The sequence below is a fragment of the Gossypium hirsutum genome, chromosome A04 (genome assembly GCF_007990345.1).
Source record: "Gossypium hirsutum isolate 1008001.06 chromosome A04, Gossypium_hirsutum_v2.1, whole genome shotgun sequence".
NCBI classification, from domain to species: Eukaryota; Viridiplantae; Streptophyta; class Magnoliopsida; order Malvales; family Malvaceae; genus Gossypium; species Gossypium hirsutum.
In genome coordinates, this window is record NC_053427.1 from 80,541,285 (window position 1) to 80,685,463 (window position 144,179).

The 144,179-nt window shown below is 31.6% G+C and overlaps 5 protein-coding genes, 3 long non-coding RNA genes and 2 other non-coding genes across 14 annotated transcripts; 5 read left to right on the top strand and 5 right to left on the bottom strand.

The window, feature by feature from the left end:
• The first annotated feature begins 4,231 nt into the window (after positions 1-4,231).
• Positions 4,232-4,337, top strand: LOC121228471 (small nucleolar RNA R71). Its single transcript, XR_005926047.1, has one exon. It is a non-coding gene; the product is annotated as a small nucleolar RNA R71 (small nucleolar RNA).
• Positions 4,338-28,308: 23,971 nt separating this feature from the next.
• On the bottom strand, positions 28,309-29,437 carry LOC107899002 (uncharacterized). Its single transcript, XR_001684552.2, has 2 exons — positions 29,020-29,437; positions 28,309-28,881 (listed from the first exon to the last, which is right to left on the bottom strand). It is a non-coding gene; the product is annotated as an uncharacterized lncRNA (long non-coding RNA).
• A 12,472-nt stretch (positions 29,438-41,909) lies between these two features.
• On the bottom strand, positions 41,910-52,475 carry LOC107899001 (amino-acid permease BAT1). Of its 4 annotated transcripts, none has more exons than XM_041111463.1 (10): positions 52,048-52,342; positions 51,677-51,937; positions 45,528-45,746; positions 45,129-45,389; positions 44,005-44,023; positions 43,821-43,890; positions 43,411-43,592; positions 42,774-43,063; positions 42,551-42,680; positions 41,910-42,340 (listed from the first exon to the last, which is right to left on the bottom strand). In XM_041111463.1, the coding sequence occupies exons 1-10, from the start codon at positions 52,173-52,175 to the stop codon at positions 41,999-42,001; spliced, it is 1,902 nt and encodes a 633-aa protein (XP_040967397.1). In that variant the 5' UTR covers positions 52,176-52,342; the 3' UTR covers positions 41,910-41,998. The 4 variants fall into 4 exon arrangements, 3 of the variants coding, with proteins under 3 accessions (XP_040967397.1, XP_040967396.1, XP_016680078.2); XM_041111462.1 differs by having other exon boundaries at positions 43,671-43,890; XR_005925729.1 differs by having other exon boundaries at positions 42,194-42,340; positions 42,551-42,694; positions 43,671-43,890.
• A 2,633-nt stretch (positions 52,476-55,108) lies between these two features.
• On the top strand, positions 55,109-55,882 carry LOC121228192 (uncharacterized). Its single transcript, XR_005925730.1, has 3 exons — positions 55,109-55,266; positions 55,509-55,717; positions 55,807-55,882. It is a non-coding gene; the product is annotated as an uncharacterized lncRNA (long non-coding RNA).
• A 1,425-nt stretch (positions 55,883-57,307) lies between these two features.
• LOC121228193 (uncharacterized) lies at positions 57,308-59,918 on the bottom strand. The gene is made up of 4 exons (XR_005925731.1): positions 59,521-59,918; positions 58,986-59,073; positions 58,498-58,683; positions 57,308-57,956 (listed from the first exon to the last, which is right to left on the bottom strand). It is a non-coding gene; the product is annotated as an uncharacterized lncRNA (long non-coding RNA).
• Positions 59,919-62,003: 2,085 nt separating this feature from the next.
• On the bottom strand, positions 62,004-62,739 carry LOC121228094 (uncharacterized). Its single transcript, XM_041111233.1, has 3 exons — positions 62,651-62,739; positions 62,357-62,555; positions 62,004-62,192 (listed from the first exon to the last, which is right to left on the bottom strand). Exons 1-3 carry the CDS (start codon positions 62,737-62,739, stop codon positions 62,004-62,006), a joined length of 477 nt encoding a protein of 158 aa, XP_040967167.1.
• Positions 62,740-66,219: 3,480 nt separating this feature from the next.
• LOC121228095 (uncharacterized) lies at positions 66,220-70,861 on the top strand. Its single transcript, XM_041111234.1, has 3 exons — positions 66,220-66,951; positions 69,567-69,681; positions 70,035-70,861. The coding sequence occupies exons 1-3, from the start codon at positions 66,220-66,222 to the stop codon at positions 70,859-70,861; spliced, it is 1,674 nt and encodes a 557-aa protein (XP_040967168.1).
• Positions 70,862-71,770: 909 nt separating this feature from the next.
• Positions 71,771-100,634, top strand: LOC107904223 (uncharacterized). Its single transcript, XR_005925732.1, has 11 exons — positions 71,771-71,903; positions 88,323-88,390; positions 90,405-95,130; positions 95,239-95,316; positions 96,311-96,984; positions 97,153-97,255; positions 99,071-99,171; positions 99,290-99,464; positions 99,730-99,900; positions 99,980-100,080; positions 100,165-100,634. It is a non-coding gene; the product is annotated as an uncharacterized protein (transcript).
• A 1,791-nt stretch (positions 100,635-102,425) lies between these two features.
• Positions 102,426-105,310, top strand: LOC121228194 (transcription factor PIF1). Of its 2 annotated transcripts, XR_005925733.1 has the most exons (6): positions 102,426-102,783; positions 102,858-102,956; positions 103,060-103,125; positions 103,821-103,886; positions 103,971-104,312; positions 105,023-105,310. XR_005925733.1 is itself a non-coding variant. In XM_041111464.1 (5 exons), the coding sequence occupies exons 1-5, from the start codon at positions 102,475-102,477 to the stop codon at positions 104,256-104,258; spliced, it is 828 nt and encodes a 275-aa protein (XP_040967398.1). In that variant the 5' UTR covers positions 102,452-102,474; the 3' UTR covers positions 104,259-104,562. The 2 variants fall into 2 exon arrangements, 1 of the variants encoding a protein (XP_040967398.1); XM_041111464.1 differs by lacking the exon at positions 105,023-105,310 and having other exon boundaries at positions 102,452-102,783; positions 103,971-104,562.
• Positions 105,311-110,997: 5,687 nt separating this feature from the next.
• LOC107898115 (glycosyltransferase BC10) lies at positions 110,998-119,329 on the bottom strand. The gene is made up of 2 exons (XM_016823657.2): positions 118,462-119,329; positions 110,998-111,744 (listed from the first exon to the last, which is right to left on the bottom strand). Exons 1-2 carry the CDS (start codon positions 119,173-119,175, stop codon positions 111,100-111,102), a joined length of 1,359 nt encoding a protein of 452 aa, XP_016679146.2. The 5' UTR covers positions 119,176-119,329; the 3' UTR covers positions 110,998-111,099.
• Positions 119,330-144,179: the final 24,850 nt, after the last annotated feature.

Below are 144,179 nucleotides of genomic sequence, written 5' to 3' on the forward strand. Positions count from 1 at the left end.
TACTCATTAAATTTAACTAATCTCTTGCATATCCCTATGTCAATTCAAACGATTAATTAAATCTAATAAGCACATAAAATACTATGTGAGGTAACAGGGTATCCTTACCTTGAAACAGTTTAATCACAATAATCTTGCAAGTTATGCAAGACAAGTGTATCACCAGATACATTGCTAATTTAACCTTCAGCTACCTTAGAAGAATAATTATGAACTGATTCAGTACTGTGTCAATTAATTACAATTTCAATCCGTTTAAATAATTAATTCATTAGCTACCTCACAATTGTAATTTAAGAATAACTTAGGCATGATTTTACTTAATCAAGCATTTTACCGAGGCCTATAACAGTATAAACACAATTTTAATAATTTAAGCAGATGAAATGCAATCAAACCAACACGAATTAAATTCAAGCTAAAATTATTAAATTAAACATTCCAACAACATAAGTATTCATAGATATATTCATCATAACAACAACAAAAATTAAAGAGATGGGGAACAAGAATCAAATCTGGTGTTTTTCCTAGGCTTGACAAGGTTGCTCCGTTCTTCGTTCTTTGTTGTTCTCACCGATCAAGGCTTCTATGAACACTCAATTGCTGCTCCAAAATGGCTGAAGAAGAACCCTTTTCCAAGGGGAGAAATCGGCACAAGAGCAAGGGGATTGAAATGCGAAAATAAGATGAGAAAGTGAGAGAGGAGAGAAAAGATATGAATAAATTGAGGTTGGTTTTGAATGATCAGCCAATGGGGGTTTTTATATCTGAATGTGGCAGCTAAAATTTGCTAAAAATAGCAGCCAAAGAGCCACCCCTTGGCCGGTCATCTATATGGCAAAGTTGATGTCTTCAACTTTGCTAAATATAGCTTGGGGCAAATCAATAAAGCGACCAATTGTGGAGGGGCTTGAATGCAACTTTGGCAAGTCTTCAAGGGATTCTTTGCAAGCTTAATCAATCAGCCAATAAGATGATTTGGGTCAGCATATGGATGGTTTTGGGCTACCCAATCCTTGGCTGATTCAGTTTAATCGGTTCGGTTCAACTGGACCACTTGTTCTATAATTAATTAATAATAATTTATTTAGCCCAAATTAAATTGGGTATAAATTAAAATTAATTATATTATGAATTAATACACATAATTGGACTGTCTTAGGCTGGAAATTAATTTGCCTCGATACTTCAAATTGGTTCTTGGTTTTGTGCTTCTGGCAGTGTCTGCCGAGCTATTTTTTGCCATTTGTGCAAATCTGTCGAAAATAACCAAAATTCATCAAAAATAATTATAAAATTAACTAAATTTCAATATGTTCATATTTTAAGTGCGCTTTAATTACTTTATAAAAATTAATTATTTTTCGACAAGAATTTAATCGAATTCGCATGAATTTAAGTTAAAAAGGGTATTAAAATGTGTGTAAATTTTTGTGTTTCCTTGTATTATACGATAATGCCTCGTAACCCTATTTTAAAATGAATACGGGTTAAGGGTGTTATATTTTATTGGTATTAGAGCTACGGTTTAGTTGATTATAGGACTAACGTAGCGAGTAAGAGTCTAGCTATACATGTCATATATATAAACTGTAATAGTATAATGATTCCTAACAGTTAAAATATGTTTTTCATATAGTAAATGGATCCGAAATGAGCAACATATGATGATGTTGAAATTAATGCTCCCGCTCCCGCTCACGCTCAAGGGACAGCGCCGACTGAGTCTAGGTCGATTTCTAGTAGCGAATGGGGAGAGGCTAAGCAAGCCTTCTTCCAAATGATGAGTGAGTGGTTTACAGAATTCGTTCAAACAAATCCGACTGCTCAAAAACCTCCACCCCCACCTATTCCTCAACAAGTTCCGGTTGTACCACAAGTGATAGATTCGATTCGTAAGCATGGTGCTCAGGAGTTTTGAGCTACCGTTGATGACGATGCTGAGAGACCTGAGTTCTGGCTTGAGAATACTATCCGAGTATTCGATGAACTACTGTACTCTAGATGAGTGTATTAAATGTGTTGTATTCTTTCTAAGAGATAATGTGTATTATTGGTGGAAAACATTGATATCAGTAGTCCTAAGGGAATGTGTCACCTGGGTATTCTTTCAGATCGAGTTTCAGAAAAAGTATATAAGCCAGCGATTTCTCGATCAGAAACATAAAGAGTTTCTAAAATTGAAACAGGGTCGAATGACTGTCATTGAATGTGAAAAAGAACTCGTACGGTTAAGCAAGTATGCCCGGGAATATGTTTCCACTGAAGAAATCATGTGCAAACATTTTGTAAACGGTTTCAATGAAGATATTAAGCTGTTAGTTGGAATACTTGAATTGAAAAAATTTGTCGTACTAGTTGAGAGGGCTTGTAAAGCCAAGGATCTCAGCAAAGAAAAGAGAAAAGCTGATTTTGAAGTAAGAGATTCGAGAAAGAGATCAGCTAGTAAATCTTATCAGTCTGTATCGAAGAAATTTCAAGACTCGTATAACCGTTCTAATGCATCTGTAGGACATTCAAATAGAGATCGTGAAAAGCAACCTATAAATTCCAAAGCCCAAACTACATTTGTTGCTAGTGTTGGCAGTGTGAAACCTAACCGACCTGAATGTAAACATTGTGGTAAATATAAATGTGTACAATTGTAATATTAGTATTTGATATTAAATAAGATATTTATTATTATTTTTATATTAAGTTAAATATATTTATTAATTAAATAATTAATTTATGAGATTTTTGTTTGACAAACAAATTGAATAATGACAATTGTAATAAAAATATTGGTACACTTGTAATAAAATAACTAATTTACTTAATATTAAAGTAAAAGATATTTGTTAATTAAATAAACAAAGTAAATAAAAAAAATAAAAGAATGAAATAAAAAGAAACAAAGAAAAGAAAGAAACAGAGACATTCGAAACAGAGCAGGAAGAAAAGGGGAAAGAAAAGAAAAGGAAAAACTAAGAGTTTAAGGTTTAACGCTTTGATTGGTAAGTCATTTAAGTCCTTTCTATTTAATTTTGATGTTTTAGAAGCTTTAAAACAAGATTTTGATGAAATTAAGTTGATAGTTCAAGAGTTCACATGTTTCCAAATAGGGTTCACGCTGGAAATATTATGGAATTAGGGATTTAATTGAATGAATTCTAAGTTAGAATCGATTAAGGGATTAAATTGAAAACTAGGCTATAAGTTTTATGTTGTAGGGACTAAATTAAAGAAATTTTGAAATTAGGAAAATATGCTGGAAATTTTATAGTTAAATATGAGTTTAGACAAAATTTGAATAGAAAAAGAGAGTGAATTGGATTAAGAAAGAAAGTAAGTTTAGTTAGGATTAAATTGGGAATAAGGTAGGAATTGTTTAGAAATTTAATTATTTATTTTAATTAATGCTGTAAATAATAATGTAAATTACTATTATTTTAGTAGCCAACAAAGAACCTGAATCATTGGCACGAAAAGGGAAGGAGAAAGTTATCGAGGAGTAATCGCAAAATTCGGGTTTGTATTACTATAATTCAAATTATTTATTTATTCATTATATGTTTAATTTAATTTATGTATATGGTAAGTAAATTATAAGGTAAGTATATTTGTTGAATATGTATATTATTTTGGTTGTGAAGGATGAATTATAAGGTTTAGATTGTTAAATGAAATGGTAGAAAGGTATATGATATTTTGACATATGAACATTAAGTTGTTAAATGAATGAAGTTTTTAATCAATTTTGAATGATGCAATGATAGTTATTTAAGTTAAAATTATGTTAATGATATAAATACTAGTTAGGTGAATTTGAAACATTGGTATTGGTTGTTTTTTGTTTGAAATTGCAGGGGGTTTTAGATAAGAATAAGCAGAAATACTGTCAAAATTTTTTTTAAAAAATATATATTTACGAAAATTTTCCAGAATACTCGAACAAATCCCGTTCTACTTTTAATACATGTTTTGGGCTTCGAGAGTCCAATATAGAGACTTATTTATTAAATTATACTATGAAAGTTATATTAATTGTAAATTATTCGTAAATTATCCGATATGTCCGGTAATGCCTCGTAACCCCGTTTCGGCGACAGTTTAGGGTTAGGGGGTGTTACAATAGGCTTCTTTCGGTGTTTTATTGTTGATGGTTCCGCCAGAAGCTGCGTCAACCATTTGCCGAGTCGAGGGATTCAGACCATTGTGGAATGTTTGTACTTGAAGCCAAAGCGGTAACCCATGGTGAGGGCACCTTCTTAGTAAGTCCTTGTACCTCTCTCATGCATCGTAAAGTGTTTCTAAATCCATCTGCACAAAAGAAGAGATATCATTATGTAATTTAGCCGTTTTAGCCGGCGGAAAATATTTCAGTAAAAATTTCTCGGTCATTTGTTCCTAAGTAGTGATAGACCCTCGTGGTAACGAGTTCAACCACTGTTTAGCTTTTTTTCTCAGTGAAAAGGGAAACAACCGAAGACATATGGCATCATCAGAAACGCCATTGATTTTAAATGTATCGCAAAATTCCAGAAAGTTTGCTAAGTGAGCGTTGGGATCTTCATCCTGCAAACCATCAAACTAAACAAACTGCTGTATCATTTGAATAGTGTTAGGTTTTAATTCAAAAGTATTTGCAGCTACAGCAGGTCTAACTATGCTAGATTCAGTTCCTGTTAAAGAAGGTTTAGCATAATCATACATAGTACGTGGAGCAGGATTTTGATTAGCCGCAATTGCAGGAGGTAGCTGATTGCCTTGGTTTTCAGCCATCTCGTCAGTTGGGGTTGAGTATCGTCTTCTCACTCGTTCTCCGTGTATCGTAAGCTACGCCTTATTTCTCTTTGATTTCTACGAACTGTGCGATCGATTTCTTCGTCAAAAAGTAATGGTCCTGACGAGTTTCTTCTAGTCATAAACTATAAACACCTGACAAGAGAAAAAATAAGTAAATTAATAAATAATAATAATAATAAACTAAAGTTAAATTGCAAGAAAAATAAATGGCTAAAGTAATAAAAATATAGTATTCCTAATATTTTGAGTCCCCCGGCAACGGCGCCAAAAACTTGATCACGTGATTCGTAACAAATAATAAATATTTATAATGAGGATCAAACCTAGACTAACTATTATCACGACAAAAAGGCAAGCGCACCTATCGAACAATAGTATAGTAATGGCAAGACTAGGATATCGTACCCAAGGGAACCAAAAGTACTAGTAATAACTATCTTTTTATTATCTAGCCTAAGAATAAAAGGGTTTGTTTATTAAACTAATTAACTAATTTAATTTAAGCAAAGAGAAAATTTGGAAAAAGACTTGAAGAAAAGCAATTGATAAAAACGACACCCAATGAGGAGTCCACCTAGATTTCACTTGTTATCTGACTCTGAACTCGACGATTTATTCACTTGACTTGATCCGTGAGATTCCCTAACCTATGTTATTATCCCTTTCGAGACTAATAACGTCTAACCCTCAGTTGAATTAATCGAAATTTCTTTCTTAATTAAAACCCCTAGGGAAGCAATAAATCACTCTATGGACTCCTATATTGGGTTTCACCCTAATCCGGTAAAATCTAGTAACCCTATTTCTAGGCGTTCGATCAACTCCACTTAATTATGCCAAATCTACTCTTAGGCAGGGTCTATTCCTCCTCTGCATAAGCACATCAAATCATGAATTAATACCCGAAATATTAACTAAAGCATTAAGAATACATAATTAAGAACAAATCAAGTATTTATCATACAGTTCAGATAATAATAACAAGATCCATCATAGGTTTTATCCCCCTTAGATATCTAAGGGGTTTAGTTCATAATAAAATAAGAGTACATCTCAAAAGTATAAAAATAACAAAACATGAAGAAAAACTCTAAAACCCCTGAAGGAATTCCTTCAAGTAATTCCTGGCGTGTGGTTTGGTATTCCAGAAAAGTTATGGAAGAGGCCTCCTTATTAGGTCACACTTAGGGTGTTTATATAAGCTTTGGACTATCTTTCTTCCTCCCTAAGTATCCTTTTTCCGTGTAAAATACAACTCTTTGAAAAAGGGACACGCCCATGTGCCATGGCCGTGAGACATGATTTTCAGCCGTGTTCAATCCGTTAAATTGCACACGACCGTGTAGGCTCAATGGCCAGGCCGTGTGAATCATGAAAACCTTGGTCGACACCCCCAAAGGCCACGGGTGTGTGAGATGCCCGTGTGGCAAGGCTTAGGCCATGTCATCTTCTCGATTTGGTCCGTTTTGTCCCTTTTTTGCTCATTTTTGGCTCCTTTTGACTCTTGGTGCTCTCTTGAGTACAAAACATGAAATAACCAGATTAAGAGCACCAAAATCCACAAATCTAGTAATAAACATCCATAAATATGCTAAGTATTTGGGGAATAAATATGTATAATTTGGCGTTTATCAAATGGTCAGAGAAATGTCAAAAAAATTTTGATCAGCTGAGAGTTCTTTTGACTGAAGCTCTAGTGTTAGTGTAGCCAGAATCAAATAAAGAATTTGTAATCTCTAGTGATGCATCGTTGAACGGCCTGGGTTGTGTTTTCATGCAGGAAGACAAAGTCATAGCTTATGCCTCGAGACAATTGAAGCCGCATGAAAAGAATTATCCGACACATGATTTAGAGTTAGCAGCTATTGTGTTTGCGTTGAAGATTTGGCATCATTATCTATTCAGTGAGAAATGTCATGTTTATTCATATCACAAGAGTTTAAATATTTGATGACTCAGAAAGATTTGAATTTGCGACAGCGGAGATGGCTAGAATTGTTAAAAGATTACGAGCTAGTGATTTACTACCATCCGAGAAAAGCAAATGTTGTTGCTGATGTATTAAGCTGGAAATCTTTGTTTGCTCTACGTGCAATGAATACTCAGTTGGCTATATCTGAGGATGGCTCGATTGTAGTTGAGTTAAAAGCGAGACAGTTATTTATATAGCAAATTTTTAACGCTCAAAAGTTTGATAACGAAATGTTAGCAAAACGAGCTCAATGTGATTCGAACCCTGATTCAGAGTTTCAAGTTGATTCTGATGATTGTTTAAAATTTAAAGGCCGAATATGTGTTCCGAGAAATTCAAAATTGATTCAGACGATTTTGAACGAAGCACATAGTATTCATTTATCTGTTCATCCAGGAAGCACGAAAATGTATAATGACTTGAAACAGTTCTATTGGTGGCATGGTATGAAACGTTACATTTCAGAATTCGTTTTTAAATATTTGATTTGTCAGCAAGTTAAAGCTGAGCATCAAGTCCCGTCTGGTTTATTGTAGCCGATTATGATTCCCGAGTGGAAATGGGATAGAGTGACTATAGATTTTTTTTCGAGTTTGCCCCTATCTCCGAGAAAGAAAGATGCAATATGTGTTGTTGTTGATCGATTGACAAAATCAGCTCATTTTATTCTGGTGCGTACAGATTATTCGCTTGACAAGCTTGCTGAGTTATACATCTCCAAGGTTGTGAGATTACACGAATACCTGTTTCTATTGTTTTAGATAGAGATCCGAGATTTATAATGAAATTTTGGAAGAAACTGCAAGATGCACTGGCTACAAAACTACATTTTAGTACTGCATTTCATCCGCAGACGGATGGTCAATCTAAACGAGTTATTCAGATACTTGAGGATATGTTGAGATGTTGTATTCTTGAGTTCAAAGGTACATGGGAAAAGTATTTTCCGTTGATTGAATTTACATAGAACAATAATTTTCAATCGAGTATTAAAATGACACCTTACGAAGCATTGTACGGTCGTAAATGTCAAACACCATTGTATTGGACTGAACTAAGTGAGAATAAGATTCACGGGGTTGATCTGATTAGAGAAACAGAAGAAAAAGTAAAAGTAATTTCTGATAGTTTGAAAGCAGCGTCAGATCGACAGAAATCATACGCAGACTTGAAACGGAAAAATATTGAGTTTCAAATCGGGGATAAAGTATTTTTGAAAATATCTCCGTGGAAGAAAATACTTCGATTTGTTCATAAAGGAAAATTGAGTCCGAGATATATCGGGCCGTATGAGATTATCGAGCAAGTTGAACCAGAGGATTATCGGCTAGCATTGCCGTCTGAGTTAGAAAAGATTCAAAATATATTTTATGTATTGATACTACGAAGGTACAAATCTAATCCTTTGCATATTATTTCCCCGACTGAAGTTGAGATTCAATCAGATTTATCGTATAGTGAAGAACTGATCCAAATTCTAGCTTGTGAAATCAAAGAATTGAGAAATAAAAGAATAGTATTAGTAAAAGTATTATGGCATCGAAACGGAGTTGAAGAAGCTACGTGGGAACCCGAGGATAATATGAGAAAACAATACCCAAACCTATTCGCTGGTAAGATTTTCGGGGACAAAAATCTCTAAGGGAGAGAGTTCTAACAACCAGGTTTTAGCTAAATCAGAACAGTGGTTTCGGAACCACAAATCTGAGGTTGTAAAATTATTTTAATATTATTTTTGGTGTTTAAATTATGTGAATCTATATGTGTGAAAATTTCATGAGCTAATTTTATCGTTTAATAGCTCAATTTGAGAAAAAAGACTAAATCGCATAAAATGAAAAAGTTGCATTCTATTTTTTAAAAGTGCTTAATTATCATGGCTTATTAAATGAAAGATCCTTATGTTATAATTAGACTATTGATAGTGGAAATTTCCATCAATAGGCATCCATTAAGTTGTTTTTAAATGGTTTAATTAAGGTTAAAATTGTAAAATGGTTATTAAATGATAACTAAAGTAAAACAAAACCAAATGTTCATCTTTATTCATCTTTTTGACCGAAACTAAGGAAAGAAATAAGGTTTAGGAAGCTTTCATGCATTCGGCCATCTTTAAGCTTGAGTGTAAGTCCGTTTTAGCTCGGTTTTTGATGATTTCTATGTTTTTGTGATCGTTACTCGTGTTCTAGCTAGACCATGCTTCAATTTTTGAAAGTGTTAATGATTTTGAAAGTTTCCATTGATGAATGCTTAAGTTCTTGAATGTTTAATGATAGAAAATGAGTATTTGTTGATAGATTATTATGTTTTATAAAGTGATTTTTAGTGAAATTGCATAAAAGGGAAAAATATGTGGTTAAATGTGTGAAATAAATGAAAATATGGGCTGATATGAACTTGTATGAAATTCAGCTAGCATGAAATTAGAAAGAAATTGTGTAATTTGTAATTTTGTGAAATAAGGACTAAATTGTAAGAAATGTGAAATTATAGGGGCTAATGTCTAAAATGTACCAAATTGTGTGCTTTGGATGAAATTGAATGAATTGAGGAATAAAAGAGTTAATTTTAAATTTATATAGATCCTAAAAGAAAGAAATCAGATTTAGTTCAAGGGAAAACGAAAGTTATCGAGTAATCGATCTGATTCGTCTATTTCGGCTACGAGGTAAGTTCATATGCAAATAAATGTCTTTGAATTGCATTATATATGTTTTATTATCATTGGATTACTATGAATGTCGAACGAGCAAGTACGAGCATGAATCGACGAAGTTACGACATCCCAAAGTCCCATACAAACCCTGGGAATAGTATAGGATACGAATGTCATGACATTAGGATCATCAAAATGTGATTACATGTAAAACCATGTCTGGGACATTGGCATCATTAATCGATTTCGTGTAAGACCCTTTATGGGACAGTGGCATCGATATATGATTACATGTAAGACCATATCTGGGATATGGCATTGTTTGAACTTATGTGATTTCCGAGTATCCTTAACGATTCTGAATGGTTCAACGGGAAAAGTCAAGTCGAGAAAGAATATGTGAATGAACTAAGTGACTCAGGTACGTATGGAATTCATACGAGTATTAAAAAGGGGAAATCTTTAATGAACTCAATTAAGACATTGAATATATGTGTTCAATGGAAAAGGTTTGTGAATTTGAATGAAATTAGCTATGTTAAACATATTTGAATTGAAATGAAAATGTTCATGTGATAGTTTTATTTGTATATGGCTTACTAAGCTTTTAAAGCTTACTTTGTGTATTAATTCCATATTTTATAGATTATCGAAGCTAGCTTAGACTCTGGGATTGTCGAGAAACGTCATCACACTATCGATCAACTCGTTGGTACTTCTGAAGCTTTGTATATATGGTATATGGCATGTATAGGCTAGTTTCATTTTGATATGTTTTGAGTCATGAATGTAGCCATTAGATTTGGCTTACAAATGATGTAAATGTTGGTGTGAATTTGGCCATTTAAGTTGGCTTAAGTTATGTGTTTGATAAGTTATTTATGTGATGTATATAATGCCTTATATGTTGACTTGTTTGGTATAGTTATATGGTTGTTATTTTAATTAGTTGTAAATGGGAGTATTAAGGTTGGAATAATGGTATGTTGTGACTTGATTATGTGATATTGAAATGGTAAGTCTTGTAGCTTGAAATAGGTGATAAGATGATGATGAAATACATTTAGAAGTTATGCAAGTTTGATAGTTTTGGCATGATTGTGGTTGAGAATTTAAGCAGTGAAATGGTTGATTATGAAATGACATGAATTATATGTGATTTGGTATGTTTTGGCTGCCTATATATGCAATAAAATGATACCATTTTGATGGCTAGGTGAGCATGAGAATAGGGTGGCAAATTGACTTTGCAAATAGCCTAATTTTGTCCACACGGGCGTGTGTCTCAGCCGTGTGCGACACACGGTCATGTTATACGGCCGTGTGCCCCCTGAGGTACCCTTCGATTTAAATTCAATATACCCTACAGTTTTGACATGGCCTGGACACACAGACGTGTTTACTGGCTATGGATGACACACGGGCTGGCACATGGGCATGTGGTCGGTCGTGTAACCCAAGTCAGTAACCCCCCTTAGATTTCACACGGCCTGGTACACGGGCATATCCTCGGCCGTGTGATGCAAGTCAGTATGTATGCCCTGTTTTCACACGGTCTGTGACACGGGCGTGTCTAGTAGCCGTTTGAGGCACACGGCATGTTCACACAGGCGTGTGACCCTGAAATATTAGAAAATTTTCTATGTATCTCAAAGTTTGTGAATGTTATCGATTTAGTCCCGAACCACTTTTAAGCATGTTTTAAGATCTCTTAGGACCTTATAAAGGACAAAGTGATTGAGATGAATGGATTATGAGTATGTTTGCATAAATGTTTGTAAATGTGGTGTATTATACGGTAATGCCTCGTAACCCTATTCCAGCAACGGATACGGGTTAGGGGTGTTACAATGGGAGTGGGTATTTATAGTGAAGGTTGGTAGGTGAGTTTACTAAAATGACATGTAGAATCCCCCAATTTACTCCCTTGTTTGGATGGTTTGGTAACCCAATTGTTTACCAGACTACTCCATCAATTAATCCATCTTCAATTGGATCAAATCAACTTCTTCATGACCCATTTTGCATGTGTTTTCCGTCCATATAGAGTGAATTTGGGCATGTCCATGTAACTTTATTTTATAAACAAATCATGCATAATTTCATTGGTCCAACTGCATTAAATAATATTAAGATTAATATGTAGCATAAAATAATTAAAGTATGCAAAAATTTAATGCAAAATAGCATAATATTACATTTTTCACTAAATCATTCCCATTATTGAAGTATAAACAGAATTCACTCAATTAATGATCAATTACTCAGAATTAATATTATTTTTAAGTAAAAAGGTGCCAAAAACAACTATAAAAACTTAATATAAATTAGAGTTTACAGTACTCACAATCCTATGGCATGATAACATATTCAATGGTTTCAAGATATCATAAGGCCAAAATCTCCACAATTACACATATTTACTTATTGTTTTAATGCACATAATCTCATTCACAATGCATGCTTAACAGATACATATTTCATTGCAATTTAAATGCCACAATAGTGCTCATTGAGAGATCATATATTAGACTTCATACGTGTGCATATAATATCAGTAAATCACATATCACACTAATGTATTTTTACATAGTAATTGTTGCATTAGCATCCTATATCACGACACATCTTACTTAGGCATGAATTTTCATCAAGGCAAAAAGTATAGGAAAGACTTACTCTCCGAACTTAGGATAGGGTTTTAGGCTAATCCTAAGCTCTCGATTAACACTATGAATCGTGCATACTAGCAGCGACTCTGGAACATTCACCAATCACGCTTCCGCTTACTAGTCGAAAGTTCAAACAAGCTTCTCCTTACTTTTTGTCTTACTTGTAGGGGCTCTTGATTGACCTGACACTCTTTATTTGTTGGAAATGACAATCTATAACTCCAATTCAGATTTGAACACAAGAAGAAAAATAACAAGATTGGGGAAAAAAACGTGATTTTCTTTTGCAATTGGGGGTTATCTTGGTGTTTGGGAGGCTAATAAATTTGAAAGGATGAGTCAATTTCGAAGGAAACTCTTTGATTTAGGTTATGGGAAATTTTTTGAATAAGTTTAGGTTTTGAGAAGGAAGAAGACGGTAGGTGACTCCATGTAGGAAATACATTTTCAAAAATTGGGCAATTTGCCCTATTGGGCACTCTCTATTTCTTCCCTTTTTCAATTATATCCTAACTAAATTAAAGTCCATTGTTTTTTCAATTAGACATCGTAATTGAATTTTTTTTAAGTCAATTAAAACCTGATTATGTTATTTTAATACTTTAATTAATTATTTACGACCCTAATTTCAGTATCTGACTCAAACTTTCGATTTAATAACTGAATTCTATTAACTTGATTTTCGAGATATGACATTCTAACCCAACAATGATCCAAGATGTCGCAACAACAAAGGCACCATTCTCTTCCCTTACGACCACTCCAAAGCTTATCTTTGTGGTGTGCATGTTATATCAAAAAGCAAAATGGCCATTCTATTAAAAATTGCATCCATTTTTATTGTTAAGTGTTGAGATGATTGACAAAGCAACCAAACAGTGACATGTGGCATGCGACGTGTGGCTCATGCTGATGTGGTATTATTTTTTAAAAATTCTAAAAAATAAATATTTTGTAATTATTAAAAACCATATAAGGATGGACCTTAAAAAGTTATACAAAATATAAAAATACATAATACGCATAGGTATCTTCTTAATCGAGTTGATATTTTTAGTTAATCAAGTTGACCAGTTCTATTTTATTAATTTCTTATAATTTTTAACAAGTTTTTATATATAATTCAAATATATATATATACACAAATATATACAATAGTATCTTTTCATAATAACTTATTAATATTTTAAAAAATTAATACTTATTCATAATTTCATATAATTCTTAATCATTTAAATAAATTTCTATAATTTTGTATGATTTTTATAATTATTTAAGAAACCACTCTAGAATGAATCTGGATAAATTGTTGTCTAAGATTATTTGAATATGGACAACCATTTGTTCATGTTCATTCTAAACGTTGTTTTTTAATCACTCTAATATTTTTTAAAAAATAATTTCTTATCATTTCTAAATAATTTTCTATAATTTTTCAATTATATAAAAAATACATCTAAAACAAACTTGAACAACTGTTTGTCTAGGATAAATCTGGACATCACGTATCACTATCTAATTGCTCTGTCAACCACGACATAATTTAAATAGTAGAAATGGATGGAATTTTTAACAGAACGGCCAATTTGCTCTTTAATGTAACATATGTGAACTAATTTATCTAATTTTTTAGTAAAGGGGTAAAATGTAATTTGACTACTAGTATAGGGGCCTTATAGTACTTTATTGCCACTCATCATTTAATTCCACGTCCCTTACAATAATTTTTTTTGAAAAAGTCAAATAACGCTTAATAGCACAAATGGATAATTTTTTTAACAGAAATATTAGTTTGCACTTTTTTCTAACGTACATAGTTAATTTATTCATTTATTTAATAGAGGGGACAAAATACAATCTGAGTATCCATATTACTTTTATTAAAATTTAATTCTTCTTCATAATTTTTTTCCCATTTTTAGAAGAGAATTTTAGTTAAAAATCTTTTGTCCTACTATACTTACTTTTTTTAACAAGTTCCCTTTTTTGCTGACTTATTGTTCGATGTAAAATGTAGTAACGGCTCCAATGTTTATGGACATAGATCATTGCCACAAATCTTTTGTGTACCATATAATAATCAAAATTAAAGTATTTTATCCGCTTTTCACAAAATCTTAAAATGATTTTCTTTTTATTTTCTTTTTTTTTTATGGACAAAACAATCTTCAAAGTTGCCAACTAGGAAAACGTGTTAAATAAGCATCACACATCAAATTGTTCTGCTACACATTGGGTGGCGAGAAGAACTTCAGTGTTTTCTTTTACCTTTTGAAGAACTGATTGTCTTCAAATTTTTTTTTTTAATTTGTAGAAATACTTTGAAATGCTTGGCATTACTCAATGAAATATTTCTATTAAAAAAATGCTATTGATATTAACTTAAGATGCACTTTTATTCATGAGATTATTTCTCTTTAAAATAAAATTACTATTGGGACAGAAACATTCTCTCTTTCATTCTTTTCCTCATTTGCATTAGTTCTCATTTTCTAAAATTTGCACACAAATCAAAACCAAGAATTTCTACGAGGCCAGCTAAACGACATGTCGTAGATTCGATCCCACTTCTTCTCGTTGCACTCATCGCCCACTGCTTTGGCTATCTTCAAAACCTCCTTTTTGGTCTTTTCTATTCCATCAGCCTCCTCCACTGCCTCAACCAGACCACTAATTTTATCAACAATGCCGGAGTCATAGGTTCTAGCCTGGTTAACCTTATCGTACTCGTGGAGCAACTCAACTTGAATAAGGTTTTTCATATAGATACTATTACGAGGGAGGAGCTTCCAATTTTGTGGTATGATGTGGTGTGTTTGTGCAGGATAAGATATGAGGAACATGTGAGGAAACTCGATTGTTGTCACGTATTTCATAAGGATGGCTTTCACGGTTGGCTTCACCATCTCAAGTTTAATTGCCCACTTTGTCAATCCCCACTCAAAATCGATTGACAAGTCTATTTCACACGAAACCAAGTTAGTGACCATTTATTTACCTAGTTTGCACTTTGTTGATTGGATGGGTGAAGATGACAATGTTAGAAACTATTTTGGTGTTATACCTCCTTATATTTTCTTCTTTTAGTTTGCTCGAAGTATTATATTAGATATTGTTCAAATCAAATATTGAAAACATCAATTTCATAAACTAATATATTAATATGTTTTGCTTGCAATGATAGGCTTATTTGGGGTGGATAAATGAGATTTAGAATTACTAAATTCACTATTTCTTCTTCTAAGACTTTATTTTTATAGATGGAGGTTCAATTGATCCAAAAAATTCCTATTGGTTTTTCAACCACCTCAAACAAACTAATTTGGCAATTTTCTAAAAATAGGGAATATGAGGTTCAAATAGAAATATTGTATTCTCTTATCATCTAGGCCTTTTCTTATTGGGGAATTATTGAGTAGAGTTAATAATAACAATAGTTGGTGTGGTGAAGCCTATGGAAGCTCCAACCTCCTCCAAAAAAAAAAAATCTTTGGAGAGTATGTCATAATGTGTTGATGACCAAGGAAAACATCACAAAAAGGATTGGGCATCATGATTCAAGCTGCCCTCGAGATTATTCGGAGGCAGAAACATTGGAACATATCCTTTTTTCTTTCTATCCATATGCTAGAGCAACATGGGCGGCATCAAGTTTGAAGTACTCTCTAAGACGAGAAGGTTTTGGTATCTTTCAACATTGGTGGCATGAGATAATATGAGATTTCCTCAGTATTGAAGCATTTAGTTCAACAACTCTGATTGCTAATCTTTATTGGTCTAAATGGAAAACTCATGTTTGGTGGAAGTAGTTCCAATCTGATTGAGGTCTAACATGGGCCTATAGCTCATACCTTGAGTTCCTTCGAGTCATTCTGAATTGAACACTACGAAGAAGAGCAAATCTGACTGAGGTTTCATGGCAGTAACCTGGAGAGGGTTGTATTAAAATCAACTATAACACTTTTATGGTCAAGGATAACCCAATATCAAGTACTAGCATTGGTTTGTCGAGACTCAAATTCTAATATCATCGTCAGGATTAATCGTCAATTCGTTCTATTGAGGTGGCTGAAGCGATGACAATCAAAGAAGCATGCTCTATCATTGATCATAGAAATTGGTCTCAAGTTTTATATTATCAGATAGCAAAGCTATTGTGGATCAATTTTTTACTTCTAAATAGGGGATTTCCTGGAGACTATTTTCTATTATTGATTCCATTAAGACTTTCCTTGCAGCTAATTCACAAGTTCAATGCTCATTTGTTGGTAGGGAAGTAAATTGACTAGCAAACAAGGTGACCGTTTGTACTAGGAGAGGGACTTGCCTTCCTAATTGGGTTAATCAAATCCGAACTGAATGGGGGTTTATTGATGTAATTTTCTCCCGACCTTCCTTCGTATCGGGTTTCCGATGAATAAAATTTTTTGTCAATGGTGTGAAACTCTTAAGGATAAATTACAATAGAGGTAGCTTACCTATAGATAAGTTTTTCATTTTGGTTATCAACTATAAAAAGTTTCAAAAAATCACTCAAGTATTCTTTTTTCTTTTTTTGTCATTAGTAGTGTCTAACGAAATGCTGACGTGGACTGTTTTCTCACACCTGCTTATGTGGATTTTTTTAAACATAATATGTTGGATAAATCACATTAGTGAACAAAAATAATTAATTATAAATAAACACATATAAAATAAAATATGAACATAATTATTTATAGTTAATTTATCAAATATGAAAAGCAAATAAAACAATAATAAACAATTGAAATAAAGGAGAATTGAGGTTTTACGAAACGTTAAGGCCCGTAAAACACAGTTTCCTTAAGACAGATTCGGCCGCTCCTACGGTACTTGGAGCAACGTTAGTCGAAATTCTCCCAAGATACAACAACAATAATGATCGAAGTAGTAGCACCTCTACCATAATCAATCGAAGGAACAATACATTTTTCTATCGTTGGAATATTTAGAAAACATGAAAGATGAAAAAGGAGATTTTTGAGAACAACATAATTTCGGCAAGAGAAATTCTTAGAGAGTATGAGAGTGTGTAAAAACTCTTCAGAATCATGGCCTTTTATAGGCATGGAGAGTGTTAGAATTTTGGAAAAATATCCCAAAATTCAAAATCTAAATAATGTGTAGGATAGAAGATATAAAATATATATATATTAGAAAAAAGAAAGAAAGAAAAAATGATATACTTTAACAATTTGTTCTCAATTAAATCTACAACAAATTGGAGAACGGGCGTCCGTTACCATTAGCTAAAATTTGTCATTTTGAGGGTAACCAACCTAAGCTCATCTTTTTCCCTATCAAATATTAATTAGATATCCATAAATGAAATTTTGTCCACTTGTTAAGTAAAAAAAAACTATTTTTGGTAAAATAGGCTTAAAAAACCAATCCCCTTTTATAGTCCCACATCTTCACTTCTTAACCCCATTAAAAATGAAATCATCTACAAACTTAAGGGAGAAAATTGATCAGAATGGGACAGACTCAATATTAGAATGACACAAACCAACAACTAACTTTTTAAATTACTATTATCTTAAATCACAATATTGCATAAAATAATTTTGAAAAAAAATGAAAATTTTCATTAAAAATTTCATTGAAAAATTCTTGAGAAACAACAAGCATGGTAGAATGGTGGTCAAAATCTTCAATTTTAGTTTAAGGTATAAAAAATTGACTTATTTGATTTCTTAGTTTGTTTGGAACTTGAAGACAAAAAGAGGCATGAATGAGGCTAGATAGAGTGGTGGTAAGAGGCTTATTTGGTAATGGCAACTTGAGTACATTAAAGGGGTTGGATGTAAAGAGAAAGAGAAGACTAGAATAGTGTGGTGGTAAGAGGCTTGTTCGATGACAAGGGATATGTGAACAAAGACAAATGGCAACTAAGGTGTAGTTTTTTTTTTTTTGAAAAATTTTGATTTGATTATGAATAAGATAACTTTGAAACATGAAAAATGTTTGATTTGGGGTTAACCAAGATTTGAAGGGTTCTATTATAATTAGCTTTATAAAATTTTGTTACATAAAATTACTGGGAAATTATATGGGCATGATGTGGAAATTAGGTGGCAAATTAACGTTTGAGTTAATAGCCATGTAGGATCTTTCGGTAAAGAGTTAATGACCACTTACCAAAATTTAAAAAAAAATTTGATTAATTTGGTGATGATTTTATAACTTTTTATAGCTGGTGATAAACAAAAATTTATACATTGTAAAGAGACACGAGCATGGTTGAATGACTTTTATTATAGTTGACTGAACTTTTAAAATTAAAAAAAGTTTCAAAAAGAAACGACTTCTAACGAAATTTAAGAAAAAAAAACATTAGTGACCTTTTTTTTTCCAAATGATGTTACTTTTTCTAATATTCTCATTGAATTTACACCTTAATCCCCACCTTTTTTATAGAGAAGGAAAAGAAAACAAAATGCTAATGACATAAGCGCGTGCGGAACAAGATCGAAAGTTGTCCAAGTTATAGATTTGACCTAGAGCTCTAGACAAATTGTCGGAAACTTGATGTTCGAAACATCATGAAATGAAAAAAAAAATTGAGTTAGATATAAGACTTAAAAGACATCAAATAAACTCAAGCAATTATGAAAGAAAGAACATGTAACAGCCCAATTTCGGTGAAATCGGAATAGTAGTTTCGGGACCACAAATCTGAGCCAAAAAAATTTATTTTATTTTTCTTTTATGGTTCATAATATGATACAAATGTCATGTGAAAATTTTGATAAAAATTTTTTACGGATTATGTGTTTAATTACGGGAAGGACCAAATCGCATAAAATGCAAAAGTGAATTCTAGTAGCTAGAAGGATCAAATAGCTATGGAATTCAAAAATTAAGGTCCTTATATGGTAATTATACCATTAATAAAAAGATAGTAGATATATTTGGATGATTCATCCATGGAAAATTAGAAAAAGGCTAAAGACTAAATTGAAAATCAAAATAATTAAAATATGATAAATTATTAAATAGAAATAAAAATCATTTTCATCATCTTCTTCCCCAAAATATGCCATGGAAACCCTAGGAGAGAGAGAAGAAACTTTCTTGGCCAAATTGGATCTAGATAGACCAAATTCGGAGCTAGAACGAGGAAAAGAGGGAAATGTCAGATTAGTAGATTTTACGTACAAGAACATTTGTCGAAGTAAGTTCGTGTAACTAATTTGTGTATGTTTATATGCTTGAATTAAATGTTGCGTTGTGAATTGTATAAATATATATATATGTGTGTGTGTGTGTGTGTGTGTGTGTGTGTGTGTGTGTGTGTGTGTGACATTGAAATTGTATCTGACAAAGCCCGATCAACAATAATGCCCGAAAACTGATAAATGATAAAAATGTTACTTTTATGCTTGAAATGAATGTGGGATGTGTTTATTTGAATTATATGAATGTTATAGATGTATAAAATAATCACATGCCTGATAATGCTTGAAGAATGTTAAATCCTGTTTGAATAAATGAAAATTGATGGATAAATGTGATTTCCCTTATGGATTGAGGTCCTACATTTGTTGCTTACAGGATTTAGCTCTGACGAGTAATCCTTTGACCTCATTTCTAATAGGATTTAGCCTGGATAGGTAATCTTGATATAAGTCCTCTCGAGCATATGTTATGGATTGGATTTAGCCCGGACAGGAAATTCAGATCAAGCTCTTTAAAGCATATGTCATAAGAAGGATTTAGCCTGGACTAATAATCCTAACTAAGCTCTATTGTGTATATATACATTGGAGACAGGAGTTAGCCTGGACTAGTAATCCTATTGTATACATATGTGGCTTGAGAGTGTACTCTCTGAAATAGTACCTTATAGGTACCATTGGATATGAATCGGCGGATCCTGATTTGTACACCTCGAGTGTACTACCTATGTATCCATCGATATTTCAGATAAATTCAAAGTGTGAAAATTCCAGACATGAGAAGATATGAATAACAAAATGAGTTATTACACGTATTCGTTTGAAATACAAGAAAATGATGATACATGACAAGTGGTATATGAAAGTATGAGATGATGATATTTGTACATGGAAATTATCTGATGAGAATGTTCATCCTTGATTATAGACTTGTACACCTTGAGTGTACCACTACTCGTGTGACCTTGATGTTTTGATGATATGAGTAAAGTTCTGACATGAAATAATCTGAACTCGATATGAACTATTATGAAATTATACTTGTAATGTAAAGAGATGATTTGTACATGTTAAATGAATACATGTTGTGGAAAACATATGTCCATGGAAACTTCATTGTTTTTGAACCCATATATGTTTTGATATTATTATGAAATATATGACTAACAAGGGCAATGAGTATATGTATAGGGCTTGAGGTCAAATTGATTGAATATGCCTTACATAGTTACCTCAAAATAGAATGAATGGTAAGTTAAGTACCATGTTATACGAACTTACTAAGCATTTTATGCTACTTAGTTTTATTTCCTTGTTTTAGAGTAAATCAGAAGCTCGTTGGATTGGAAGCTTGGCGGGAGATCACTCACACTATCCATTGGCCTTTTTCGGTACATATGGTAAATCATTTATGGTTATAATGGCATGTATAGGTTATATTGGTCATATTGGTATGTAAATGTAAATGATTATTGTAATCTAGCCCTTGGAATGGCTAGTGAGGTTTTTGTTTTGGTACATGTATATATGTATTTAAATTTATTTTATAGAGATAACATAAGTTTTTATTATTGATTGATTGAGAAAGGTGAAATGAGTATGCCTATAAAAAGTAAGTTTAAAAGCATGAATGCATGTAACAATATATCATGTTAGATGTTATAAATTGCTTGAATTCAATGCTTGGATTGGTTGGTATTTGTATATAAGTTTGGTGCAGGAATTTGGTATAATTTTGGGTAAGAAATGAAGCTAGGAATGACTTTATTTTGTCCACACGGGTGTGTGTCTAGACCGTGTGTGACACATGGCCTGGTATATGGGCAAGTGGTTAGTCCGTGTGTCCCCTGCATCTTAAATTCGAGAAAATAGAATGCTCAGAATTGAGCACACGGGCAGGGACAAGGGCGTGTGTCTCAGTCGTGTGCGCTACACAGCCTAGAACACGGACGTGTGTCTTGACCATGTGAAACCTGCACCTAATTTCGAAAATAATTAATTAACCACACGGCCTAGCACACAGGCATATGGCATGGCCGTGTGCACAAGTCAGAGAGTTACATGGGGTCGAACACGGCCTGTAGCACGGCCGTGTCCCTCGGACCACACGGGTGTGTGTGCCCTATAACTTGGAAAATTTTTGAAATTTTGCGAAAAATTCTTAGAGTCTCTGATTAAGTCTCGACTCGATTCTAATGCTAGTATTAGGCCTCGAGGGTCCATTTAAGGGACGTTATAAATAATCTTAGAAAAAGAACAGTGATTGACATGATTTATTTGTAAATGTTCTGAAAGTTCCGGTAATGCTTTGTAACCCTGTTCCGGTGACGGATATGGGTTAGGGGTATTATAGAATAAGAATAAAGGATCTTAAAGAAGTCCAAGTTAGTTTATGAGAGAACTTGTTCTTGATGGATTCCAATTGAAATAAAGTTACCAAGATGAGAAAATAAATTAATAATAATAGATACTTATAAGAAAATACCAAAATTCGAATGAAAATTCAAAAAAATGAGTAAGGAAGGTGCAACCAGCCAAGAATAATGAAGATCCACTAAATTGAAGCGTATTGTGACCAATCTTGATGAGAAAATAGGTAGTTAATTCATATTTGAACAACGAAACAAAAAAGATTATTTATTGAACTAAAAGAATGAAAGAAAAAGAAATCAAAGCACAAAAAAAGGGAAGGATAGCCAAGGAAGAGTCCAACAAGAGGTTGAATAGGGTCTCTTAAAAGAAATTAAATCATTCTTGAACCCCAAGAAAGCTTCCAAATAGATCTGAAATAAAAAAAAATCAAAATATTTTATTATAATGAATTTTTAAGTCAAAATAAAATTGTTTTGTAACAAAAGAATTCTACACAATGAAAGAAGGGGAGATCTCCTATTGTTGAAGGTTTCTTGATGACTAATTATGAGAGAAAGTCTCTTCTTGGTTGTTTATGATTTGAAATTGAATCAAACAAAAGATTAGAATAATAATAGCAAGAATCGAACAATAAAAAAAAGAAAAAAAAAGAAGAAGATGGAATTGATGTGATATATGTCTTAAGGAGCCTTAGAATCAAAGAATCCACAACCCCTTCAAATGAATCTAATCTCCCCTCTAAGAAAGTGTTTTTGGCAAGTCCAAACTTGAAGATGATTCCAACAATCTAAAAGATTGTTAAAACTTCTTGTAGAAAAACTTAAGAAAAATTATTAATGAGATTAAACTTAAAGAATATTTATTTAAGAAAAAGATGAATAAATAACAAGGGACCCTATATATAGCCTCTCAAATGTTAACTTATGTCCTTAAATTTAGGATTTTAATAAGTATGCCAACTAAGCATGACAACTCATCAAATAACTAACTAACTAACTAAATAACATGTGAAAAAATATGGTAAGTGTGGAATTCATGGGAAATTCAATCAAGGCTTATAATAGGCTCCTTGGGCTGATTTTTTACACAATGATCCATTTATTGAATAAAATTTGAATAGGAAAATTAAAATATTTACAAATTTGGTCATTTTGACAATTTGGCAAAATATTCAACTAACTCATTCTCCAAACTTCATATTGGGCTTGTGGACATCCTAATGAACCGTTTTTCAAGGACTTGGACTTGTGCTCCATTTGCTCTCGAAATTGGCTCATTCAAGCTCGTAAGTGTGATCCATTGCGCACCAACTTCAAGAATTGATTTCTTGGATCAATAATTCCAATATTTGAAATGTTGATTTTCTTGATTCTTGAAATCATCCAAAAAACAAAATTGGAGTAAGATTCAATTTCTTGATTTTCTTGAAAATAAAAAAGTGAATCTTGATTTTTTTTTTCTTCTCTTCATATGCGCTTCTAAAGCCTTTTGAAGTTTTGGATAGTCTCATTCAATCTTGCCTTGATCTACTTTGCTTTTGAACTTGTTATTGGGTCTTGAGGTAAAGAACGCCCATCACGTTTACAATCTTCTTTTTGGGCATTGATACTTGCATCAGCTAAACTATAGCAAATCTCTGTATGGTTTTTTACTCATCATTTTCATGCATGACTGAAAGAACTTCATCTTATAACCCTCGTAAAGTATGCAATCCCAAACTCTTGCTCATCATTAAGCTCGTTAAAGCATTTGCTACTTTATTCCCTTTTTGTATGTGCGTAGAATTATAACCTCTCAATCTTATCGAATCAATCTTCCACTAGGACGGATGATTATGTTGTATGTTGTATCGTCAAAACTGCTACTTAACAACTTTACAGTCGCAAGGCTATCTAATTCCAGAATGATTTTCTTAGCATCATAAGACCAGACCAGTTTTATCCCATAAAAAATTTCCCATAGTTCTATTTCATTAATAGAACACTTATTAATTCTTTATGCAAACCCAAAGATCCAATTCCTATTATGTTCTAGAATGACCTCCTGCAACAACCATTTCCTCTACGCTCTTATATACTTCATCAATATTGATTTTAAGCTACCTTATAGATGTTAATTCCCATTTAACCAGTCTCCACTCCTTGTTCTATGTTCTAGCATTATCCAACAACTAATCCCATGTGTTAGCATAACATTCTAGCCACAATATTAGGGTCATTTCTCATCATTATTATTGAAATCGGATTGGATTGATTGTGTAACACCCCTAGCTCAGCCCGATCGTCAAACCCGAGTTACAAGATGCTACTACAGTTACCAAAACAAATCACATTCAAATCATGATTCAAAATACTGCTACATACTAATTCATGTCATAATATCATGTATAATGTGAAATACAAACAAACCAAGTCTAAATCGAGTTTAAGAAAGCTCTAAAGTTGACATGAGCATGAAAAATGACCATATTGAAAACTTTTCAAAATTTGAGTTTAGGTATCGATACCAAAATTCAGTATCGATACCGTTTTGGCATTCTGCCAATTTTTACAATCTAAAACAAGTCATTTTATATCGATACCAATATACAATTATAAATACCCATCCTCAGTGATCGATATTTTATACTGGTGTCGATAGCAAATTTGTATTCTGTCACTTTAAAACATTGTTAATTTGGTAAAGTACCGATACTCTTATTCAAGGTATTGATACTTAATGCCAAAAAAGGTCAAAATCATCACATTTTAGCACTTATTCATGCTCAAACCAAATGTTATCTAAATTGGTGCCTTAGGTACAATCAAGGCCTACACAAAAACTATTTAACACAATACAATCAATCATCAAAAAATCCTAAAATTTCACTAGCCAATAGGCCATCACTTGGCACCATTTCACAACAAGATTATATGCAAACTATTCCATCAAGTTATACCATTTCAACCATTCCATATAACATGATATCCCATATGTATTTTTACATAATACAACACTACTAGTTAAATATGATCAAGTGTCATTTTCTTAGATGCTCATAATCAACTATGATTCAAGCATACTTAACATTACAAATAACATGACACTTCTGACTACATGCCACATATAATCGAGTTCAAATGATTAAAAATCTATCGAATCAAGTGATGAATAGTGTGAGCTCCTCGAAAATTCGATTGACACATTCCAAAAGTCAAAATCTACAAGAAAAGAAAAAAAAAGGTAAGGATTATGAAATGCTTAGTGAGCTCACATGTAGTTAACAATTAACTTACCTCAAATAACAAGTAAATATGTAAAGCTAACATGAATAATCAAGTTTACCTAGTTCATCAAAGCACAATACAACATTTCATTTCAATTTAACCACATCTCATTCATAGATATACATATATTCAAACTTGACATTAGATCCTTCATTATGATATCTTTGAGCATTTTGCACAACACATTTTGTTTTCACCTTTCATATTAATTGTATTAGCCGATGAAGCTTAGTAAACAACTCAAGTAGATAGGTATTAGTTTCATCAAAGGCTCATCTGAGCTGAGCATACAATCGTGTTAGATTACCTATCCGAGATAAACCTTTAATTGACATATTCTTGGCCAGAGCTATAAATACATGTAAGGTTACCAGTCTAGGCTAAATCTATACCACATGTATCTTCAAGCAACAAACGCTGGAGCTCAGTATAATCAGAAATCAACTAGTAACCATGTGTAAGATACGTTAAAAAAGTTTCAACAGGGAAATTTCTATCATACAAGTTCATAGTTACCCATTTTCAATTAAACCTAAATCTCACCCTTTTTGTACTAAATTGTAAATAAATCAAAGCTCACTAATTTTATAGATATTCACATTATAACAAATATTTAAGATTCAAAACATAAGTATACCATATGAACTTACCTGAAAAAATCAGCAAATTAGATTCACATCAGAGACTAATCAACAATTTTCCCTTTTCCCTGGTTATCCTCAACTTGAGTCAATTCCTAATCTATATAGTAATTAATTTCAAACTATTAATTTCAAACATTTCACAATAACATAGTATCATCATATATCAGTTCAATTTTCGGACTTATATTTTTGCTCAAATCTTAATGAGCATTTAGACCTAGATAGTGATTTGACCTATGATCAGGTCTAGATATCAATATGCCTTAAATAATATAAAGTACTTTCAAAGATGGGGACTGAAGATGATCATTTGTTTCCGCCGATCGTGGTCGTCTCCACCAAATAGAAGTGAAGAGTGAAAGAATGATAGATCAAAGTGATTAAGGAAAGAATGACAGAGCACATAAATGGAAAAAAGATTTGATCTTGTGTGACAGCAACCACAGGGAAAATGCGAATAAAATTGGTATATTTAAAGTGAACCATATTATATTAGGTTAAAAAACCTTATCATCAAGTTTTTTTTTTTATTGAAAGAAGTTATCATCAAGCTCAAACGGATAGAAATGGGCCTTATTTTTTTTATATTTCAAATTATAGTATCATTAACCTTATTTTTTATTATTTTTATTGTTTTAATATTAAATCAATTAAATTGATCTGATAAAAAATCGATAATTTTACTGATTCGACTATCGATTCGATTCTAAAAACATAATTTTTCATATGTATTCCATTTCAGCAATGATATCATAAAAAATTTTCCTATTCCAACCACAATCTCCACCTTTCTATATACATAAATTATAGTATGATTTTTACCGGAATATTATGCCATAAACAACAAGAGCGAAATATTGAAAACAACGAAAAACGATGCTCACCTCAGTCTCAGGGTTTGTTAATTAAAATAAATTTTGACATAAGCTATAAATTATTTATGAAAACTACAGTAATTTTGAGTATCCAACATGTCATGAGCGACATTATCCTAAAATACCAACTAATATTATCAAATAATAAAAGAAAGGAAAAGGTTTGTGTCGCACAAACAATGCAAAGCTTTGCACTTCACCTGGGTGGAAAGGGAAGCAACTATTTTGTATTTTGGGATATTTTTTATTTAGGTCCATTCATTTTAAACTTTGATTTAATTCCAACCTTAATTTACAGTTTTAATATTTTCTAGATTTAGTCTTTCTTTTAATATTTTTAATTATTTAAAAAAATTAAAAATTCTAATTTTTTTATATTTTTAAATCTTTTTACCATGTAGTACAACCTTAGCATACCCCGTGATAAAATTAAACGCGCCAAAAAATTAATTACTTAAATTAAATTTATGGTAGAACTAATTATTTAAATTCGATTAAAAACTATTTTAATTAATTTTGAAGAGTTTCTTATACAATAAATCAATAATAAAGATTTTGATTTCTTTAAAAGTCCAACCCAAGTTAAGCTCACAAGTATTTTACACTTTTGTATAAATTGTGAATTTAATACATATACTTTCATCAATTTAATTTTTAATTTTTTTAAATTTTAAAATTAATTATGACTAAATGATAATAATTAAATTTGTTTCATTAAATTATACTATTAATCTTATAATTAAATTTAAAATTTTTATTCATATTCTTCAACTTAATCATTCTTAATTATATTTTCAAATCTATTAACTACTTTTTGAGTAATGTGGATTAACTAATTTTTTTTAATGAGTAATATATAACATTACATATAAGATAATATATTTAACGCATTAATAAATTTAATAGTTACAATACTAAATCCATTATTTACACAAAAAGCTCTATTCATGACTTAAGTTCTAAAGTATACTCATTTTTTCAATCTGGTACCTAAACACATTTTCGTTTCATTTTGATATTTTGAGTATCAATCACTTTCCAATTTGATACCTAAAGTATGCTCCCAATATATTTTTTACTCCAATTTTTTATCAACGTTAAAAAAAAATCTAATAGCTATTTATAAATAACTACATAGCGACTTTATTTTAATTAAATATACATATACATTAAAAATCTGAAAAATGAAAACAAATAAATAAAAAGTTTAAAAATATATATAATCTAGAAATAAATATATAAATGATAAAAAAATTTATAAAAATAAAATTTACAAAAAAAAATAAGATAATTAAATATATTAATTGAAATTATTAATATCATTACAAAAATGTAAAAAATTATAAAAGTATTTTAAAAAAAAGTATTTAAGATATTTAAATTTCAAGGATTTTTGTTAAACTCCTTGAATTTAAATATATTTCTTATAATAATTTTCAATAATTATATAGTATTTTAACTTTTTACAGATTACAATTTATAAAAAAATTTAAACCTCTAAATTTTTTTATATATTATATATAACTACTTATTTTTTAATCAATATAATACTAAAAATAAACACGTGAAATATTCTAATAGTAATAGAGGTCAACAATCAATCAACCCGGTCAATCGATCAATGGTCAAAGAATACCAATCAATGATGGCAAATTAAAATGAAGAATGTTTTTAATATTTAATATTATAACTATATAATTACTATGTGGATTTTTTTATTAACCAAATATAATCAAGATGGCACTTTTCCATTGGCAAAGAGACCTAACACCATTGACCAACGTCGCCTAACAAATCCTGACCAGATTTTTTTAACGCATCAAAATAGAAAAAATTGATATTTAAATACCAAATAAATTGAGAAAAAAAAAGTTGAAATATCAGAGTAAAAAAATAGGTACACTCCAAAGGATAAATCATGAATTAAGCCTAAACAAAATACAATGGTACTAGCAGAATTTGAGCTTTATAATTTCTTTTGGGAAAAGACACAGATTGAACAAAAATTGAGAAGAAAACCAAATGCTTCAACTATTTTTCGCGGAAGCTTTCTGGGCAGTGCAATAAAACCTTTACGTGCCGCCGCGCCGGTCTGAATCTATTCACCCACACAACGCTAACGACTCAATTCCATAAGACAATCAGATCCATTAGCAAAGCTTATTTTATTGTTGAGTTATTTTGGGGCAGTGGATCAAACTTCACACCTGTCTTCCAACTAAATCAATTAATCAAACGATTTAATTGATCTTCACCTACCCAACGCCAGACCTAAAAATTTCTGCGATGTTGGTTAAATTAGCTTTTACTTTCCGAAATACTAAAGAGATTCGTGACTCTTTATAGTCAAAATAAGGATTTCCTTTGTACCTGAACTTATCAATTTGCTTTCAAACAGAAAATAGAAGCTGAATTCAAATGTCGATGCAACTGTGAAACCATTTCGAAATCATAACAAAAAAGCTTTCTCGAATCAAATCTCAGAAGACCCGTGAAAGATAATATACAGATCTATATAATAGAAAGGAAAATTAGAAGATTAGACAAGAATCTACCGATTTAACTTACCGAGTGCTAGAAAGAGCAAAAACAATCGAGAAAAGTAAGAAGTGGAGAGGAAGAACTGGAAATAAGTGGTATGGGAGGAGTAGGAAAGATTTGCTTTACATTCTTAGAAAATCAAGAGAGAAAATACAAATCTTTCCACCCATCCCACTTCCATAAACTCCCGGCAACTCTTTCTCCCTTTCCCTCTTTAACAATAAAATGATGGTAGATCTAGTGTAAGTGTTTTTTTGGGGTGAGAGTGAGAGAGAACTCAAGGAAATCAAAGCCATAGTAGGAATCTGTAGACCATACAAGGTACGACCTCCTCACACTTAATTCCTTTCCCCTTCTCCCTCTTCCCTCTTTGTGCTGTGAAAACCTCTCCTCCTCAAAGCAATCTTAAATAGATCCCAACACACTCATTAAGCCCCCCCCCCCAATGCTGACGTATGCCCTAGTCCCGAAGTAAACATTTTCCGAATTTACTATGTACTTGACATTTATATATATATTTTTTTTTAATTTTTATATTTTTATATTTTTTATATAAACAAATCTAATCAATAAAATTATTTATATTTTTATTATTTCAGCAATAATTATTTAAAAAATAATAATTTATTGAATATTCTTATAATATTTTTATTTCTTTCATCTATTGCATTAGAGCATTCCTAAAATATTTTGATTATTTTTAGATTTGGACGATGGAGATATAAACAATATCTAATTTGGAGATTATAGTTACCAGAAATATTAGCGTTTGATGCATGGATAAAGTTTATAACAATTATAAATTTTAATTCAATTTATTTATATAAAAATATTTAATACAAAAGTAATGTAGCTTAAAATATTCATAAGCAAGATTTGAGGTGATAAGTAAATCTAGGGTATAATAATAATAATTGAGAAATAAATATATTATATATATAAAAAATTATGAAGATGACAAAATTTTAATTTTGTATGTGAGTTAAAAAAGAACATTGTGGCAAATACTAATATTTTTTATACCATTTCCTAAATTATGAATAAACCTTCCATTTATAAAATAAAAGGTATTACGCATTAAAACATATTTGAATCTACATTTTTTTAGATGTTGTAATAATAATGTTACGGACGGAACTAAGGGGTCAAAACTCGTGTTCCTTTAATATGTATTACTAAATATAGTAATTTTGTAGATTTAAACATGGATCCCAAAAAATTAATTCATAAATGTAAATATTGATTCACTCTGTAATATCTCAAACATTACTCTAGAAGTAAACAATGTTAATTTGGGTTAATATTAAATTATAGAAGTGTGAGGAGTGCTGGGCCATAATGTGAAATTTTAAAATAAAAGATGATGGAATTAAATGGATAAGAAAAAGAGGAAGGACTTAGAGAGTAAATTAAGCATGAAAGTACATGGAGATGTGGATGATAGTGAAAGTGTTAGACACCATTTATTTTAATGATGATTTGATTTTTTTAATAATATATATGTAGAAAGAAGGACAATGGATGGATACTTTGATAGAAGGTTGTAGAAAAAGAAAGATGAAAAGAAATAATAAAAAAAGTATCACCACCATTTTCTAGCTTCTCTTTCATGCCTCTCCCCATTTTTACTAAGTTTTGTTTCTTTTTTTAAACCCTTTTTCATTTTCAACCCTTTTTTCAAACTTCAAATTTCTTCATAGATTATTAGTAAATCTAAAGGACAATTCTATAGTAAACTTACCATCTTGTAAAGCTAGTTAATATCCATTTTGGAGAATAAAGAAGAGTGAAGAAATGTTAAAGGATTTTGAGTAAATAAGGTAAAGATGATTAGGGTGTTCAAACTTCCATTAAAATTAAATTAACCGATCGAATAGATCTAATTCAATTAATTGGTTAGTTAACTGATATAGTTCGGTCGGAGGTCGGTTAAAGATATTTTGGAATTTTTAGTCAACGGTTAATTTGGTTTGAAATCAGATAGTTAATCGAATTAACCGAACTTAATAAATAACATTATATATTATATGTATTAGGCTATTACTAATTCAGTTAATTCGGTCAAATAAACATTATCAATTTTTTTTGATATGTTTTATACTTGTTTTAATAAAAAAAATAAACCATATAAATTTTGATTAATTCAGTTAACCGATCGAATTAACCGAAACATTTCAGTTCGGTTTTTTTTTTTGAAAAAATTTTGGTTCAATTAATGATTAAAGGATTAAAAATTTTGATTAACTCGATTAATACTAGTTTAGTTCGGTTAATCGTCTAAACGCCCCTAAGGATGATGGAGTTCCTTTTAGGATTTCATATTTATCTCATAAAAATATATGGAAATAGCATGTAACTTTTGTTTTGATATTAATGTTGTATTTGTGTTATTGAAGAGAATGAGAGGAAGGGTGAACATCCAATTGGTGAAAAAGGCAAATAAATAGCAAAGGAGTGAAGGAAGAAAGAACAAAGGGGTTCATTCAAGCAATTTTTGTTGTAAGTATATCAAGAATTTTACTTTGAAAAAAAAATCTAAGCCCTAAATGAAAATATGATACTTTGCTTTAGTTATACTCATAGGATACATTAGTACTAGAAAATAATGATTTGAACTTGAAAATTTATTTGAAAGTGGAATTATTTATACAGTGAATTGAAAATGTGTATGTGTGATGAATTTGTTAAATAAGGACTAAATTGTAAAAAGTGAAAATTTTAAATGGGTGAAATAAATAGTGATATAAAGTACTTAAGTAAGATGTTAGATGATGATGAAATAAATGTTGAGTGAGAATTGATGATAGTTGATTGTGTATTGTGTATAAAAAAGGACTAAATTGTAAAAAGTGTAAGTTAGAACTATTTTTAAATGCTGTGTGAACATAGTGAAATTGTTTATGTTAAATGCCTATGTAGACAAAATGAGAACTAGTAAGATATAAATGGCATGCCATTAGGAAAGTGATTAAGCACGCTAGCGATAATGGCACTACGGTGCAAGTGAAAGCGACACTATGGTGCAAGTAAGTGGCACTTCGATGCATCTTATCGATTTTTTTATATATCCTATCGTGTTCTTTTAAGTCTACAATTGGGCAATAGCAATATGAGGGAAGTGAATCTAATGTGGCTCAAGTAACTAATTTATAACTTATGGAATTGATATCTCAATGGAGTTAATATGGAAACAAAATTTGTATAAGGTGATTGAATGAAAAAAAAACAGTAGTATATATATGTTTATATATGTAATTAAAAAATAAATTAATTTTACTTGCATGGTATGATTTTTAATATGCTTACTAAGCTCTCGTGAGCTTAACGTGTTTCTTTTCAAATACGTAGGTAAAGATTATTTTGAAGTAAATGTGAAGATCGACTCCAACTCATCACATCACATCTCAAGATTTGGAAGAAGTATGAATTTTAAATTTAGGGCATTAGATTTGGCATGTACATAAGATCTCATTGAGAATGTTATGTATGATACTAAAGGATGAAATTGCCGAGTAATGATCTTCATTGTAAACTTTGTATTTTGGATGTGTTTGAAGTTGTTTCATGATGATTCAAGCAATGTTTAAGATTGATAAATGTATATTTGCAAAATTTTCATTGGTTGTAGGTTTTGAATTTGCAGGTTCAACGTCGCGACAAGGGCTACTCAGATAGTCACGTCATGATGTTGGATACCCTGTACTCGCGACGAGCATTAAGTGGTTTTGATTTTCACCCTTTTTTCCCGAATTGAATTTCGGCCACTTAGAGAGCTTTTGTAAGCTTGTTTTATGCTTGGATTAGCACATAAATCTCACTTTAAGAGTGTTATAAGTTGTTAACCTGAATGAAATGCTTAATGGAATTTTTGAGAGACCGGAGTTGTCTCAAAGATGAATGTGACATCCCGATACCTTGACTCAACAGTCGGGTTAGGTAAGAGGTGTTACAGACTCCAAATAAAAATTGTAATTTTAAACATGAGTTAGAATATACGAAGGTACTTGAACTCGACAATTTATACCTACTTGGTACCTAACCTTTTTTAGACCTAACTGGCACCTAAACTTGGAACCACAAGCAAACTTGGTATATTTTTTAGGTACTTGACTAATATTGTTAAAATATGTTGATGTGGCATTGACAACCAATAGCATTGTGACACGTGGTAACCTCACATTTTAACACATGAAAAATATAATTTTTTTATAAATTTTAAAATTTTCTTTTTTTTCATCACATGTCAAAATGTAAGGTTGTCATGTGTTATTGTGCTATTGATCGCCAGAGTGTACTTTAATAGTGTTAACCAGGAACGTAAAAAAAGTATCAAGTTGCTTACGGTTTCTAAGTTTATGTATCCGTTAGATAATATGGAATCACATACACAATAAGATTAATTACATGTATTATCTACTATCATAAAAGGTTAGCCAAATTAAAAGTGATCTAATGTGGTTAAAGCTTATCAGGCTTTGGTTATTAAATAAAATATGAGTCAAATATATGTAGATAATTTAGTAAATAATTTCTAATTGATGATGGATTGATTAAAAATTAAGATTAATATGCAAAAGTTATATATTAGGATTACGGTTCCCAAATTACACCTATGTCATTTTTTTAACATCTTATCTTTTGAAAAAAGAGATTTACTTTCTCTAAAATACTTGTGTTAATTTAGAAGATAAAAACCACAAGACTTGAATATTTCAATATATTGATGGATTTAAGTATACTTTCATATTTAGTTTTCTATTCTTAATGATGTAAAATGACATATACTGATTTATTAAGTTTTATACCAATATTTTACAATTCTATCAAGTGGTATTAGAGCTTCGTTATGTTAAACCATTAAGAATTAATTGATTTTCTATAAGATTTTATGAGTTTGATTTATTGATTTGGGGTTTTGATTATTTATTTTGAATTTATTTCAAGGCTTTAAACAAGTAAAGATTTTGTTTCCTAATTTTTATTTTTTTTTTCTGAAAAGATTATTAATTCATCGATAATTCCTAGTTTGGAAAATTCTAAGCAAATAAAGATTTAGATTTAGTGATTTGAAGCTTTATTAGCTTGGAAAATTCTAAGTTAATAATGAGAATATTTTAGTATGATGTCATCAATTTTTTCGTGTACGCGTGTACATAAAAGGTATGTGAATCTATTAGTTTAATAATAAATATAAATTTTTAGATGGCACGTGTAATTTGCTAAAGGTTATAAACTTTTTGTTGATTGGGTACATAAATATTATACGTAAATTGGTTTTTACTGAATCTATAAAAAATTATGGTTTAAGTTTTGTGTGTAATGATATTAAGATTATTGATAATTTTTTGTGGATACAATTATGATTTTTTTTTCAAATTTGTTTGGGCGGACATTTCTTAAAGTTATTATCTTTTAGATGTTGATTCAATTTTTTTGGTTACTTTGATGTAAATTCATGTCGAACATGATACAATTTTTAAAAAAATAGTTTTTACATTTGGTTTTGAATTTTATTGTAAAGATTTTAATGGTTGCTTGTTTAAATATTAAAATTCAATTAAAGATTAAGGTTTTTGATTTTTGATTGAGTAATTAGATAATTTTATTTTGGTTATTTTGGAATTGTAGCGTGATCATAAATTATAGTTTTGACCTTTGACTGTTATGAAAATTTAAAATTTGAATATGAATACATTTATATATTTTTAAAATGACTTAATTGAAATAATACGTTGCCAAAATGGCCCCTATTGTTGAAATTATTTTGTTTTAAAATATAAAAGGTTGTGTGCATATAACTTAAGCCATGTTAATATTGATTAGCCCAAAGGAATGTTAATATTTAACAAAATTATATAGGTTACTGTGGTAATAAACATGTGATGATTATTCGATTCTACGTTTAAGAAATAAATATACACAAATGAAGATTTATTGATTGACATGTTCTTATTGTCATTTGTCTGATTACTACACTAATATATCACTTACAAGTTAATTTTTTTTTCAAAGTTAAAATATTAATGGTGTTTAGTATCTTAAAATGGAATTTATATTCATTTGAATTTATTATTTTAGTTTATTTTTGAAATCTTATGTGAGATTATTTTGTTTCATTCAACAACTATTATACCTACCAATATTACTACATGCACTAAAACATTCAGGGACACTATGTCGAATAAGATTACCACATTTAAGGAATTTGTAGCCAACATTGAAACAACAAATTGAACTAACCAAGGATGGTTGTTTCTCTTATGGTACAACAAGTGCATTTCTTAATTTTGTTTATTCTAAGGTTCATTTGATGTTGGTACCTAGATACACTTGGTGGATAGATTTTGGTGCAACAACTCACATCAGTGTGTCTATGCAAGGCTTTTAGAACTATCGAAAGTCAAATGTTGGTGAAAGATACATTTACGTAGGCAGCGATATTTCGACAAAAGTTGAAGCAATAGGAACTTTTAAATTATCATTATTATTAAGAACTAAATTTTATTTGAATTTGAATGAGACTTTTTTGTATTGTCTTTTAAGTGGAATTTGATTTTCATTTCAACATTGGATAAAGTTGGTTATTCTTATTCATTTGTGAAAGGAAAATTTAGTCTTTTTATAATTCAAATTTGATTGTTTTCAATTCATTATTAGGTTATACAATCTATATTTACTTAATACTATTGCTTCATTTAATAAACCGTTGCATACTATCGTAATATGAAAGAAAGACAAATTAATGGTTAAGAATTCAGCTTCATTGTGACACAAGAGATTAGGTTATGTCTCTAAAAAGAGAAATTAGAACTTGTGTTCAATGGTATTCTTATCCCTTTCATTTTTCACATGCTTTGAAAGATCTAGGGGTTACAAATTTTATTATCTCACTATTAAGGTTATTTTTTAGAGGGATAATGCTCGTTTTTTGAGGATGTTAAGTTTGTCGGGGGGGGGGGGAGAAAGAATTAAGGACATTGTATTTGAAGAAGAATATGTTGATATCCCTCAATAAATTTGTAACACCCCATACCCAATCTGATCGCCGGATCTGGCTACAGGGTGCTACACTCTATATTCTGATCTTAACTAACATATTCTGCATAACAAATTAATTTAATGTCGATATTAATTTAAAACACAGTTAAATAATTAACATCACCAACTATATGAATTTAATACAATTATATTTGAGATATAAAATTTTACAAAAGTAGTTTTAACTTGCGGACAATTTTATTTAATCATGGAAATGTATCTTGTGACCCTAAGTAATTATAACTCAACTCTAACCTTGAGACTCTGCCTCTAGGTCACTCCATTGTATGCATATTACAACTAAGAAGCAAATTTGCTTGAGCAAGTTGGATTATGGCCTGGTCCTTCCTCGAATCCTCGAATTTCCCCACAAATGAACAAAGATTCATTTCTTTAAAATATTTACATGTATGAATAGTTCCAAAATTTTTTATGTTGGAGATTCTGCCTTTCTGGGTAAGATGGTTTCATATGAGAAGATTAAAAAGACTCTCTTTGTTATGGCTCAGTTAAAAGTTCTACGTAATGATGGGTTTCATGCTATCTTTTTTCAAAAATAGTGGAGTGTGGTGGGAAAAGATGTTTGCGATTGGGTTAAAAAGATTTTTATCAGTGGCTTTATCGATCCAAATTTGAATAATACTTTCATTACTCTTATTCCTAAAGTTTATAATCCTAAAACATTTTCACAGTTTCGACCCATTAGTCTCTGCTCTATGCTTTATAAATTGGTGATGAAAGTTATAACGAACTGTTTTAGGGTTATTTTCCCTAAAATTATTGCTGAGGAACAAGCAGGGTTTATAGCTGGGAGAAATATTACTGATAACATCCTTATAGCTCAAGAAGTTATTCATTCGATGAAAGGTAGGAGGAACATGAAGCCTTGGATGATGATTAAAATCGATCTTGAAAAAGCTTATGATAAGGTTAGGTGGCAATTAACTGAAGCATTTATTCAAGCGGCTAGCATTCTGGAATATTTGGGGAAGGTTATTATGTCTGCAATTTCGAATCCTACCATGTAGATATTGTGAAACAGGTGCTCTATTCAAAAGTTTAAGCCGGCAAGGGGCATACACCAAGGATGTCCTCTTTCTCCTTACTTGTTCATTCTCAGCATGGAGTGGCTTGGACATGATATTCGTTCCAAGATTTTTAATAGTCAGTGGCATCTAATTAGACTCTCCAGGTCAAGTCCTAACTTTTCTCATCTTTTTTTGCTAATGATTTAGTTATTTTTAGCAAGTTGATATGAAGCATGCCAAAATTATCAAAGGAGTTTTGGATCGCTTTTGTGCTTACTCGGGACATAGAGTTAACGCTCATAAGACAAATATTTATTTTTCCCATTGTGTTGAGGAGGATTCTTGGAGAACATATTAGTAACTAGATGGGTTTTCAAAAGGTTAACAATCTTGGATCCTATTTGGAGGTTCCCTTATTCTATGGAAGAGTCATTAAAGGTACCTTAAGATTTGTGGTGGAAAAGGTACGTAATAAACTTTCCAGTTGGGATGCTAGATAGTTGTCTTTTACCGGGAGAGCTACTTTAGCTCAATCTATTTTGCTTTCTATACCTAACTACTTTATGCAGACTATGATCATACCTAAAGGGATATGCGAGAAAATTAAGAATTTGGTTAGACAATTCATCTGGCGTTCTTCAAGTGGGAAGAGGAAGTTGGCCCTTATTAAATGGGATTTTGTTTGTCAACCGCATTCTAATGAAGGTCTCGGGTTGAGAAGATTGGAAGACCAAAATGTCTCTTTTCTCATGAAGTTGAGGTTTAATCTAGTTTCAAACCATAAAGCCTTATGGGTTAAGGTTCTTCATTCTAAATATGGTTTGGAAGATAGCTTGCCTAATAATATTATGAGAAATAATTGTTCTTTTCTATGGAAAGGTATGTCAAGGATATGGCCCTTGTTCAGAGATAATTTGATATGGTCAGTGGGCAATAGGAAGTCTGTTCGATGTTGGCTGGATCCTTGGATACCTCAAATTAGACCGTTAATGTAACACCCTTATACCCGGTTCAACCCAAGGAACCTGATATAGGAATATTAAATTTGTTGCCAAAGTGATTTTGGCTAATCACTAATATATTTGAACATTAAAAAAAATTATAATTTATATTTTAGTCCCTATTGCTTTGAGCATACTTGATCTTTTTAAGTACATGTCATTCTATTCAAAATATTGAAACATACCCTCTTGGCACTTGGAGATGTGATGAGATGAATGCTTACAACCTCAATTACAACTCTTCAAAATCACTATACTTAATCTGCACACGAAAAACAAAGCGTACGCTGAATAAAAACTCAGTGGTATTTCTATAATCTGAATATTTAAAAAATAATATAATATAATAATAGGCACAATTAAATTTATAAGGACATATTAATTTCTAGCATCATATCATAACTATCATTTTTTATTTATTAAACAATATCCTAATTGACACATTTCATGCCATACTTAATTCATGAGTATATAGCTCATATATTCCATGTATTGTCAACATATTTCACATTCTATTTTCAATTCACTATATCATTTCCATTTCTCATATCATTTCATTTCAATATCAATTGTAAGACTTTATTATTTATTTACCCCTATTAACAAGACTCGGACTTGGACAGATACACGGATCCAACCAAAACACACCAGTTTGGCACTCAGTGCCTCATCGGATAATTCAAAGTAATAGATTGGCACCCAGTGTCTCATCGGCCAAGCCGAAGTAAGTTGGTACCCAGTACCTCATCAAATTTATCCGAAGTAATAATTTGACACCCAGTGTCTCATCGACTCGTGGTCAAAGTATCCCTGAACTCTTCCAATCCTATAGTATGCCAACTATATCCGACTCAGCTTGATACAGTTAATAGGGTTTCACATCACTTTTCAAGTACAACATATATCCAATATTCAATTTCCACATCAATCACATATACATGTAAATTCAATTCAATATCAAAATACTAATACTTACCTTAATTACTTACCATAAACATTTAAATTAAAATATAACAATTAATAATTAAATTCGGATTATAGAAATACAAACCATAATTCTCGAGCTACTCCTCGTTAAACTTGTCTTTTCCTTTCTTAGCTGAGGTCTCCGGCACAACGTTAGCTACAGAAATTAAAACAATTTAAAATTATTAATACACACAATTTCACATTGTATATTTAAATTTTTATTCAACTTTTGCTCACATTTCAATTTAATCCTTAATCAAAACTAACTTTATTTTATTTAAAACTAATTTCATATTTTCATTCAACTCCTACTTTAGACTAATTTCAACCTTTAAATTTCACCATAAACCCTAATTTTGAAATTCTCTCAATTTAGTCCCTATTACTCAAAACTTATTATATATTTTACAATTCAATCCCTTTTTCACTTCTAACTTGAAATTCTATCAATTTAACCCCTAACACTTCAATTTATTCAACATGAACAACTTCTAAAAATTCACTAACTTCTAAAATTTCAATATAAATTAAGTAGTATTTTGTTCTAGGATTCTAAAAACATTAAAATTTTAAGAAAAAAAGACTAAATTGACTTACCACTTTGAGTTTAACCTTAAAACCCTAAATTTTCTCCTTCCTTTTTCTTTCTTTCTTTTTCTTCTTTCTTTCCCATGTTTCGTTCCCCAATTCTGTTCTTTCTTATTCTTTTTCTTTTATGTTTTGTTTTTATTATTATATTATAATATAATATATATATTTTACTTATACAATAAGAAATACATGTATTATTATATACATATGATTATTATTTTTACACATTTATTTCACCATTACCATACATTTGTCATAATTTGGTTTAATTACTTATTTATTTATTTTATACTTTAATCATAATATAATATAATATAATATAATATAATATAATATAATATAATATAATATAACATAATATAATAATATTTTCTTAAATAATAAGTAAGTATATATAATTATTACAAGTATATGTATATTATTGTTACACATGTAATTTACTATTACCATACAATTGTAAATTTTATGATTTATTTGCTTAATTAGTCCCTTTACTTTTCTCTATTCTATTATTAAGCTTTCACACTTTATTCAATTTAATCCTGATACCTAATTAACCTTAATTTAAACAAATTCACCTAACCAAACCTAATTAACTACACTACTAACTGCCGTAACTATTTTTAATAAATATTTACAAATTTGTTTTTCGAAAACGGAGACCCGAAAATACACTTTCCGATACCCGTGATTATCGAGTCGTTACAGTTAATCAATCAAATACCTTCGTATCGGAATTTGGAGGTAGATTGCCGACTTGAAGACATGGTTACTTTGGAGGGTAATTGGAATCTCGATCTCTTCCATTTATAGGTCCCTGATTCTATTATTAGACGTATTGTGAGCATTCCTCCACTACACCCAGCTAATGGACTTGATAGGATTTTGTAGGCATCAAATACTAAAGGAGACTTTTCGGTGAAGAGCGCTTATTGGTCACTAAAGGAAGATAGCTGGAATCCCAAGGATCCGATATGGAATACTCCTTGGAAATTCAAAGGCCCTCATAAAGTTCAACTTTTTCTTTGGCTCACCTTTAAAGAACATCTTCTCACTAACATGGAGTGTGTTTGACAAGGCATTAGCCATGAAACATCGTGTCCAATTTGTGGTCATGCTGAAGAGAGCATCCTATATGTTCTTAGAGATTGTTTGACGGCTAAAGAAGTTTTTAGAGACAAATTATTCCTTCTAATCAGGATAATTGGTTTTGCAAACTGATGGAGTTGTTAATTTGAGTACAGGTTTTGCATTCGCAGAGGGAGTCATACGAAATCATCAAGGGAACTGGATTTTGGGATTTAACCATGTTAGAAGTTATGTGGCCCAAATTCTTGTTAAAATAAATACTAATGGCAAGATAAGAGGATCTACGAAGGCGAACGTCGATATTTGATGTTGAGTACAATAAGGTGTTTTAACCTTACTGCATTACTTCTATTTGACTTTGATTAGAATAAGGTTTTAAACCTATAAATAGACATAATCGTTTCTCCTCTTGTACCCTTCGAATTCGACATAATGAATTTTCTTCTCCTTTGCCCGTGATTTTTCTCCCAAAAGGGTTTCCATGTAAAAAAATTATGTGTGTTCTACTTTTCTTTCATTTCTTTGCAATATATTATCATTATCAACGTTCTATTTTTCACAAACCATTCTTTAGGGATGTGTTTTGTTTTTTTATGCTGAGCTGTGGGGTATCTTCAATGGGCTAATTATTTTGCAAGAACGAGGTTTGAATAGCATACTGATTCACACGGATAGCATTGAGGTAGTTCATGCTTTGCAAATACAACTAATTCGAGCTCTGCAATGGTTAGGCGGATCCAACAAAAACTACGAAGTTCTGAGCATTGGGAGATCAGACATGTACAAAGGGAAGCCAATGTCGTCGTTGATCGAATTGCCAGGAGGGTGTTTGCAAAGAGAGAGGGAGTTACTGTTTTGACATTTGCTCCTACAGATCTTCTAATCATTCTCAAAAGTGACAAAGCTAACGCTACTTTCGATTGTATTGGTGTAGTTTAATCTTTTAAGTTCTGTTTTTATCATAAAAAAAATGGTAACTGAAAACATTTAATAGCATGTGTTGCAATATAATTAATTGCTCTAATTTCCATGTATGAAGAACCATATATAAACAATTAAGTCCATATTTCCCGCTCCCTCACAAAGTTTTCACGTGCTACCAAACGGCTGCTATTCCCTTGGGTTGAAGTATATACTAAAACATGCAATTCAGGCTCTATGTTAAAGAATTAAGTAATTCAGGTATTAATAAATAAATAAATAAATCTAAAAGGCGATTTGAATTTGATAAAAATATATGAACAAAACGTATTTTTCTATTATTGTTATTTAATCTTAAAGACGTGTATTTTATATGTTGGTAATGGGACCAGTAAACCAATATCGGGCACTAACGATCCACCAAGAAACAGTAATAACAAGCAGACCACCAACAGCAACAGGCGTGTAGTTGAGTGTCTCAGAGGTGACTGGATAGGCAACAGGCAATGAGAAGAGGACTGAGATGGTCGCCACCCATAGCACTGCGATCCAACCAACCACCACTCCATAGCGCCCGAGGTTGAAGGGTCCTGGGACAAACGATTTCCGAGCCAAGCTTACCCTAAAGAATATTGGTAGGGCGTAAGCGATGTATAGTCCTATTGTTGCAATAGATACCATGGCCTGAAATGCCACCAAGCTTCCTAGAGACTGCAACGACAACAACAAACAAAAACAAAGGGAACATTGTTTGCTATTAATGAATATTGCTAATTGCTAAACATGGGGGAAACAAGTACTTATATCTGTTCCATCCACTAGCCTATATCAATATCATCTAAACTGGTACGAATTGCATTTTACCACTCGGATGCAACAAATAAAGGATTCATTTAAGTAATGGTTAATTGGATGGCATACCGTTAGTGCCATACAAAAGGAGATAAATGCAGAGAGCCAAACTGCATTTATAGGAACCTCCTGCTTGTTCACTTTATGCCACAAAGATGACAATGGCATGGCACCGTCTCTCGAGAACGCATAAACCATCCTGAAAACAGATATCTAGTTCAATCAGTTGCCACTTGATAGAAAACAATATCCAAGAGATTTGTCTTACAAGAACATAAGAAAATGGGTTTACCTTGAGTTGCTAGTAACGGAACTCATACCGCAAAAGAATATGGCAATTCCAATCACTCCCAAGCAAATAATTCCCCCAACACCACTGCCATATCTATTCTTAAATGCAAGGTAAAATATTTCAGCGATAGCATAGCCTCCGGCATCATTATCTTCACTCAAAAGATATGGGATGTCGGTAACTGCAAAGGTAATACCGAGTAGGTAACCCCATCCAAAAATAATAGATATCCCAATGGCACTAATTATTCCTTTTGGTCCATTCTTATCAGCATTCTTGGTTTCCTCTGTCTACAAATAGTAGTTTAAGATGAACAACATGATTTAGTTTCATTTGTCAGATTGGAAGTGTTCCATAAGGCAGAAGTAATTAAAAATCCAACGCAAAAGCCAATCTAATGATAGTACAAATTCACACAACGCTGGTGAAACTTTGTTTTTGTTTATGTTTCCAAAAGCAGATCTAACAAATAGCATGCCCTAAAGATTTATGTCATTAAGTTTCACCAAACATATACGGAACCGTTACATGGTATTCAATTAAGTTAAGCTTGATAACCTTTTGTTACCCTTGGTTTTTCTACAGCTTTAAAGATGGGTTTGATTGAGAAGGAAATTAAGGAAAGGCAAAAGTTTACCATATGAGCAGATGCATCATATCCAGTAAGGGTATATTGACTCATAAGAAGCCCAAGAACAAAAATATAGACTTTACTGTTTATTCCCTCTCCATTATCAGTGTTGAAATGAGTGAACACAAACTTGGCACTAGCCCTCTCCGTAGCAACTGAGGGTATGAGGATCATAAGAAGAACAACACCTAGATGCAAAGAACTGTAAGTCAAAAACGGGGGATTGCTTAAGCCAGAATTCATGTTAAGCCCGGATATCTTCATACCTAGAAGATTCCATACAGCAGCTAGCTGCCCAAAGAAAGATAAAACTGAAATGGGAAGACTGTTTATTATAGCATGCATAGATAGAATTGCCCCATGGAAAGCAATGACTACATATTTAGATGCTTCATATCCACCACCATTTTTCCCACCTGTGCTAAGGAGAATTATCACCTGAATCAGTTGTGCAAGTGAGAAATCTACACTTGTTGTAACAGCCCACTGCAAATGAAAAAGTAGTTTATGTTGTTAGAACTTGTTATTGTGTTAGTATCTAATCTCCATGAAGATTGCCTTCCACTGATACATTTAAGCAAATGAAATTCGAAGACACACCTGACCAACAATATTGAACCTGCCAATAAATAAATTGTCTGCATTAGAGGCATCGAAGGGAGATAAAGCTGACTATCCCTTTTGAATATACAAAAGTACAAATATGAACATATGTAAGCTCTAAGAAAACAGTGAGTCAGTGAGATAAAACCCTATTGTGTACTGAGACAATTCAGTACTAATAAGGGGGAAACGGAAAAGAAGAGCTTGTTATACAAACTGTAATTGGATTTCTATGCAGAATCACACCCGAATTTATACATGAAAGTGGCTAATATACATGGAAAGGAGCACCAAAGCAAAAGTGTTTCCCTTTCCCATGGTCTCAGGTGTGAGGTAGGACATGAGCATGCCAAGTACTAAGGTTGAATTACACTGTAGGAAATCAAAGGGAAACTAAAATCCTACATCAGGACCATTTATCTAATGAAAAGGACATATATGCACAGAGCGCACAAGAACTTAATGGCCTCAATTTTGGGGCTGAAGCAGTGACAAATATATTTTTAATGGACCTCATGTGCAAAAATAAAGAGCTCTAAAACATGCAATACATGCTCAAAGGAAGTTTAATCTATGATTTGATCCAGTGTTTTGGAGCTATACTCCAATAAAAATATAAGATAACGTCAGCTTGAGAAACCAATCAAGCTGGCCCCATAGTTATGTCATCCATATGCATCCTGTACTGACAGGAAAACTATCTAATAACATACGCAAAACGAGCTTCTCGTATAGTTGATAGTTCATATGGTCAACAAAGCTTCTCAACTCTCAAGAACTTAAACTTCTAGACCAAGAACACTAACTCTCAAGGTCAATACCATAAAAACACTAGCATAGACAAAAAATTAATGCAAAATCGAACAAGAAAATCTCATTGGCAGGTTTACAGCATAATCAAAACAAAATCCCAGTCAAATGTCATAAACTATCTTCCTTTTGGCAATGAAAGTTTCCATCATTCATAAACTGGATTCATTTAAATAAAGGCAATACCATCATCGAATTTAAGATCGAAGCAATAAAGTTTGTCAGCCAAAAAGTAGCAAAACTCATCAAAGTGAATGTGAACTGTAGATGTTAGTTAATGAAATTATAATTAAAAAAAGAAACCCAATTACCAGCCAGTGAGCCAAGAGGCAAAGGGTGCCCAATTTCGGCCAGCAAGCCGAGCACTCCAATAATAAAGGCCACCAGAAGTTGGGTAAGAGGAACAGATTTCGGCCATTGATAACCCAACAAACATGGTAAACCCACCAGCTATAAACCAACCATAAACCAAAGAGATTGGTCCACCAAAAGTCAACCCAGTGTTGTAGAGTGTGGTGATACCAGTAAGCACTGATATGATGGAAAATGAAAACGCAAAATTCGAAAACACCCTGCAATATGGTTTGACAAAAAATCAAACAAAGAGAGCTCATCTTTTTTTCCCTTCTTTTTTTTTTTGTTTGTTTCCGGTTGACACTCTTCACAATCAAAATTTAAAACATGAAAAAAAGGGTTGTGAAGAACTTTACGATAAATCACGCTTGAGCTCTTGTTTGTAGCCAAGCTCTCTGAGACGGGACTGCCCTGAATCCACCAAAACGCTCCCATTTTCAACTGTATGAGATGGAAGACCCATTTTTTGGCTGACCGGAACCGTACTTTTCACAATGGAAAGGAGAAAAAGGAAAAGGATATTGGGTTGTTTTTCTTTCTTTCCTTTTTTTTTTCCTCTGTTCTCTTCTTCCTTACTGGATAACCAATCACTCATTGTGATTCTTGTGTCCTTATGAATTATTTAATGATTAATCAAAGATCATATGCAGATCAGATCCCATATAAAAGTCAGATCAATGAAAACTTGTGATAACTTCACTGGTCAAATAGAGGGTTTCACGCTCTGCTGTGCATTGATGTCAAATTAAAGAAATGGTCTTTTTTTTGTCAGATACAGTAAGCAGGAAAAAAAATGGGAAATTCGAGGCCAGGATGGTGGATGGTCAAACACACTAAGTTCAAGCTGTACACAAGCATAGAGCGAATCCAATTGCTTGCATGATTATCTTTTTTCCATTTTCAGTTAATTTAATTTAATTTTTTATTTGACACAGAGCCACTGAAATGATCATAAATTTAATATATTTTTTAACACATGTTAAAATGAAATTGATTGCTCGTCGACTACAATGCCACCAACCAATCGTTAGTAATTCAATGCTGAATAAATGGTGGTTTCAACGTGTGGAAACGATGACCGCAAAGGCAAATCAAGAGAAGATTCCCACACGCTGTTCATTGTGAAGTAAATCTAGGAATTTTGTTTCTCCTCCAATTTTAAATTGTGCAATTTGTTTGGAATCTTAATCTTTGAGCAGCGCAATTCTTTAGCTGTCATATCATAAGACTTTTTAACTAATTAAAAGGTTTGGCCCATAATAAAAAGGAATCATAAATTAACTCCTTAACATTTATATTTTTATTTTTATTTTATTTTAAAAAATTCAATTTTTTAAAATATCAAATTTAAGTCAAACAACTTTTTCAAAAAATCAAAATATTATTTTTTAATAGAAATACTATACTTGTCCATGAGTTGGAGCACTTCGCTTAGTCCGAAGGCTCACCCAAAAAATAAAAAAAGTTTAGACAAAAATATACGCTCAAAAAATAAGTTTCGGAAAAAATAAAACTTATTTATAAAACGGGTCAAACCTCGAATAATTTTTCGGCTCGGCCCGAATTTGCAAAAAAAATATTATTTTTTTACTGATTTACTGTCATTTCACTATTATATTGTTATTATATTGTTGTTATTGTTTGGATATTATATAACTCTTATTTTATTATTAATTTTGCTACTATTTTAGAAGTATTTACTTGTTAAGTTATACCTATCTTAGTGTTATTTAAGTATAATTTTTTTTTTAATTTTAGTTTCAATTTGTTGTGAAACATTTATTTTAATGTTTTTGATGTATTATATTTTTTAATTTTTATATAAAAATAAATTAAAAAAATTTTAATACAGACAGACTAGGTCCTGATTTTAGCATTTTTATCCGAGTCGGACTTGAAAAAAAAATTTAGACCCATTTTCAGGTGGTCGAGCCTGGGCCTATCAATCAGGTCTAGTATTTTGTTAGGGCCCAACTCGGCCCATGAACAACTCTAGGAAATACTAACTACAACATTAATTTTTTTAAACATGACGCATGACAATCTACATGTACTTCATATTAATTTTTATTATTTTTTATGAACTTTTTATATTATCTTTAAATTTTTATTTTTATTAAATATTTTCAAAATCTTTTAAATTATTTTTGACATGACATAAAAATAAGTAATATCATGTCAGCATGAAGTATTTACGAATAAGTATGTGGATTGCCACATCAACATTGTTAAAAAAAAATTTAATCAACATTTACATTAAAGAACGATTTTACTCTTTTTAAAAAAATTACATTCAAATTTAATTTAAAAAACACAAAAATTAAATTGACAAAAAATGTAAATATTAAAAACTAAATTTTTAATTAAAAAAACTAATTTAAAGGTAAGCTTCACATTCAATATCACGCTATTGTATTAAATTTTAGGGTTTAATTCATAACTTATTGCAAATATATATAATTTTATTGGTAAAAAAAGTATATAAATTTTCAGTAAAAGACATTAAAAATATAAATAGATAAGAGATTATTTATTATTTAATTCAGAATAAATTCTTACTCTTTTTGGTGAAAATCTTTACTTTATTTTTTAAAAACATTAAATTATTTTTAAATAACAAATTAACTCATTAATTATTTAAAGTAGGGGAAAGATGGTGGAACAAAATTGAGTGTGGATAAGAATAAAGGTGATGAGAGAATTAAAATGAGTGATCCGTAAGGAGTTTGAGAGTATGAATTTGGCCTAAAATGCCAAAAGTAATCAAAAGTTATAAATTAGGGTTGAATAGGAATAATGGAAAAAAAATTCAATCGCTATAAGTATTAGGTTAAACTACACTCAAGTCATCAAACTATTAGTAAGTTTAAGTTTGATCATTTAATTTCAAAAAAATAAAAATAAAATGGTCACTGAATTATTCAAAAATCATTTAGTTGTTAAAATCGTTATTGTATGGCATTCTCTATTCGCATTGTCTTCACCAATTAAAAACTCTCTTTCCCTTTTTCTAATGTATTTTGGTTTGTTCTCATGAAACAACATTGAATGTTATGAATTTGTGAACCAAAATCCAAACAACTTTCATCTTCAATCTCTGATATTAATCGCTGGATCGACTTAGATCTAAGGTGTCTTCTTCTACTTATTGATGGGTACTGATATTAAATCGTCTCTTTTAGTTCGCTAGCCGGACTTTTAAAGAAAACATCTTAGTGACTTAAATAAAAACTTTCAAATAATTCAGTGACTTAAATGAAAACTTTTAAATAGTTCAGTAATCATTTTATAACTTTTTTAAGATTGAAAGACAAAAATATAAAATTACTAATAATTTAATAACCTTAAGTGTAATTTACTCAAAATATTAGTGCCTGAGTTCAAACTGTTGGTGATAAGTTAATACTGAATAGGAGTTAGTATTTTGTTTTGAAAAAAATAAGCAATTCATCAAGTTAAATTATTCAAAACATTCTAATAATAAAATTAAAATATATTTAGCATTATTCAATTATGGTTACGATAGAGGTAGCAAGCAAAATGAGAAGTAGTAATGGCGATGACAGAGATAAGGATGATTCATGAGGAGGACCCTTCTAAAGAGAATGAGATATCTAAAAACACATTTTTTAGCGAGATAACTTTTTATAGAATTGTGTTGTTTTTAATGTAACATTATTTAAAGTTTATATTTATAATATACGAATAATTATAATTTTCAGTTCTATTTTTATTTATTTTTCTAAATAATATGATATTATTAATTAGCAACATTATAAACTACATAATGTTTTTGGTTTATACAACAATTGCTATGGTTGAAAAAATAATGCATTCAAACATAACATTAGGCACGTTTTCTTTTTATAAGAAATAAATATATCATATATTATTAATTTATTTTAATTTTATAATTTTAAATTCTATTAAGGTTTTATCTTGTCAAAATTATAATTAAAATGATTTCTATTATCATGATTGGATTCTAATTTTATATGTTATTTAGTATACATTATAAAACAGAAGGTTCTTTTTTCAATTTTTATGAAATAAAGTAACAACCAATAATAATCATTTAAAAATACTAACCATGATAATTAAAAAATATGTTTTTTTACTTATGGTTATCCTATAATGTAATTAATTTTAAACAAATTAATATATTTTATATTACTACAATAATCTTATAATATGATTGAGCATAAATTATATATTTTAGTTCCCATCGTTATGATTTTTAATCAACTATATAATGTTTTTATGTGTATTCCTATTATTGATATAAATTATTTTTTATTTTTAGAAGTATAGTATTCCCATGTTCTAAAAAGAAATACATAAAATAGGTCATTGATGATGATGATCTATTATGTACTTAATGTTTTAGTAATAATGTAATATGATTCAAATTAAATTATATAATTTCTTACTATTATATGTGTTTTGGAATAAATTTCAAACATATAACTTTCTCCTCTGATTTTTAAAGTTATAAATTAGGTCATTGATGAGTATATCTAATATAATGATTTGTACCTTATGTTACAATAATACCTTTTCATGTGATATATAATAAATTAAATCTTGAATTCTATGAAACTTTCCTTATCCCACAAAATAATAATTATTTTTTTATAAAAATAAATTAATATTTCATCCTTATACATAGGTATTTTTATTTTCAAATTCAATCTTATATATTTAGCTTGGCTAAGCCATAATATTAGTCTTTCATTTTACAATTCAATCTAACAATATAAATATGAAATGAATGCCCTTGATCGATAGATCAAACGCTAAGAGTTGAATATTAATCTACTTAAAGATACTTTATCTAATAATTCATATGCACGCTTCTTTTGTGTTGGTTGTGTAAATGTAAATATAACACTATTTTAATGCATCAAAATGCTAAACATAATGCATATATTTAACTTGTGTCATTTTTTTTAATAAAATGTTTGTATTATATTTTATTTATTACACTAGTTCTCTTTTGTTAAATATGTCACCTTCATTTGTCTCATTACATAATATATATGCACATAATGATATTTGAATCTATGATCTCAAAATTTCTATTCCCTCAATTCTACCATTTCAATTAAAACTGTAATTGGTTCTTATATCAACTTTCTATAGTTTTATTATATAAAATTTTTCACTCACATTGTGAGTATGTCATAATATAGTATATATTAAAATTGAGTCACTAAATCATAATTATATTTTATTACATAAAATGAAGGTGACATTTGACAATGAAAAAGAAAGTGAGAATTCTTGGCAACGGTGTACTTAATGTGGAAGGATCTCCAGATTGTGTTTCTTGTTGAAAGCTTGAAAATTAACTTTATCAAGATCAAGGACTGATAGTGGATTGTTACACCAATGAAAGATACAAGGTGACTGATGAATCTAAAGAGTTAATCATAGGGGACAAAGATATTTGATCTACTATAAGCTGGTAGAACCATTAATTTGAAACCCTCTGATCTTGAGTTATGACACGAGAGGTTAAGACATGTACACTTGCAGAAGATTATAAAGGTTGGTGAGAAGCAATGATGTTAGAGAATTGCCAAAGTTAAGGGAGCAATTTGCAATTCTTAAAATATGTGGTGAATGTTTGAAGGGAAAGCTAAGGGAGCAATTTGCAATTCTTAAAATATGTGGTGAATGTTTGAAGGGAAAGCAGCAACATGAGTCGCATATACAGTTGCAACAGATCCAAACAACTACACCACTAGAGCTACTGCACATGAACTTAATGGGGTTAATGCTAACTGAGAGCTTGGGAGGCAACATTATATTTTTGTATGTGCAGATGACTATATATTCCAATTCACATGGGTAAGAGAAATCCGACACAGTTGATGACTTCAAGAAGCAAAAGGAACTTGAGAATGAGAAGTGTTAGCCGCTAGCGTATTGAATAAATTGTCAGGATAAGGAGTAACCATGGAAAGGAAATCAGGAATGAAAAATTCTCTAAGTTTTGTGACAATGCCTGCATCCAACATGAATCTTTTGCTTTAAATACTCCATAATAGAACCGGGTCATTGAAGAATAACACCATCTAGGATATGGCACGGGTCATGTTAAATGCCAAGAGACTTTTATGCAGGTTCGAGGCAGAGGCTATCAATATATCTTGTCGATGCCTAAGACGAGATGACACCCTATAAAATGTGAAAATGAAGGAAGCTAATAGTAGAATACTTTCATATGTTTGGGAGCATGTTATATACTTTAAGACAGGTTCATAGACCGGTAGGTACACCCACCGATTTGTGATTCAATCTGTTGGTTTGATCCGGTTTCAACAACAATGGAAATTACTTATCCAATGCTCAGTTGCTCACTAATTGCCTAACACATGTTTGAGTGACAAACAAAGGGTAGTAGAAACCCAACCCAGCAGAAACATATCAGAGTAAATGCAATGTCCAAACAATTGAAGACATGGAAACAAGGGCGGAATTAAACTATAAGAAAACTTACCAGCCAGTGAACCAGGAAACCACAGGACCCCACTCATTGCCGCACAACCTGGCACTCCAAAAGTATAGGCCACCAGAAGTAGGATAGGCAGAGCAAATCTCGGCCATTGCCAGACCCACTATCATGGTTAAGACGCCCACGATTGGCCACCCGTATACCATTGTAACAGGTCCACCGAAGGTCAGTCCTGTACTGTACATCGTTGTGAGTCCAGTGATCACTGATATAATGGAGAATGTCACCGAAAAGTTCGCTATCGCCCTGCACCACACATTTCTCAGCCTCATCATCATCAACATGCGGCCATCAACTTGATAGATTGACAAAGAAACAAAAACAGATAAGAGGGGAAAAGTAATTGGATTACGCACGACAGACTGCGGCTGAGTTCTTGCTTGTAACCCAGCTGGTTTAGGCGAGCGTCGTCGGTAACGTTGGGTTCATGATCGAGGGGGAGATATGGCGCTAAATCTGCACTGATTCCGATTCCAGTTTCCATTTTGGAATGAAATTTCAAATTTGGTTGTGAATTGCGTGCTGCTCTTAACAACAAATTGTATAATAAAGCAAAATTTTATTTTAATTTTACGGAGATCTAATAAAGCAATTTGAGACGACAATCTTTACAGTCAAACATTCGTTGGCTGAGATTGACAAGTTGATAGATCCACGCAGAAAGTTGTGCGATGAATTTATTTATATCGAGTAAATTCACATTAACTCCCCTTCTAATCATTCAGCTATAAAAAATTATAAATTTATAATATAAATTAATTCCGTGTTAATACTAATTATATCCGTTCCAATAGTAAACCGTAACAACAAACATATCAATATATCTAAAACCAAAATTGTGAATTTTAAAATATATTTTATTTTTTATTCTGGGTTTATTAAATTACGAATTATTATATGCATAGTATATAATGATAATATTATTTAATTTATAGAATAATTTTTTTAATAATAAATTGCATTTGTGAAGCTTATTAAATAATATTTTATATAATTGATGAATATTTTATATTTTTTTAGTATAGTAAAATTTACATATTATGATGTTTGAACTCATATCACTAACATTTTTAAAATATTTTCTTTATCACTCCAACTAAAATTTTATTTTGAGTTAATTCACGATTTGACCCTCCAAGTATGCTTATTTTCTTACTTTAGTACTTAAAATTTTTTTACCCTAATTTAGTACCTAAAATATTATTCCATTATATATTTTGATCTAATTTTTTAATGCCGTTAAAAAGTAGCCGGCAAATAAGCCATGTGGTGTTATTAATTAAAAACATATATTTTATCATATATTTATATATCAAATTTTAAAAATTATAAAAATAAAAATAAAAATATAAAAAATTCAAGAATATATATAATAAAGTATAAAAAATAATTAATTCCATAAAATAAGTAAATGTTTTTAACCCAAAAAAGTCTAACAAAAATTGTTGGTGTTGTTCATCATGTTTTTCATGTAAGAAAAGAGAAGAATTATGCTTTCTTATATTTTTGTTCACAGCAATATGAACAAAAACAATTTTAAAATTGTTTAGTAAAATTTTGTTTAATTACATTTACTTTAATTAATTTAAAATTCAAATCATCTTTCTTTTAAAGTTTAAATTAAAACTCAAATTAAATCCAGAAATTTTCAAATTCTGACGTTAATGGCTACCATCGACCACCATGTTCCACCGTTGGTTGTCTCTCACCCGTAATTGTTTGAGTCAAAATTTCATAATTATATTGTTTTCGGTCCTCTCTTTTCATTTCCAACATTTATTTTTTCAAAAGAACACAAGATTTTTGTAGATTTATGTGTTTTTCATCGTTGGATTCTCTTCAAAATTCAATATATTCTTTCCCTCTTTATAAGCTTCTCTTTCACCATTTAGATCGACCAAACAATACTCAAAAAATCTATTATTTCTTTGACTGAAATTTGGGTTCATAATTTTTTATGCTCTTTTTTTCTTTTGTGTATAGCGTTGATAGTTATGATATGAATGTGCATATGTGGTATGGAGAGGAAGATTTTAGTCATTATTGTCTATAATGGAAAAAAAAAAGATGGAGAGAAGAAGATGAAGGAGAGAGAGAAAGAGAGGAAGAGAGAACCCGGGATAAATGAATTAAAATATTTTTTATTAATTAAATTTAATTTTAATAAATATATTTTTAAGTAAAAAGTAGTTTAATTAATATTTTCTTTTGAAAATATGAAGGCCACTATGGCATTCTCTAATTTGTTGAAATTTAGTTTAACATCAATTAACTTTTTGGACTAAAAACCATACTAGAAGGATACTTTGGTACTAAATTGAGACAAAAAAATTATGTACTAAAATAAAAAATTGAGTATATTTTAGGGACCAAATCATAAATTAAACTTTTTATTTTTTATGACTGTTTTATATTTAAGATTTATTTAATCTCGATATTTACAAATATTATATATATATATTAAATATTTTGAAAAAATAACAATAAATTCGGATAACATATTTATATTTTGACTGCCGCCGCCAACTAAAAGGCACCTCTTATTTGCTAGGCTTTACATAATTGTAATAAACCAATAATTGATGTCATTATTGCGTTTAATGGTGGATTCGTCTATCTTTAAAGAGGTTCATTTATCCATAGTTATCTAAAATGTAATATAAAATGATATTAATAAAAATAAAAAATTAAATGGATAATTTTTTTAAAAAATTAAGCATTTACAGGATAATATTGTTATATTTAACTCGAGTTGATCCCTTACTTTAAAAATATTTTTCAGCAAAGAATCAACTTAGTTATAAATTTATAAAATTAAAATTTAGTTGGAATTTTTCATTATTAACATTTCACTTTCTTTTCAAAAAATATTTTAAAATATATCATAAATTCAATTTTATGATTGATATAATAAATAAATTTATAATTTTTTTATATATTTTGCAATTTAATATTTTATTTGATAAAATTAATGTCTTAAGTTATTATTATATGCTATTTACAACTTCGTAGATTAAATTATTATTATATCTGTTATAAATAAATATGAATGTCCATATTCTAACCCTCTCATTTATAAGGTAAAACCTCTAATTCATTATGAAAATTATTTAATGTGTTAATGAAGTACTTAAATAAGCCTCATTTATTGTATTGCATTGAATTTTAATTACTTATAAATAGAATCCTTACCTTTTTTTTTTTGAAAAACAGTGACAGGGCTTATATCATTAAAATAATAAGGCCCAGAAAATATCTTCTCGGCTCAGGTCCATTGAAAAAACAAGTGAATACAGGCTGCCCTTCTATCTACAGGACGAAGCCTGTGTGTTAAAAAGACAAAAGAAAACAAGAAACTTAAAACAGATAACTAAGAAATATGAAAAAAGTAAACCTAATTTAATAACCCCGTCAAATCGGACAGCCTGGCACTAGTTCCAAAATAGCTTTTCACAAGATTTACCAAATACCAACTATCATGACTTCTCATAGCACCATTTTAAAATTCAATCCGGGTGCTCTCACCATCTTCCTTCTGGATCGGTTGCGCTGTGGATCCTCCCTTCCTTTACCAGGTATGCCCCTTCCCTCCTCTTTAGTGCTTCTTTCGCTAAATTAAGGGCTTCAACATTCTCCGCTCTGTGAATAAACTGGAAACTCACCTCTGGAAGGCTGGTTCTTTTGCTCTGAATATCTCGAATAATTGCTCCAAGAACTGATTTGTCTATTTCTTGCGATTGACATTTCTTAATAACTGTTTTCGAGTCTCATTGTATTACTACTGAGGATAAACCCATTGATATTACTAATTTGATAGCCTCTAACCCTGCATGAGCTTCTGCTACGAACAAAGAAGAGATGTTTTCATGGAGAGTCGACTTTTCAGCTGCTACCTCGCCCCTTTGGTCACAAACAATTAAACCCGAGGCCGATCTAAAATTTCGTTTGTCAAGGCTGTATCAAACTGGACCGTTACACTTGTTGTCTCCCCTGCTTGGTTATGGATACTTTCGGTGAATAAGGCAGGTTGCTTTTCTCGGATCCCTTCCAGCTCTGCTAAATAGCTTCTGATTTTCTTGAATAGATCCCTAATTGCAAAATTTTTCCTTTCATAGACAAACTGATTTCGGGAACTCCATAAGAACCACAAGGCACAACAAAACATCCGACACTGATCCTTGGTTCCTCTTTCAAAAAACCAAGGGTGCGTTTGGTTCGCTGTATTGGATTAGAGGTGTATTGGGATTAGAGGTGTATTGGATTAGAGTTGTAATAGCTAATTCACTGTTTGGTTGAATGTAATGGAATAGAGGCGTAATAGTAATCTTGTGTTTAGTTGAATGGAATAGAGGTGTAATAGCATAATGGAAAAAACTAAAATGACTAGAATACCTTTAGCATAAATTTGTTTTGGTAAATGATTATTGTTATTGTTATTTAAATTATAATAAGATTATTATTATCAATAATAAATAATTTAATCATATTTAAACATAATTATTATTAAATATATTTTAATTAAAATATATAATTTAATAAAATTCTTAATAATTAATATTCTTATATTAATTTACTGAAATCATAATATATGATACTGTAAAATATAAATTAACATAATTATTATTAAATATATTTTAATTAAAATATATAATTTAATAAAATTCTTAATAATTAATATTCTTATATTAATTTACTGAAATCATAATATATGATACTGTAAAATATAAATTAACATAATTATTATTAAATATATTTTAATTAAAATATATAATTTAATGAAATTCTTAATAATTAATATTCTTATATTAATTTATTGAAATCATAATATATGATACTGTAAAATATAAATTAACATAATTATTATTAAATATATTTTAATTAAACTATATAATTTAATAAAATTCTTAATAATTAATATTCTTATATTAATTTACTGAAATCATAATATATGATACTGTAAAATATAAATTAACATAATTATTATTAAATATATTTTAATTAAAATATATTTTAATTAAATATAATTTAATAATAATATATAATTTCATAAAATTCTTGATAATAAATTTTCTTATATGAATTTATATAATTTAAAATAATTAATATTAAATATAATTTAATAATGATATATAATTTCATAAAATTCTTAATAATAAATATTCTTATATAATTTATTAAAATCATAATATAATTTGAGAATTATATTCTGCATAAACATTATTAACTTATATTAAGCCACTTCATTTGTTTGATATCATAGTAAATAATTTACCTTTTTTACACTACTTATAATCATAAGTTTGTATAAATTATTAACAATAAATAAACACCATAATTAACTTGAACCCTATATTAACTTGATGGATAAAGTATTTATCACCTCAAATATGATTTGGGTGACCGCAAATGTGATTTGAGTTCAAATTAGATTCATAGTAAGCTCAAATTTTTATTAATGCCAATGCCAACACTACCACATTTGGGTTCAAATTATACTCATAGTAAGCTCAAACTTTTATTAATGCCAATGCCAACACTACCAAAACCTTTTGGACAATTATTTCGAAGATTTAAACCAACAAAAAGAAAATCAATAAGTAATAAAACCATAGAAAATAAAAAAAAATTGCCTTTGAAGCACATTCAATTGAGCACTTGATTCTCTTTGATATCTACATGATTTCTTCATCTTTATTCATAATATCAAACATAGGCAAACAAAACGATAACTGTAACCCCCTACCCCTACCAACATTTTATTGTAACTATACCTAACATAGGATAACTAGTTGGCCTCTTAAAACAGTCAAAGACCAGACCCCAAACTAAACCAAACTGCTAAACAACAAAGCAGACATCATTAAAAAGACCCCATCCCCAGATTGCATCATTTTCAATTCTTAGAAAGGAGGAGCATAGAGCTGGAGAACCTTCTGCCAGGACGGTCTGCTGCTAATGTCATCCCACCAAGCACTCACATGCTTACTGTTGGTTGTCATGTATTCCTTTCCCATTTGACCCACCAAGTACTGCGTAAATGGTAGGTGGCTCAGGTCAGCAAGGCTGAAGAAATCACCAGCCAAGTACTTGTTCTTTGACAGCCTCAGAAAGTAAGCAAGCAAAATAGCTAAGCCACCATATATCTCAAAATAGCTAAGCCACAATTTAAATCTCTGGTTGCGGTAAATTGGCTGATGCAAGAATCTAACAAGGTCTTGTGCAGCTCTGAGAGGTAATGGTTGCATCGTGAACGTCTTACCACTACCTAAAATCACAAACATATAACCATCAATTATTAGTGCAGAAAATAGCAACAATGCAGGACAACATTAAACTGGAAAGACAAGAAATGTAGAGCAAGAATAAGGACAAGGAAAATGAGAAAATGAACAATCATGTCTTAGGTTTATGTGATCTAGTTCAGAACAGAGTGCTGCTTCTCTTTTTCCAGCACTAGTTGTTCTCCTAGCAGTAATTCATTAATCTAATCAAACCTTGTGATATCTAAATTACAAAGCCTAATCATCTGCATTAATTAAAGCATACAAAGTAGAATGCAAAAATATAGCACATGGCCCATTCAGGAAGAATGCAGAAACTTTGGAGAAAATTTAAAATTTTCAATGAACAGAGCTATTAGGCACATTAAAATTTAAAATTCTTGTAACTTTGGAGAAAATGATAAAAAAAATTCTAAAAGAAAAGTAAGCTTAGACCAATTAGCACAATTCATGACAATATCAGAAATCAAACACCAAGATCTGCAGTAATATGTATCTCCTAGAAAAGAATATCTAATATGCAACCTGCAAATAGGAGACCAAAACAGAATCAATTTCTGGTGAAACTTCTGCCAAAATGTCCTCCATAGCACGGACCATTGTTCCACGATTAGTTGTATCTTCCTCCCCAAGTCGACCAAGAGTATATGTTTTGCCAGTACCAGTCTGACCATAAGCCATGATTGTCCCATTGTAACCATCCAAAACACCCTATGAACACAAATACACAATGACCTTGTTAATAAAATGAATAATGCATCAAAAAAGGCACCAAATCCTTTATAAGCTATGACCAAACACAGCAGTTATGTACAGCAGAACAAAACAATTGATAACTTGGGAGAAGACCGACACAAAACACAATGATAGGTTGAAACTATTTTCAGCCACCGCCTCTGCTGTTGCCAAGGAAGAATAACTAATACAAGTAAAATTCTAACAAATTCTGGTACAATTAGAAAAGCCCTGTACTCAAACCTCAACAACTGGCTTTGCAACAACTTCATACACACGTTTTTACGATGCAAACTTTGTCAGCGCTTCATCAAACTCATAGGTGTCTGTGTCCCAGTTGTTTTTGCGAAGCTTTAACCTTTTAAGCTGAAAGAGAAAAGTTGAAGCATTGGTGAGAACTTTACCAAAATCAAGTAATAAACACTTACAGAAACTGGATGGGAGTTAATTTCAATAAATCTAAAAGCTAGTTAGGTGAGCTACGTGAACAAGTACAGGCATGTCGACTTCACTTTTTCTTAGGTGGTTAGAAACTAAATCCTTCTTGACTAATTGAAATGAAGTGATAATTATTCAAGAATTTGCTACTTTTCTCCATTTTCATTTGAATAAACTCACTTTTAGGCTGATGCATCCCTCAATATGCCAACCCTGACAAAATATAATCGATATGCCCTTCTCTTAGCTTTTCCTCAATCATTTGTACTTCAAGATCAAACAGATAAAAGAAAGTAGATAAAGACATCTAACAAAATTAAGGTCACTGAGAATTGTATTCCCTGCATATCCAACTGTCAGATAGCAACATAATACCTCTGGTTGAAGTTCTACACAATCAGCAAAATCAGCATCTGCTACTAACTCTTCTACATTATGTGGACGTAATCTCACAGCCACTCAAACTCTTCTAGGAACTGAAGAGAAACATAAAGGCTTCAAATTAACAAATAAAATATACAGAAAAAGCAAAATAATAGAGTTTCTTTTCCCAAAGATACAACTTCTGCAATGTAGAGGAAAGGTTTCTCTGTTTCTTGGCCAATTCTTCATTGAAGTCTAGAAAAGCCGGATCAGTATTTTTAGCCGATGAATCAGTCTTAGAAGTAGATGGATGAGATGATACTAATGATAACGAATGAGTAACTACTTGCAACATCTTCGAAGCTGTTGCAGAAAAGTTACCAAACCCCGCAGCTAGTATTACTATTAGAGTAAATAGATAAAATAACACAACAATCCAATAAAATAATGATGAAAATCATTACCATGTTTACGGTGATAGGGAAGTGTTCCCACCGCAAGCAACTTTACAATTTCACTCCCTGACTCAGAAGCTTTAACAAACTGAACCTGTATCTCTCTAATCACCTCAAAAACATTCCTTGGAGGGCCTTTTGATCCTCTAACTTCGAACTAGAACATCCCATCACTGACGAAAACCAAAAAAAAAGACCCAGCAAAGTATAGCAACTGCTTTACATGAAGGAAACGAAAAACATGATAAGAGTGATTGTTTCTGGAGAAAAGTTCAGGGTAGGAGAAATAAAGGCTTACCAATAGTGCTTTCCTTGTGCGTCGGTGTGTATATTGCTGGAGAGTATTATAGGCAGAGGGACAGAGGGAGCAAATAGGCAGAAACCCCAAGCTAGAAGGAAGGAACAGAAGGCGAAAAAGGGATGTGTCGATTGGGAGGGTAAACAGGGTATAAAACTTGAAGCAGCACCTAAACTGAGCTAAAGGCAGGGATTAGAAATCGGTGGATTTCACCGATTAGGTCAGTAATGGTTTAGCCCCGTAATAACAATACATTGAACCAAACAACGGATTAGAGGCGTAATAGGTGGGGCCCACTAATTAGGAGTGTATTGGCTATGCCAATACACCCAACCAAACATAGTGCAAGTAAGCCACTCTCTGATATTTTGGTTCGTGTAGGTTACAGCCCAAGAGAGATTAAGACTTGACCATATTTCTCTAACTGCAGGACACTGCCTAAAGACATGGAAGCTATCCTCTTCGCCAGAACTACAACGCGGACAAATGATGTTGTTAGCCACTCTCTTATAACTTAGATTAACGAATGTAGGAATGTAATTCCAGTAGATCCACCATATTGTTAATGTAATTTTTGAAGGCAGCTGAGTATCCCATAATTTCCAAAAGAAAGCTTTTGTTTCGGTCTGTAATAAATAACTAGTAGGATCCACACTAGCAAATTGTAATAGTTTGTAGATGCTTCGTACTGAGAAAACTGCGGAAGGTTCTTCGTTCCACACTTGGACGTCTTCATGCTCCACTTCTGCCAGAGGGATCTGCAAGATCTTTTGGGCAGTTTCCAATTGAAAGGTACTGCTAACTAATTCCCTTTTCCATGTTTTAGTTGAGCTATCAATTAGATCCGAGACTAACTTCAAATCACTATTTCCTATTCTGTTTTGCCGACCCACTGTAGGACATCCTGGAATCCAGCAATCATTCCATATAGAAATCTCAGTACCTCTGCCAACTCTCCAACAAAGTCTATTTTGAAGGAGGCCCTTTGCTGCCCAAATGCTCCTCCAGGTAAATGAAGGTAAGTTCCCTAACTGTGCATTTAGAAAATTTAAGTGCGGAAAATATTTTGCTTTAAGAACTTTGGCAACTAAAGAATTTGGATAACTAGCGCCATCCCTGCTTGGCTAATAACGAAATATTAAATTGGCAAAGACTTCGAAAACCCAAACCTCCACAATCTTTTAAAAAACACAAATTTTTCCATACATACCTGTGCAATCCCTTTCTTCTGCGTCCCTTTTGCCACCAGAATTTAGTAATAATACCCTCCATTTCATCGCATAATGCCTTAAATACCGTTTCAAGTCCGTTGAGCTGCGAACTCCAAGCTGATGAACCACCAATTATTTATCCTCTTCCGACGTATTTCAACTAAAAAAGATAACTGATTTATCAAAATTCACACACTGACCCGATCCTTTTCTGTATTCCCGTAAAATCTTCTTAATCACGTGAACACCATTTCCTGTTGCTTCTCCGAATAGAATACAATCATTTGCAAATAGTAAATGAGAAACTTGTGGGCTATTTCTACTAACCTTGACCCCTTTGAAAGTCCCATCTCTCAAAGATAATCTCATTAGGCATGATAAACCCTCTCCGCAAATTAAAAATAAGTACGGACTCAATGGATCACCTTGTTGAAGTCCCCTGGTCGGATAGAATATTTCTCCAATAGATCCATTCAGCATTGTCGTATAGGAAATTGTAGACATACACTTCATAATGGAATCTGTTCATTCTTAAGCAAATCCCATTCGATTCATAATTTCCCCAACAAAGTTCCATTCCACCTTATCATAAGCCTTGCTCATATCTAACTTGACTGCTATGAAACCCTTTTTCCCTAATCTCTTTTGTTTCAGCAAATATAGGATTTTATATGCTAACAATACATTATCTGAGATAAGTCTTCCTAGGAAAAAAGTAATCTGTGTTTCATTAATACATTTATCAATAACTCTAAATCTGTTCACGATAGCTTTTGCCATTATTTTGTAAATGACTTACATAAACTAATTGGTCGGAAATGCTTCATATTAAACGGATTGGTGATTTTTGGAATAAGCACTAGCGTTAAGTTGATCGAACTAACCTCTATATCTCCATTCAATAAGTGAAAGCAAAAAGCAACAACATCATTCCCAATGATAGGCCAGCATCCTTGGTAGAAGAGGGCTGGAAATCCATCATCCCCTAGGGCTTTTGTGGATTCTATTGGAAATAGTGCCTTTCGAATTTCCTCTCCATTATATGGCGCTATAAGCATCCTATTATCTTCCTCCGATATACACCTATTACTCCCTGATAATAAATGATCATTGTTTGTTGGTGCCCCTATTGTGAACAAATTCTAGAAATAAACCCGTGCGATACCCTCCTCTCTAACAGGTCTTCTGTTTCCCCTCTATTTTCATTCTGTGACTTTTCAATCCGATTCCTCCTCCGTCTCTGTGTAGCCTGGCTATGGAAAGACATTGTATTTCTATCACTGAATTTCAACCAGTTTAAACGGGCCCTTTGCTCCCAATAATATTCATCTTTTTCAATCTTGAAATTTAGTTAAATCTTCTTGTCAATTAGCTCAGCCAGATTGCTATCATCCCTTTCAGCTTCTGTTAATTCTGATAATCTTTCAGTTAAAATTTTTTTCCTTCATTTTCATTTTTTTTTGTATCTGCCGTACCCACTTTTGCAAACCATTTTTTAAAAAATCCATCTTCTGCAGTAAGTCTCATACCTTCATTCTCCATAATCATTTTACTTCATCAACAAATGAGTCATCCAAATTCCACAAAGCTTCAAATTTAAAGCAATCCTCTTTTCACCCTTCAACTACTTTATTTTTAACAATTAAAAGAGGGTAATGATCAGAAAAAGAATGAACCAGATACTGAATTTTTGCATTGAGAAACAATAGCATCCATGTCACGTTTGGTACTCCTCCATCAAGTCGTTCTTGAATGTTTGTCTCGGGCAAATTTCCTTTGTCCCATGTAAACCACTTACCAAAAAACTCTATCATATAATTGACAGTCCCCTAACATTTTTTGGAATGCTTCCATCCTATTTTAGTCCCTTGGAAGCCTTCTCTTCTTTTCAAACCTGTATATAATCTCATGGAAATCACTAGCCACAAGCTAAGGAATATCATTAGCATGATAGAGATTCTTCAAAGTGGCCCATGAGTCTTCTCTATCCTGGACATATGGGGTACCATAAAACCCTGAAAATCGCCATTTAGTTTTAATTCCAGTATCCGCAACTAGTACGTAGATATGCCTTTTCGAAAAACTTTGAAGAGCTATGGACATATCGTGTCTCCACGCCAAACACAATCCTCCTCTAGTGCCTTTCGCATCAAATTCGATACCATGTACAAAACCACAACTCCTCTTTACTATCTCCATCTGAATTTTGCACAATTTAGTCTCCATTAAGAAGACTACTTGGGGATTATAGAGCTTCAGCATATGCCGAAGTCTTCGAATTATCTGTGATCTCCCCAAACCACGGACATTCCAACTTAAAATTTTCATTGCGTTCGGTCGGCTTGCATTTCATTTATCAAATTCTCGAGGAAGGTGACTCCCTAACCAAGGGTGTATCGCAATAAAAAATCTGGTATCAGAGCAAATCACGATCTCAGGACAAATAAAATGGATGAAAATCCTGAATATAAAGGATATAAGGATGTAAAAGAAATCAAAGAACAATTAAGCCTAATAATGATTCAAATAAACAGGACTCAAGAGCAAATAATAAAGCTCCAAGAGACTGTTAATCTGATAGCAACAGGAACACTAATGCTTTCAGAAGAACAATCTCAAAAAACTGAGGAAAACTTTAAACAATTAAAAGATTTAATTGAACCAATTAAATCAGGATATTTATTAATTGAAAAATTAATAAAAGACTTAAGACCACAAATACAGAGGAGGTATGAGCAATTGAAACAATTTACAAAATGGTTCTTAATTGGGCTAGGTTGTATATTGATCTTTGCCATCCAAAGAAGCTTGAATTGAGTATTCAGTTTAAGCCAAAAAATGAATACAGTAAATGCTTTAACAAGTATCTACAAGGATTACATTACTGGTTTAATAAAAACCAGAAAATACCATTAATAATTCTAGGATTCAGCTATAGTTATAATTTCCAACATCATGGTGGAAATCTTAACTACAAATATAATTTCAATTATAAAATGAAACAACGGGAAATGGATTTCAAACAATTGAATCCACTCGTTAATGAAATTCAGGAACTATTAAGACAAGGAATTATTAATAATGAACAATTAACAGAAGCTTTAAGATATTTAAAATATCTTTCAGAGCACACTAATGAAAGACAAAAATTAAGCTATGATGAATTGAATAAACTATTCAACATATTTGGAGAAAGAATTGATAAAAGTATCAAAGATTTCAAGGAAGAAGTTGAAAGACAGTTTAAAAATTTAACTCAAGATAAAAAAGATATTCAAGAAATAAAAGAATTATTAAAAATAATAATCAGGATCTTGAAGAAATAAAGAAAAGACTTTCAGCAATAGAAAAGAAATTATGAGTACTAATTCAGAAATTAGTACAAACTTAGGAAATAATCTTGATAACGAGGTTATAATCAGGAATATTGATGACAATGAAACTTATCAAAGAGAAATATTAGTTAACGCTAATAAATTATCTAAGATAGAAAAAAAAGGAAAGATAACTCTTGAAGATGGTCAGGATATTAAGGATAATCTAAGTCAATTCAAAAGATTGTTTGACAGAGAAAACATACTATTTTTAGGAAAATTTGTAGAGGAACTTCCTATACAAATTAAGCAAGCTACAGGAAACACTGTGTTACCTTTCATAGCACAGCAAATTTTAGAGGAAAAATTATCAAAGATACCTAAAAAGGATAGGACCAAAATAAAATATATACATTTTGGAAAAGCACAAATAATAATAAAACCAACGATAAAATCAGGAATAGATACACCCATTGAAATAATAGTGTATGACAGGAGAATAACGAGTAATAATATTAATGAAATAATAATAGGACGACTCGAAGGAAACTTAGGATATCCAGCAGTAAAATTTGATGTTAGCCTACAAATAGGAATTCCAATAATATCAAATTATCTAGGAAAGTCTATAGGATTAAGTTTCAGATACTTAAGACAAGACTTAATGAATCAGGATGATTACCCATTCAACATTTTATATGCTGTAGGATATGGATTGAGTAATTCGCATTACTCAGTTAATTTCAAGACCAGCAACAAGATAGAAATTGAACAAATATTTGCAGAAACAAGTACTAAGCTAATAGAAATCCCCAGAAGTCATTTTAGTTTACCTAAAATAACGAATGGAGACAGGATTGAGGAAACTTCTGAAAATATTTTCAGAAATTATAATGATAGCACTGCACTTGTGCCAAAACAAGGATTTAGCTTAAATAGGAGTTAAAGTCAAAGCTTTAGACTACCTAGACAGGAGTATGAAATACCAGTAGAGCACCCTTCTAGTATTCCTATAATATTAGAACCTACTAATGTTCATACAGCAATAAACACACAAAAGGATTTAAATGAAGTTAAAGAAATGATAAGAAAAATTGATAATAAATTATGAGCAGGTCAGAACTTGAATTCAGACCAGAGGAAAGCATTTCACAATATCTCTCTAGGAATTTACCAAAACTCCTTCAAGATAATAGTGAAATAGCAGAAAATCTAAAAGGATTAACAATAATAATAAATAAACTTACAGAAAATCAAGAAAAATATGATGAAAATATGAAAAGATTTGAGGACTTATTAAGAGAAATAGATAAGAAGATTACTAATCTACCATCCAGTTCATCACCTAAGAAGAAGACAATTAAGTGGACCAAACCCGATCCACCATTCCCAATACCTACTAAGATACCACCTCTACCAGATAAAAAACCACAATGGAATCTGTTAGAAGACAAGAAGAATTAGGAGAAAGAATTAGGAACTGTAAAAATCAAAGAGAATTAGATTCTTTAATACAGGAAACCTGTAATATGGAATTTGGTTTTCAAATCCAGGATGACATCAAAGAATATATATTCGACGATGAAGATTATGAGGATGAATATGATCATGATGAATTAATAAAAATGGAAAAAGATAAAATAAAGATTGAAGAAATATCAGATGATAAAAAATACTTAGATGCCCCTCTAAGTAAAACTGAACAAGGAGAATCTAGTAACAGTAAAGTTAAATATGAAGATGAAGAAGGAATTAACTTAAAAGATGAGGAATTTAGTGATGATGAAGTAAACGAATATTTCGACCCTTCATTAGATCCACTAAAAGATGGAATAGAAAACATTGATAAGGATGGATTAAGCAGATTAGAAATTAGGAAATCTAGTAAAAGAAGAGGAACTTCAGGATACTATCATTCTTATGATAGTAAATACAAGACTAAAATATCCCCACAATACCAGCTAAGCCATAGCGAAAATGCGTATAATAATAGGTGGTTAAACCTAGATTGTACGTTAGATAAAACCAAGGAATTAGACGGTTGGTACCGTCAAATGAGCTTTTTAAGCTTAAAGAACATAGAAACAGTAGCAGACCTAGAACCGTTCTTGGAACATTTCATGACTGGAAATGTACGAGCATGGTGGAATTCTGAAAGAGGAGAAGTATTAAAATCTACTTATCTAACTTCAGATGACACAATACAAACTAGATTAACGAAGATTAAAGCCTTAATTTCTAACGAATTTATAGGTTTAAATCAAATTAATCTAAAAGCAGTTCAGGAAAAAGAATCAGAGAAAGCAAAATATATTCTCAACAATATCAAGATCTGTGATCTATGTTATTGGAAGAATTTTGTCTGTGAGTATGAAAAATGGTTCTACAAATTAGGAAAACGAGAAAAGATGGATCAATATGAAAAGCAATTCTATCTCAAGTTTCCACCAACATGGAAAGATGAGTTAGAAAAAAGATTTGAAACAGAAAAAGATGCAAGATTAACCAATAATTTGGCAGGAAGAGTACAATGTTTACAGGAATTAATGGAACAAAAATGTAAAGAAAAATATTTTAATGAGGATGTAACAAGATTCACTAATAAGAAACCCTGTTGTGATCCTTCGCTAATCGACATTCCTACTAGATGGGGATGTAGACCGCAAAAGGATTATAGGAAATCTTATAAGACTTATAAGAAAAAATACAGGAGATATAGGAAGAGGTTTTCACCTCGAAAATATAAAAAATATAAAAGGTAATATAGGAAGAAAAAAGGATTTAGAAAGAAAGGACGCCATAAAAGGAAAAATAGTTATGATGAGCTTCGCGATAACAATTATCGTGATACTAATAAAAAACAGCAGGATTGTCCCAGAAAGAAAAAGGATTGCAGATGTTGGCTCTGCAAAGAGGAAGGACATTATGCGAATGAATGTCCACAAAGATATAAAAAAGAGAATAATAAAATAATAAGACAGTTAGAATACATAAACAGTATAGGATATGAACCAGTAGAGTCAGACCCCGACTCAGATGAATCTGTGTATGAATATGACACAGAAGAGGAAATAAGAGAGTTTTCTGATGATCCCGGATCAGAATGGGAACTCATAAATTAAGACTCGATAAAATTTATCTAGAACAATATCAGGATTATGAATATAATATAACAAATCCTAATAGCACCTACATCAAAGTAGGATTAAAATTCAGAGGATTTAGGTATTATCATTTACATGCTTATATAGATACTGGAGCCAGTATTTGTGTAGCTCATAAGGATATAATACCAGCAGAAAAATGGGAGGATACGCTGTTTGACATTAATGTTCAAATAGCTGATAAGAGTATAATCAAGATTAATAAAGTTGCGAGAGATATCTATCTCGAGTTGCAAGGAACGTTGTTTAAGGTCCCAACCTTATATCAACAAAACACAGGAATGGATATTTTAATAGGAAATAATTTCTTACATTTATATCATCCTTTTGTTCAACATTTGGATTATATAACATTAAGAAATAATAACAGGACTATTAAAATCCCTAAAGTTAGGAAAGCCTACAGTTGGCATCGACCCGACTTCCTATCAAAGTTACGCATACCGCGAAAGTGTGGTGGAAATAGGAAAAATGAAAATTCAAAAATAAAACAGGATGACTTACCAAAAGTCAATATTACGCCTAATAAAGAAAATGAGGAGTCACAGGAAAATTTAAATCTAGAACAAATGTTCATGATTGAGGATAAAGTCAGACAAATATTAAAAGAAATAAGTTCAGAGAATCCACTAGATTCAAGGATAACGTGTTGTAATCTTTTTAAAAGATCACGACTCGAAGCAGAGATAAAACTAAAAGATGAAAAGAAAGTCATTAGGGTAAAACCAATGATTTATACATCTCAGGATAAGATTGAGTTTAATAAACAAATCAAGGAACTACTAGAGTTAGATTTAATCCGACCTAGTAAATCACCACACAGTTCACCAACATTTCTCGTAGAGAATCATGCTGAGAAGAAAAGGAATAAGAAAAGAATGGTAATAAATTATAAAGCATTAAACAAAGAAACAATTGATGATGGGTATTATTTACCTAAAAAAGATGAATTAATAAAGTTAATCTCAGGAAAACAATGGTATAGCAGTTTCGACTGTAAGTCAGGATTCTGGCAGGTACCATTAAAGGAAAGTTGTAAAAAACTAACAGCTTTTAGCTGTCCCTCAGGACAATTTGAATGGAATGTACTTCCATTTGGATTAAAACAAGCGCCAGGAATATTTCAAAGAAAAATGGATGATGCATTAGAATTAAAAAATATAACAGACAAGAGCAAACAATTTGTAAGTCTTTATGTAGATGATATTATCGTTTACAGTAACACAAGACAAGAACATGATAATCATCTTTTACAAACATTGTTAAGATGTAAGAAAAATGGTATTGTTCTCAGTACCAAAAAGACACAATTATACTTAAACAAGATTAATTTTCTAGGACTTGAAATAACTGAAGTAACACATAAATTACAACCACACATACTAATAAATTTACATAAATTCCCAGAGAAAATATGTGATAAAAAACAATTACAAAGATTTTTGGGTTGCTTGACGTACGCAGAGTGCTATATAGCTAAGTTGGCTGAAATCAGGAAGCCACTCCAAAAGAAACTCAAAAAAGATTATGTATGGCAATGGACCCAAGAGGATACCGCCTACATAAGGAAAATAAAAAACAAATTGAAAGATTTTCCAACGTTATACCAACCACAGGATGAGAATTTAATGATACTTGAAACAGATGCTAGCCAAGAATATTGGTCTGGTGTTTTAAAAGCTAAATCATTAAAAAATGATAATCAGGAAATGCTTTGTAGATATACCTCAGGTACATTTACAGGAGCTGAACTAAATTATCACAGTAATGAAAAGGAATGGCTCGCTGTAAAGAAAGCCATAGGAAAATTCAAGATTTATTTACTACCTAAGGAGTTTGTTGTCTGAACGGATAATAAACAATTTGGACCTTTTATAAGGAACAATATTACAGGAGACTATAAACAAGGACGATTATTAAGATGGCAACAGTGGTTTAATTACTACAAGTTCACCATCGAACACATTCGAGGAGAAGAGAATTATCTCGCAGATCTATTGACTCGAGAGTTCGCTTCATAATAAAATTTAATCAACTAAAATCTGTAAAGATAAAAATTGATTAAAAATTGATAAAATACGAAGGAACCCAAGGAATCGGGACCCAAGGAGCTAAAGGAGCAGCAAGGAGTCCAAGCAGCAAAGGAAAGGAGATCCAGATGAAGGATTACTACGAGCTAAGGATCCAGGAGTTGCAACAAGCTGAAAAGATCAGGAAGCTTCAAGAAGAGCTAGCCCTAGAGGAGCAGGAAATGGTTTCAATTAAAAATAAATTGAAAGCCATAAGCCCAGGAGCAGCAGATCCAGCAGAGGAAGCAAATAAGCCCAGCTTCAAAGCAATAGTAGCTGAGCAACAAAGGAAGGAAGTAGCAGCAGCAACATCAAATACCCAAATGATCAGCTTAAGGCCTGAAGAGCCCAAGCAAAAAGAAAGATGGTACGTTGTTCTTAATAGACCAAAGTCAGGAATTTTCTCTGAAAAAGAAAAAATACTCATCGAGGATCAGCCCAAGGAGAATGTCAAAGAGGCCCAAAGCCAGTTTGAGGCCCAAACCATCAGGAGAATTCATCAGATTCAGACTAATGAATTCAAAACCCAGGACTTCAAAAAGACAGGACAAATGGAATTGGCAAGGAAATTTACCATGCCCAAAATCCATAAAGGACTTCCAGGAGGCCCATTACTACAAGGCCGGAACCAATTCTCTTATGAGGAGTGGAAAAGATATCTCTTAGCCAAGGAAGGAGATGACAGCCCACTAACCTACATCAAGAGGAACGGACTCAAACGAGGAGTAGCTGGACCAGAAGCTACAAACGAGGACAAACAACGGCTAGTTGCATCAGGATTAGCCAAATACATTTACATGAACCATGAGGACCAGGTGAAGTTTCTACCCGGAGGAGTTTAGGAGGCAATCATCAAATATTGCCGTATTCTGAAAATCGCTTTTGAAAGAGGGATTTATCTCCATTTCATAAGCAGTTTACCAGACTGGGAAGGAAACCAATATTTCCAACCCATTCATTTAATAAAAATAGGAACCATAGGATTAACTGACATAAAACAAGATGATGGAAGAAAGGAAGTTAATGTCTATGATGAACAAGAACTAACCAACGCAAGATGTCAATCATTAATCGACATTTGCGAGGAAATAATCATGAATGAGGAAAGAAGATTATTTAAGATAAATTACATGAACGGCGAAATCCTACTTATCAGTCGATTCAGCCGAGAAGCAATAGAACCAGATGTTCAGAGGATAAGGAACTGGATGAACAAGATTATTGACTTCAAGATTTCAATGAGCAAGCAGACGCAGATGAAGCTGAAGCAGATTTGGAACATTGAAGAAGAAAGACACGTGGCGACATCAAGCGGTGCCGGCACTACAGGACAGAAGATTCCAATCAAGTCTACGTCAACCAGTACAACATCTGAGGAAGCGGCCGACAGCATTAAAGCATCAAGACCCAGCAGCGGAGAATCAGGACCAAAAGAGAAGGCGTGAAGAATTCAAACTCCACCGCCAAGATGTAGGACGTCAGCAATGACGATAGGATTTTAATAATTCATGTAATAGTGGCAGAGGTTCAACCACTATAAAAACCCATTCAGGATAGAAAGGAGAGCAAGCAAAATGAGAGAGGAAAAGTGAGAGCATATGTTTTAGGAGCTTTGTAAGCATTTCAAGAAATCAATAAAAAATCTCCCTCACGGAGAATTTCCAGTAAAACTATTCTCAGGAGGCTTATAGCCAAAATCTAGGATTTAGGAGATTCAAAGAGTTTCTGAAAATTTTCAGAGATCTTTTCTGGAGGCGTTGATACGGCTTGGTGGTAAGACCCGAGAGGCGGCAGTAAATTCCAGTAGCCATCCGCTTGAAAAGAGAAAATCAGCAGAAACAGGAGAATCATTCCAACCAAACAAATCCAGAAGAACGATGGAAGGTATAAAAAACTTAAATTTTATACAGGAGTCATATCTGAGGATTCAGAGTAATCTGAAATATTTATCTGAGGAACGGCAGTGCCGTACTATCTCTATGATAAACTATCTCGATCCAGACCGAAATGTCTGATCAACCTACAGGAAGTAGAGGTTCTTCGACCCACTCTACTACCCACACATTTAAAATGGAAAAATTGAGGAAATATTTGCATGATTCAGCAAATATAAATGAAACTAAAAGTACAACAGGATTAATGATGCAAATAAGTAATCAAATTGAGCAAGGGTTTACCCAAACTCAAGAATTAATAACAAAGATGAGGATAAAGATTTATAATCTCGAACATAAAATAAATTTAATAAATGAAAATTTAAATGAATTAAGAAAGGATTTCTACCCAGAAATACCTTCACCACCAGGAACACCAGGAACACCAGGAAGTTTTGATTCAATGGATAGTGCTCAACTACCTCATTCGAATGCAAACAGTTAAAATGAATAATAAAGGAAAACAAAAACAAGTTGCTTATAAAAGAGGACCTTATAAACAAAAAGAAAAACAAGTAAATACTCAGACAATACAAGACATACAGGAGTACAGTTCATTTCCAGAACTAGTACAAAAAGGAAACTATTCAAGATATAATCCTAATAATTTACCTGAAGAAAGCATTGAACAGCTAATAAGATTAAGAAATCATTTACAAAAATTTCAGGATGAAACTGTTGAAAAATTCGAAAGAACTTACTACAGGATAAAAATTCTCCTGTTTATCTTTGATCCTCTTAAAAATTCTCCTTTCCTTTGCTGCTTGGACTCCTTGCTGCTCCTTTAGCTCCTTGGGTTCCGATTCCTTGGGTTCCTTCGTATTTTATCAATTTTTAATCAATTTTTATCTTTACAGATTTTAGTTGATTAAATTTTATTATGAAGCGAACTCTCGAGTCAATAGATCTGCGAGATAATTCTCTTCTCCTCGAATGTGTTCGATGGTGAACTTGTAGTAATTAAACCACTGTTGCCATCTTAATAATCGTCCTTGTTTATAGTCTCCTGTAATATTGTTCCTTATAAAAGGTCCAAATTGTTTATTATCCGTTCGGACAACAAACTCCTTAGGTAGTAAATCCTGAATTTTCCTATGGCTTTCTTTACAGCGAGCCATTCCTTTTCATTACTGTGATAATTTAGTTCAGCTCCTGTAAATGTACCTGAGGTATATCTACAAAGCATTTCCTGATTATCATTTTTTAATGATTTAGCTTTTAAAACACCAGACCAATATTCTTGGCTAGCATCTGTTTCAAGTATCATTAAATCCTCATCCTGTGGTTGGTATAACGTTGGAAAATCTTTCAATTTGTTTTTTATTTTCCTTATGTAGGCGGTATCCTCTTGGGTCCATTGCCATACATAATCTTTTTTGAGTTTCTTTTGGAGTGGCTTCCTGATTTCAGCCAACTTAGCTATATAGCACTCTGCGTACGTCAAGCAACCCAAAAATCTTTGTAATTGTTTTTTATCACATATTTTCTCTGGGAATTTATGTAAATTTATTAGTATGTGTGGTTGTAATTTATGTGTTCCTTCAGTTATTTCAAGTCCTAGAAAATTAATCTTGTTTAAGTATAATTGTGTCTTTTTGGTACTGAGAACAATACCATTTTTCTTACATCTTAACAATGTTTGTAAAAGATGATTATCATGTTCTTGTCTTGTGTTACTGTAAACGATAATATCATCTACATAAAGACTTACAAATTGTTTGCTCTTGTCTGTTATATTTTTTAATTCTAATGCATCATCCATTTTTCTTTGAAATATTCCTGGCGCTTGTTTTAATCCAAATGGAAGTACATTCCACTCAAATTGTCCTGAGGGACAGCTAAAAGCTGTTAGTTTTTTACAACTTTCCTTTAATGGTACCTGCCAGAATCCTGACTTACAGTCGAAACTGCTATACCATTGTTTTCCTGAGATTAACTTTATTAATTCATCTTTTTTAGGTAAATAATACCCATCATCAATTGTTTCTTTGTTTAATGCTTTATAATTTATTACCATTCTTTTCTTATTCCTTTTCTTCTCAGCATGATTCTCTACGAGAAATGCTGGTGAACTGTGTGGTGATTTACTAGGTCGGATTAAATCTAACTCTAGTAGTTCCATGATTTGTTTATTAAACTCAATCTTATCCTGAGATGTATAAATCATTGGTTTTACCCTAATGACTTTCTTTTCATCTTTTAGTTTTATCTCTGCTTCGAGTCGTGATCTTTTAAAAAGATTACAACACGTTATCCTTGAATCTAGTGGATTCAATGAACTTATTTCTTTTAATATTTGTCTGACTTTATCCTCAATCATGAACATTTGTTCTAGATTTAAATTTTCCTGTGACTCCTCATTTTCTTTATTAGGCGTAGTATTGACTTTTGGTAAGTCATCCTGTTTTATTTTTGAATTTTCATTTTTCCTATTCCCACCACGCTTTCGCGGTATGCGTAACTTTGATAGGAAGTCGGGTCGATGCCAACTGTAGGCTTTCCTAACTTTAGGGATTTTAATAGTCCTGTTATTATTTCTTAATGTTATATAATCCAAATGTTGAACAAAAGGATGATATAAATGTAAGAAATTATTTCATATTAAAATATCCATTCCTGTGTTTTGTTGATATAAGGTTTGGACCTTAAACAACGTTCCTTGCAACTCGAGATAGATATCTCTCGCAACTTTATTAATCTTGATTATACTCTTATCAGCTATTTGAACATTAATGTCAAACAGCGTATCCTCCCATTTTTCTGCTGGTATTACATCCTTATGAGCTACACAAATACTGGCTCCAGTATCTATATAGGCATGTAAATGATAATACCTAAATCCTCTGAATTTTAATCCTACTTTGATGTAGGTGCTATTAGGATTTGTTATATTATATTCATAATCCTGATATTGTTCTAGATAAATTTTATCGAGTCTTAATCTATGAGTTCCCATTCTGATCCGGGATCATCAGAAAACTCTCTTATTTATTCTTCTGTGTCATATTCATACACATATTCATCTGAGTCGGGGTCTGACTCTACTGGTTCATATCATATACTGTTTATGTATTCTAACTGTCTTATTATTTTATTATTCTCTTTTTTATATCTTTGTGGACATTCATTCGCATAATGTCCTTCCTCTTTGCAGAGCCAACATCTGCAATCCTTTTTCTTTCTGGGACAATCCTGCTGTTTTTTATTACTATCACGATAATTGTTATCGCGAAGCTCATCATAACTATTTTTCCTTTTATGGCGTCCTTTCTTTCTAAATCCTTTTTTCTTCCTGTATTGCCTTTTATATTTTTTATATTTTCGAGGTGAAAACCTCTTCCTATATCTCCTGTATTTTTTCTTATAAGTCTTATAAGATTTCCTATAATCCTTTTGCGGTCTACATCCCCATCTAGTAGGAATGTCGATTAGCGAAGGATCACAACAGGGTTTCTTATTAGTGAATCTTGTTACATCCTCATTAAAATATTTTTCTTTACATTTTTGTTCCATTAATTCCTGTAAACATTGTACTCTTCCTGCCAAATTATTGGTTAATCTTGCATCTTTTTCTGTTTCAAATATTTTTTCTAACTCATCTTTCCATGTTGGTGGAAACTTGAGATAGAATTGCTTTTCATATTGATCCATCTTTTCTCGTTTTCCTAATTTGTAGAACCATTTTTCATACTCACAGACAAAATTCTTCCAATAACATAGATCACAGATCTTGATATTGTTGAGAATATATTCTGCTTTCTCTGATTCTTTTTCCTAAACTGCTTTTAGATTAATTTGATTTAAACCTATAAATTCGTTAGAAATTAAGGCTTTAATCTTCGTTAATCTAGTTTGTATTGTGTCATCTGAAGTTAGATAAGTAGATTTTAATGCTTCTCCTCTTTCAGAATTCCACCATGCTCGTACATTTCCAGTCATGAAATGTTCCAAGAACGGTTCTAGGTCTGCTACTGTTTCTATGTTCCTTAAGCTTAAAAAGCTCATTTGACGGTACCAACCGTCTAATTCATTGGTTTTATCTAACGTACAATCTAGGTTTAACCACCTATTATTATACGCATTTTCGCTATGGCTTAGCTGGTATTGTGGGGGTATTTTAGTCTTGTATTTACTATCATAAGAATGATAGTATCCTGAAGTTCCTCTTCTTTTACTAGATTTCCTAGTTTCTAATCTGCTTAATCCATCATTATCAATGTTTTCTATTCCATCTTTTAGTGGATCTAATGAAGGGTCGAAATATTCATTTACTTCATCATCACTAAATTCCTCATCTTTTAAGTTAATTCCTTCTTCATCTTCATATTTAACTTTACTGTTACTAGATTCTCCTTGTTCAGTTTTACTTAGAGGGGCATCTAAGTATTTTTCATCATCTGATATTTCTTCAATCTTTATTTTATCTTTTTCCATTTTTATTAATTCATCATGATCATATTCATCCTCATAATCTTCATCGTCGAATATATATTCTTCGATGTCATCCTGGATTTGAAAACCAAATTCCATATTACAGGTTTCCTCTATTAAAGAATCTAATTCTCTTTGATTTTTACAGTTCCTAATCCTTTCTCCTAATTCTTCTTGTCTTCTAACAGATTCTATTGTGGTTTTTTATCTGGTAGAGGTGGTATCTTAGTAGGTATTGGGAATGGTGGATCGGGTTTGGTCCACTTAATTGTCTTCTTCTTAGGTGATGAACTAGATGGTAGATTAGTAATCTTCCTATCTATTTCTCTTAATAAGTCCTCAAATCTTTTCATATTTTCATCATATTTTTCTTGATTTTCTGTAAGTTTATTTATTATTATTGTTAATCCTTTTAGATTTTCTGCTATTTCACTATTATCTTGAAGGAGTTTTGGTAAATTCCTAGAGAGATATTGTGAAATGCTTTCCTCTGGTCTGAATTCAAATTCTGACCTGCTCATAATTTATTATCAATTTTTCTTATCATTTCTTTAACTTCATTTAAATCCTTTTGTGTGTTTATTACTGTATGAATATTAGTAGGTTCTTCTAATATTATAGGAATACTAGAAGGGTGCTCTACTGGTATTTCATACTCCTGTCTAGGTAGTCTAAAGCTTTGACTTTGACTCCTATTTAAGCTAAATCCTTGTTTTGGCACAAGTGCAGTGCTATCATTATAATTTCTGAAAATATTTTCAGAAGTTTCCTCAATCCTGTCTCCATTCGTTAATTTAGGTAAACTAAAATGACTTCTGGGGATTTCTATTAGCTTAGTACTTGTTTCTGCAAATATTTGTTCAATTTCTATCTTGTTGCTGGTCTTGAAATTAACTGAGTAATGCGAATTACTCAATCCATATCCTACAGCATATAAAATGCTGAATGGGTAATCATCCTGATTCATTAAGTCTTGTCTTAAGTATCTGAAACTTAATCCTATAGACTTTCCTAGATAATTTGATATTATTGGAATTCCTATTTGTAGGCTAACATCAAATTTTACTGCTGGATATCCTAAGTTTCCTTCGAGTCGTCCTATTATTATTTCATTAATATTATTACTCGTTATTCTCCTGTCATACACTATTATTTCAATGGGTGTGTCTATTCCTGATTTTATCGTTGGTTTTATTATTATTTGTGCTTTTCCAAAATGTATATATTTTATTTTGGTCCTATCCTTTTTAGGTATCTTTGATAATTTTTCCTCTAAACTTTGCTGTGTTATGAAAGGTAACACAGTGTTTCCTGTAGCTTGCTTAATTTGTATAGGAAGTTCCTCTACAAATTTTCCTAAAAATAGTATGTTTTCTCTGTCAAACAATCTTTTGAATTGTTGACTTAGATTATCCTTAATATCCTGACCATCTTCAAGAGTTATCTTTCCTTTTTTCTCTATCTTAGATAATTTATTAGCGTTAACTAATATTTCTCTTTGATAGGTTTCATTGTCATCAATATTCCTGATTATAACCTCGTTATCGAGATTATTTCCTATGTTTGTACTAATTTCTGAATTAGTACTCATAATTTCTTTTCTACTGCTGAAAGTCTTTTCTTTATTTCTTCAAGATCCTGATTATTATTTTTTAATAATTCTTTTATTTCTTGAATATCTTTTTTATCTTGAGTTAAATTTTTAAACTGTCTTTCAACTTCTTCCTTGAAATCTTTGATACTTTTATCAATTCTTTCTCCAAATATGTTGAATAGTTTATTCAATTCATCATAGCTTAATTTTTGTCTTTCATTAGTGTGCTCTGAAAGATATTTTAAATATCTTAAAGCTTCTGTTAATTGTTCATTATTAATAATTCCTTGTCTTAATAGTTCCTGAATTTCATTAGCGAGTGGATTCAATTGTTTGAAATCCATTTCCTGTTGTTTCATTTTATAATTGAAATTATATTTGTAGTTAAGATTTCCACCATGATGTTGGAAATTATAACTATAGCTGAATCCTGGAATTATTAATGGTATTTTCTGGTTTTTATTAAACCAGTAATGTAATCCTTGTAGATACTTGTTAAAGCATTTACTGTATTCATTTTTTGGCTTAAACTGAATACTCAATTCAAGCTTCTTTGGATGGCAAAGATCAATATACAACCTAGCCCAATTAAGAACCATTTTGTAAATTGTTTCAATTGCTCATACCTCCTCTGTATTTGTGGTCTTGAGTCTTTTATTAATTTTTCAATTAATAAATATCCTGATTTAATAGGTTCAATTAAATCTTTTAATTGTTTAAAGTTTTCCTCAGTTTTTTGAGATTGTTCTTCTGAAAGCATCAGTGTTCCTGTTGCTATCAGATTAACAGTCTCTTGGAGCTTTATTATTTGCTCTTGAGTCCTGTTTATTTGAATCATTATTAGGCTTAATTGTTCTTTGATTTCTTTTACATCCTTATATCCTTTATATTCAGGATTTTCATCCATTTTATTTGTCCTGAGATCGTGATTTACTCTGATACCAGATTTTTTATTGCGATGCACCCTTGGTTAGGGAGTCACCTTCCTCGAGAATTTGATAAATTTCCTGCGGATTAAAGTCATAATTTATAATTTCATTTATCATTTTCTCCTGTTTATCTTTGATCCTCTTAATTTTCTTGTGTATACAGTCATAATAAATGATTTTGATCCCCCATTCTCCCGCTTCTTGACATTAATTTGTTCACCTCATTTTTTCCTGATGACTCATCAACTTCCCTTCTAGACCTTTTCTTGCCCTCCTCTCCTATTAATGTTGTATCATCCATGTCATGTTCCATCGTACTATAGATTTGACCTAACAAAACGTCTTTCATCCATTCGCCAAAACCTTATGATACCCCTTCTATGTTGAATTCAAGAATTGGGTCTACCCTCTTTCTGCAACTCTTTTTATCTTCCGCTTGCCATTGCCCATTCTTTATGAGTCCATTACCTTAGTTACTACCATCCACTTTACCATCTCCAACCTCACGTAGCCAGATACTATTCATAGTTAAGGCTCTTCGGGATTGAGTTCATAAAGATAGATCCCAACCCATATCAGCGGCTTCCACACCAAGTATCATCTTAGCTTCACAAAATTAGTCATTATGACCTAGTCGACCACAATAAAAGCAAAATAATGGTAATCGCTCATATTTAAAATTGACATATGAACATCTCCCACAAAATAGAATCTATTTTTTTCCTTTTCAAAGGGAGCCTAACATCAATTTAAACTCTGATTCTCATGAAAGTCCTATTCTCCTTCTCCAGATTTGATGCATCATATTCCAGAAAAACACCTATAAAATTTCTTATTTACATCGCCAAATTTTCAGAGAATAAACCAATAGGTACATTATGAATCTGCACCCAAAAAGGTGCCATAACTAAAGGTACTTGTAATGGATCCTCCCCCTATTGCTGTTTATAAAGAAGCAGCAAATGATTATTAAAAGTCTAAGGGGAGCCTTTAAGAACCCTTTCCAAGTCCATCATATGAAAAAATTGGAACAAATACCTTTTCTCCCCCAGATCTCGAATCTAAACTCCCCTCACCGGATGCCATAATTTTGCCGAAGTACTCTTCATTGCAGGAAAGTAAATGATACTAGTTGTCAAGAAATAACCCGCTAATAGAAAACTCTCCCCCTCTTCTTCCTTGTTCAGATCTGGTTGAATTTGAATAATATCGTATTTTTCTTCATTAATTGAAAGTTGAGCCAATTCATTCTCCATGCTTGCAGGTGTAGATTGCAAATTTTTCTATCTTCCTACGGATAATAGTCGCTAAGCACTCAAGGGCATCGCCTCACAGAGACCAAAATCAAACAAGCACGACAAACTAACATAAAAAAATATAGCAAAACCTAAAACTTATTGCCAGAGACGGTAGACAATAGCTTGCTAGGGTAGCAGACTATATTTTTTATTTTATTTCTTTGATTATCCCTAAATAGAATCCTTACCTAAGTGAAATAAGATACGAGAAAATTATCTGTTTACTTTAAGTATTCTTTTATTTGATTATTTTATAATACGTTCTCAACACGAGCTTCTACGAGTTCATAGTGAAGTTTACATCATTTCGACTTTATATAATTTGTCCGTATAACTCTCGTTAAACTTTATAAGGTATACGTATTTTCATAATTCTTTTATTTTATTTTCTATATAAAATATTTGCTTTGGGTAATATTTTCACATTTATTTTTTCAACTAAAATCTAATAATGATTATTATATATACATGTTTTTCTTTGTTAAAAGAAATTTCAATTAATGTAATTGTGTTAAGTTATTATTATGGCTATTCCTCTCTATGCCAATATTTGAAATACATATTATTATTTAGCAAATTTGGTATATATAATTGAATTATTTTATGATTGAGAATGCTTATTATTTTACTAATTTTTTTTATTTTGATTCAAGTTATTATAATGTCAAATCTTGCTAAACTTGAATCTACGGCCTTAGACATCTCAGGAAAGAATTATTTGTCATGGGTGCTAGATGCTGAAATTCACCTAGATACTAAAGGTCTAGGAAATACTATATTAGTTGATAAAGAAGCATCTAATCAATACAAGACAAAAGCAATGATTTTCATTAGTCATCATTTACATGAAGGGTTAAAAGTGGAATATCTCACTGTGAAAGACCCTCTTGAGTTGTGGAAAAATTTGAAAGAACGATTTGACCATCAGAAAACTGTGATACTCCCTAAAGTTCGTTATGATTGGATGCACTTACAGTAGCAAGATTTTAAAACTGTAAGTGAATACAATTTAGAAATTTTCAAAATTAGTTCTCAAATAAAATTATCGGGAGAAAACATAATTGATGAGGACTTGTTAGAGAAAACATTTTCAACCTTTCATGCTACTAATGTGCTTCTGCAGTAGTAATACCGTGAAAAAGGTTTTAAAAGGTATTCTGAATTGATTTCATGCTTTTTGGTGGCTGAACAAAATAATGAGCTATTGATGAAAAATCATGGAATTCATCCCACTAGTTCTGTACCATTCCCTGAAGTGAATGTAGCAATACACAATAATTGTGAAAATAGAAAATATAGATGTCGCGACTGTGGTCGTGGACGTAGTGGGGGATGTGGTCAAGGACGCATTAGTAATCGTTATCATGGTGGCCATAAGACTGATACTTCTAACCACCAGAAAAAGAATAAAAATGAAATACAAGAAAAAAATGGTCAAAATAATCCTTCAAAGATTATTGAGAATATATGCTACCGATGTGGTATGAAGGGACATTGGTCATATACCTATCGTACGTCTGAGTATTTAGTGAAACTTTATCAAGCATCCATTAAAAAGAAGGAAATGTATATGGAGACAAATTTTATATCTCAAAATGATAAAATGGAGGCAAAAGATGAAGATATTCACTATAATACTAAAACTAACCATGCCTACGAGGGTGATAAATTTAATGACCTTAATAATATAACTCACCTAGATGTGGCAGATTTCTTTGAGAATCATTAGAAAAATTGATTTTATTTTGACATTTTTATGTTGTTTTAAGTATGTTTTACTTTCTTGCATAAAGAATAATTTATATATTTAATAAATATTTGCAATGTTTCTCATATTATATTTTGTTTGTTTTTATGAATAATATGAATATTCAACAAAATTTCGATGGACCCAAAATCAATGGAGACATGTGTGTTGCAGATAGTGCTACAACACATACGATACTCAAAGATAAAAAATATTTTTCTCATTTGACAACAAGTAATGCCCATGTTAATATAATATCGGGAAGTTCAAAACTTATTGGAGGCTCTGGAAGAGCTATTATATTATTACCTAAAGGTACAAAATTTATCATGATGATGCTTTATATTCCATTAAGTTTCAAAGAAATTTATTGAGTTTTAAAGATATTCATCTTAATGGACATCATATTGAGACTATGAATGAGAAAAATATTGAATATCTATATATTACAAATGTTGAACGTGGAAAGAAATATGTTTTGGAAAGGTTAGCTGCTTTTTCATCAGGTTTATATTATACACATATTAGTGCAATTGAGTCACATGTTACTACAAACTAGAAGTTTGTATAACCACATACTTTTACTATTTGGCATAACCGATTAGGCCATCCCGGATTTATTATAATGCGAAGAATCATCAAGAATTCAATTGGACACTCATTAAAGAACCAAAAGATTCTTGAATTCAAAGATTTATCTTATGTCGCTTATTCTCAAGGAAAATTGATTATTAGACCATCACCAGTAAAAGTTGGGACTGAATCTCCTGCATTTTTGGAACGTATTCAAGGTGATATATGTGGGCCCATTCATCCACCATATGGACCATTCAAATATTTTATAGTATTAATAGATGCATCTAGCAGGTGGTCACGTGTGTCTTTATTATCGACTCGCAACCTGACATTTGCGAGACTACTCACTCAAATAATTCGATTAAGAGCATAATTTCCAGATTATGCAATCAAAACTATTCATCTTGATAATGCTGGTGAGTTTACATCCCAAGCTTTTAATGATTATTGTATGTTAATTGGGATAAAAGTTGAACATCCTATAGCTCATATTTACACACAAAATGGTTTAGCTGAATCGTTTATCAAACGCCTCCTACTAATTGCTCGACCATTGCTTATGAGAACAAAACTCCCTGTTACAGCTTGGGGATATACTATTTTGCATGCAGCAGTACTTGTATGCTTAAGGTCAACAAGTTATAATAAGTACTCCCCATTACAATTGGCTTTTGGTCAAGAGCTAATATTTCCCATCATAGAATTTTTGGATGCGCAGTATATGTTCCAATTGCTCCACCACAGTTGGGAATATATGTTGGTTATAAATCTCCTTTTATAATTAAATGGATGTCTATAACCCCCTTAAGCATATTAAAGTAATGAGATAAAACTCTTTACTTCATTTATAATTAGGAGATCATTAAATGGATTAATTAGAAAACTTAGTTCATTAAATGTAATACATTTATTAATTGAATGTAAAGGAGCATATAAATAGCACATTATAAGTAAAAATAAGAAAATGAAAAATTCTCATGTATTTTCATCCACTTTTATTATTAAATATGTTGAACCATTAACTGGAGGTTTATTTACTGCACAATTTATTGATTGTCATTTTGATGAAACAACATTTACAATATTAGGGGGAGAGAAAATACAATTGGTAAAAAAAATTACATGGAATGGATCATCATTATCTCAATTTGATCATCGCACAAGTCAATGTGAACAAGAAGTTCAAAGGATCATACACTTGCAAAACATCATCAATCAATTGCCAGATTCATTTACTGACCTAAAAAGAATTACAAAATCTCACATACCAGCTGAAAATGCTCCAATACGGATTGATATCCTAATAGGGCAAATTGTTTGTGTAAAAGAAAGTAATCCATGCCTGAAGCGTGGAAGGCCAATCAGTTCCAAAGATAAAAATACTCGTAAAAGGAAAGGAACAATTATTCAAGATGATAATATTGTGGAGGCAAGTGCCCAAGAAAAGGCTAAACATATAACTAATCAAAAAACCCCAAAAGAGGTTCATGTGCCTGAAAATGGTGATAACGAAGAAATCTGAATAAGTTATGTTACTTCAGGAAAAAAATGAAACCGAAAAAATATAGTTGTCGACAACAATTTTACTTATAATGTTGCTATCGAAATAGCAAAAGAAAATGAGGATCCTGAGCCTAAATTTACTGAGGAATGTAGAAATAAAAAAGATTGGCCAAAATGGAAAGACGCAATTCAAGCAGAATTAAATTCACTTTCTAAACATGAGGTTTTTGGACCTATAGTCCAAACATCTAAATATGTAAAGCCGGTAGGATATAAATGGATATTTTTGTGAAAACAAAATGAGAAAAATGAAGCCATAACATATAAAGCATGACTTTTAACACAAGGATTTTCATAAAGGCCTGACATTGATTATGAAGAGACATATTCTCCTTTGGTGGATGTAATCACATTTAGATACCTTATTAGTTTAGCAGTACATGAAAAACTTGACATGTCTAATGGATGTTGTTATAGCCTATTTGTATGGTACACTTGATAATGAAATTTATATGAAAATCCTAGAAGGATTTAAAATCCCTGAAGGATACAGAGTTTCCCGGGAAAATTGCTCAATCAGATTAAAGAAAAGTTTATATGGATTAAAACAATCTGGACTTATGTGGTACAATTGTCTTAGTGAATATTTGTTAAATGAATGTTATAAAAACGATCCAATCTGCCCATGTGTTTTTATAAAAAGGTCTAAATCAAAATTTGTGATAATTTCTATTTATGTTGATGATCTAAATATTATTAGAACACTTGAAAAGCCTCAAAATGCAGTAAATTATTTAAAGAAAGAATTTGAGATGAAAGATCTTGGAAAAACAAAGTTTTTTCTTAGCCTGCAGTTCGAGCATTTAAAAGATAAAATTCAAGTCCATCAGTCAACTTATACGAAAAAGATCTTAAAGAAATTTTATATGGATAAAGAAAATCCATTGAGTACCCCGATGGTTGTATGATCGTTAGATGTGAATAAAGATCAATTTCGTCATTGCGAGAATGATGTAGAGTTCTTAGTCCTGAAGTACCATATCTAAGTGCCATAGGAGCATTGATGTATCTTACAAACAACACAAGACCTGATATAGCTTTTTGTGTAAACTTGTTAGCAAGATTTAGTTCTTCTTTAACACGTAAACATTGGAATAGAATTAAACATGTATTTAGATATCTTAGAGGGACCATTAATATGGGGTTATTTTATTCAAATGATTCAAAATCCCTATTAATTGGTTATGTTGATGCTGGATATTTGTCGGATCCATATAAAGGTCAATCTCAAATGGGATATTTATTTACATGTGGAGGTACAGACATATCATGGCGTTCGACAAAGCAAACATTAGCTGCTGCCTCTTCAAATCATGCTGAAATAATTGCAATGCATGAGGCAAGCCGAGAGTGTGTTTGGCTAAGGTTATTAACCCAACATATTCAGAAGATATGTAATTTGCCTTTATAGGAAAATATGCCAACTATCTTGTAATTTGCCTTTACAGGAAAATATGCCAACTATCTTATACGAAGATAATGCAGCATGTATAGCTCAATTAAAGGGTGGTTATATCAAAGGTAATAGAACGAAACATATTTCACCAAAATTATTCTTTACTCATGATCTTGAGAAGGAAGGTGACATAGAAGTTCAACAAATTCGCTCTAGTGATAATTTAACAGATTTTTTTACCAAGGCATTGCCAACTTCAACATTTGAAAGACTACGAAACAAGATTGGAATGCATCGACTCAAAGATATAATGTGATGTTGCCATTAAGGGGATCTAAAATACGTTGTATTCTTTTCCTTCAACTAAGGTTTTGTCCCACTGGGTTTTCCTGGTAACGATTTTTAACGAGGCAACTTGTAATAGGAGATTGTGTACTCTTTTTCCTTCATTAGATTTTTATCCCACAGGGCTTTTCCTAATAAAGGTTTTAATGAAGCACAGTTTTCTCTAGTGGACATCCAAGGAGGAGTGTTATAAATAAATGTGAATGTCCACATTCTAACCCCCTCATTTATAAGGTAAAACCTCTCATTCATTATGCAAGTTGTTTAATGTGTTAATGAAGCACTTAAATAAGCTTCATTTATTATATTGCATTGAATTTCAATTACTTATAAATAGAATCATTAATTGAGTGAAATAAGACACAAGAAAATTATCTGTTTACTTTAAGTATTCTTTTATTTGATTATTTTATAATAATATCTTCCACATGTTCATTTTTGTAAGAATTATTTGTAATGATAGTTTTAAAGTTTTAGGTTTGTAAAATTTTGGATAATAAATCAAGAAATTATATGTACAAATATTTGTTTTCTAATATTTAATGAGATAAATGAAATTTAAAATTTTTAAATGTATTTAACGTGTTACAATTTTTATATTTTAAATTGGTTAATGTAAAATATTTTTTATTATAAAATATTATAAAGATTAAAGATTAAGGCTTAATAAATAAGCTGTTTAAATATTCATAGTTAGCATATTTTTGCATAAATATACATAAATAAGTAATGGTGGAATGTGATGATGGATGACAATTAAACTAATTAATCAAAGATTAAAATATAAGAAAAATGTTAATAATGATTAATTAAATAATAATTATAATGTATAAGTGAAATTGGTGGATGGAGAGATGAAAAACTCATCTTCTCCAAATGGCTAAAAGAAGAAAAACAAAAAGGGGACCCCATTTTTGAATCTTGAAGCATTCGACCATTCAATTCAAGTAAGTCCCAAGCTATTTTTCTTTGATTTTTATGGAATTTGAATCATAAGAGCTTGATTTAGCCAGCTCATGTATCAATTTGTCGAATTTTTGAAATTTTGATAAGTTTTCATTATTTAGAAATGGATGAATTGAATGTGAATTTGATAGAAATTGAGCTTAGATTATGGAAATGTCTAAATTGTAAAGCTTAATTGTTACTTTCGTACATTAGGGATCAAATTGAAAAAAATGCAAAATTGTTATGAAATTTTGGTATGAATAGAAAGTAGAAGGTCCCTACTAAGTATATGTGAAATCGAATTTTAGTCTGAAGCCCTATATTGAAAGTTATGCTTATTTTGGGTTTAGGGAATAAATCGAATTGCAAAATATTTATGGCTTTGTATTTGAATGTGATTTAGATGGAATTTGATATTGTGTCATTGTTGAACTATTATTCGTAGCTAAAGACAATGTCGAGTCATCGAGAGGGAAAGGAAAAGTGAGAGCCGACAACTAGTGACGTGAGCTTTTGGTTTATATTTCTATAATTCAAGATCAATTTAATTATTGCATATTCATGACATTTTGCATTATATTGTATTGAGGTGAGTTGACAATAGTTATTTGAATCAAATTGCTATAATTGATATTGAATATCAAGATATGAGTTAAATTGAATAAAATAGAAAATTTCATGAATTAGTTGATATATGATAATTGGTATGAAATGATGTTGTAACATGCTATATAATGTGATGAAATAATGGATTGACGGTAAATTCAGAGTGGTAGAATATGAATTGAATTATATAATGAAATTGAAAATTAGTTACCTTATTAACTATTTGGACAGTGTCGGATATAATTGGCATGCCATAGGGTCAGGATATTAATTGAAAACCATCGTTGCCAGGAAACCCAGGGTGGTAGATTGTGTATATAGAGTATTGTTTTCAGGCAATATGGGATCACAAGATAACCAGTTTGTGGAAACCATCATTGTCGAGCAACCCAGAGTGGTAATATGTACATGTTCAATGTCATTGTTGCTGGGAAACTTGGGGTGACAAATCCGTGTATCCATTCTAAATACGTGTCTGGTTAATAGGGTTATAAAAACATGATTTGGCTATATGGTTGATGAAATTAAATGAGTTGAAAACGAGTCATGGGGTCGATTGAGTAATAATGAGCCAATAGGCTTGGAAATGGTTGAAATGTTGATATGAAATGGAACATATGTGTTTATGTATTGATGATGGTAAATGAACAAATATATATGCCTAAACTTGATAATATGATTTGGTTAAGTTATTGTAAAATGAATGAGTAATGGTAAATTTGAGTACCTACTAGTGAATTGATGTGTAAAGATGATCATATGCATGTTATTATTGGTAATGAAAGTATTTGATATGAAATTACATGAGACTTGATTATGATTTGCATTAGATTTGGTCATATGCAATAGTTTTAAACTTGTTTTGCATTGACTTGAATCATGGAAATACCATTGAGCTTTATTGATCAGCGTATGATTTGTTTTCTCCGTGTGCAGGTATAAATAAATCCCAAGGTTTCAAGAAGTGAATCTAGCATTTAGCCAGAGATCCTCGACTTAGCAATGTTTGTATAATTTTTTTTTAAAATATGACATGTACCTAAGTTGAGTCGGTGATCATATTTGTATTTGAAGCTTGAAATGGTAATTTGGAAATGGTTAGATGGTTTATTTGCATATGTGAATTTGGTGCTTATTTGGATTGTATGAAAGTTTGCAATATTTAGACTTATATGAATGTTTATGTTAACTTTGATAAGTGAATGGTAATTGCCATAGGTGTTTAAGTTAAAATGTATGTTTAGGTAATATAAAGGTATATATGATGAGATATATTAGGAATGAACATTTGAGAATGATATATTTAGCTAAAATGGTGATTGATTGTGATGAAATTGTTGTATAGGTAAAGCTTGTTGGTACCATCTTGTACCATTTAGCAAACAAACAGTCACGAAGCTACGTCGAGCATTTGTTGTCGCAACGAACCAGGTCGGTATGTTGTGTTACGACGAGTGTAACGATCTAGTTTCCAATGATGTCAGAAACTCCAGTTTTGAAACACCATTTCCGTAAAATATGTTCGTAAATTTAATAATTACGAGGCTAGAATAGAAATATATTAAAGTTTGGTCTAATAATTCTATTTAATTGATAGTTAATTAAGGTACAAGTGTAACGATCATAAAGTTAGTGGTACCAAAAAAAAAGTTTCGGGACCCCATTTTAGTGAATCGAGACTATAAATATTTCATTTATGGAGTTATATTATAGGTGAATTAAAATTTGGATAACTAATTTTATCGAATTAGTAATTAATTAAAGTATAGGGACTAATTTGTAGAAGTGGTAAAAGTTAAATTACTATAGATTTTTAAGTGGAATCTTAAGTTAAGGACCAATGTGGTATAATTACCATATTGGAGGTTTAGTTTCTGCAAAAGAACATATATATGTGTTATATTATAAAATTATAATTAGATAAACAAAAAATAAAATAAAAATTAAGTATAATAAAAAAACATGTAGTGGGATTAAGTGGAAAAACAAAAAAATAAACAAACATTCATCCTCATTTTGTTCATGCAACCGAGAGTAGAGAACGGAGAAGAAAAACGTTCGGCCTTAGGAATTTCATATTGAATTTCAAAATTGGTTAGTGTAATTTAATCTTTTTTTTTAATTTTTATATTTTTGGAATCTCGATAGCTTAATATCTAATCTGTGTGTTACTTTCCGAAACTGTTAAAGTTTATAAATATTTCCATTGTTAAATCTTAAAGCTTTTGGTGTTAAATGGTTAGATTTAAAGTCAATATATGAAAAAAAGGATTAGTTTGTAAAATGAAACTTGTTAGTTTTGAAAATAGGGACTAAAGTGTAAATTTTTTGAAATTGGTATGAAATTTCTATAATTATGGATAGTAGTGGGCTGTAGAAGGATGAAATTGAGATCGATTTTGAAATCGAGACCCAAATTTGAAAGTTTTAACTATTTTGGTTTTAAGGACTAAATTGAATAAAATACAAAAATTTAAGGGAATTCAGGTAATAAAATTAAACTAATATATGCAGATAATAGAATTATATAAGATGTGTGGAATTGATGAATTGAATGGAATAATTGTATAGATTGAAACTTGGACCAAATCGGAAATAATCAGGGAAAAGACAAAATTGTTGAATTGTCCTTAAAGTTTCAAATTATTTATTGTTTTAACCAAGTAAGTTCATAGAGTATGGTTATATATAATTGTAACATATTCTTGAATCATGAAATCGTTTGTGTGTGGTTGTAATTTGAATTGTTTACAATTTAGTACAAAAAGATGCGATACATGCTAAATCATAAAGAAATGATAAATTGATTATGATTAATTGAAATTCAAGATATTTAATGAATTGATATTTTATTATGATTGACCTAATAAGATTTGTATGAATTTGATTGAGTATCGAGATAGAGGATTAAATTGAATAGTTTGCAAAATATGTATGACCTTGAAATTGAATCTGATTTGAATAGAATTTGATATTATATCATTATTAAATTATTATTCGTAGTTAACAATGACGCAGGATCGTCAAAAGGAAAAGGGAAGGCGAGAGTCGACGATAGGTGACACGAGCTTTCGGTTTGTATTTTTATAACTCAAACATCTTCCATTGTTGCATTTATGAACTCATTTATATGGAAAGATCATAAGGTGGGTTATAAATGATAAATCGAGTGAAATCGATTTGATTTGATTGGTTATTTGTGATAAGGATTAAATTACACTGTAACAACCCGTTTTTTTAGTTAAATCAGAACAGTAGTTGCGGGACCACAAATTTGAAGTCAAAATATTTATTTTATTATTTTAATAAGTTTTACAGCATGATAGAATGATAGTATTAAAATTTTGTTAAGAAATTTTACCGTTTAAATGCTTAATTCGGTAAAAAGGACTAAATCGCGTAAGGCGTAAAATATGAGTTCTCTAAGTGAAATGAACCAAATGACTATAGAAATGAAAATAATGAGTACTTTCATGGTAAATATACCATTAATAAAATTAGTGGACAAATATGGGCTTATATCATGAGAATTATAAGGTTAATTAACAATGTTATAATAGTAATTATGAAATAATGTTTAACAAATAAAATAAAACATAAAAATTCATTAGTTGTCATCTTCCTTCCACCGAAAATCAAATCTTGAAAAAGCCATTAAAGAAGCTTTAACATTCGGTCACTTGGAAGCTTAATCAAGGTACGATTTTTACTCGATTTTTAATGATTTCTACGTTTTTGAGCTCGTTGTAGCTTGATCTAGCTAGCCCATATCTCTTTTTTCAAAACTATTATAGATTTTGAATGATACCATTGTTGAATTCTTGGTTGTTTAGATGTTTTATGATAGATTATTAAAGTTTGAAGCTAGATTAACAAGTTTTATAAAGTGATTTTTTGACAAAAATGTCAATTACGGATTTAATTAAGAAATTTGTAAAATCCATGGGCAAATGTGTGAATTAATGAGAAAAATGGGCTGATATGAATATAAGGAAAATTCGGCTAGCATGGGCTGGTATTGAATTGTATGAATTTGTATTTTTATGTGATAATGAGTAAATTGCAAAAATGTGAAATAGTAGGCGTAAAAATGTAATTTTTCCAAAATGTGTAAATTGTGTTAAATTGAATGAATTAATGATTAAATAAGTAAATTTTATTATTATATAGATTGAGACAAATGAGATTCGGATTTAAAATGGGAGAAAACAAGTATCAGATTAGTCGACCTAATTCGTCGTTACAGCAAACGAGGTAAGTTCGTATGTTAATAAATGCTGTTAAATTGTGCTATAAATTTATCATTATTGTTGAATTGAATTATAATGCTGATTGGAAATGAGTACAAGCACAATCGATAGAGTTATGATGTTCGGAAGTCCCGTATGAACCTTAGGAATAACTTAGGATCTAAATGTCATGACATTAGGATTACTGGGATATGAGATTCATGTAAGACCATCTCTGGAACATTGGCATCGATATGAGATTCGTGTAAGATCATGTCTGGGACATTGGCATGGGATATTGGCATCGATATGAGATTCATGTAAGACCATGTCTGGGACATTGGCATCGATATGAGATTCGTGTAAGACCATGTATGGGATATTGGCATCGATATGAGATTCGTGTAAGACAATTGCTGGGCTATTGGCATCGATATACTATAAAATGTGAGACCATATTTGGGATATGGCATGGTATGAGTTATACGAGATTTCTAAGTATCCTTAGCTATTCTGAATGGTTCAACGGGTATAGTCAAGACGAGAATGAAAGTACAATCAAATTAAGTGTAACAGGTACCTACGAAACCCAAATGAGAATCAAATGAAGGTAATTTGGTGAGTTCTTAGTGTATCATGTGTATGAAATGAGAAAGATTTATGTATAAGTATGTTTTATGCCAAAAATGTGTTTATTTGGCTATAAGGAGGTATGAATTGAATGATGTGTGAGATATGAGTTATAGATGTTTTAACTAAATATATATATGGCACATAGTGTGCGAAATACCATTATTTGATGATATTTCACATGATTCATCTTTACTAAATAAAATGTGATTGATATTGGATTAAATAAAGTTATATATATATTCGCTTATGTACATGCAAATGTGAATGATGGGATAAGAACGGAATTGATCCACACGAGCAAAGAAATAAATAAACTTGTGAAGCTTTGTTAATTATGTGATTGGAATTATGGTATAAAGATGAAATCAAATGAATTTATATTATAGTATATGTAAATGCTTAATATGTGCTTATTCAATAAGATAAGTTTAATATCATATGAGCTTACTAAGCTTTATAGCTTACTTTGTGTTATTTTTTCTATGTTTTATAATGATTCAGATGTTCTCTTGGGCTGGAAGTCAGCGGAGATCGCATCACACTATCCGGTTTTTGATTTCGGTATTTATACACTTGTGACTTGGTTATATGGCATGTATAGGCTTGAGTTATGTGGAAATGTGTTTGGTAATGTTGAATTTGAATTTGATTTGTATATGAATTGGCATGTTTTGGTTGCCTAAAAGTGCATTGAAGTGGTATGAAATGATGTGGTTTAGGTATGCTTGAGGAGGGTGAGAAATATGGCTTAAACCAAGCCTAATTTCACCCCACACGATTGAGCACACGGGAGTGTGACTCGATCGTGTGTCCGCTATAACTTAATTAAACAAGTCAGTGAGTTATACGGCTTAGACACACCGACATGTCTACTAGCCGTGTGTGGCACACGGGCTGGCACATGGGCGTGTGGCCGGCCGTGTAGCCAAGTCAATATACTTTCTAGATTTTACATGGCAATGGCACACGAGCGTGTCTCTGGCCGTGTGATGCAAGTCAATATGTATGCCCTGTTTTCACACGGCCTGTGTCACGGGCGTGTCTGGTGGCCGTGTGAGGCACACAGTCTGTTCACACGGGCGTGTGATCCCTTCTTGCATGAAAATTTTCTAAGCTTTCCAAAGTTTTTAAATGTTATCGGTTTAGTCCCAAACCTTTTTCAAGCTTGTTTTAAGGTCTCGCAGAGCCTTGTAAGGGACAATATGATTATGTTTGATTGATGATTATGTGATAATGGCTTTATATTCGAGAAATGTATGTTGTATGTTGTGATTTGATCGGTAATACCGTATAACCCTATTCCGTTGACGGATACAAGTTAAGGGTGTTACATACATAGATATTAGAAGTAGTGTATATTATTAAAAATGTGAATAAATATTGTCCGAATGTGGTTGATTTAAGGTGTCTTAATGTTTCTCAATGTGGCTGTCCAAATGAATGTTTAATGTGTTCGAAAATGTTTTAATGTTGTCCAAATTAAGGTTGCATAAATGGTTCATGTTGGTGCTTAAATGAATTACAATGCTGTCCGAATTTGGAGTCATAATGTTTCCCGAATTAATGATGTTTAAACTATCCAAGTTGTTATTTGATTGTCTTCGAATGTGGCTGTTTTAAATGAGGTATAATGCTGTTTGAAATGTGCTACTTAAATGTGATTTAAATGATGTTCGAAAGTGGTCAGATAATAACTTTAATTCTTGAAAGTTATGGTATCTAATTGTATGCTTTAATGATACTCAAAGGTGATTTAAATGATGTCTAAAAGATATTAATATGCGGTTTTAATAGTTGGAAATTATGTTGTCTAAATGTATGTGTAGATGATGCTTAAATGTGATTTAAATGATGTTCAAAAGTTGTTAAATGACCGTTTTAATTGCTGAAAATTTTGGTATTTGATTGTATGTTTTGATGAGGTTTAAAGGTGTTAAAAATGATGTCTTGATAGTATACTTTGCTAAAAATTTTAAAAGGGTTAATATTGATTGCATTGATCTACAAACAAATTAAAAAAATTATCATATATATTTTTTTGATAATTATTTTTTAATATTTTATTATATCTTCATAGGATACTTGTTAATCTCTTGACTTTACTTGTGTAGTCTAAAAATTCTAGTCTAATTTAACAAAGTATTTTTTCAAAACTCTAGTCTAATCTAGAATAATGTATCAAATATTTTCTCTTTAGAAAATAAAAATTAAATAAATAAAATACATAAAATTAAAAAAAGCACCACCAATGTAATATGTATCCTATCATAAATGTAAAAAAATGAAAAACATAAAAATACCAAACTAATATAAATCAAAGAAAATCAAAGGTGAAAGATGAAGGGAGATGAAAGGTGAAATATTAAACATTTAAGATGAAATATGAAAGATTGAATATCCATTTAATAATATTCATAACACAAAATTCATAATTTTTCAATTACAAAACTAATTTACAAAAAAATTGATTTACTAATCTAGTCACCGCCATTTCTCTTTCAAGTTTTTCTCTTCCTGCTTTTGTGCAAGAATAAAACCAAAAGCGTAGCGCGAGACAGAACAGAAGACTATAGAATAGAATAGAATCGAGTAGAATGTGTACGCTCCATTTCCCAGTCCAAATGCAATCCGATATCCGCACCGCCCTTCACCTAGCTTTCTCCAGCATCGGCTCGCTCAGTCCGTTTCGCAGGTCAACTCTCACCCTCCCACCTCGCTGTCTCCGCCCCGCTGCCTCATTGGGTCTGCTTTCAAGACCTTTCTCTACCTCCGCCAGCCTTCCCGACAAGCCTTCCATTTGTACCGCCGACGAGCTCCACTATGTCTCCCTTCCCAATTCTCATTGGCGCCTCGCCCTCTGGCGTTATCACCCTCCTCCTCAGGTTTGTCGTTTTCTTTGATTTTTCCAATTCGGCTATCGCTATTTTTTCTCCCTTTTTCTTATAGATTGATGAGATGAAATGATTATAACCATCACTACGTTGTAACAGGCGACCCCGAGAAATCACCCCCTTTTATTATTATCTGGGGTGGGGACTAATGCCATAGGGTACGATCTTTCTCCCGAGGTAAATTGTGTGTTTTGTTTTGAGATAGTTGAATATGGATTTTTTGGTTTCCCCAATAGTATGGAGAGAAAAAGTTGGGTTGAACTAACTTCGATTGGAGTTGGTGTTGACCTTGTATATTAAAACGAGAATTCAGAAGTTCGGTCCAATTTGTTTAAGCCTTACCGTCCTGTAACCGTCATGCATAAAATTGAAGTCTAAAACGGTAGGTATATATATAAGCAAGAATTCCCAAGAATTTGCTTCTTTCTTTTTTCAAAGAGATGTAAATTGTTTCGGTATGCTCTTTTTGGCTTAAAATGCTGAATTATTTGCTTATAGGTTTTTACGCTGCATTTGGTCCAAGGATAACTCTATATCTTTTAGTTGTTTTTGCGCATGGAGTAGCAGGGACTAATGAACATTTGATTTGGCCTTTAGCACATGATTACAACAACCAGAACTTGTTCAATTTGGGTTTCTTTTAATTTTTTATTTTTTATAATCGGCTGGATGCTTCTCAGAAACCAGACTATGATGAGCCTAAGAAGATGGTTTTGCACTGTGTTGTTGATTATCAGCAGCCAGTATTATAACCACATAGTATATCAGCGCTTTTGTTTATCCTGGTGATAGCCTCTGGGTTTGTTTCAAAATTTCTTAAAACCAAGGCTGATAGCCCTCAGGCAAATATTGTGAACCATGCTCAATTAAATGCTCATAAATGATAGTTCAATCCATACGGACCCTTTATGGCATCAAAAGTCACCACCTGTCAAGTTCTATTAGAAAATGTTTGATGTATGTTGCCTTGGTTAGTCATGACTATCTCACAGTTAAAAGTGCCATTCATGTTACCTTTTCTGCACACTTACATGAATACCTACAGTCGAGTTGAAGCAAATAATGATGTCTTCCAACTTTTACGTATAACTTTAAGATGCTGAATATTATTTCCTTCTCTTTTTCTTATAAATATGATCCTTTTCCTGATAAATGTGAGATGGATATGCAGTCTTCATTTGCAAGATACATGTCTGGCCAAGGATTTGACACATGGATTCTTGAAGTTCGTGGTGCTGGGCTAAGTGTGCAGGGATCAAATTTCAAAGAAATTAAGGAAAGTGCTAATGCAGTATCTGAGCAGATGGAAGCTGTTGCTAAGGGTGTTACAAATGGAATGTCTCCTGTGCAGCAGCCAAATAATGTTTCTGATACTTTATCAGATTCTGAGATTTCTCATTTCGGACAAGATTCGATAGGGATTGCAACAGCATGGGATGAGTCAAAATTGGTGTCGAAGTTGACAGAAATCTTGATGCGTTTGTCTGAGAGACTTTCTGGCTTTCTCAGTGATGGCCAATCAAGGCTTATCTCTGCTAAATTGTTTGATCAAATATCAAACCTTTTGGAAGGTTCTCAGTTATCTGATCGCTTGGAGGAGGTAAGGGCAAACCTTTCCAACTTATTGGAAAAACAACAAAACTCTGGTATAACTAGCCAAATTAGAGATCTAAGTCAAAGACTTGTAAATATTATTGAAGAAGGCCAACGATCTGTTTCACCTCAGTTCATTGATATGCAAGAGCGGCTTTCGTCAACAATAGAAGATTTTCAGAAACAACTTGACTTGATTGTGAAGTATGATTGGGATTTGATCACTATCTGGAGGAGGATGTTCCTGCTGCGGTGAGGTGACATTTTGCTATGCTGGAAGGCTATGCAAATGCTGAATTATTTTTAGTTTACTTTCTTATTTAGAATGTTACGAATTCCATTTGTTATTTTGCATTCTGTATGCTATCAGTATCTACTGTCTTTAGGCTGAGTTGACGATTCGCATTTTCATTCATATAGATGGAGTACATAAGGGCACACACAAAGCCAAAGGATGGAAAATTGCTTGCGGTTGGTCACTCAATGGGAGGCATATTGCTTTATGCTAAGCTGGCACGGTGTGGTAAGATACCATCATTTGCAGTTTGTCACATGCTGATGATTTTCACTCTTCAATACTAATGCATAGGAGACAAAGTAAGATTCATCCCTCAATTAGTGGAACTACACTTTGAAAACCTTAAAATGAGCTCATATTGTGGTGACCTCGTCTTATTCTAAGCTTTAAATAACAATTCATCAAACTAGAATTGAAAAGCTGCCTTAGATTTGCAATGATTAGTGGAGGAAACAAATTATAATTATTTAAGGTGTACAAAAGCTTTATGCCCGTCGAGTAGCCACTTTAGGTTAAGTAGGCTCAACTTTTAAAGTTGAATATTATATATACATATACAGTGTATATGTATATATATAGACGAGGGATCTATTTAGACTAGTGTAACACTTTCATGACTTTTTGTACCATTAATTTTTTTCAACAATTCAAACATCATATTCCATGTTCTATTCATATATAGATCATGCACGTCAAGTTTTGAGTAAATTACCTTAGTTTTATACTAGTGTAAGTGGATCCCTCCCAATATATAATTAGCGTAAAAATTTGGCGTTTCCCTATATAACTAGTATATTGACACTAGTAAAATTTGTTCAACTTGTTAAGTGAAAAATTTTTGGTCTTTAATTTTATGTTCATTCACAAGTTTGGAAAAAATAATTTGCATGTATTTCTTGTGGTCTTCTATTAATCACAAGTTGAGCCTTGTTACAATTTTGTTTTGTTACTGGCTTCTTTTTTAAACTCTCTTTTTCACTTTGTTGTCATCTCATTTTCCAGCTATAATTTTCACCTTAATTAACTCTACAATGAATATTATATATGATTTTAATCCAATCTTTAATTGGTTGGTTTTTTGTACATGATGTAATAAATTGTAAAAAAAATTATGTATTCACTTGAAGTTGTTATATTTTGGGATATTTTATTCAATGTTTAATTTTGTCAATGTCGTACACTAAGTAAAAATCATTATCTATAAAAAGATAAATATTATTATAATAACCCACTGACTTAAGTACTTGTTATGCCATTGTTTTATGTGTCATCACCTATTTAATAACAATTGAAAAAAGAGCTATTGAATTATCACAGGGTGCATATTGAGCAGCCAATGCTATAAAAAGAAGATTATTCTTAATGAGATCGCCTGTGGTTTCATTTAGCTGAGCCCTTTACTGATATGTCCGATGTTTTTGTTCTCCTTATTGTTTGAATGAATGAGCCCTATCTATGTTGGATCTCTAGTCAGACAGTACTCTTCATCTTCTTCTTTCAAGCCTGATGAGCCTTCAACCCCCCCCCCCCCACCTTTTGGTCCTAAGATATTTATATATATATTTCCTGCCCAAACTGGTGTTGCTGTTAGGATCAAGCATATTCATTATGGATACTTATCCATAACATTGCCCAGTGGAGTGTAAAAACTCCACAAGCGAGGTTAGTGGAGTGACACCTACCCATTTATTTTTTATTTATTTTTAAATGTACTATAAGGGGCATGTGTTACCCCATTAACCTTGCTTGTGGAGTTTTTAAACTCCAGTGGCAGTGTATGAAATAATAAGCCTATTATTATTTGAAGAGTAGCGCTCCCCGCCCTAAGGGAGCCAATGGGTCAAATATATTTTTAGTATCATAGAATGTTGCTATTGTTAAATTTAACTTAGGGGGCATGTATTTAAAATTTGATTCTATTTGAATCAAAATCATTTTCTAGTATTAGTTTTTAATGTGCTTCTCTTTATATTGTACTTTCTTTTTCTCGTGTCAATAAAAATAACCATTGGTTTTGTGTGTTATATATCTTCTTGGAAGGTTTTGAAGGAAGGGAACCTGAACTCAAGGCTGTTGTTACATTGGCGTCATCACTTGATTACACATCTTCAAGTTCGACACTCAAATTACTCTTACCTCTTGTAAGTTGGTGAACCAGTGTTAATTGCCATTTATGATGATGTGATTTTGGTAACTACCTACTTAAAAGCTTGATACAAATTGGTTTGAGAAACTAATATCATGGCACTTGATATGCAGGCAGATCCTGCACAGGCTCTTAATGTACCTGTTGTTCCATTAGGGGCAATGTTGGCAGCTGCATATCCTCTATCTTCTCGGCCTCCTTATGTCTTGGCTTGGCTTAATAATCTAATATCAGCAGAGGACATGATGCATCCGGAGTTGCTTAAAAAGCTTGTCTTAAACAACTTCTGTAAGTATGGGTATATTTTCTTCACATGATGCGAAATGCCACAGCTTTTCTTATTTGAATCTAAAGCTTCACTGTTTCTATGTAAATGACATCCGGGTAGCCAATGATGAATTACACACAAAGTCCTTATACACAAAACCGGTTTTCTGCTATTATGACTTGATATCTGTTACCGATTTTCTGGCTTGATGGGAGTTGTCTATGATGTGATCCCTAGTGCTCTACTCTGGGTTTATCAAGTTTTTTTTCCTTTAATGATTCTCAGGTACTATACCAGCTAAACTTCTTCTGCAGCTCACGTCAGCATTTCGAGAACGGGGATTATGTGATAGGAGTGGTAAATTTTTCTTCAAGGATCATCTACATAAAAGCAATGTACCTGTCCTGGCTATTGCAGGAGATCAAGATCTAATTTGCCCACCTGAAGCTGTAGAAGGTAAATAATGCACATAATTCTCTCATATTATATGGTTTTCCTACGTATTTACATTTTTACTTGTTATCCTTTGGATCAGAAACCGTGAAGCTTCTTCCGCGGAACTTGGTCACCTATAAAATATTCGGAGAACATCAGGGTCCACATTATGCTCATTACGATCTTGTGGGAGGACGACTGGTAAGCATTGCTAACAGGAAAATGTACACTGAAACGCCCTTTGATCATTATTCTTCTTCTGTTTCTAAAATTGTTCAAACACAGGCTGTGGAGCAAGTTTACCCATGTATAATCCAGTTTCTTAGTCAACATGACGATTGAACATGATGATATCTGGGCCAATAAACATCGCTACAAAAAGATATAGTAAAGAAACACTAGTTCATTTAGCCGATAGGCAACCTAATGTACCCATTTCTTGGTAATGGTGGCAGCATGGAGTATGCTTATATTATTGCCATGCTCGACGCAGTTAATCTGACTCATCACTTTTGGTCGAGATGCATTCGGAGTTGAAACAAAGGAAGTATGAAGGACCTTCAAGTTTGGATGAATCGACATTGACCTCATCTTTTTTTTTTTTAAGCTGTGAATTATAAATATTTTCCAATATTTACTAGATAAATTACATCATATATAAATACAAAAGGAGTATAGTGTAATATATAAAAAATGGGTCGGGTTGGATTCTGATATTATTTTTATATCTTGAATTTCAAGGTTTATGAGTTAAATTATTTTGTTCAGATTCATTTTTGATGATTAAAATTATTATTCAAAATATTTTGATACATCAAGTTGACTTTTAGACATAATTTATATGTATAAAATTTTACATATCACAATCTAAAATGATAATTATGGTTTATTGTTTACAAGTTAGAAAGAATTATAAATTCTGAAAGTTGAAGTTTATAATTTTAGAAGTTACGTTAAAAGTCTTGGTTTTATCAAATTATTCTTAAAAATTTTATACAACAATAATAAAATTAGACTACGGTAAAAAATGTAACAGATCTATAAAAATCATTAAAAAGCTAAATGTAATTCTAATTGAAATGGTAAAATTAAGGTGAGGAGTAGATTTGATCATGTGCTGAGCCATTTGTTCAAGTTTGGAGTCCGTCTAAAAAATGTAAGGGTTTGAAAAAATATAAGTTCAAAAAATGAATTCGGACGTTTATAAATGGAGCAAGTCTTGGGTAAAATTTTTGTCCCTGGGCCCGACTTGAATTTGTCTAATTTTTTTCTTGATGTTATTTATTTTATTTTATTTTACCATTTTACTATTATATTATTATTATTTTATTGTTATTATTTGGATATTATATAGTTTTTGTTTTATTGTTAATTGTGTTACTATTTTAGAGCCATTTATTTGTTAAATTACAACTATCGTAATGTTATTCAAGTATAATTTTTTTTAATATATTTTTAATTTGCTAGAAAATATTTATTTTAATATAGTGTATTTGATGTGTTATATTTTTTAAATTTATTCTTATAAAAAAATAAATATTAGAAAAAATTAATACAATCGGGTTGGGCCGAGCTTGGGTTTAGTTTTTTTTATCTAGATCTGGATTAGACAAAATTTTACACTTATTTTTTAGGCTGGACCTAAAAACAAACTTAAAATTTTATATTAATTCAATCCATGATCAAATCTAGTAAAGAACAAGATAATTGTGGTAAATATTTACTTTGCTTTATATTTTTATTTTCAATTCTGGTTTGTATTTATGGTATGAGTTGAATGATAATAACTTAACTGATGAAAATACTTAAAAACTTGAAGATTAAGATAAGGGTAATCATATGATATCCTGTGAAGTTTACAAAAAAAGCTATTACTTCCTGAAAAAAAATTTTCATTTTCTTAAAAACCATTCGAGAAATTTTAAATAAATTAACTATTCAAATAATAAAGTTAAATTAATTATTTAAATAATTTTATTGTTCGAACCTACATAGAATAGTGTCTTACAAAAATTTTAACCATCATTTTATTCAAATTAAAATGCAAAATTATAATATAATATTAATTTTCATTCACGTTAATAAGAAAAAGTGAACGCAACATGAAACAATTTCGAATATAATTGAATAATTATAAGTATATTTAACCTTTTTTTTTTATATGGAACAGAAGGGGACAATTTTCATTCCTTCCACTCAATTGCCATATAAAATTGAAATGACCTTTGATCTGGTCCCTTAAGTGTCTCAAAGGACAAAGCATGCTATGCTACTCTCCTTCTGAGTCACACTGACTGCATACTGCACTTCGGTAATGCTGCTGCCATATAGCAGCCTGCCAAAACCCCATCAACTGTACCATTATCTGAACATTCTGATTTCCAAAATACCATCCAAAATTTCACAAAAAAGGACCATCCCAACTCTTCTATTGGTGCTAAATTTTAATACACCAAAGAAAGGTCAGACTGAACCCCCCCCCAAAAAAAAAAAAACACACACAAATTATGTCCAAGTCTTGAGTTAAGTTGATTGTAGGACTGTGTATATAAGGCATAACATAAGTTCCCTCCATATTTCTATGTTGCTTTCACAATGGACCCTCAAACGTCTGTCTCTGATTTCATTTCCAATATTTCAGGCCACAAAGACGTGGGAGAGTCGTCTCAGAATCATGGGGATGAGGTGCTTCCTCATTCTTTAACCATTGCTGCGTTTGTAGGACAAGATGATTACTTTCAAAATGCTTTTGTTATGACTTCGAGTTTCCAGACTCACCCAATAAACCAGAACCCGCAAGGCATTGAATTTCCCGAGGAGATTTCACTCGAACCTGATTCAGGACAGTCCAACCAGAGGAAAAGAAAACTCTTTGAATTAGAAAACTCGAAATGTCTCCAACAAGTACGTTCATTTAAAGCTACTTTAAGTATTATATGTATAAATGTAGAGACTCATTTGTTTGAATTTGGTTTTAGGAGGTTGCAGGGGTGTCTCAAGGACTTGAGAGGAACCAAAATGAGCAGCAGCAGCCTAAACAAAAACGTCGTGGTAAATTGCATACGATTTCAGAGAGGGTGAGTTCAGTTCATGCAAATGGTAGTATAATCTTAATTTACTTGTCTTGAAATGGGATTTTCCGTTTCATGTCCGCCATTTCTTCTTTTTATCTCTGAACAGCGGCGCAGGGAGCGTATTAGAGGAAAGATTCAAGCTTTGCAAGAATTGATACCTAACTGTAACAAGGTCTCATTTTTTTCTTCATTTTTCCTTATTATCAATCAATCTCTGACACTATATTAATCAAGTATAATACTTGTTAATGACATGAGTTTAACCCTGACTTGTAAGTAACATTAGAGTAACGATCCCAACACTGGAATTCTTGAAATCCCTTCTTTGTTGCTGTATTCCTGCACCCTCTTTCTAATTCAGAAATTTTTTTGGTGTAAAGTCTTAAAAGTCTTAAAATTTATTTTTAAAGATGATTACATGAACCGAATTTGAAATTACTTAATTCGGAATTTAGATATGCATGCTCTATAGTCGTAATAGAATCCATGGCAGTCAGGGATGCAATATGTTTTTAGCCGTTTTATAGCAAAATTTGTGTTTCCTATGTTGTGGATATTTCACATGGAAGTTCAGAACTCATGACAGTAGTCATTCACATGTGTAGCAGAAAAACGTACAAAAACTAGATTTTGTCATGGAATTGATAAAGCCAATGTGATGGCTTTGTAATTTAGTGCTGCCACTTGCACCATGGTTTTTTTTTTAATGTCGAGGAAATGAAGTTAACTGTCAGAACTATTCCTTCCCCCCCCCCTACTTGTTTTACAGTACGTAAAAGAAATTTCTAACTAATCCAACATTTTGATTTGATTTATTTTTTAAAATTATCATCATTACCTCTATTTTTTGTGTATGCCAAATTTCAGTGGGACAAAGCTTCGATTCTGGACGATGCAATTAACTGTATTAAATCACTAAAAGTTCAAGTTGAAGTAATCTCTCTCCTCTTTCCCTTTCTACTTCAATTTTTTTTGCCAATATTTATTTCTTACTGCATTGTGTTCATCTGTTTTCAGATGATGTCAATGGCAAGAGGAGCTTTTTATCAAGTTCCATACATGTTACAAGCAGTAATGCACATGAGAGCAGGGATGGTTGGCATGTGTTTTTCATCTGGTCTTCCTACAATGCCAGCAGCATCTCCATTTTCAGAACCAGCAGACCTGCCACTAATGTCTGGAACTGGAACCAGAAATCTTGGCCTCCCACTTCTTCAAATGCCATTTTTTCATTCACAGTTACCACTACCAGCAGCTGCCACTCCAACAATGTTCCCAAATTATCTTACAGCTGTTGATACATAAAACATTGTATCCACCACTTCCATTGATTGCCAACAAATCCCAATTACCATTCAGGTTTGTTTTACTTCAATACCCTCATACCATGGAATTCTCTTTAATAAGAATCAGATTGTATTTTATCCCATTTACTAAAAAATGGGTAAATTACTCTTTACATATTAGATCAAAGAATAAACTGGTCCATTTTATAAATATTTCATCCATTTGTACTATTAAAAATTAGTGTGGGTAATAGAATAACAAAATAGCCTTATTTTTATGTATAGAGACCTATTTTTAACGATAGAAAAGGATAGAATTTTTAACAACAGACTAGTTTGCTCTTTGATTAATGTACAATAATTAGAGGTGGAGCCAAAAAATTTTGGGGGCAGAATTAAATTATATATTTTTATGTTAGTAAAAAATGTAATTTTACCAATTTTAATAACATATCTTTATCATTTTTAAAGGATTAAATCAATTTTTTTATCATCTTGGGGGAGCAAAGTGCAATTTTATTATTATTAATTTAAAATTTTATAAGTTATAAAGGGAGCTAAATGGAAATTTTTTTATTTTAGAGGGCTCGGGCCGGAACTCCTGCCAATTCACTAGGTTCGTCACTGAAAATGATTAATTTACTTTTTTTTTAAAAAAAAGATAAAATACAATTCAATACTACTACAAAAATTTCCATGGTAATTTTACCATTCCCTCTCTTCTTATCATATTAATAATTTTTATTATCAATCTCATTTATTTACTAATATTGCCTATCCCAGTCCCATGACAATAGTTTCCTCGGTGAAAATTATCTTGCCTCGTCATCGCCAGCAAAGCTTCCTTCTAGTTATCAGTAATCGAGAGCTTGCATGGCATCACAATGATGAATTGATTTCCCTTGTTGATTGATTGAAGAACAAAAGAAGAGATCCTGCAATGGAGCAGACTGAGTTACCACAATTCGTTTGTGGACATTGATTTGAGAATTGAGGGTCTATAATTTCTTGTATGGATATTAAATAAAAATGTTTGAGTTTGGATTCGGTAAATTTAGCAATTAAATTTCTGCGACTCATATTATTTGATTATCTAATTTAATAATTCTAATTTAAATATAATTAACATATAATATGAAGCTTAAATTTTAAAATCAATAGAAATAAATATACAATCTTTTTCTATTTTAATAATTTTATCGTAATCTATATGTAAATTATTTAAAATAGGAATATTATACTATTTTATGATAAAAATTTTGATCACTCCTTAAAATTTAGTAGGTAAAATTTTGAGATTAGTTATAGTTATTGAAGTTTGATGGAAATTATTTGACAAAAGACTAAAAAAATACTTCGAAAAAAAAACTAATTTTTGAGCAAATAAAAATAGAGACTAAAAAATATATTTTGATAAATATAGGGACTATTTTCATAATTTAATCAAACTAATTATTAGATGACATGGTAATGCCAAATACATGTTCGAAAACATGTGACATTGTCGTGTCATCCAAATGTTATTACAAAAATTAAATTAAAAGAACAATTATAATTTTGATGTATTAATTTTTTGAGAAGTTATATTTTATTTACCAAAATTTGAGTATTATAATGGGCATAATGCCAAATTACCTCTAATGTTTGGCTGAATTTTCATTTTAACCTTTTCTCTTTGAAATTCATACCGGTACAATGTCTAAATATTCTAGATCAAAATGATTTAAGCCCAAAAATGACACAAACTCAAATATCCAATTTAAATGAAAGTATTTAAAATGGCCAATTTGAAAAATTGAACTAACAAACACGAATGACATAAACTTAAAATAACTATAGAAAAATGATTAAATCAGAGTGATAATAGAGTTTGTACGCTTAAGCATGTTGCAACAACATGCATTGCATGCATTGAAGCTTTAACATGTTGTGATCTTTGAGTACCATTGATGCCTTATCTTGAAAATACAATAATCAGTCATATTTTAGAAATATGACTTTGATGCATGGGATACTATAAGAAAATTTTGGGTTAAATTATGATATTAATCTTGTACTTTACAAATATTGTAGATTTAGTCCTTAAACTTTAATTTGATTAATCTTAGTCCCTGTACTTTTTGATTTGGTCAATTTTAGTCATTTTACTTTTCGAGTTTTGAAATTTTAGTCTTGATCCAAATGGTAGCAGCTAGATTCATTCAATTTCTAGTTCTGTACTATGCATACGGTTGTAAATTTAGTATATATTCTCTAATTAGATCATTCTAAGATTTCTAAGCCCGAATACTTTTCGAAATTTGAAATTTCAGTCTTGACGCAAAAGATTATCGTTAATCTATATGACATTACACATATGATAATATATTTGACTCATTAAAATTTGGATGAATCTAACTATTATTGTTTGGCGAGGATTGAAATTTTAAAATTCGAAAAGCATAAGGATTAAAAATGATCAAATTAAAGTATAAAGACTAGATCCACAAGGAGTGATAGCAAAATTTAACCGATGATTTTGACTTATCAATGCTGAAATTTGTTAGAAAATGTTGAAATATTATTGTGAAAATTTTGTTACAGCAACATAAAGTCGTGGTTAGATCATTATGTATACATCCTCTGTTATTAAAAATCATTATGTATACACCCAACGACTTCGAGAATTGAAAATTCATTTTTAATTATATATTGAAACTCACTTTTGCTTAGTTCTTAAATATAGCGGTTTTTGGTAATCACTTAATTTAATTGTATAAAAGCGAGTTACGTCTGAATTAAACTTGGATATAGAGCCTTCTTTCGTTTCTTGACGGTGAAGTAAGATCAAGCTCATGAACTTATTATCCTAGATTGGAACAAGTTGATAGGATTCCCTTTTACGTCCCAAGGTCCCTCCCATGTGGCGACATGGGGGGCGTAAAAAGGAAAGAGAGGGATGAGGTTTCTCTTGCTTTTGGCATAGCGGGGCCCCAGCGGGAGGCCTGCACGACGGGCTATTAGCTCAGTGGTAGAGCATTACAGGTTCTGATCATATCTATTTTCTTTTAATACAATGCCTAGAACTACCCATAACCCCTCCCCAACCCATAAATAGGAAGATAATGCATTTCAACGTACTCAAATTTGTTAGACAAGACATGTTAGCGAACAAAATAAATTAAATATAAATAAACACATATAAAATAAAAGTAGAATAATTTATATTTAATTTATCAAATACAAAAAACAATCAAAATTAAAATCGAATAAAAGTTTAAATTAGAATGAAGAATAGAAATTTTACAAAACGTTGAGGCTTGTGAAACATAGTTTCTTTAAGACATATTCAGCTGCTCCTACGGTGCTTGGAGAAATGTTGGTCGAATGTCTCCCAGGGTACAATCACAACAGTATAAAAGTAGTAGCACCTCTACAACGATCAACGAAAGAATTTTGCCTTTTTCTATCACCGGAATGTTGTAAAAATATGTAAAGGCAAAAGAAGAATTTTGAAATCAGCAGAATTTCAGTATAAGAAAATCTTAGAATGTAAGTTTAATCCTACAGAAAATACAGTCTTTTATAAATATATAGGATGGTGAAAATTTTGGAAATAACCATAAAATCTGCTATTAAGGAGCCAAAAAATCAATTTGATTTAAAAAAATTAAATCAAATTGATTGAAATCAGATACTATCCATATATAAGAGGATTATGTCTGCTGAGGAAAAATATATTCGTATTGAGCTAAAATAGCCACAGACCCATTTGGGCCTGACATTTAGAGTCGCCCAGTCGTGGGATGCACCTCAACCCCGTCGAGTTAGAACTTGCATCCCTTCCTACGCGCGAGACAAAATTACAAGTTTAGTAATTTAACTATACTTCAAAAGAGTTCACATATATAAACACATCTCACATTTGGTATTTAACCAATGTGAGATCTAAGCCTTTACTTTTCCTCAACAATATTTCCAAGTGGCTTATTTTGAGTATCAATTTCTCATTCATCACTCAACCATTTTGAGCATATGATATACCGTTGTAAAGGTCTCATGGAGTAGAATATGAAACCATAATTAGATGATTCAAATCTCCACCTTTACTTATTGAGAATATGCCTCAAAGTTTCCATAAAATGTAATTTTTCCAATAGAATTCACGTCCTCCTGCATTGGTAACAATGTTCATGCCAATCGAGCTAAGACTCAATCGATAATTGTCTAAGTATATTATTAAAAAATTATTTTAACTATAATTTATAAATATTGTAGAAGCCCAATTTTGCCTGGGCCCAAACAAACCAAATCAAACCAAACAAAAAAAAGGTCCATTTACAAAATATCAGACCCAAGTTACAGGCCTAATGCACTACCCGATATGTTGCAAGCCCAAATGACCCAAATAACAAAAACCCTAGTGGCCCAAATAACCCATAAGCTAAACTAAATAGAAACCCTAGCCTCTTTTGCGCCGCACCCTTCCCACTTCAACACCATACCCTAGCTTCTACCATCGTTGTTTGCAAGAAAAAGGAAGAGCAGACAAACACGCAACAGAAACAATAGCAAATAGTAGATAAAAATAGAAAATAATATTGTAATTTGGCTATAAAAAGCCTACAAAAACTGACTGTAAAAGAGGAGTTTAAAAAAAACAGAAATCGAACGAAAAAAAATAAAGATCAAGTTTATAAAGGTAGCCTTTTTATTTTTATTTTTTTGATGTTTATTCTCGAAGTAAAATAAAAAATAATAAATAAAAAAGAAAATCATACTTGTCGTTTCATCTCTGAGCCACCGTTGGTGCCTCCTTCGATCCGAAAGGCTGTCGAGCCCTCTAGATTTCGGCCAAAGTCAGTGTGGAAGGTGTCGAAAACCAAAGGGTTTTCCTGTTTTGGGGGGGTTTCGGCTTTAGTCCGGTGTTTTTGACCCCGAATCAGAGTTCTATGTAAAAAAAGGGTTTTAAAATATTTTTTGGGCTATTTCCGGCCACCGTCACCGGTGATCGGCGGTCCACGGCGACCTTATGGCCTACATGAGAAAAAAAATAAGAGAAAGAATTTTTTTTTTAGAATGGGGTTAGAAGTGTTTTTTTTTTGTTCTTTTTATTTATTTATATAAGGGCCTATACGATGTCGTTTTGGGCTTAAGCATCAGATGCCAAAACGGCGTCATTTTGAAACGTGACCCAAAAACCGACTTGACTTGCCTTAGAATCCGTATGTTTTTTAAAAGGGGGGTCTATTTACACCTTTACACCTTTGGTCCTTCCGCTTTTATGGCCTGTTTCAATTTAGTCCTATTTCTTCTTTTTTTTTTAAAAAAAAATTTACCCTGTGATTTGGATTTTGTTTTGTTTCAGTCCATCATGAAATGGCACGTTCGTGGGACTGAGAATAATTTCCCTTCTAGTCCCCGTCCCTTTTTGCGCATTTTATTTTGGCCCTTCATTCTGCCCTTTCTTTTTTCTATTTTACAATCTATCCATTAATTTTGTCTAAATTGTGACTTAACCCTTATTTATTTAATTTCAACCCTTTATAGATCTTATATATATTATTTTATTTATTTATTTATTATCTTTTACTCTTTTTGTATATTTAAAGATTATAATGCTTATATTTTCTGTATTTATGCACTTCTTGTTTATCATCGTTCTTATTACTATTATTTATTTATTCATCCATTTATTTATTATTTACTTTTTTTTATATTTAAAAATAAGATTGTTACATTTTTCTATTTGTACATTTTTACTCATTTATTATTATTGTTATTATATTATTTTTTATCTTATTTTTACTACATTTTTATTTCTTTTATTTTTATTACTTTATTTATCTTGTTACCAATGTCATGAATTAATATTCTTATTAGTGTTATAATTATATTGATTTTATTATAGCATTCTTTTATTTATTATTTATCATTCTAGTGTTCTACCCATGTAGCTACTTCACATTACTTCGTTATCATTATATCATACGCTATATTTAAACATATTTTTGTTTTTGTTTTCATATCATGCCTGAATAAATTAAATGCATATCACCTTATGTGTTACATTCATTTTTTTCACGCGATGCATAAAAAAGGAAAATTTTTAAATAGGGGCAAATGTTTATTATTTTGGAATTAGAAAATTCGTATTTCTAACTTACGGAATATGACCTCCTTCTAAAACCTAGATAGTCGAATATTTACTTTAAAATAAAAAATGAAATTTAAGTAATGATCAATGGCGTTCATTTTTGTTCTCGAAGATCTAAGGCATTGTGTCCAACTTATGAGACATGATCCTTTCTTCTCGATTAACTTGAAATAAACCCCTTTTTGTGAAAATTAATTTAGTTAAGTAATGTCTTAATAAAGGATCGTATTTTAAAATCTCTTCAAATTTTCAATTTTCGACACTAAAGACGTTGAGTAATCAATTAGGTACCAATTTTGGGCATAACGAGGGTGTTAATCCTTTCTTGTGCGTAATTGACTCCCAAACCCATTTTTTGGATTTTTGTAGACCGAAAATTATTGTTTTAATAAATCAAACATCTTATTAAAACGATCAAATTACGAGGTGACTCGATTACACTTCCTAAAAGTGATTGGTAGCGACTCCCATTTTCATTTTAAAATAAAAAGTCGATTTAAAAAAAAAGGTTTCGACAAATATAATTGACTTAAAACGTGAAAATGTGAAATTAAGAAAAACATGAAATAAAAAAGTGGAAAAGAGTTAAATTTGATAAAATCTAAATCCTTAAAAGCCCAAATGAATGAACATATTGTATAGTTTTAGTAAGTACGGAAAATCTGTTGGTTACAAAATGAAATAATGAGCTTAGACTAATACATGTACGGTGTACCCAGGAAGATTATTTATTGAAATACATGACCTTCGGTGCAAATGTCAACAACCTAATCAAAGAATCAGTGGAGAACTTTCTGGGAAACAAATAACAGATATTTCTGCTCTGCCCATTATACTCACATTGGCTTCCATGTCTCAAAGCCTTCAAAAATTCAACGGTTACCAATGGTCTTAAGTAGGTTACAGGGTGAATGCCAGCTCTGGACCAATCAACCCAGGTCAAAGTTCTATTGGAATTCTTGGGCGTAAACTTCATGGTCACAAAGGTTGGCAAGTAATGTTCATCGGAATAGCAAGCGTTGGTGCAGTAGCTTTGGAAGAGTGGAAAATAGAATTGGTCAGAAACAACTTCCAAGGCCAGTTCCCTATCCATCTCGAACCATTGGGAGCCTTTTCTCCATTCATCAATTGTGATATGAGGGCTCATTTTCTCGTTGTATCGCCCACGCCCAACCGGGGAGTGTTTATCATATGCTTCTATGTAACTCTGGGTAGAGTTCATGAGGTAAGCGTAGATTGTGGAGAAGTTAAACAGTGGAATGCATGCTTCTGACAGAAGAACAAATCTTTGGTTTGAGAAATCCATCAACGCATTGGCCAGAAGCCGGCGCTCCGCTTCTATCATATTTACATGTCCCCATCTCACTTGCTGCATCATCATATAAGTAGCCATTCAGACTTGTTTAAATTTTATTGAACTTCAACAATCTTAGATTACCTATTTAGATATAGCACTTTATAAATAAATAAATAATAACTATCAAATATCACACATTAATGCAAATAATTCAAATCACCAAGTGATTAAGAGGTATGTGTTGGCATATTCATGCTAATTATATTCTTAATAATCTTTATTGTATAACTCACATAATAATAATAATATGTTCAACCCTCAATGTTTATATTTTTTTGTTAATTTGATTCCTATTCTCTTTTTTATTCAAATTTGGCCATTTACCTTTCAAAAAAGAATAAAATTATTTTTTTAATGAAAATGCTGACTAAAATAATAATTTTTTTAATGTAGTTAGTGCGGCAATCCACGTGTACTTCATGTTGGCATGAGCATAATACTATTTGTCTTATATGTCATGTCAACAAATAATTTAAAAATAATTATAAAAAGTTCATAATTTTTTTTAAAAAAAAAACATAAAGTACACATGAATTGTCATGCAGATTGCCAAGTTTAAAAGTTCAACATTTTAATCAGTATTTACATTAAAAAAATCATTTCGACTCTTTTTTAAAAGGTTTATGATAAAATTTAATTTTTTTAAAAGGTTGGAAGTCAAATTGAATTAAAAAAAAAGAAGTAAGGATCAAATTTATTTTCTTCAAAAACTTATTGTTTTATTTATTATATTATATAGAGTTCAAATCTCTAAATTAATTTTAATTTGATTTAAATCTTAGTAAATAAAATTATATTTATTTGCTTAAATTTCTTTATAGTAGTAAAGATTATTTGTTATTAATTTTTTTCTTACCAATCTAATTGAGTTTTTAAATTGAATTTTATTTTATTTTAATGGTTTGAATCTCTTCAAATATTAATTGCCTATAATATATAGTGATTCAAAGTTGTGTGAATATAAAAAAATAACAAACAATAATTTCGATATAAAATGTTTCGATTGATTTTAAATAAAAGAATATTATAAAATTCATATTGTAAGTATTTTCTTTCTTTATACAATAAAAACATTAAAATTTCAAATTTAATATTTTAAATTTTATTCATTTGATGTTATAGGTCCTTTCTTCGGGGTGTTTAGTTTAAGAAATCTCACATTCTCAATGGTAATGTAAAATTTAAGAATGAATTTCCCCATTTAGATTGTAAGGTTACTTACATTTCCAATAATGTCAAGATTCTGGATAAAACTTAATCAAATTATTACCTAAGATTCCCGAACAATATTACTTTTTCTATAAATTTTATCCTTCATTATTTTTTTATCATTTTACCCTTACATCATAGGTTTATCTACCTTAACTAATATATGCAACGTAATTATTTTTAAGTATAGGTTCAGAGGATGCCGAATTTTGGGATTAAATTTTGAAGGGTTAAGTAAAAATTTTAAGAGTTTAACGAGAGTTTTTTAAAAAATTGGGGTCTAATTAAATTTTTGTGAAATTAATGAGAAACTTTAAATATTTTAAGTGAATTTAATTAATTTTTTTAAAAAAAAGAAAATGTATAATGAGAATTTCAAAAATTTTAAAGCGTCTAATTAAAATTTTCTAAAAATTTCAAAGAAAAAATCATAATTTCTCATTTTTAAGCCTTAGGCCCTTTAAGCTGAAGGTGTTCATGGACTAGGTCCAACCAAAATTTTAGGCCCATTTACTAGGTTTAGGCCCGACTTGAGAAAATACTAAAATTCGGGCTCACTCTTACCCGCCCGTATTAATTTATTATATTATTTATTATATATTTTTTAAAAATATATATCATACATTAAAAATACTAAAAATATTAAAATAAATGTTTCTCAACGAATTGAAAATAAATTTTAAAAAATATGTATACTTAAATAATAGTAAGATAGATGCAACTTAATAAGTAAATGCCTATAAAATAGTAATAAAATTAACAATAAAACAAGAGTTAGACAATATCCAAACAATAATAATAAAATAGTAGCAATATAATGTGTAATAATAGCAAAATAGTGAAAAGAACAACAAGAAAATAGTAACAAAACAATAAAAAACAGCAAGAAAATAGTAAAAAAAATAGTTTTTTTTTTGCATATTGGGCCAGGCTTAGGTTAAAAAAGTCTTACTCGAGACTCGGTTTATTTTTTAAATGGGATTTTTTTTACCTAAATTTATTTTTAAGGTCTATATTTTTACCCAAATCCTCTCATTTTTCAAATAGGTTTCAGATCAGACCAGGTCTACTTTAAATGATCCACCTCTGAATTTAGATTTAGATTAAAATATTTGTAACTCATTTCCTTATTTGTTAAATGTAATTCATTACTTATTCTCATTTTTTTTCCCTTTTTTAATTTTTTACCAAATGAAAATTTAATAACTAATTTATTTGCATCATAGGATGTTACGTGCAATTTCTTAAATATTTTGCTTTGATTATAAAATACAATTTCATTTTGATATTTATTGACCAATATGAATTATAGTACAAAAAGAAAAATCAAGGCAAAGTTAGAATTTATTTGTATTTAAGATATTAAACTCATTTTCTTTACGACATAATCTCTGGCAATCTTTTATTATTATTATTATTATTATTATTATTATTATTATTATTATTATTGAAAGCACCTTTATTATTATTAAGAAAAATTAACAATGTATGTTATATTATATTATATTAATTATTATAAGAGAGTTTTTCATTATTAATTATTTATTAGTTAAAAAATTATCATTTTGTATATTATTATTATTATTATTATTATCATTTTTTTATATTTTAATAGTTAACTTTCTTTAATAATTTTTTATCTTTATTTATAATTAAAGGTAATTTAGTACAATATGTTTACAATCTATCAATCAAGTAATAAAATCTTACCTTGTAGTCAAATGAACCAAATAGGGTAATCTAACATACTAAGAAATGTGGCAAGTAATCTTACATTCCAATAATTCTACTCTAAGAAATCATCTTTGAATCATACATTTTAGGGGGCGTTTGGTTCACCGAATATAACATTGCAGCCAGTAATATTACATTTCGAAATGAGATTACGGTTGGATTTCAACATTTCGACCATCTAGTAATCTCACATTACGACCATCCCGTAATAGAGGGTGTAATCTCTTTACAACCCATTCCTTGGATAATCTTAGATTACGGGTATAATCATAAATTTTTGACCAATTTACCTTTTATTTTTATTATTCTAATTAATTTAGGCATTGTTCTTAATTAAAGTTTAAGACTATAAAAAAATATATTATTTTTCTTAATAATGAATCAGCAAATATCATACATTACAATTATAATTAATATATTTTATTTAATGATTTATTTATTAATATATTAAGTATGGTTATATCTATAATTATGATTGGTGTTGCAATCACTCTTCATGAATTATTATAAATATGATTTATAAATTTATTTCAACACAACATATTTTATTATTAACATATAAATTGTAATAAAAAGTAAGCATTGTAATAATTTATCATAATTTTATGAAAATTGAGACTAAAAAATATTGAAGGAACTAAACTTATTAAAAAACAAATTATATAACAAAGATAATTGAGTAAAATGTACTTCTAAATAACCTTACATCCCGTCAATCAAACATTTGAATTCTACATTCTAACCAAATGAACCAAATAAGGTAATCTCACAATCTACCTATAATGTTACATCCACGTAATCTTATTACCAAATGCTTCATTAATTATTTTTTACTTTGTAGTATTATTTACAGATTTTATGAAAATATTATTTGTATAGCTATAAAAATTATTAAAAAAAACAATACCATAACTTCGTTTAATTCAATAAATCTAAGTTATGTAATTAAATATACAAATTAGGCAAAGCACCGACCACACATTTTGGGAATCAGTTACCCAAGCATCTTTTCCCCTAAAGGCAATATTATTAGACCTACTTATATGGTTGAAAATCTTCGTACTGCAAATTTTGTGTAAGACAATTTATTATTAAAAATATGAAAATAGTGTTGTATGATAAATTATGAATTTATACTCTAATTTTCTTTAAACTTAATTTATTTTTATTATAAATGATTTTTTGGAAATATAAATATATATTTTAAATTTTATTATATTTAAGTAGTATGCACAAGTTTAAAACTAATTTACTTTTGCTTTTAAATAATTCTAAAATTTAAACATATATTGTTGGGAATCGACCCGATTAAGCAACAAACAGATAAAAATAATGGAAGAAATTGAGAAATTGAACACACAAATTTAACGTGAAAAAAACCCCTCTAAAGAGGATAAAAATCACAAGTAAAGATAATTTTACTATAATGGCAAAAGATCGAAGAGTACAAAAGATAGAGATAAAAATTAAACCCTAAAACCCTAAAAACAAAGAACCCTCAAAACGTAAATACAAAATTTTCTAAAAGTGTTATGAGTTCTAATCTCTAATGGGTGTGTTTTCTAAGGTTGTAAAAGAGTCTATTTATAGGCTATATTTATAGGTCAAATAATAATGAAACCGATCAGAGTTTGATTGAAACAAATAAATAGAGTTCAACTGGAAGATTATTTTTCAAATTTGACTAAAATAGGAGTCATACTTAACAAATCTCCACCTTGACTCATATTTCCACAACGCCATCTTTGCCAAAGCCTGCCACAGGCCTATCTTGAACTATGCATGGAATTAACTAAGTTGAATCTGTGCTTAGAAACGGGAAGACTTCTAGCCTTCAACTTGTACATTACCAAATCAAAACTAACCCGAGTCTAATTATCACGAACATATTGCCCTAACTTTTCAAAACCTGCATCCAAAAGAGAACCTCTTCAACGAAACAGTCATACATTTTTCCCTCCTATGACCAAGTTGCCTCTGCTTCAAACGAGTTGACTTTGACTTCATAACAGACAAGGACGTTTGATTTCACTGATCACTGTAGAACCTTCAGAATATAAAGACTGAAAGTCCTTTTATCTTTTAATAAAACAAGAGCTCCACGAGATACCTTAATGTCGCTCGACTTGATGTTGATTCTGCATCCTTTCAAGTCTAAAATACTTAAGGAGATGAGATTCTTTCGTAAATCAGGTACATACCTGACATCTGAGAGTGTCCTAATCGTCCCATCGTACATCCTAATTTTAACAGTACTAATACCAATTACCTTACTGGATGAATTGTTTCTCATGCGTACAACTCCATCTTCAACTGAACTATATGTGTAGAACCATTCTCTATTAGGACAGATGTGGAAAAAAATCCTGAAACTAGGATTCACTCGGTCGTAAGCTTGGAGTTATCGTTCGTTGACACTAACAATAAATCATAATCACTTTCGTTGGCCAAATTAGCATCAGCTACATCTTTCTCATTACTCTCAACAGCTCTTTTATTTCACAGTTTATAACAATCTGCTTTGATGTGACCTAACTTTTTACAATAGCGACATATTTTGTCTCGCTTCTTTGATGCTACTAAAACAGAAGCTTGTCTATCTGCCTTGCCATCCAAACCAAACTTATTGTCAAGTTTGTCTCTACACAACAAATGACCCTTCACATCTTCGAACAAGAGTTTGCCTCTGCCATAAATTAGAGTCTCCTTGAAAGACTTGTATGAATGGGGTAAAGAGCACAATAATAACATAGCCTGATCTTCATCGTTAATTTGAACCTCAATGTTCTTTAAATCATTTAAAAGAGTAATGAATTGACTGATGTGATATCTAAGAAGATCACCTTCGTTCATGCGAAACGTAAATAGACAACGTTTCAACATTAAATGGTTAGCTAGAGATTTAGTCGTATAAAGAGTTTTTAACCTTTTCCACAAGGCGGATGAGGTATTCTCCATCAATACCTCCTGCAATACCGTATTCGTGAGGCACGACTGGATTGCAGACAAGGCCTTTTCATCAAGCTCTTCTCATTCTGTTTGATTTAGATTCTCAGGCTTTTTCTCAGTAATAACATTTTTCAGTCCGATTTGAACTAGAATTACCATCATTCAAACTTGCCACATATTGAAATTTGTGACACCGTCAAACTTCTCAATTTCAAACCTTATTGCTGCTATCTCTTAACGAACTGATCTACGAAAATTGAACTAGCTCTTATACCACTTGTTGGGGACCGACCCGATTAAGTAACGAACAAGTAAAAATACGGAAGAAATTGAGAAATTGAACACACAAATTTAACATGCAAAAACCCCTTCAAAGAGGATAAAAAAACTATGAGCAAAAATAATTTTACTATAATGACAAAAGAACGAATAGTACAAAAGATGGAGATAAAAATTAAACCTTGAAAATCCAAAAAAAAAAGAACCCTCAAAACGTAAACACAAAATTCTCTAAAAATGTTATGAGTTCTAATCTCTAATGAGTGTGTTTTCTAAAGTTGTAAAGAGTATATTTATATGCTAAATTTATAGGTCAAATAATAAAATAATCTGAACTAATCAGAGTTTGATTTGAAACAAATAAACATAGTTTAACTGAAAGATTATTTCTCAAATTTGACTGAAATAGAAGTCATACTCAACATATATTATAGCTTGATGGTGAAGGATTTTACAGTTCAGGTGTAACTTAAATTCGAGTTGTACTTAATCGTATTATCCATTATCAAATTCAACAATTAAAAAGAAAAAGTGAGATGGAAAATTCAAAAGGCTAACCTTGCTGGGAATTCTTCTGCCATAAAACACAGAACCTTGAGGCTCTGCTGCCTTTGACAGATTAAAAGAAGGATTGGAGTGGATGTAGATGGAATACATCCCTTTGTACCCTTTGAAGAATTTCTCCCACAACGGAGCCAATGAAACATGCCCTTTTGTCAAAAACAAGAAAGCCACTTTAGGAACTCGATTGAAAGGATATTGAGCAATTCGGGGAATCATTGAAGCCCTCCATAGAAGCTGTGGATCATCCATCCCATGCATTGCTTCTGGTGGCTCCAGAAAATCATTTAATCCATACTGAGCTCTATCATCTGATATTGTTTCAACAGGCGAATCAGATGGTTGCTGAGGTGCCATTGCCAACGACGGTGATGATGATCTAGAGGTCAAAGAAAGCTGGGTATGTAGATCCAGGGAAATGTTTTTGAGGTGAAAACTGAGAATGACACCAACAGTAAGACCACAACCGAAGAGGAGGAAATAAGATATGAAATTGAAGACGTGCCATTTTGCATTAAATAGCTTGGACAAAGTGGTAGATTGATTGTTGTTGTTGGTGTCATCACCGGGGCCTCTCATTTTGTTTAAAGAGGGAGTTAGTTTGAGAAAGAGATCCAGATACCTTCTTACGTTTGAGAAAACTCGAACCCTTGTGCCCATGAAAACTGAATCAGGTGCCTTCTTCTGTAGCTTCGCCGCACGGTCAGCCATAGCTAAGGTCCTTTGGTTGGCTTTTGATCTCAACCAACAGGAGAAGGAAGAAGAAAGAAATCAGAGAGAAGGCAAAGAGAGAATGTATGCTGCAGGGAGCAGATATGGCGGTTCGTAGATTGATTGTCAGCCACCGTTTTTGGTATACTCATTAACTTTGAACTATTACAAATATGCCATTTAAGGCCTTAACTAATATTAGTTTCTCAATTTCTACACCTCAGGAAATAGCGATTGGAATTTCCAAACTCTATATTATATATTATATTACAAGTTACAAAACAATTTTATTTGGAGGTATAAAATTGTGATAATTCATTATTATTAACTATTTTTAGTATGAATCATATATATATAATATTATAAAATTTTATCTAAAATTAGAAATTTTTAGCATTGTTACTCTGATTTTTATAATTATAATGTCTTTAAATAGTCTATTCTCATTAAAATGTTTATGTGAATTTTAAAAATTGTTAACAATATTAAATTAAATTCAAGTTAATTACAATGTCATTTTTTCTGTTACATGAATACTAAGTGAATATTTTTTTTAATTTCAAAATATCATGCCAATAAATTTAACGGAAGTTTAACGATGTTTAGGAATGAACCTAAAATTTTAAATTAAAAAAGTAAAGGGACTAAATTCTCAAAATTAAAAATATGAATATTAAATTTCAAATATAAGAATAATACAAAAACTTTGAACAGATTGTAATGTTTAAATTTTTACTCTATAGTTTAATAAAAAAACAAATAATTAACTGAACACGAATTTTGAACCATATTAGTATTTATGGTTTTGCTTATTCATATATATCTAAAATATATATATATTATTAATGGAGTGAATATGTAGATATAAAATAAAAAACATAAATTTATGATTTACTTGCAAATTATATCAAGAAAAAGATTCTACTCCTGTATACAAATAAAAAAACTTTTGTTGCAACATCAATACATGGTCTCCACTTTTTAAGTTTGTGGTTTTTCAATCGGTTTGAATATTCATTATTGCTATTCTTTTAGTTATATCTAACAGGCCGATTGAAGTAGTTCTCACGTATTCAGTGTTGCTATGTTACATATTTTTAAACAAAGAATATCCAGAGTTGATAGTTGTTTGACAATCACTACAAAAGACCAAGTTGTAGATGAAGATGAGCCAAGCTAAGTTGTCTAAGCAGATAAATGAACAACTAAAGATGATGTTTAAGACTATGAAATCAGGTTTCAAAAACAAATACAATTTCGCTTGGATTTAGAAATTTCTCAATGGGATCTAAACAAGATATTCTTTAATGCCGACAAATTGGTTGGGAGCTTATCAATTAAATTATACTTCAAAAATTGGTAATTTGTTCCAGGCATGAAAGCTTCAGCAGCAAATTCTTTAAGAATGTCTTTTATGACCATGGTTGCTACATTCAACCTTTTCATAAAGCCCCTTAAAAGTTCATCCTCACGCTGCTTGATGGACATGAAGTAGGCAGGAGATTACTTCAATGTCTTATTCGCCAATAACCAGATTATAAACAGGTCAGCTAATTGCTCGAAACTCATGATAGAAAACTGTGGCAATTGCAAATATCACACCTAAGTTCAGTCCTTCAATTTTGAGAAATTTAAACGTGGGAAAAATATGATGTTGCAATATTATCTTAGCTTAGGACATATTTTTATACTTCTTCACTAATCCAAAGAATTCTAACTTTTGAAAATCCTTAAGTGTTTCTCTAACTTTTCTATTTTTTACTCCAAGGTATTTTGATTAAGAAAACTATAACTATTGTAGCACCCCAAACCCGGCCCAGACGTTATGGTCGGATCCGACATGCCACATCGAAGCATTCAAAACATTTTCGATTCAGAAAGAAAACTTACTGAGTGTTTTAAAAGATGATTTCATTATAGGTTAAAGTGAATGGAAGCTGTGCACCAGGTAGGAAACCGGAAAAGAGGTGGTGAGTCTATCGGACTGTTTAAGTACCAAGCTCCCTTCAGATCCAATCCTAGACATGCATACCGCCATTGCCACACCTTAACGTCATGAATATTTCTAGGAAACCGATTTGATTAAGTCATTTTTAGGAAAAGTGATTAATTTTGGAAAATACTTTCATTGCGGAAGCTTTGCTTGTTGTTGTGTTATTTTGAAATCAATTTTTGTTTTTGAAAACGCGCCCTAAAGCTATCCAATTTCAACAGTTAAAATAAGTAATACCTATCTTAGTAATACATATTAAAACCATCAAAAATAATCAAGCGGTCTTATTACATTTAAAAACCCAAAACTTCAACGTAAATAAAAGGATGTCGAGTTCACCAGAAGAAAATCAAACTTTCAGAACGGGTGGCCACTCCGAATTCCCTCACAGCTCCAAGCCCACTATGGTTTGGGATTTCCTGCGTGGATGAAAATAAAAGGGGTGAGTTTGGGGAAACTCAGTGTGTAAGGAAAACCCATTCAAAGCCCAAGTCAGCTCAAGCCTATTGGGCCTAAGCCCATTCAGGTAACAGTGGTACTAGACCAGAGCCCTTTTCAGATTACAATAAACTGGGCCTTAGCCCCTTATTCAGATAACAGTATGGCTCATAGGCCCATTTCAAAATACATGCAACATCAATAAACATATGCAAGCCCATTTGGGTAGACTACTCAACCCACCAACCACTACACTCCACCCGTACCAGCCACTCCATGTGGGGAATAGCTCAACCCACCCAGCCCAACACTCCACAGTTGCAGCCTTGCTGCTCAGTTAACAGTAAATTGAGGCAAAGCCTCCAGTACGTGGACAAGCCACTTTCAGTACTTCCTCCGTCAATATCCCAATCCCATGCATCAAATAATAACAACATGGCATGCAGTAAATAACAACAGTCAAACATGCATTTAGGTCAATTTAACCCTAGGGGTATTTCAGTAATTTATCTCCTAGGGGTAAAACTGTAAACTTTCCACTTTTAAAGGTATTTCAGTAATTTATTTATTTTAGGGTTTTTCATGCATATTCCTACCTTTCACGTACTAACAGAATCACGTACTGAGGGTTCTTACCGAATTGGGCCCGTCGGCCCATCATTCTAATTTTGGCCCATTAAGCCCAAAAATATCGAGGGCACAGAAATCATGCACTTTGCAGTCCAAACATTGCAGCTTACCAAAAACATTAATCGATTTACCTCACGAGCATTCGCACACTCGCAAATCTACAAAATACCGGTTTTCGGCATTTTGGCTTTTCGGCTTTTGCCGATCTAGACTAAGAAAGACGGTGTTAGTTACGCACTTGTTTGCGAAGATATGCTGACGAGATCCACACACGAACCGCCTACAATTGGATTACTAACACGTTAATCTAACTATTCAAATACGAACTACGTATTAACCCCTTACAATATTCGGCCAACCACACCTACAGATCATAGTAAGCTTATAAGAAAACAATAAGCAACTCATTAACAAATTTTTGTCAATGTTTACCACAAAATCATAATTTCACTGCAAGCTGTCTTCCTGAGCAACAGTCACTAAATTATTTATAACTGGAGCTACGAAACTCCAAATCAAGTTCCGTTAATTTTCTCTGAAAATAGACTCATATATCTTCTATCCATAAAATTTTAAGAATTTTTGGTATGGCCAATAAATACCAGATTTTTCTCAAAGTTTCCCATGTTTCACTGTTTGACTAATCTGACCACTCTTCATTACGAATCAAATTTCTCATTGTACAGAATTCAAAATATGTTCTTGCTTATTTCATTAGAAACTAGACTCAATAAGATTTAATTACATAATTTATTTAGCTTCTAATTCATCTCCCACAATTTATGGTGATTTTCCAAAGTCACATTACTGCTGCTGTCCCAAGCAGATTTATTACCAAATCACTCTTTCACACATACCTTGCATGCATGTTATTTAAACATGTATATCACCAATCAATCATCACATATCTATAATTTTATTTAAGAATAATCTCCATTTCATCATTTTAAAGCACAACATGTTAGCTGATTTTTTTCCTTTTAACATTTAAGGCACATGCATGCTCATTTGTTTGGCTCAACTTCACCTATCTTCCATTTTTTTCATCAAAAGAACATGAAACAACAACCATTTCCTTCATTTTAGTTCATGACTAAATGCTCACAACACAACTAAAAACCAAAATATGCTTCAAGAGTTAAGGTAGAATCAAGAAGAACTCATGAACATCAAGATAGAAGCCAACTACCATGAACTTACCTTCAATTTTCTTCCCCAAGTGGCCGAACACTCAAGAGCTTTCTCCTCTCCTTTCTCTTCTCTAACTTTCAGCTATGATGAACAAAGATGGACAAAACTTTGTTCTTTTCACCCCTTTTTCTTTTAATAAAACTTCATATTTCATCCATTTAATTCTTTAATACAAAAGACATGAAATTCTTATCATGAAACATTTACCTAACCCATTATCATGAAACATTTACCTAACCCATTATCATGGAACATTTACCTAACCTATTATCAATTTGTATCAATTTGTACCATAAATTATGGATATCAAGTGTACATTTTGTCTACAACAACATGATGACTGGCCACTTCATGTAAAATGGGAGGTTTGTCATGCAAATCCTCCTATTTTGCACTCCTATTTATTTGGTCACTTCAATTTAGCCTATAGCATTTTCAAACATTTTCACATAGGTCCTATTTCATAATTTCACTCCCTTTTTCTTATGGAACAAAAATTAACTAAAATTACCGGGTTCTATCTTAAGCTTGGGCCTTTTAGAGGCCCACTAACATAATTAAACCTATGCCAACATTCACAGGATTCCCGAAAATTGGGGCGTTACAACTCTACCCTTCTTAAAGAAATTTCGTCCTCGAAATTTACCTAATCCAAACAGATGAGGGTATTGCTGTTGCATCGTCTCTTCTGGCTCGCAAACTTAGAAGTTTTCCCTTCCTTAACTTGTTGAAAACGAGCGACCAAAGACTCATAGTTCAACTGTTTTTCCTTAATCTGATCCACCCAGGTTGGCCTCACTTGCAACTCAGCCAATAGACTTCCATCATCATACAGACTCAAACGAGCAAACATTGCTCTCAGATCAGATACGGTTCTACGACTTAAAGCATCGGCTACCACATTAGCCTTACCTGGGTGATACTCGATCGAACAATCATAATCCTTAAGCAACTCAATCTATCTCCTTTGCCTAAGGTTCAGCTCCTTCTGAGTCAACAAATACTTAAGAATCTTGTGGTCTGTGTATATAATACACCTCTCCCCGTACAAGTAATGTCTCCAAATATTACGTGCAAATATCACTACCGCCAACTCCAAATCATGAGTAAGATAGTTCCCTTCGTGAGGTTTAAGTTGTCGTGATGCATATGCAACCACCTTACCCTCTTGCATTAACACGCAGCCCAAACCCACGTGTGATGCGTCACTGTACACAGTAAAATCCTTCTCAGACTCCGGCTGAATCAACACAGATGCTTCAGTCAGAACTTTCTTCAACTTCTCAAAAGCTTCATACTGCTTCTCAGTCCATACAAACGGTACTCCTTTCCTTATGAGTTTTGTTAGAGGTGCTGCCATCACAGAAAAACCTTCCACAAACCTTCTGTAGTATCCTGCCAGTCCTAGGAAACTTTGAATTTCTGACACCGTCCTAGGTGGCTTCCACTCCAAAATTGCTTCAATCTTTCGAGGGTCCACCTTAATCTCTTCGGCAGAGACCACATGTCCTAAGAAGGTTACCTCCCTCAACCGAAATTCACACTTGCTGAACTTTGCGAAGAGTTCTTTCTCCCTTAACACTCGCAGCACTATACGGAGATGCTCATCATGTTTCGCTTCAGTTTCAGAATATACCAGGATATCGTCAATAAAGATGACTACGAACTGATCCAAACATGGTTGGAACACACGATTCATCAGATCCATAAACGCTACAAGAGCGTTCGTTAGTCCAAATGGCATAACCAGAAACTCATAATGACCATACCGAGTCCTGAATACCGTCTTATGGATATCTACCTCCTTGACCCTTAACTGATGATATCCAGATCGGAGGTCGATATTAGAAAATACAGAAGCCCCTCTAAGCTGGTCAAACAGATCGTCAATCCTTGGCAGTGGATACTTATTTTTAATTGTCAGTTTGTTCAACTGGCGATAATCAATGCACATCCGCATTGTATCATTCTTCTTCTTCACGAATAGTACCGGTGCTCCCCATGGAGACACGCTTGGCCTAATGAAGCCCCTATCCAAAAACTCTTGAATTTGTGCCTTTAGCTCCACCAACTCCTTCGGTGCCATTCTATACGGTGCGATAGACACTGGTGCCGTTCCAGGCAATAAGTCGATTCCAAACTCCACTTTTCGGTTCGGAGGCAATCCTGGAAGCTCCTCCGGAAAAACATCTTGGAACTCTTTTACGGTCCTAACCTTATCCACTGTCAGTCCCTCCTCTTTCGACTGACTTACAAATGCCAAATAGGCCTCACAACCTTTTCGAATCCACTTTTTGGCCCTTAATGCCAACACCACATTGGACAAATAATCCCTTCGTTCACCTATCACCATAACCTCCTCATCATTTATGGTCATTAACACCATTCGTTTAGCAACACAATCCAGGGTCGCTTTATGCTTAACAAGCCAGTCCATTCCCAAAATGAGATCAAACTCTCCGAACGGTAACTCCATCAGATCACCAGGGAAAATGTTACCTTGAGTTTCTAAGGGTACATCCATATACAGTTTGTCTACCCTAAACGAGTGACCCAAAGGACTTAGTACAGATACCCACTCACAATCTCCTCAGAGCAGTCCAAGTTGTCCATAATCTGTTCTGTGGCCTCCAACCAATATTCCGCCACATTCGGGGCTATACCAGGCATGCCTCTAAAGATCTCCGCTCCGTTAGTCCCGAAGTCATTCAGAAATAGATCCCTGAATTTCGTTGCCCAAACTTGCTCAGGCAACCCTTTCCAGAACACGAAGCATTGCCTGTGACAGGGCATCATCTTCGGCACCGCGGTCATGAGACTCTACCTCTGTTGCCGGTGGTACCGGTGCATCCACCGCCAGCATATGTCTCGAAGATGAAGATTTCGCTCGAGCACTTCCTCGGCTCCGTCCACGGCCTCTTGTACTCATATCGTATAATCTTGATTACGAATTTTTATGCATCAATTAATATTCCAGTGTTTATTACAGATGTTTTATGAATCAGACAGTAGTTCAGAGTTTGTTTTCGTAGAATTGAAGTCTAGCTACAGTTTCAGTCTCTTATCAGATTTTTCCTATGGTTTTAGTATTATCCTATCTAGAGTATCCTAGCAAGATTTTAGTACAGACAGATAATTCAGGAAAATATTCAGAAAAGTTCAGAGTAATACTTACAGACTTGAGCCGGAGATTCGGAATGCTACCTTCTAAAGATTTAAATTTTGAAAATTGCATTTTTCACAATCTTTATAATTTTTTTTTTGAAAATTTTTGTTTTTGTAAACCCATTCCACAGCCGAGTTGTTGCAACCTAGGTTCTGATACCACTAAATGTAGCACCCCAAACCCGGCCCAGACATTATGGCCGGATCCGACATGCCACATCGAAGCATTCAAAACATTTTCGATCCAGAAAGAAAACTTACTGAGTGTTTTAAAAGATGATTTCATTATAGGTTAAAGTGAATGGAAGCTGTGCACCAGGTAGGAAACCGGAAAAGAGGTGGTGAGTCTATCGGACTGCTTAAGTACCAAGCTCCCTTCGGATCCAATCCTAAACATGCATACCGCCATTGCCACACCTTAACGTCATGAATATTTCTAGGAAACCGATTTGATTAAGTCATTTTTAGGAAAAGTGATTAATTTTGGAAAATACTTTCATTGCGGAAGCTTTGCTTGTTGTCATGTTATTTTGAAATCAATTGTTGTTTTTGAAAACGCGCCTTAAAGCTATCCAATTTCAACAGTTAAAATAAGTAATACCTATCTTAGTAATACATATTAAAACCATAAAAAATAATCAAGCGGCCTTATTACATTTAAAAACCCAAAACTTCAACGTAAATAAAAGGATGTCGAGTTCACCAGAAGAAAATCAAACTTTCAGAATGGGTGGCCACTCCGAATTCCCTCACAGCTCCAAGCCCACTATGGTTTGGGATTTCCTGCGTGGATGAAAATAAAAGGGGTGAGTTTGGGGAAACTCAGTGTGTAAGGAAAACCCATTCAAAGCCCAAGTCAGCTCAAGCCTATTGGGCCTAAGCCCATTCAGGTAACAGTGGTACTAGACCAGAGCCCTTTTCAGATTACAATAAACTGGGCCTTAGCCCCTTATTCAGATAACAGTATGGCTCATAGGCCCATTTCAAAATACATGCAACATCAATAAACATATGCAAGCCCATTTGGGGAGACTACTCAACCCACCAACCACTACACTCCACCCGTACCAGCTATACACTCCATGTGGGGAATAGCTCAACCCACCCAGCCCAACACTCCACAGTTGCAGCCTTGCTGCTCAGTTAACAGTAAATTGAGGCAAAGCCTCCAGTACGTGGACAAACCACTTTCAGTACTTCCTCCGTCAATATCCCAATCCCATGCATCAGATAATAACAACATGGCATGCAGTAAATAACAACAGTCAAACATGCATTTAGGTCAATTTAACCCTAGGGGTATTTCGGTAATTTATCTCCTAGGGGTAAAACTGTAAACTTTCCACTTTTAAAGGTATTTCAGTAATTTATCTATTTTAGGGTTTTTCATGCATATTCCTACCTTTCACGTACTAACAGAATCACGTACTGAGGGTTCTTACTGAATTGGGCCCGTCGGCCCATCATTCTAATTTTGGCTCATTAAGCCCAAAAATATCGAGGGCACAGAAATCATGCACTTTGCAGTCCAAACATTGCAGCTTACCAAAAACATTAATCGATTTACCTCACGAGCATTCGCACACTCGCAAATCTACAAAATACCGGTTTTCGGCATTTTGGCTTTTCGGCTTTTGCCGATCTAGACTAAGAAAGACGGTGTTAGTTACGCACTTGTTTGCGACGATATGCTGACGAGATCCACACTCGAACCGCCTACAATTGGATTACTAACACGTTAATCTAACTATTCAAATGAGAACTACGTATTAACCCCTTACAATATTCGGCCAACCACACCTACAGATCATAGTAAGCTTATAAGAAAACAATAAGCAACTCATTAACAAATTTTTGTCAATGTTTACCACAAAATCATAATTTCACTGCAAGCTGTCTTCCTGAGCAACAGTCACTAAATTATTTATAACTGAAGCTACGAAACTCCAAATCAAGTTCCGTTAATTTTCCCTGAAAATAGACTCATATATCTTATATCCATAAAATTTTAAGAATTTTTGGTATGGCCAATCAATACCAGATTTTTCTCAAAGTTTCCCATGTTTCACTGTTTGACTAATCTGACCACTCTTCATTACGAATCAAATTTCTCATTGTACAGAATTCAAAATATGTTCTTGTTTATTTCATTATAAACTAGACTCAATAAGATTTAATTACATAATTTATTCAGCTTCTAATTCATCTCCCACAATTTATGGTGATTTTCCAAAGTCACGTTACTGTTGCTGTCCCAAGCAGATTTATTACCAAATCACTCTTTCACACATACCTTGCATGCATGTTATTTAAACATGTATATCACCAATCAATCATCACATATCTATGATTTTACTTAAGAATAATCTCCATTTCATCATTTTAAAGCACAACATGTTAGCTAATTTTTTTCCTTTTAGCATCTAAGGCACATGCATGCTCATTTGTTTGGCTCAACTTCACCTATCTTCCATTTTTTTCATCAAAACAACATGAAACAACAACCATTTCCTTCATTTTAATTCATGACTAAATGCTCACAACACAACTAAAAACCAAAATATGCTTCAAGAGTTAAGGTAGAATCAAGAAGAACTCATGAACATCAAGATAGAAGCCAACTACCATGAACTTACCTTCAATTTTCTTCCCCAAGTGATCGAACACTCAAGAGCTTTCTCCTCTCCTTTCTCTTCTCTAACTTTCAGCTATGATGAACAAAGATAGACAAAACTTTGTTCTTTTCACCCCTTTTTCTTTTAATAAAACTTCATATTTCATCCATTTAATTCTTTAATACAAAAGACATGAAATTCTTATAATGAAACATTTACCTAACCCATTATCATGAAACATTTACCTAACCCATTATCATGGAACATTTACCTAACCTATTATCAATTTGTATCAATTTATACCATAAATTATGGATATCAAGTGTACATTTTGTCTACAACAACATGATGGCTGGCCACTTCATGTAAAATGGGAGGTTTGGTTTGTCATGCAAATCCTCCTATTTTGCACTCCTATTTATTTGGTCACTTTAATTTAGCCTATAGCATTTTCAAACATTTTCACATAGGTCCTATTTCATAATTTCACTCCCTTTTTCTTATGGAACAAAAATTAACTAAAATTACCAGGTTCTATCTTAAGCTTGGGCCTTCTAGAGGCCCACTAACATAATTAAACCTATGCCAACATTCACAGGATTCCCGAAAATTGGGGCGTTACAACTATTATCATAATACTCATCATAACTATCGTCTTTATCCTCCATATCAATGTCCTCATCTAATAAATTTCATTACCTTGGCATGCATTGTAACACCCCTACCCGTATCCATTGCCAGAATAGGTACGAGGCATTACCAGAGTTTACTGAACATTTTCAGATAATTTTGAGTCATTTATTATTCATATTTTGAAAATAGTCATAACGTCTCTTTATTGGGCCCTCGAAGCCCTAAACATACATTAAAAACCAACCGGAATTAAATCGGGATCATAAAAAAAATTTCGCAAAATCTTAAATTTTATTTTCATCTAAGTACTTACCATTTCAATGCTTCTTATAATTAAACATGTTACCATTTAATCAATAGCTTGACCTTTGTCTAAGCGTCAAGCCACATCATTGTTAGTATACTTGCACATATTTCATATAAATTCAACATTGATATACTTATTTTCTCGACATGTCACACTTGAGTTTAATAATTGTCTTTACTTACATAATTTCCTTGTATCAACATATCAGAGATAATCATATATGTACATGTCATGAAACATATCATTCTCTTACCGTTTCTTCATAAGCATATATCATTCATTTCATTATATCATTATTTCATGCTCCATCATTTCCATATATTTTATATATATTTATTCCGGTAATAGCTTATATCAAACTTAACATAAATTATATTCCATGTACTTGTACTTATTTCGTTTATCTATCTTCATAATTATTTCATATAACCATTCGTCATTTGATACATATTACCTGAATATCAATTGTTCAACAGATGTCATAGCGTCTCCCATCCACGGTCTTATTTATCTTTGACATGATGCCATAGTGTCTTTCAACTATGGTCTTACTCATTTTCTGTCATGTTACCATGGTATCTTTCAACCATGGTCTTACACATTTCATATCAGGTTGCCATGGTATCTTTCAACCATGGTCTTACACATTTCATATCAGGTTGCCATGGTATCTTTCCAACCATGGTCTTACACATTTCATATCAAGCTGCCATGGTATCTTTCAACCATGGTCTTACACATTTCATATTAGGCTGCCACGGTATCTTTCAACCATGGTCTTACACATTTCATATCAGAGAGCACACTCCCGCGAACCTCATCCTTACAGTGGGATTACCAGTCCAAGTTAAATCCCCTGTAATATAAACTCATAGAGTATTGTCGGGATTATCAGTCCAGGCTAAATCCCCTGCAACGACAATTACTCTAATGAGCTTAGATCTGAATTACCAGTCTAGGCTAAATTCAGACCCTAATTTGGATTACCCGTCCGGGCTAAATCCATTTTACACGTATTCTTCGGGAGGGCTATATCAGAATAGGATCACCCGTCCGGGCTAGATCCTTTTTACCGTTAATTCCTTTTCAGAGATCCATCGAATTTTCCTTTCATTCAACAGAGATTTATTTTCAATTTATATCGAGTATTATCAATATTTCATCAAATATCATGAATTGAACATTCAAAACATATTTTCATCACATAACCACATATTTCAAGTATTTAAAATACAATTCAAGTTACACCAACTTACCTCATTGCTTGTTTGTGTTTATAATTTCATTAATCCGATATCTTTTCTTTTCCACGATCAAGTCTCATATTTGAGTCGTCCGGATCTTTATAAGTAAATTTGATCATCATTTTCATTCATTTCATATTCTAATGCATTTAATTAATGCTCTAGGCAAAATTACCATTTTGCCCCTAAACTTTTAATTAATGACGATTTCATCCTTAGGGTCAGGAAAATAAAATTCTTGCAATTTAATCCTTATTTTCAGCTATTATTCTCGTACATATTGATAACAGTCCATGAATTCTATAAAATATCAGAATTTTTCATAATTTCAACACTTTTCAATTTAATCCCTAAAACATGTTTTCCCCCTATCTTGAACTAAATTAATAATTTTATTCAATTTTGTAATTTAAATAATAAAATAATCCATTTCATACAATTTGGTCATTTCTGACATTTTTTACAAAATTTCCCATAAAGTTTTACTTTTATTCAATTTAGTCCCTGAGCCTAAAATATGCAAATTAGCCATGCTAAATGAATATTCATATATGTTTTCCTCCTCCTCCTCTCCATTCCACATAATGTATATAACACACTTGTAAGTAACATTATCTATATATTTTTTATTTACTTTTATGAATATTCAAGCTGTCCATCTGTGTCATAGTCACTAAATCATTTATATCTGGAGCTATAGAGCTCAAAATTAAGATCCAAAAATTTTCCCTGAAACTAGACTCATATATACTCTTTCCATAAAATTTTCAGAATTTTTGGTTTATCCAATAAGTACAGTTTATTCTTTAAAGTTACCCCTGTTCTGTTGTCTGACAGTTCTGACCCTTCTTTACTAAAAATTAATTATATCCTCGTACATAATTTGAATGGTATTCCTGTTTATTTATATTGAAAATAGAATCATTCAAGATTCTAAACATATAAATTTAATCCCATAATTATTTCTATCCAATTTTTGATGATTTTCCAAAGTCAGAATAGGGGAACCCGAATTCATTCTGACCTTGTCTCACAAAATTCATTATATTTCATGATTTAAAAATCTATTACTTACACCGTTTCTTCTATAAGAAACTATACTCAATAAGATTTAATCTCATGTTTTATTCATCCTATAATTCGATTTCTACAATTTTCTGTGATTTTTCAAAGTTAGACTACTGCTGCTGTCCATAATTGTTTTAGTGCAAGATATTAATCACCATGTTATAACACCCTTATTTTCTTTTTCTACACCATTTCTCATCACTTTCTCTTATTTTCTCTTCACTAACATATCAAGAACATAGGACCTTATGTAAGAAAACTCTACTATAACATTATTTCCATGCTTTGTTAATAATAACAAACTTAAAAACATATTGAAATCTTGATGTACTTACCTTTTCTTATTGACTTCAATCTTTAACTTGATTTTTCTCTCTCCTCCAGCTTCTATTTCTTGAATCCAACTTTATATTCTTGCTCCCCATAATCTCCTTGTTGTCTTTCTCTCTTGATGGCTATGGAAATTCTTTCAATTTTTAGGTGAAAATAATGAATTTTTGGAGGATGGACTAAATTGTAAGAAAAGGAAAACTTTCTTTCTTCTTATTCTTCTCACGTTAGTTGCATGAGAATGGTGATCATCCTCCCCTTTCTTTCCTTACATATATATATATATATATATATTAAATAAAATAAAAATAAAATAATAAAATATCACTTAAAAATCAATTTAAAGTATTAATAAATTAATATTTATTTATTTAATTTATCTAAAATATCTCCAACATCATCATTGTCTCTAGATTTCTCTCTCTTCTAATTGACCATTTTGCCCTTTGTGATCTTTTAAAATTCCAATCTTGAGTCATCACTTAATTTGGTAAAATTACAATTTAGTCCCTCACAATTCTTCACCTATTCAATTTGGTTCTAATTCATCAATTTTCCTTGGTTTCTAGATCATTCCACCCTTAAAATATTTGCACTATTAGTCCTTCAACTTTTCATATTTACACTTTAATCCTTCAAATTTTGAGTATTTACTCTTGGGCCACAAAACTTTTCTCACTTTTACAATTTAATCCTTTCTTGAATCAATATGTCATAATATACTTCCCAATATTGACATAACTCAAAATTTCCCTTTTTGTCACTTTATTTCCTTATTTTACTATATCACGGATAATATTTTACTATAAAAATTTTCGGGGTATTACATGCATATTACTCTTCATATCTCTATTTTTGAAAAGACATTTGCTCTTCATATCTCTTATTCTCTCTTGCATGTATAGATATTGTTGATTACTGAATTGATGATGCTGAGACCCTTAATCTGTTGGTGATGCTTTAGCATGGTGCTAGTTTTGGGGGTTATAATACCATGGGAGTATTGGTAAAACTAGTGGTATGGATTTTATCGGTAAAGGTTTTGTTAGTTTTGATTTTGTGCGTTGGTTTGGTTTTGCGAGGGATATTGTTGACTAGCATGCAATGGATTCTAGTTCAATTTTTTTTGTCTGATTTATGTTTGCTCTGATGTTATGACCAACGGGGTCTATAACTTGATCATTGGCATGATCAAACTTAGTACTTGGAGGATCATTGGTATTTGAATGTGTTATATATGTTCACGATCACCACACCAATTGTTAACCAATGAGGTGAACAAGGGAAAAAGATGAATAGAAGATAAAGGAGAGAAGAATAAAAGATGGAAAGAGACTTGTTGACTTGGAAGTCTAATTTAATATTATTGACAGTGACGGTGATGTGATGTCCTAAGATGAGACATGTTAGAGTGATTAGCAACCAATTACTCTAGGTCTCCATGTGCTCTTACATAATCTTAGTGGAGCTATCCCTTTCCAAAGTTTGCCAAGTTGGGATTTGCAAACTGGTTCACGAATTAGCCTAGGTTTATATGTGTTCAGTTCTCTATAGATACACGATCAAATTTGCGAGATATACTATAAAGTTCATAAAAACTCATTACACAAGATATAACAATTACACATGCAAAATCACACGTGTACATATTTTTTATAACACGTATATATTATTGATGTGTTGAAAAAAGAATAGAAGCAAAAAGCAAACGTAAGTCGCGAATATGTTTTTAAATAGAAAAATAAAAGCATTACGCATGGAGAGCTAGAGGAGACCAATTAATAGAGCTGGGATTGGGCTAAGTTTGCAGGCCTATCCTCCTAATAAGGAATGGGCTTTTGGTAAGCTCTTATTTGTCTGATTGTAAAAATACAACAAAATTTTAACCAAATGTTGAGAGTGGAATTCGAACCCACGCCCTTTTGGACCAAAACCTAATCTGGCGCCTTAGGCCAACTCGGCCATCTCAACTTCTTAATGTCATTTGGATAATTGAAGAAACATTATTTAGCTATAAGCTATTCTGAAAAACTGATATGCAGATTCATCCTTCTAAATAAATATGCATATATTAATATAAATGAAGTAGGATCTTTTCCTATAAATACAATGAGAAGAAAGTTACAAATAATTAATTAAGATATTTTTATATGATATCAATCTATATTATAAAAGTATCCAAATTAAAAACCTTCCATATTTACTTAACTGCAACAACAAATGTATATTTAATTTTTTCACATATTAATATATGGATTGAGTTCTTTATCTTATTCAGCTCGACTTATGCTTTATACAAAGTTTTTTTAAGTCAAACTTGATGATGAAATATTATATAAAAACTTGAAATTCAAATTTAACTCAATGTATTTGAAATAATACATATTTTATATACGATAGCACACTATGCTTTAAGGCTAAAGTTTCAGCCACCTTTACTGTTGATAAGCACAGGAGCAATCTATCCATGAGAATCCCTAGTATTTATAATAATGTTTAACCTCCATTTGCGATGTAATGAAGGCTATAGTAACCATATTTTATTCTAGTTTTAATGTTTTAATCTTAATTTTGAAACACAGTGCATGCAAGGAGCAAAATTAAACATAAATCGATAAACAAACTTCCATTGGAAATATTCCATCAAAGACAAAAAGAAAAGGAGATTCACTGATCATTTATAACATATGGGGTTAGCAAATATTTTTTTGGTATCTTTTATTTTAAAAGACTTAACTTCTCGGTAGAAGTTACGAGGATATAAGAGATTACGCGCTACTTTAGTATTATCGTTGAGAAGTGCTTTTAAAAATATAAATTATTTATTTTAGACATGATGATATTAAGAAAGAAAAGATGTATTTAAATGATATTAACATTTGTTAATGTTATTATATATGAAATACATCAAATTCATTTATAATAAAATATAAGAATTATTATAACTTATTATTAATATTTTAATACATGAATTAGAAAAGTTAAATATATTTAAAATAATTTGTATTATTTTTTTATAAAATGTAATTTGAATATATAAACCATATTAGATATTAACATCACATAGAAAACATAAACTTGACAAATTCAAATATTCTATTTATTTGAATTCAGTTTCAAAAAGGAGTAATAATTGTATACCCAATATAAATATTAAAAATTTACATTAGCATTTGCAATTTAAAAGTGAATTCATTAAACTACAAGCTATGCTATCTCTTGTTAATTTCATTTCATAATCATTTGAATTTTTTGATTCACCATCATCCTGATCACTTTCTCCATCATGCACATCTTCTGGATCAATAATATTCTCATATGCCCTGCCAATATTTTTGTATTCCATCATATGATCATTTCAACCGACACGTTTTCGAATAAAATTGTGTATTGTCATTGTAACAACAATGATAATCATTTTCTTTTCAAAACTATAACTTGGCATATCCCTTAAAATGACCTTTTTTTTTCAAAACACCAAAGTTCATTCAATCACATTATGTAATGATGAATGTGAATGATGGAATATCTCTTCTTTACTAGATATAGGTCTACCTCTACGAAATTCAGGAAAATGATATTGTTGTCATCTATACGATCCAAGATAACCTTTCATTTAAGGATATCCAAAATCAACAAGATAATATTTTCCTACATATCATAATATGATAAACAATTAATTCAAGAGTTGTTTATTTTTTAAGATTATCAATTAAAGAACTTATATTTTATTATTTAAAAAAATGAAATAAATGAAATATCTTACTGCAATAACATTCTGAGTCGGGACACATTTTCTTCCAATGTAGGGAATTTGTTCATTGGTGGAAGAATAGCAACAATATGTATACCATCAATTGCACATATGCAATCCTAAACAAATAATCATGTTAGTCCCATGCATATTTTTATTTAAAAATATTAAAATATAATAATATAATTTTAAATTTTTACCTTAAAATGCGGCATATATCTAAAATCATTACGTATTTGTTTGAGTATTAAGCTAAAAGAACGATCATCAGGTGCAATTATATCAATGGCCATCCTTGAAACTTTCTTAGGCACAATTGTAAAGTATTGACTTATTGTTGCTCCAGACCTTTGAAATCTTTCTCAATATTGAGAAAATTTTGCACCAGTGCCCAAGATGTACAAAAAAGTTCTCAACATTTCACGAGAAGATGTGTGTCTTAAAGTTTGCAAATTGTATCTTGTCTCCAAAACTCTTAATAAGCTTGTGAATATAATTTTTGACATCCTAAAATTAATCATGCAACGTGATTCATGACCTTCAAGGATTTCTCGAATCCATGTCTCACCTGACTGTTTTAAATTTGTGCATGGTTGCTTCAATATATACTTCTCATAATATGATTGCATAGAAGAATATGCAACATGAAATAACCAGTTAAAACTTTCCATGCGTTGTAAAATCTCTTTTTTTCCCCTTTCATTATCACTTCCATCACCACTGAAATTGTCAACCATATTCATCACCTACGAATAAATTCTATATCCAAAAACCAAATATAAACAACTATTAATTAGACTAGATTACACATAAATAAATAGAACATAAATAAATAGTCAAACAAAGATTACACATGGATGAAATTTATAAGTCACATAGTAGATATCTTAAAACCCTAGAAAACAAGAAAATTTTGAACTCTCTTCCATTTTCGTCTTAACCATTTTCGTCTTAAGCCACAAAGCTCTAATCTTGGGATTAATTGATAAAAACACAGTTCTTTTGTCCTTATTGATTAATAATTTCAATGAGAGAAAGTATAGCGGACTAACTTCTGGAATTTCCTCCGACAAGCTATCAAGCACTTTGATTGCGGAATGCCATATGGATCCATAACAGGAGTCAAACTAGATTTGGATTGACTCACATTGTCAATTGCACTACATAATTTTTCAATTTGATTGGACAATCTTGTAGCCCTTTTAATTTGCTTTGATGATTTCTTCCTTCCAACTTTAAAATGTGAAGTTCCTACCTCAGGTGTTTTTTTTTTTTATTGTTTCCATCAAAGTCATGCCCCACTTGACTTGAAATGTGAACATCATTTATTGTATTTTCTTCCTCATTCTCTTCAAGTATGTCATTGCCAACATCCTCAAAAAATTCACTAGGAAGTGTACCTAAAGAAGGTGACCATGCTTTATCACTAGTGGCAACTATTCCCATAAACATCTGGTCCAACTTCCCTTCAAATTCTGGATCAATATCCAAAGTTCTAAATTTTTGAGCTTCAAGCACAACCTATATATAAATTGATAGTTGAATAAGAAATTATCAATAACCTCGTAAATAAGAAAAAAATGATAAGAATTATTAATGTTCCTTGAGCTTACTCTCCCACCAATCATCTGATGCATCAACGATTCCTTTTATAGGATTCCACCCTAGACCAGTATCTTCACCTTTAAGATTTTTCCTTGCCTTCCATTCTTTTTTCAATGCATCTCACCTATTTTTAAATTGTCTTTGTGATTAAGCCTTGCCTATTTCATTCTTGAAGTTGGTAGTTATTTTCAATCATCCTTCTTTTTTGAAATGAGTACCAGGTCTATTGCCTTTCAATATCTCTTTAATACAAATATCAAAGGATATTTCTGTCAATCTCTTATCCCACATTGATTTGACCTTTTCATCATTAACTTTAATGGTCGAAGTTTTTTCATCTATTATATAAATATATATGATCACATATAGAAAATTGAAAATCAATATTACAAAAAATTCTCAAAATATGAATAAATAATCTTTAAATGTAGTTTGTATATATCAATCATCCCTGCATACGACAATACTATTTACATTAGTTCATAAATTTCACAAAAAATTTTAGATAAGTATTTTTCAAGTTAAACATTATGTATATGGACATATATCTAAAAACATACAAGTGAAAGTTTAGTTAGGCTCGTGGTTTTGGTGGATGATAAACCATAAAAGTAACATATTTTAATCTCATGCTTGGCATGTTTTTTGATGATTTGTTATAAAATTTAGTGAATTTGATGTTCCTAATCCTTTAATTTCATGTTTCTATACTTAGGAGAGCATAGGAGAGCAAAAGAAACGGAAAACGAGCCAAAATCTGGCAAAACGAGCTACTTTTAGGATCCACACGGCCTAGCCATTCCCACACGGGCTGAGTACACGATCGTGTGAGCCACACAGGCTGGCCACATGCCTATATGCCAACCCATGTCGATATCGCTCCCTGTTACCCAAACACGCAGAAAAAGCTAATTTTTAGGGTTTCTGAGCATTCTAAAGTCTATAAATACACACTAGAAGAGGATTTAAGGGAGCACACAAAGAAGAACAAAAAAATTACTCGAAGAACACCGTCAAAATTAGCTTAGAAGCAGGATCTCTTACAAGATTGAAGATCTCCAGTCAACTTCTCTAGAAGTTTTTGGGTTTCTTTATGTTTTGTTGTTTTCCTAATTTTGATATGTTTTCCTTCCAAAGTATGAACTAAATTCCCTAGATACCTAGGAAAGATGAAACCTATGATGGATTTTATTATTTAATTTCTGAATTATATAATAAATACTTGATTTTTTTAATCTCAATTATGTGTACTTATTCCATGTTTTAATATTTTCAAGATATTAATTCATGATTGATGTGCTTATTTCAGTGAAGCAAAAGTCATTGTTTAAAAGTAGATCTGGCATAATTGAGTGGAGTTGCATATAATCCTAGAAATAGGACGACATAAATCTACTGGATTAGAGTCAAAGCTAATAGGGGAATCCATAGATCGAGCTAATGCGATAATAGGGGTTTTAATTAGAAAGAGATTTCAATTAATCAACTAGAGTCAGTTATTTTTACTCTCGAAAAAGATATTAATATAATTTAGGGATTTTTACGGATCAAGCAAGTGAATAAATCGTTTAATTCAGATTCAGAATAATAAGAGAAGTCTAGGTGGATTCTTTCCTGGGTATTGTCTCTCTCATTGGTTCATTTGAATGATTTCTACTTAATTCTCTATTACGTATTAATAATTAGTTTAGATGAATTTGGATTAAAAACAACCTTTTCAATTTATAGGCTAGATAATAAAAAGTTAGTAATTACTAGTACTTTTAATCATCGTGGATACGATATTCTCAACTCACCATAGTTATACTACTATACGATAGGTGCGTTTGCCTTTGTCATGATTTTAGCTAGTTAAGTGAATCATCATCAGTGGACATGCTTCTTCAGCCAGTGAAGCAAACAAGCAAATTATTGAAATTTGATAGAGAATTCTCAAATAGCTAAAGTAAATTCACTATTGATATTCACTTATAGATCTAAAACAGTAGTAAAATCAAGTATTCGACGAGGAATTTGACAGAGAATCATCAACAAATTATTGTACATTACACTATCAATGAAAACAAAAGTAAATCCTATACAAGTTGTCAAGAGTTAAGAACAACAAAATGAATAGATTGAGACCAAACAAAACCCATTTTTAGATGAAGACCAAAGCCATTTACCTCTCATAGGAAGTCAATGTCATTTATGATCATCTCGATAGCCTCCAACCAATACTCGGCCACAGTAGGGGTGATTCCAGTGACGCCTCTAAACAACTCAGCTCTATTGGACCAGAGTCGTTCAGTTACTGGCCCCCAGCCCCCCAAATCCAAAATGGAGTCCAATAACCCTTTCTAAAACCCTCAACATAGCTTGAGACAGCGTGTCGTCCCCAGTTGATCGGCTCTAAGACCTGGTCTCAACAGAAGGTGTAGCCGGAGTCTCACTCATGTCCAATTTTGGCATATTGCCCAAAGAGGAAGACTCAACTCGAGTCCTTCTACGGTGCCCGTCCCGTCCACGCATATCTCGACCGCGTGTTCCACGTGCGCTCATCAAAATTTTAAATGTTATATTTTAAAATTTTATGCATCAGTTCTAGTGTTTATTAGTAGATATTTTATGCTTAAGTTATCAGAAGTTCAGAAGTATTTCAGAGATTTTAGTCTCTAACTTACTTAGTACAGTTTCAAAAAGTACTAACTACTGTGTTTTCAGAAAGTTCTATCTAAGTTCAGAAATACTTATAAAATCAGCTCCGGAGACTTGGTAAACCACATACTCGTTCAAGATAAAACAAGTTTTTGTTTGAAACCAGTCCTTTTTCAAATAAAATTTTGGAACCTAAAATTCACATCCCGAGTTTTGTAACCTGCCTCTGATACCACTAAATGTAACACTCCAAATCCAGCTTAGACATTATGGTTGAATCAAAGACTGTTACGAAGAAGGGTTTTAATACACGTCTTTTTGGTTAAAATAAATCGCGTTATTTGATACCAACCAGAGTCTATATGTTTCAAAGAAACTCATTTTTATAATCTTAATAAAAAAAGTTATACATTATTCTTTAAAGTATTTGATTAATTTGCAGCAGAAATATAAAAAAATCATTCTTGTCTTCAGAAAAACCATTTGCTTGTGTTTTCAAAACATTTATTCGTATAAAACCATAATTTGCCAATCATTATAATTTTAAAAAACTTAAACACAACCAAACCAAAACCAACAGTTAAAACCATACAGTCTAGGGAGTTCCAAAAATTACAAACTCTCAAATAAATTCAGAATTTAAAATACCAAAAACTAATGGTAATGGGGAAACAGTTTCCCAACGAATGGTCACCGCTGAGCCTCTGTTGTACTGACCTGCCTATGACTGAGGGTTACTAGTTCAGATCAAACAAACAGATGTAAGTTTCCGTAAACTCAGTGTGTAATCTAATAGAGATAGTAATGCAACATACATAGAATCTCATATGCAGACAAAAATAGAATCGAACCTAAGTCTTTAACAGATACAGATATCAGAATCAGATGTATAGAATAGATATACAGAATCCCACCCCCATCCTTTACACACCATATCTGGCCATCCCATCACACCATGTAGGGTTAAAAATATCCACCATCCCTACATAACATATAGTGTCGATGCGACACATAACAAAATAATATATAGCCAAACTGCCAAATAATAGGCGAAAGGCCGCTGTACAAACCACTTCCTTCATATATGCAGATCCCATCATAAACACCAATACAAAATACAGAATTAACAGAATTACCATGCTTAACATGCTCGTATATAGATAACATATATACTCAAATAGAATAGTTAGACATACAAATCAGATCCCTACTCAAATCAGACTATCAGAATATCAGATCACATGAATTAAGATTTGGTTAGCCCTTACTGACTCTACGGTAGGTCCACAGTCGATCGAAACGACCCGTGTGACTCTAGGGAAAATTTTAGTATTTTGGGCCCACATAATAGTATAGCCTACACGACCTGGCCCAAAACCCACACACCCATGTGTCTCACCCGTATAACCCACTCGCCCAATCCGACTTAGCCTATGTGGCCCACACAACCACACATTCACCGTCACACGATCGTATCTCACACACGGCCAGCCGCACACTCGTGTGGCGTCAAAAAACTTAGTTTTCAGCTTTCGTTGAACCTCGTTTTCTCGCATAAGAGTACACACCTAGTTTGATTTTGACACGTAAGCAATCTCGAGCCCTTCCTAAAAAAACACCATTCAATTGATCAATTCCAAGTACCGAAACACTAATCTATCAAAACCCCAATCGACATACTTGAAAATTTTACTCAATCGAAAGGCTCGATCACTTACCAAAACAATTATGATAGCCCAAACACACTACACGATAGAAGATGAATTTCGATCCTTTTGATTAACACCTACACAAGAATTCACCACATTAACACACCTGAAAATGATTCCCAATTGCACAAAACTTCAAGAATACTTACCTACCACAGTCTGAGCAGGGATTACGGAACTTAAAACACAGTGATTGAACGACAGTATAGCGAACAAAAATCAAAGAAAGAAGAAATAAAAAAGAAAACGTTTGGAAAAGGAATTTGAAGAAGAAACGTCAAAAGGTTTTGGGAAGAGAGAGAAAAATAAAATAAAATAATAAGATAAGAATAAAATTGATTAATCTGGACATAATCCCACTACATCCATTAACAATCCAACCAACTCAAAATTTCAAGTTCATCCAAACTCTCTCAGCCAACTGAAACAAAAATTATCACCCTGGCTCACACAGGAATTCGACCATAAAACCCCCAACAAGCTAACTTTTTACCACTCAAACCAGCAAACTCATTTTTATATGAGTTTACAAAGAATATTACATAAGCCTACCCAGCAGGGATAAGGTTAGGATAAAAAATAACAAAATTGCCAAAAATGGAACTTGAACCCAAGACCTCAAACACATAATCAAAACACTTAGCCACAAAAACAGATACATATTTTTCAAATTTCACAAAAACAAAAATAAGTTAATCGGGGCGTTACAGTCCGAAACATTTTCGTTGCAACTGAAGTTTGCGACATCAATAGAGGCTTCAAACCCATACCAATATTTGTTTTTTAAATCGTTTAAAGTCTAATTTCAACCTTTATCAACCTAGATCATTCCTCGTACATGGGTCCAAGGGCTATGATCTCCAAAATAATTTTGTAATAAGCCACGAGGCATACTGACATCCCAACACATAGTACAATAAGAGACACTATAGGGCATGACGTTGAGACATTGTGTAATGTTGCAACATTGTCTTACCTGACATCACGACGTCGCTCTGCCTGTACAATGTTGCAACGTTTCAAAGGACGATGTCGTGACATCACTCTTTATCTGCTCAATGTCATGACATTACGAAGGATATTGTTGCGACATTGTACAAAATCAATTTGTTTTGTGTTTCATTCAATTTGTTTCCTAATGCATGAAATCAACAATTAAGCTTTACAATTTAGTCTTTTTTCTTAAACTAACCTTAATTTCTATCAAATTCACACCTAATTCTTCAAGAAATCAACAATAATAACTTTATAAAACTTTAGTAGTTTCACAAATTGTTACATGAGCTAGCTAAATCAAGCTATCATGACCTCAAATCTATAAAGATTAAAAGAAAATGGTTATATTGTATTACCTATTATAAAGCCGAAATTTTGACGAAAATCTTGAAATTTTCTTCTTTTTTTCAATGGTGGTTTCGGTTGGGATAAAGATGATAAGCTTTCATCCCCCTAACATATATATAGTATAATTAGTAAACTAGTTAACTTAATTAAGTAAGCTTAATTAATTATTAAAACATATTTAGTTTAATTTAATTATAAATTAGGCATAATAGATATCAACATTACGTCCCACTATCTATATAAAAAAAATAGTTTATTTACCCTTTTAACCCTCAGATAATTTCTATCTAGATCCTCAATCCATTTCCTAATTAAAATTTTATAGTGATTGAACTTTTACA

Excerpts from the sequence above, each read along its gene's own strand:
- LOC107899001 (XM_041111462.1), bottom strand. The coding sequence starts at position 52,175 with ATGGAAACTGGAATCGGAATCAGTGCAGATTTAGCGCCATATCTCCCC. Across the intron at positions 43,593-43,670 it reads TGCTGTATGGAATCTTCTAG|GTGTTGTTCTTCTTATGATC; the intron begins GTATGAAGATAT and ends CTTTGCATCTAG. Across the intron at positions 42,341-42,550 it reads CCTTTTGTATGGCACTAACG|TCTCTAGGAAGCTTGGTGGC; the intron begins GTATGCCATCCA and ends TTGTCGTTGCAG.
- LOC121228094 (XM_041111233.1), bottom strand. The coding sequence starts at position 62,739 with ATGTCTTTCCATAGCCAGGCTACACAGAGACGGAGGAGGAATCGGATT. Across the intron at positions 62,556-62,650 it reads AGAGGGGAAACAGAAGACCT|GTGTATATCGGAGGAAGATA; the intron begins GTTAGAGAGGAG and ends AGGGAGTAATAG. Across the intron at positions 62,193-62,356 it reads TATTGAATGGAGATATAGAG|ATTACTTTTTTCCTAGGAAG; the intron begins GTTAGTTCGATC and ends AATGAAACACAG.
- LOC121228095 (XM_041111234.1), top strand. The coding sequence starts at position 66,220 with ATGGAATCTGTTAGAAGACAAGAAGAATTAGGAGAAAGAATTAGGAAC. Across the intron at positions 66,952-69,566 it reads GGAATTCTGAAAGAGGAGAA|GATGAGAATTTAATGATACT; the intron begins GTATTAAAATCT and ends TACCAACCACAG. Across the intron at positions 69,682-70,034 it reads GCTTTGTAGATATACCTCAG|GAACCCAAGGAATCGGGACC; the intron begins GTACATTTACAG and ends TAAAATACGAAG.
- LOC121228194 (XM_041111464.1), top strand. The coding sequence starts at position 102,475 with ATGGACCCTCAAACGTCTGTCTCTGATTTCATTTCCAATATTTCAGGC. Across the intron at positions 102,784-102,857 it reads ACTCGAAATGTCTCCAACAA|GAGGTTGCAGGGGTGTCTCA; the intron begins GTACGTTCATTT and ends ATTTGGTTTTAG. Across the intron at positions 103,126-103,820 it reads TGATACCTAACTGTAACAAG|TGGGACAAAGCTTCGATTCT; the intron begins GTCTCATTTTTT and ends GCCAAATTTCAG.
- LOC107898115 (XM_016823657.2), bottom strand. The coding sequence starts at position 119,175 with ATGGCTGACCGTGCGGCGAAGCTACAGAAGAAGGCACCTGATTCAGTT. Across the intron at positions 111,745-118,461 it reads GCAGAAGAATTCCCAGCAAG|CAAGTGAGATGGGGACATGT; the intron begins GTTAGCCTTTTG and ends ATGATGATGCAG.